This window comes from Microcaecilia unicolor, chromosome 7 (genome assembly GCF_901765095.1).
Source record: "Microcaecilia unicolor chromosome 7, aMicUni1.1, whole genome shotgun sequence".
Classification (NCBI taxonomy): Eukaryota; Metazoa; Chordata; class Amphibia; order Gymnophiona; family Siphonopidae; genus Microcaecilia; species Microcaecilia unicolor.
In genome coordinates, this window is record NC_044037.1 from 87,027,845 (window position 1) to 87,172,023 (window position 144,179).

A 144,179-nucleotide genomic window follows, 5' to 3' on the forward strand; every position below is an offset into this window, starting at 1 on the left:
CTAACCACTAGGCCACTCCTCCAGGAAGGAACTATGGATGGGTGCACAAAACCACTTTATTGTTCAAAGGTTGAGTGTAAAGTGGATCAGTCACTAAGCTTTAGTGCTTACTAACTGCAAGCTGAAGTAACCACCACAAAAAAATATGACTTTCCAGGTCAAGTATTCAAATGGCCAGTATCTCAATTAGAGAGTTGCACGGGGACAGAAATCTTACCCATCCCCGCCCGTCCCTGCTAGAATCTCACCCATCCCCACTGGAATCTTACCCATCCCCACCCATCCCTGCAAAAATTTAATCCGTCCCGCAAGAATTTAACCCATCCCCACCCATCCCCGCAAGAATTTAATGGTACATAAAAGAAAATTCTGGTCAGCTCCCTCTGGATTTCAGCCACATCACTGTAGGCAAGGAAAGAATGGAAGCTGAAACTTAGAACACTCTGGTGTGCACATGTAAGATTTGTCTCTGATTTCTGGCACTGTGTGCTGAGAGGTCACCACATGCACGTGCCAGTAGGTCAGGTGACATCCAATGCTCTTGCCTGTGTCAGAGCTGAGGTCTGTGCATCAGCCCGGGAGCAAAGAGGATTAATTGTAACATAGTAAGTGACAGCAAATAAAGACCTGAACGGTCCATCCAGTCTGCCCAATAGTCACACTCATTATCAATTCATGAGTGTGATATTATATACTTTCTTTCGTGTTTCTGGAAAATAGACCATAGAAGTCTATCTGGCCCTATACTTATGTTCCAGCTGCTGGAGTTCTCGCTGAAGCCCACTCCAGTCTATTTGTCTTCTCATTTGTGGGATACAGACCGTAAAAATCTGTCCAGCACTGTCCTTATGTTCCAGCCACTGAAATTGCTGTCTAAGCCCTTTCTAGCCCATCCTAAACCAGACTGCCATATATTAGACACAGACCATACAAATCTGCCCGGTATTGGCACTAGTTAATCACAGCCAGAGTCGCCATCTAAGCGTCACTTGACACATCCACACACATGCAGCCATTTAAGGTTAGGATTTTTATAACTTCCATTTTCTAATTAGAGATACTCTGTGTTCATCCCAAGCCTTTTGAATTCCATCATCATTTGTGTCTCTACCACCTCCTTAACGGAAGACTTTCCACATTTGTGCTGTTAAAGCAAGGACGAGGAGGAGACAGCACTCAAGGTACTCGGTAGATGAGAGGCTGATGCAGTGCAGCTTACAATTCCACAGGAACCCCGCAGAACTGCTTCCATCCACGCGGGAACCCCGCAGGACCTGCTTCGGTCCCTGTGGGAATCCTGTGGGTTCTGTGGGATTCCCGCGAACCCGTTCCCGTGCAGCTGTCTAATCTCAATCCTCAATCTTCACTTCCCCAGCTGTTAAGGACTAAAATACAGACTAACACATGCGTCCAGCTTTTCCTACATGAATACGCAGCTGTGGAATGCACTGCGACTTAACCTAAAAACAATTTATGAACTAATTAACTTTCGTAAATCTCTGAAGACCTATCTCTTCAACAAGGCATGCCACAATGATCAATAATTGTAATCATAACATATCACCACTTTACCTTATATTCTGAATTGTTTTCTTCCAAGATTTGTTGCTTAATTGTTTTACTCTATTATGTCATCTATGTTCTCTATGTAACACCAATTGTTATCTCTCACTCTGGAATAGCGACTGCCATAGCGGAGCATTGTAAGCCACACTGAGCCTGCAAATAGGTGGGAAAATGTGGGATACAAATGCACCAAATAAATAATGGCCCAAATGGAGTCTTGCATCTGTAAAGCGCTACATACGCCTGGTAGTACCTATACAAATAATGTTGGGCCAGTGTTCAAAGTGATTTAAGCTGGCAGGAGAGGCTGAATATCAGCAGGATCCTGCATAAGTGCTGGAGGCCAGCACAACTTGAATTAGCACGGATATTCAGTGCCGGTGCCCAGATATGGCCCTGCACTGAGTAACCTGGGCTATTTTAGCTAAATGTGTCTTTTTTTTTTCTTGCAAAAAAAGCTGCTGGTACGCAAATGTCAGGCCATCCTTCAAGGATTGTGTAGATCACTGAGGGACCCAATCCATAACAGGTGGGGGGGCTGTGTAACCAGTCACAGAATCTATGAAGACAGCCTCAGTGTGCAGAGCCTAGGATTTTTCATTAATTCTTGGGCTATAGGTCAAGCACACAATGAAAAAGGTGCAGGTACTCCGTACCTCCTTAAAAAAAAAAATCCCTGCAAATAATAATTAAATATGTAAAGCACTGAAATCAGTGGCCCGCCTGATAAACTGAAAAGTATCTAGCAAAGTATATTTTTGAATAATAACAAAAAATGATATATAAATAAGATCAAAAGAGAAGGAATCAAATCCTAGAAAAGGTATTTATTTCAAGGAAACAACTGAACGCAGATCAGGTCGTCTGAACTGCTGATGCTGAGCTGGAAATTGGAATCAGCTGACGCCGATGTGAAGACTGTTACCCAGCATGCTCTGCAGTACAGGGGGTGGATGAGGGGGCGGCTCTTTAAGCTGCGCATGTGTGAAAACAGATTTTTGCTTTTGTCAATATTGCTGTTTGTAAACAGCAGCAGGCGCTGAGGTTTTCTTCTTTGCCAAGAGAAAAAAGTAAGGTGATCCTGTTCCGTGTTACTAGAACTCTGGGGAGGGAGGAATTGTTTATTTGCTTTTAATTTAAGACAAGAAACCTATGAGGATGCCATGGAGCCCTTCACCCTCTGGGCTATGACATTTATTGCTTCTTAAATGAAACTAGGACACTTTCAGTCTGGTGTTTTAAGCCCCGTGAACAGAGGCATCTTGAACAAACCCCTCAGTATGGATGTGACGCTTTTCTTTTTACATGCAGGCCTCTGCAAGGAGGAAACAGGGGTCTGTCTACAGTGAATGTACCTTAAGGTTGCTTCGCTTAGAACAAAGCACAATGTCTGATCAGGTAACCCCTTTTGCCTGTCTGCCAGAAATGAATTGAAAGTGAAGGGAACATCAAACTTAGTAATAAATTATTTACAGGTCACCTAAAGTTAGATGCTACCATACTACACTAAATGTGGATTCTATATCAGTAATCTATGCACATTTTTGTTTTTATATAGTACTAGCATAAACATTTACACATCAACATGTAGACACGGCCATTTAGGCTATGTCAATGGCTGGTATAATTATCTAAGGGCCCCTTTTACCAAGCAGCAGTAAAAGGGCCCAGCAACAGCGCACAGGTTTGCCGTGTACCAAGGCCCCCTTTTACCTCTGCCAGGTAAAAGGGAATTTCTGGCCGAGGAACAAAACGGCAATACTTGCCACTAGGCCTATTCCTGAGGTAGCCCAGCTGTAACCGGGCAGTGCTATTACATCTGATGTGTCAGAAATGACGCATGGTGGGGGCAGGCACTGCTGAATTGGCATGCGGCAAGCTGGTAGGCTTGTTGTGCCTTTGTAAAAGGGCCCCTAAATGTTGCAGTTGTGTGTGTAACTGCCATGATTCTAGAAGCTGAGTACATAACTGCATGGCATGCCCCTGAGCTGCCCGTGCCCCTTTGCAGTTATGCAATGTAGATTTTGAGTGCTAAGTTTGTAGAATTGCAACTAAGTGCTGTTGCGTATGTAACTTCAGATTACTGTTAATTAGCACCAATTAACTCCAATTATCACTGATATTGATTCTGAGTGCAAATTAGTGCCCAATTTACTAATTAAGTTAAATATGTAACTGCCCATATTCTGTAACCTAAGCACGCAATTTTATGCACTAAGAGCCAGATCTTGCGACTAATGGCTGCTGGATTTATTCCTGCTGAAACCTGGTGTAAAGCTGTCACCCAATTTAGGCACAGATATGACATTATACATCACACCTAACTTCTGGGAACATCCCCTGATCCGCCTTTAGTCCTTCCATAGCTACTCTCCTTTTGAGTGCTATGAAATTTAGGTTCAGATGTTGCAGAATAGCGACTAGGGTAGATGCACGCACAAATCCAAATTGTTGCTAATTTACTCCAGTAGTTGATTGACATCTCAATTAATTTGCATGTGCATCTTGGGCGCCCAAATGTAGGCAGTCTATATAGAATCTGGGGACAAGTGCAGAAATGTACGTGCAATATTACCGAATTAGGAGAATAGTGTTTAAGGAAAGAAAACCAGCTATGTTGGAGACTTGCTTATACACATAGGTCCAAATTTTCACTAATGTGTGTAACAGCAGACTTCCACTTTCTTGATTTTCAAATAGAAGGTGCGTGTATATTTCCACTTAAAAATAGGGTGGTCCTGTTTGGAATATATTTCAAGATGTGGCGTAAAGTTGTGCATGTGTAGCATCCTGTTTGCATGTATAGCTTTATCGTTTATTTATTTTCTATACCGTTTCTTAATTGCGTACACAAATCAGAACGGTTTACATTTCTTTAAAAATACACAAAACTTTGTGAAAAGCTATATTCAAGCACCCATAGTTGAAATGCTTCCTGAAACACCACTTATCTGAGTCTGCAAAGCTATGGGTGTATTTTTATTATGTGCATATTTTTGGCATCTGAAAATCCAAAGTGCATATATTACCAATTTCTGTATGGAAGTCATTTCATGCACCTAAGTCACAGCTGAGCTCTTTAAAATGGTTAGTGCATCTGGGTTTTAAAAAGATTTGGGCAGGTTCCTGGAGGAAACGTCTATAGTCTATTATTGAGATTGACATGGGGGAAGTCACTGCTTGCCCCAGGATTGGTAGCATGTAATGTTGCTACTAATTGGGTTTCTGCCAGGTACTTGTGACCTGGATTGGCCACTGTTGGAAACAGGATACTGGGCTACATGGACCACTGGTCTGGCTCAGTGTGACTATCATATGTTCTTATAAACAAGACTTCTGAGGTTCCTTTACTTATACCATCCTTATATTGTAAAATATTTGTTAACTAAGGAGCCCTTTTACTAAAGGGCTTTAAGCCCTTAATGTACGATTAGCACATGCTAACATTCTATTTTGCCTGTTTGTGCTCACTAACTGTGCACACATTACCATTTTCTTTAAAGGAGGGGGCATGTCGTGAGTGGACAGAGGATGTTCCTGCATTATCCAACTAAGCATGTGCTAACTGGATAACGCAGAGTTAACACAGGAGCACTTAGTGCCTCCTAAATAGGAAGTGATAAATGCCCCCCACATTAATTTTTTACAGGTTTCACATGCTAATGGGAACATTAATCTATGACCTACAAATGCCGTTTTAAATCTGGGCTTAAAGTGTGGGAAAGTCCCGGGTTAAAATGCACTAAGACCAAGTGTTACTGCACCTTAGTAAAAGGGCCCTTTTTTTTTAGCATATTAGTCAAAGCTAACACACGTTAGCTACTGTAGGACCAGTTTATTCTGTGGGCCCTATGGTAGATAGCATGTGCTAATGATAACATGCCGCAACTATTAAAAATTATACCCTGAATTTTGATGTATTAATTTCCTTATAATAATGGCCCTAGTAGATTAAGTATTCACCAATATTTGGAGTGGCGGAATAGCCTAGTGTAGCGGACTGTGAACCTGGAGAACTGGGTTTGATTCCCACTGTAGCTCCTGACTCTGGGCAAGTCACTTACATAGTAACATATAGTAACATAGTAAATGACGGCAGAGAAAGACCTGCACGGTCTATCCAGTCTGCCCAACAAGATTAACTCGTATGTGCTAGTTTTTGTGTATACCTGACCTTGATTAGTATCTGCCTTTTTTACGGCACAGACCGTAGAAGTCTGCCCAGCACTAGCCCCGCCTCCCAACCACCAGCCCCCCCCCCCCACCCCCCCGGCTCTGCACTTTACCTTCAGTTGCCTCCAGGTACAAAATAAGTACCTGTATATAATATGTAAATTGCTTTGATTGTAACCACAGAATGGCGGTATATCAAGTCCTATCCCCTTTCCCTGTGTCTGTATTTTTGGTGATTATATGGATGATATTGGACCATTTAAATCACTAAACTGCCAGATGTTGTCTATATAATTATGGGCTGGGTTATGGGACTGGCAGAAATAACTACAGACTATCAATGTAGTGCCAGTATTCAACCACAAACACAATAGCAGACCTAAAGTAAGCAGTGCCAGCACGATTAACACACAATATTCAGCACTACTATTTTGTGGATAGTGACACTGAATCCCATTCATTCATTTGCTAAACTACTTGCAAACAATAAAGTAGTGTCCAATAATCTGGCAAGTCACTTAACCCTCCATTGCCCCATGTAAGCCACATTGAGCCTGCCATGAGTGGGAAAGCGCGGGGTACAAATGTAACAAAAAAAAAAAATTAATGCACTGATAGTGCCATCTCAAAATCGGGCCTACTGTTGTTACCGATATTACCATTTTAGCTTCTATAGTGCTTTAAACTAACCTTGCTATTTTTTAATTGATTTATTCACTGATTATGAAGCTTTTCACTGCTTAATCTTACAAAAACACAGGAGAACAGAATTTATGACAGTAGAAAGATGGGTCTCTGTTGATTTTTTTTTGTTGTTGTTTCTCTTGCTGGAACGAATGTGTGATGGCTCATGCTGTTGCCCAGATTCCTGAGTTTGCTGTAACTTACTTTGAATCAGAATGTTAATTTTTATGATTGAAAAGGGGTTTGTTAGGCTTAATTTGGTTCAATTTTTTAAGTGAGTTGGCTCACTTTTGCTTAGCTTGACAGGTGGACAGTCAACAGGGAGAGTTCTTATCCAAATGTTTTGCCCAGTGGTAACACCCAGATTTTGAGATGAATTAATTATACATCTAGCTTGTACAGCAGTATCCAAATCACACACAGCCTTGTTCTTTTTAATAAGCTAACATAAAAAGAGAACTAGGTGTTAGTGTAATAAGCTATGCATTATTTAGTTAGTTATAGCATTTATACCCTGCTCGATAGCAGGTTCAGTGCGGCTTACAATGTAGGGGTACAAAGTATCACAGAGATGACACAATGTTTGGGTACAAAATGTCATAGAGGTAATACAAGGTATCAAAGAGGTAATACAATGTGTGGGTAAAAAAAGTCACAGAGATAATGCAATTGTATAGAGAAGGACAAGATGAAGAGAAGTGGGGGGAGGATTGAGGCATGTTTAATGTTAGTAGTGTGGAATTATGGTCGTAAATTAAATTGGGTCGTTGGGTAGGCTTGTTTGAAGAGGTATGTTTTCAGCAGCTTTCGGAAGCTTAGATGTTCATTTGTCGTTCGTATGAATCTTGGTATGGCGTTCCAAAGTTGGCTGCCTATAACGGAGAAGTTGGATGCATAGTAGGTTTTGTATTTGAACTGTGCACTGAGCGATGCAATAAACTATTAGCATGGAAATTACTATAGCATTAAAGTATGTGCATCCAGAAAAATACTGTGCGATGCAATACGTTATTGTCGTGGAAATTACTGTAGCATTAAAAAAAAAAACCAGTGTGCATCCAGAAGAATATGTGTGTATGCTGTAGTTTTCTGCATAGGCTGGAATTCTTTTTTTTATTTCTGCTTTCTTGACAGTGTAAGGGCCAGTCTCCATATAGTATTAAATACCTCTGTTTGCAGTACCTGCTTTCAAATTTGGCATAAGGGCTGCAAATAAAGGCAGTGACGGGTCCATCACAAAGATGTTGAGTGTATTCTCACACTCTTTCAAAATCTCCAAGATACATATTGGACAGCTTGTACTGAAAGCTGATGGGACAGGATTGGAGAGAGTGAGGGAACAATTGATGATGAGATCAGGGATTGAAAAGGGGAACTGAAGACAGAAGAAGGTGAGGAGAGACTGAAGGGGTAGGATATAGGACTGATTCAGAAAGGGAGATGGAAGGTTCAGAAGCAAAAAAATAAATGGATGAGATGTAGTTGAGAGCCAGAGAAGGAAAGATGAGGACCTGTTGGGAGCAAGTAGGGGCAGGGCTGGTTTAACTAGTAGGAGACTAGATCATCACTTAGGGACTCTTAGACTAAAGTATGGACTTAGTGCGTTTTAACTTGGGACTTTCCTATGCACTAAACCCATATTTTATGCAGCAGTAAATAAGGAAGTGTTTTATTTTTTGCAGGTCCTATGCTAATTTTTTCATTAGTTTCATGGGACTCAATTAATGAGGGAGCACTTACCGCCTCATTTGCATACTCTAATCGGAACATTCTAGCTGGATTATGCTGCCCCCGAAAAAAACCCAACGTGATTAATGCATGCTGACAGACAAATTACCACAAAACACTTTTAACACATTTTGTGGTAAGCCTTTTTTTCCTGTGTTAAGTGCGTGTTAGTGCTGAACGTGGTTTTGTAAAAGAGTCCCTTAGGGCGATTGCTTCCTCAGGACAGCAAAGAGCAGCTGTGTTTAAAGCAGCAGGTCCTTTTTTTTAAAGAAACTTTATTTAAACATTCATCAGCCATGGACAAAACAAGTAAAAGAGGGAAACCCCACAAAATGCCCATAAAAGCTCAAACAGTAGAAATTAACAACTAGTACAATACTATAGAGCAGATAGAGCACAAAAGTCCCCCTGGTGGGCTTTGATCCAGGGAGACAAAAGACAAGCCAAGTGTCCCGGCCATACCGCTGAAACCTTTCTTTTATAAACCTAACGCCACAACAACACCCATCCAAACACACTCAGCCAATCACCCAGTCACGTCCACACCCCCACCCCTACCGGTGCAAGAAAACCTACAAAAAAATTTTGGCAAGATGGAAGGAAGTGTCCCAGCCATGTATCAGTCAGCAGCCGAAAGTCCATGCAATCGCATACATTTTTTCCACAGAAGGAAATGTGTTTTCACCCAGGGCTTGGTACCATGGGTGTAGCTATGCAGCTCAAAGCCCCCCAAACTTGGCATTCAGTGGATCCACACAGTCTGGAGCTGTGTCTTTAATCCAGTCCTTCAGGATCAGTTTCTTGGCGAGGAGCTGCGCAGCCAGAATAAATTTTTTCTTAGCAGTGAAAACAATACGTTCCCTATCCCTATCCTCATCCTTATCCCCATCCAGATAGTACTACTGAAAATCATTGCAGATCACTCTGATGCTTTCCGGATAGCCCTGGGTCTGTCTGTGAGTGAAGCGAGGATGGTTCCTGAGTTATCTGGTTAGTCAGCATAACTTTAGGCCCAATATGTACAACTTTCTTTAAATTAGTCACCTTATTTTCTAACTCCTCTTGCTCTCTTACCAATCTATATGTTCCATCTTTGCTCATACACTACACTGTCAATTAAAATGTTCTATTATGTATTGTGTTGACACTGTAAGTAGTGTACTATGCCATACTTTGTATTATTTTTACTGCTGTAATTGTCTATTGCTCATATTTTGATTTATTCTTACTGTACACCGCCTTGAGTGAATTCCTTCAAAAGTTGGTAAATAAATCCAAATAAATAAATATTCAAAAAACACTGAGCTCCTAAATTTATGCTCCTAAGTTAGGGGCCCCTTCACTGAAGCTTAGCACACACTAATGGACATTAGTATGCGCTAAGGGGGAGATTCTATATATGGCGCCTAAAAAACATTTGTGCGGAAAACATTTCCGACTAAACGTATTCTATAAGTGGCACCTAGATTTAGGCGCAGTATATAGAATACGCTTAGTTGATATCCCAGCCCCTTAAAGTATGCACCTCCATTTACACCAACGAAAATGTGGTGTAAATCCTGGCATGTACATTTAGGTGCAGAGGGCCATATTCTATGACTATGCACATAAATTTCAGAACACCCACGACATACCCATAACCATGCCCCTTTTTGCCTGCGCATGTTAGAAGTTAGGTGCATTACAGAATATGCGTAGCGAGTTGTGTGCATTAATTCTAGTTATTGCCAATTTGTGCTTGTTAAGTGCTGTTATCAATGCTGATGAGCTTGTTAAGCCAATTAAGTTGTGTGCATCGTTATAGAATACGCCTGGATTTCAGTTCTCTAGGCGCACTATATGGAATCTAGGGGTAAGTGCCTCGTGGCCCATAGATATGAAACAAGACATGCAGAATTTAGCGCGAGCTAATGTTAGCGTATGCTAAACTTTAGTAAAAAGGCCCCTTAGCATTCTAAATTTGTGCCCTATTTTCAGCCCAAGGTAACAAGCACAAAAAAGGGGAAAACTCCGCTTTCATTTGTGAAACACAACAGTAATATACAAGCGAATCTACTCTTGCAGAGTGTAGGATATCAAAAAATGAATAGAAGGGGGGGAGGAGACCTCAGACGGGTGACAAACAGCAAAATTGCAGAAATTACTCATAGAGGGTCACCGTAATTCAATCATCGGTCTTCACCCAACCTCCTCCCTTAGTGTGGAAAAATATTTTTTAAAGATTTTTTTTAATAAAAAATATGCTACATCCACTGTGTATAACAAAACTTAAAGGACATAAAGTGCAAAAAAAAAATACTTAGCTGAGAGCAGCCTTGTGAATGGGCCTCCCCACCCAACGGACCCCTTTCGCCGGTGGGGCTTCTTCAGGGGAAAGGACGCCCAGTTAAGAATCACTGCTCAAATGGCAAATAGTTGAGTCAAATTGCTGGCCTGACTAACAGCTCAAAATAAGTGGTCGAATATCGCTTTTAAGGCTTTTGGTAATGCGTTCCACAGTTGTGTGCTTATATAGGAAAAGCTGGAAGCGCAAGTTGTTTTGTATTTGAGTCCTTTGGGTAACGGAAATTTAGATAAGATCGTGTTGATTCTGATGTGTTTCTAGTTGGTAAGTCGATCAGGTCTGTCATGTATCCTGGGGCTTCACCATAGATAATTTTGTGAACCAGGGTACAGATTTTGAAGGCGATACGTTCTTTGATTGGGAGCCAATGTAGTTTTTCACAAAGGGGTCTTGCGCTTTCAAATCGCGTTTTTCCAAATATCAGCCTAGCTGCCGTGTTTTGAGCGGTCTGGAGTTTCTTTAGGGTTTGTTCTTTGCATCCTGCATAGATTCTGATGCAGTAGTCTACGTGGCTTAGTACCATTGATTGTATTAGGCTGCGGAATGTTTCCCTCGGGAAGAATTGTTTCAGGCATTTGAGTTTCCACATTGAGTGGAACATTTTCTTTGTTGTGGAGTGTTAGGTTGCGGTCTATTGTAACGCAGTTAACTTGGCCAGTTAAGTGCTGAGTATTGGAACTTAATCAGCCAAGTGCCAACTCAGCTCCCCGAATGCCCCCAAAATAGCTGCTTTTGAATTTGGCACTAACCGGTTATTTTTGGTGGCACTAATCAGTTAAGCACCAGTGAAAATTAGCAGTTGGCCCCAAACATGCAATTTAGCCGGCCAGGAGCCATTGCTGACAGTGGTCCGCCCCGGGTATTTATTTATTTATTTATTTATTTATTTGTAGCATTCGTATCCCACATTTTCCCACCAATTTGCAGGCTCAATGTTGCTTACATTTGCCGTAGTGGCGATTGCCATTTCCGGTTAACAGAGTTACAAATGGTATTGCATTAAGGTGTGTGCATACATGGTAAAGAGGAATACATTATGGTATTGCATATAGGTTCCTGAGTGATAGATTGGATTGTAACATATGTTAGGTCATCAATTATAGATAGGTCATTTTCAGCATAATGATTAAAGTGGTTTTGCATTAAGGTGCGTACATACATGGTAGAGAAGAATACGTTATGGTAATTGCACATAAGTTCCTGAGTAATAGATTGGGTTGTAGTCAGTCTAGTGATAAGAGTTCGGTTCTGTCTAGATCATGATCAGTCTTATTATTTAGTAATTAGGATGGTTGTTTATGGTATGCTTTCTTGAACAGATCAGTTTTCAGTAGTCTTCGGAAGATAGTTAGATCTTGCGTTGTTTTTATTGCCTTCGGTAGGGCATTCCATATTTGCGTGCAAATGTAGGAGAAACTGGTTGCATATGTGGATTTGTATTTTAGTCCTTTACAATTGGGGTAGTGGAGATTGAGGAATGTGCGTGCTGATCTTTTTGCGTTTCTAGTAGGTAGATCTATAAGGTCTGACATGTAGGCTGGGGCTTCCCCGTGTATAATCTTATGGACCAGGGTGCAAACTTTGAATGCTATTCGTTCTTTTAATGGGAGCCAATGTAGTTTTTCTCTTAGGGGTTTGGCGCTTTCGTATTCGCTTTCCCAAATATGAGTCTGGCTGCTGTGTTTTGAGCGGTTTGAAGCTTCTTAGTGATTTGTTCTTTGCATCCAGCATAGATGGCGTTGCAGTAGTCCAGGTACACACTGCAGGGGGGGGGGTGCAGGGAGCCGCACCGGTTCCCTGCTCCCTCTGATGTTACTTCCTGTTCTGGGGCAGGGAACTGGCGGAGCCAACAGCTGCATGGCTGCTCCCAGCATCCCCAGGAGATAACAGCAATGCACGGGGGGTGGAGGCAGTGCGATGTGGCAGGGGGGGAGCAGGGAGGCGGTGTGATGCACCCGTAGGGGGGGGGGTGTGCTGCATCCAGGGGGCTGCGCAGCGGCAATCCGCCCCGAGTGGTGGGCAACCAAGGAACACCACTGATTTCTGGTCAGTTAAATCACTTTGAATATTGACCCCATAAAAGTTATGCTCATAAATTTAAGCCTGCTATTCATTTGCCTGGATTTATAAGCCTCAGTGCTAAGCTCCTAACTTCTTTTCCCTGCCCTAAATCTGCCCCATTACCTCTCACTTTTTATGTTCCTAATTTAGAAGTTTAGTGATTATGCAATCGACCCTAATAAATATTCAAGAAGGCCAATTTAAGTACATACCTCTCAAAGGGGCCTTTTTACTACGTTGCGCTAGTAAATGGGCTTAGCACAGCCTAACACAGGAGTTTCCCACATGCTAAGCCCATTTCCAGCATGGATGTAAAGAGGCATTTTTCCATTTCTTGAATATCTGGCCGTGCGCTAATGTTGGCATTATCTCACAACCATTTAAAATAATTAACGCAGGAGCGCTTACCACCTCCTATTTAGGAGGTGCTTTGGGCTTCTGCTTGATGGATGTGCCAAAATACTTCCGAGCAACCAACGAACTCCTACCCTTCCAAAAGCTGCTGAAAACATACCTCTTCAAACAAGCCTATCCGAGCGACCCAACTTAATTTACTAACACCACTAACATTAACCATACCTGTATCCTGCCCCCATTTCTTCATCCTATCATTCTCTACACAACTTGTTATCTCTATCATACTTTGTATCGATACACTGTGTTACATATTTTGTATCCATACTTTGTGCTATATACTATGTAACCATACATTGTGTTATCTCTGTAATAGCTTGTATCCATGCTTTGTAAGCCACACTGAACCTGCTATTGAGCGGGAAAGAGCGGAGTATAAATGCTACAAATAATATTTATAATAATAATCATTTAAGGCCTCTTTCACAAAGCTGCGCTAGCGATTCCTACGCAGTAAATGAGAGGAAGGCCATTCAATTCTATAAAGTAGTCCACGTAAATTCTGCTGCATGGATCTCAAAAGTGGGTGTGGCCATGGGAGGAGCATGAGCAGGTCATGGGCATTCCTAAAATTTACGTGATGCGCCTAAATTTTAGTTGAATGGAAATTTTAATTGCATTTTCCATCTGCGCCGATTTATTTATGTATTTATTTTCCGTGCCAAATATAGAATCTGGCCCAGTATGTGCAAAGGTTGTGTGGTATCTGTTGAGGGCATGGCTGTGCCTAAATTTTAGTTGCATTTTCCATCTGCGCTGATTTTTTTTGTCAGTGCCAAATATAGAATCTGGCCTGGAATGTGCAAAGGTTGTATGGTACTTGTTGGGGGCGTGCCGAGCGTGGCCTCTGCAGTTACCACACAGAAAATTATTTACTGCACTCTAAGACCAGTGAGAGGCCAAAGTTCAAATTTTGGGTGGGCCTGTGGACAAAATGGGTTGGCACAATGTCCTTTCTACAACCTACCCCCCCCCCTTCTTCTTTCCCTTCTCCAGTGCCCCCCCCCCCCCCCCCCCCCAAGTCAAATGTTAAATATCTGAACTGCACTAGAGGAAGTTCTGGGCACCTTCAAGGAGGTCTTCAGCTGGCGGGGCTTGGGGATCTGCCCAGTTTCTGCACCACGAAAAGCATGCCTTTACACACAAATTAGCACCTGCTGTCATTGCCACCACAGTAACAGTCACTGCATGCTAATTTGTATATTAACTGCTTAATACACTTTAATAAAAGGGGTCCCTTAACCCTCTATTGTCTCAAGTGCTGAACAGATTATTAGACCTCTAGGACAGAGAAATATATACTTTCCATAGCGTCAGCAGCAGATGAATCCAGAAACCAGTGGGTTGTATCCGCCTACCAGCAGGTGGAGATAGAGAACTAAATTGCAGAGAGCTATACCATAGTACCAGCCCTAAAACCAATTAGTATATCTCTATCTCCAGCAGGTGGTGGATGGATCTGTCCCAGCTCCTGAGTTTCTGGTTTTCTCAAGTCTCCTTGGCTGTTAGCCAGTTGAGGCCAGGGGTGTGTGTGGTCTGAGACCCTCTTTGGAGGCATACTGGTTTCTGGCCCTGCCTCACCCTGTGAACATTGTGTCTCCCGGTTCATTGACTGCTCAAACTTCCTCACAAAAAAAAAAAAGAGCAGTGCTTTTCAGCATAATTCTTTGCAGCATGGGAACTACTTCTGAGGAGGAGATCAGAGTACTTCTGAGGAGGAGATCAGTCAGTACCTGTGTAGGATAAAACCTCTACCTTTCTCCCTTTGAGTGAATGAGTCTTTTTCTTTCTCCTCTGATCTTATCGTGTGGGATGGCGGCGGAGGCCGTTAAGCGTTGCTGTCAATGTGGGAAGCACTGGTCGGCGACAGGGTTTGCATCCCAGACTGTGCCATGACTAGGGGGAGCGAATTGGGGGCTTTTTTGTCTGGCGCACTGGCTTCCCGCGCGGAGCTCAAGGAGGCAGGCGCCATTTTGGATCCATCTGCAGTTCCTTCCTCTGATTCACCGTCATTCTCCTCTGCGTTTTTTCAAGTAAACAAAGCAGGGATTTAGCAGGGAAGGACTGCAGTGGGGCTCCACTAGGTCCGGGTGTTCCTCTTAGCGGGTCATCAGCAACTGGAAGTGAGGCGGCTGCTGTAAGGATGCCATTTTCCCCCAAATTTGTTCTTCTCTTGCATCAAGCATTTCTCTTGAAATGTAGTCTGCCCCCCACCCACGTTTTGTCAAGTAAACAACTTGAGCCTGAGCCGGCGCAGGGTGAGGCACGTGGCAGTCTCTTCCCTCCTGAAGTGCTTCAGTCTCATAAACGCAGGCGCCTGGAATCTGAGCATGGCTCTGTGGCACCGAGGTCTCTTGTCCCTTCTCTTCCAGGGTGTTCAGGGGAGTCTTTGCAGTTTCTAACTGCGCAAGATGTCAAGGAGGGAGAGATCATCTCTGAGGAGCCTCGTGACCCCTCTGCAGTGAGTATTTTTCATAAAGAGGAACTGTCCTCTCTTATTTTGTCGATATTAGAAGTCTTGAACATTGAAGATCCTGAGGCGCAGGGGGCAACATCAATGACTGTTCGCATGCGAGTACCAGAAGGCCTGCCAGAGCTTTTCCAGTACACGAGGCTATTCAGGAGATCATCACAGCACAGTGGTCTGACCCTGATGCGCCTATCAAGGTGTCTAGGGCCATGGCTCGTTTGTACCCGGTACAGAGTAATGTTGCAGAAAACTTGGATCTTCTATGGGTAGATTCTTTGGTGATGGCGGTCACCAAGAAAACCACCCTTCTGGTGGAAGGGGGGGTGGCGTTAAAGGACATACAGGACAGACATCTGGAAGCCTCCCTGAAGCGTGCTTTTGAGGTGGCTTCCTTGGCCCTCAAAGCATCTGTTTGTAATTCTTACGCGGCCCGGGCTTCTCTGCATTGGCTCCAGCAGTCTACAGCTCAAGAGCAGGAGCCGGGGGGGTTTCCCGTAGCATTTGTACCAAAGATGGAGGCTGCTCTGGCTTATCTGGTGGACACCTTTTATGATCTTGTTGGGTCTTCAGCGAAGCTTATGGCTTTAGCTGTCACATCTCGACGCCTGCTGTGGCTTTGTCATTGAGCGGTGGATATGGCCTGTAAGCAGCATCTTACCGGATTGCCTTTTTGTGGCAAGCTGTTATTTGGAGAGGATTTGGAGAAGATTGTTAAAGATTTGAGTGATTCCAAATCTCAGAGCTTACCCGAGGATAAGTCCAAGACCTCAAGTCATTCTGGAGCGGCTAAGCCTCAGTTTCAAGAGGCCAGGCGTTATCATCCGGGTAGATTTTCCTCTTCCTTTCCTCAATTGCACTTTCAGCAGAAGTCTTCCTTTCGTGGAGACAAAAAGGGAGCGAGTTCTGAGGCCTGTTGGGCCAGCTGCTCGATCCGCGCAATGATGGGTGCCTGCCCACTCTTCGGCCTCAAGGATAGGGGGTTGGCTGACCCAATTTTACCAAGAGTGGGCCAACATCACTTTGGACCAGTGGGTTCTCGATGTTGTCAAAGACGGTTACAAACTATTTTCGAGCCTTACCTTTTGGTTTGGACACTGCGCCTCGCACTTTCTCCAAAGTGGCAGTGGCGGCATTAGGGAGAGAAAGGATTTGAGTTCACCCCTATTCGGACAACTGGCTTATTCGGGTGTTGTCGGAATCGGAGAGCCAAGTGGTTACTCAGAGGGTGGTGGACATTCTTCAGTCTCTCAGGTGGGTAATCAACTTTCACAAGAGTCATCTCTCTCCTTTGCAGAATCTGGAGTATCTGGGACTGCACTTCGATACAGCTTGGGGGGTAGTCTCTCTGCCGGAGGGCAGAAGGCTCAAGTTTGCCCTCCAAGTGAGAAGCATCTTACGGATGCCGATTCCCCGAGTTTGGGATTATGTTCAGGTTCTCTGATCAATGGCGGCTACTATCAAGGTAGTTCCTTGGGCGCGAGCGCACATGAGACCTTTGCAGGGGTCTCTTCTAAGTTGCTGGTCTCTGGTTTCCTTGGACAAATCGCGTCTGCTCCCTTGGTTGGCTGAAGCATGAACCAGCTTAAACTGGTGGCTTCTTCCCTCCCACCTGCGACTAGGGATGCCTGTAGCTGCCCTGCAGTGGATCCTAGTCACGACGGGTGCCAGTTCTGTCAGGTTGGGGAGCGCATTGCCTGTCCTGTTGCGCGCAAGGGCACTGATCGACGGAGGAGGTGACTTGGTCCATCAATCGATTGGAGTTGCGAGCAGTTCTCAACGCCTTGAGAGCGTTTTGGGAGTTGTTGCAGGGGTCTCCTGTTCGAGTGTTCTCAGACAACACAAAGGCAGTAGCTTACATCAACCGACAAGGTGGCACTCAAGAGTCTGGCTCTTTGTTCCAAGGTGAGCAGCTTACTGTCGAGGGCAGAGTCAAATCTTCTCCTGCTGTCAGCGGCTCACATTGCCGGCCACGACAATGTTCGGGCGGATTTTCTCAATCGACATCTCCTGGACGCAGCGGAGTGGGAGTTGTCAGACACTGCATTTCAGCTGATTTGCGGTCGGTAGGGCCTCCCGGAGATAGATCTCATGGCGACTTGATCCAATGCCAAAGTCCAAAGGTTCTTCAGCAGGCGAAGAGAAGTAGGTTCCGAAGGACTAGACACACTACTTCTGCAGTGGCCTCAGGACGTTCTGCTGTACGTTTCCCCCGTGGCCTCTTCTTGGCCGGGTTCTTCTCAGGATCAGCAGACATCGGGGGTTAGTGATCCTGGTGGCTCCGGATTGGCCGCGGCGTCCGTGGTATGCGGACTTGATCAGGTTGCTGGTGGGGACTCCACTTCGCCTCCCTTTGTCTCTGGATCTGTTACATCAAGGACCAGTTCTGATGGAGGATCCATGCCGCTTTGGTCTTATGGCTTTGCCTTTGAGACAAAAGGGCTATTCGGATACGGTGATTGCCACTCCCTTACAGGCTTGGAAATGTTCCACTACTACGGCGTATGCCCGTGTGTGGTGTACTTTTCTTTCGTGGTGCGCCCTTCTGGGCTGGGAACCCACACATGCTTCAGTCTTGCAAATGTTGGACTTCCTGCAGGAAGGCCTCCAGAAAGGGTTGGCCTATAATTTGCTGAAGGTTCAGCTAGCAGCGCTTTCCTACTTCCGAGAGCGGTTTTCTGGGTGTTCGTTTGCTACCCATCTGGACGTCTCTCACTTTTTGCGTGGGGCTCTTCATCTTAGGCCTCCCTGCCACCGTCCTTGTCCTAATTGGAATATTAATTTGGCTCTGCGAGCATTGGAGCGGGCTCCATTTGAGCCACTATGCAAGGCGTCGGAGAAGGACTTGACCCTGAAGACAGTCTTTTTGGTGATGTTAGCTTCAGCGCATAGAGTTTCCGAGTTGCAGGCGTTGTCTTGTCGAGAACCCTTTCTTCGTTTTACGGAGGCGGGGGTCTCTTTACGGCTGGTTCCCTCCTTTCTCCCTAAGGTGGTGTCAGCATTTCATCTTAATCAGGATCTTTTTCTTCTGGATTTTCATCGGATTTCCCCACTCGGTTTGATTCTCTTCTGTTCCTGGATGTGCGGAGAGCCCTGATGCAGTACTTACAGGTTTCAAACGAATTTCAACGCTCTGACCATCTTTTCATCCTTTTGGCAGGACGGTGACGAGGGGACGCTGCTTCCAAGGTGACAATTGTTCGTTGGATTAAAGAGACCATTTTGTCTGCATATGTCCCTGCGGGTCATTCTCCGGTGGGCATTCATGCTCATTCAACTCGATCTCAAGCTACATCTTGGGCAGAAACTATCAGTAGAAGAGATTTGTCGGGCAGTGACGTGGGCGTCTTTGCATTCCTTTTCTAGATGTGGCACGCACAGATGCGCAGTTTGGAGTAACAGTGTTGACACGCAGCATGTCTGCTTCCCACCCTATCTAGGGAGTGCTTTGATACATCCCACTGTTTTCTGGATTCATCTGCTGCTGACGCTATGGAAGGTAAAATTATGCCTTACCTGATAATTTTCTTTCCTTAGTCACAGCAGTTGAATCCAGGATCCCACCCTGTGTATTTCAGAATCTGTCCAGACCTTTCTTATTTCTGTCCTTTTTGTTCTCAGAACAGGATCTGTGTTTCCTTTCAGATGGAATTCTCGTCTGTTAAAAAGAAAACAAGGAATGCAAGAGGAAATTTGTTCCATTTGTTCCATTGTTGCCATGTTGGCATTTCTGGTTAGCGAGTTAACTCACGCTTTGTACCTGGTTCAGGTTTATGAGGAAGTTTTCAGTCTTTCTTTACTTCACTTCCTACTGCTTTGTGACGGGGCATACTAATTGGTTTTAGGGCTGGTTCTATGGTATAGCTATCTGCAATTTAGTTCGCTATGTCCACCTGCTGGTAGACGGATACAACCCACTGGTTTCTGGATTAATCTGCTGTGACTAAAGGAAAGAAAATTATCAGGTAAGGCATAATTTTACCATAGGGCTCATTTTCAAAACAGAAAAACATCCACAAAAAAAAGTACAAATTGTCATTTGGATGTTCTTACAGAATCATCCAAATCGCTATTTTCAAAACACATTTTTTGGACTTTTTTCTATGCAATTCATCTGCAGTGCATCCAAATAAGGGGGCATGTTGGAGGTGGGATTTGGGCGTTCCTAACATTTGAACATTTTTTTTGCATAATGGAACAAAACAAAAACGTACAGAACTAAGATATTTTGGGCTAGACCTGTTTTCAGAATGACTAAGAGGCATATTTTCAAAGCACTTAGCCTTCCAAAGTTCCATAGGTTTCTATGGAACTTTGGAAGGCTAAGTGCTTTGAAAATATGCCTCTTTGTCACAAAAAGGTGTCCCAAATGACCACTAGAGGGATTAAGGCATGACTCCCCCCCCCCCCCCCCCAATCTCTCAAAGATGTGAGTGACACAGTACATACCAGCCAGTATGACAGCTTCAGATGTTATGGCTGTTCCTGTTAGTAACATAGTAGATGACGGCAGAAAAAGACCTGCATGGTCCATCCAGTCTGCCCAACAAGATAAACTCATATGTGTATACCTTACCTTGATTTGTACCTGCCTTTTTCAGTGCACAGACCATACAAGTCTGCCCAGCAGTATTTCCCGCCTCCCAACCACCAGTTCTGCCTCCCATCACTGGCTCTGGCACAGACCGTATAAGTCTGCCCTCCACTATCCTCGCCTCCCAACCACCAACCTCTCTTCCCCCACCTGCTCCGCAAGCAGGTCCCTGGAGTAGCCTAGTGGTTGGTGCAGTACACTGTAGAGAAGGGGACCTAGGATCATAACCCACTCTAACTGTTACACTTGTGGTGGAAAGTGTGAGCCATCCAAAACCCACCAAAAGCCTATTGTACCCATATATAGGTGACACCTGGAGCCATAAGGGCTATTGTAGTGGTGTACAGTAGGTTTTTGGTGGGGTTTTGGATGGCTCACCATACAAAACAAAGGAGTATTGGTGAGATTTGTACCTGGGAGCTTTTATGTGAAGTCCACTGCAGTGCCCCCTAGGGTGCCCTGCTACTCTGCTGGGATGTCTGTGTGGTCAGTCAACTAAGAATGCTGGCCTTCCATACGTCCCAAAGGCTTGATTTTGTGTGTTTTTACATGGATTTGTTTTTCAAAAATAGTCCAAAGAGACGCACTGAGCACAACAATGCCTAGCAAATGGCCATTAAAAAAAAAAAAAAAAAAAAGACTTTTTGCCAGTTCAAAAATAGTCATGTTCATTACTTGATATTTGAATATTTTCCGCAAAACGTCCAAAGTCAGATTTAGATGTCATATTGAAAATTCCCCTCCACATCTGTGTGTAACTCATTTTGAGCTCAGAATTGGAAAGGTAAGTAATCAAACCTAGAATGTCAAAGCAGACACTATTTTTGCTCTCATGTCCAGATTCAGAATCATTGGCATTTGAGTCATTGCCCTTCTCCACATTGTTCTTCCATATTTTGTAGAACATGGGTGTCAGCTCTGTGGATGCAGTGGATTCTGAGCACCCCAGAACTGAGCAACGTGCTTCATTTTGCACAGGAAGGGGTAATTTGTGTTGTGTTTAGTACCCCCATCAGTTTGAAAATTAACAAGAAGATCTTCCAATGGCTAGAGTTTGAGGATAAGAAATTAGTCATCCAGTAATGGAAAAATAGACCTGATACTTTTTCAAGAGAGGAGCATGGATTTTATACAAGGAGAGAAATTAAGACACAAGTGGGAGTAATAAGCCTAAAGAGAAGATTAGGAATATACAGTACGAAGTGGGAAAAGATTAGCAGCCTTATATGATAATGAATTGAAAGCATGTACTCAATCACAAGTCATCCACTTTTAATTTGACTAGTCTCAAAGAGACAATTATATGAAATAGTCATGGGATGATAGCCAGGTAGAGGCTGAACACAAAAAGTCCCACGAAGAAAACAGTGGGAAACGGAAGGAGACTCGGCAAATAATGGGACTTGTGATGAAACAATGCTTTATTTGCACACAAGACAGTCCTTAAACTGTACAAAACACTCTTCTTTCATAAAAGACTCGACATAGTACTGTGTTTCAGCTAGTGTATGCCTCAGGAGTCTTTCAATAATCAGTTCAAGCAATATTACTAAACAGCTACCAAAAAGGTTGTCTAGAGGTCTTTTTCTTAAGTAAGGATAGGGTTGCGCATGGCGAATTTCATTGTTTCATCTCAAGTCCTGTTATTTGCTGAGTCTCCTTCCATTTCCCACTCCTTTGTCTCCTATAGTCATGGGATGAGCCAGGAATCATATGTATTACTTCAGTAATGGGACCTTTTTAGTATTGCGCACCACTTGCATACTGAGGTACTAGAATAATTTCCTTTCCTCTAATTCCTCTCAGTGGTAGACGGTGGCCCCAACTCCACTGAGAGACTGTCTCAGCCCTAACCAGAGTGTGGATATTCAGCAGCATTGCCTGGCTAAGTGCTACTGAATATCTGCTCTTGGACCAACCAGAACGATTTAACCAGGTAGAAGCTTCTCTTGCCTAAGTAAGGGGCTTTGAATATGGATCCCTTAGGTTTAAGTATTTGCCTTTTAGAAATCAGAGCTTGGTGAGTTACAAGCAGGTGCATAAGTTATGTCCTCGGCTGAGTGGACTTACAATCGAAGTACTCTGAGAAATGGAGGGTGAAGTGATTAGCATGAGGCCACAAGTGGTGTTAATGGGAGAAGCAGGATTTGAACACCAGTTTCTCTGGTTCTCAGCCTACTTCATTAAACACTATCCTACTTCTCAAGTTAGAGCCTTGCAAAATGTATGACAGGTCTTAAACTCCCAGTTGCTGAGCCTCTATGTTATTTCAGATGCTGCTTACATTCCATGATGTTGCGGTCACTTTCTCTGAAGAAGAGTGGCAGCTGTTAGAAGACTGGCAGAAAGACCTGTACAGGAACGTGATGAAAGAAACTTACGACAACCTGCTCTCTCTAATGCCCGTTACATTCCATGATATTGCCATCTGTTTTTCTGAAGAGGAGTGGCAGCTTTTAGGAGAGCATCAGAAGGCACTTTACAGGAATGTAATGAAAGAAAACTATGACATATTGATTTCTTTGGGTATGTACTGGAGCCGATGGGAAAATTTATACAAATCAATTTGGATGTTTACATTACTAGATGACCAAAGTTATCTATTTAGAATCTGGGTGAACTTTGAGGTGGGCTGGTAGCAGGATAACAAGTTACCCATTCAGCGCAAAATTCATCCACTAAACAGATAATTTGTGCATTTGACTTCAAATGCACAAATAGCAGATACGTCTTTAATGGATGTTGTTCATTTAAAATTCTACATGCTACAGAAATTACTAAAACTGTGTCACAAACCTTCTCTGCCACCATGAGAAAAACAGAAGGAAAAACCTCAGAAGTTTAACCTGGTACAATTACTCAGTTGTCCCAATTGCTTTCAATCATTGGTATAAAAAACTCCACTGAAGATTTATTCTATTACATCCATTTAAAACTCTTCATATATTCAGTGGTGGCATCTTTGCTGCCACTGAATGTGTTTGTAACTTTAAATTTATTTATTTATTTTATTACATTTGTACCCCGCGCTTTCCCACTTATCCTAGGAAAAATTCAAAATTATATATAAACCAATAAAACTATCTCAGTACATTAAATAAACACGAAATTACATTAAGGGGCCCTTTTACTAAGCCGCGTAAGTGTCTACATGTGCCCAACGTGTGCCAAAATGGAGTTACCACCCGGCTACCGCGTAGCTCTTGCAATAATTTCATTTTTGGCGCGCGTCCGATACGCACGTCTGGAAAATAATTTTTATTTTTGGCCACGTGGCATTTGGCGCATAGGTTATTACCACTCAGTTACCACATGAGACTTTACCGCTAGGTCAATGGCTGGCGGTAAGGTCTCAGACCCAAAATGGATGCACAGCAATTTTCATTTTGCAGCATGTCCATTTTTGGCAAAAAGTTTTAAAAAGGCATTTTTTGTAGGTGCGCTGAAAAATGATTCTGCGCATGCCCAAAACTCGCATCTACACTACCGCAGGCCATTTTTCAGAGCGCCTTTGTAAAAGGACCCCTAAATAAATATAAAATAAATAAGCCTTTAACCACTCACTCTAACCCCACCCCTCTCTATCTCCTTCCTTGCTCTGATCATGTTTTTAAAACTTACTTCCTCAAGTAATCATTCATTGGACAAAGACCATGATTTTTTTTCTACCCACAGGCTTTGTACCAGTCCTTAACATAAAGTATGCATATACTTTCATTTTAGAAATTGCCATGGTTGCAAAGTAGTGCAATTTATATGCACACATTCCTTTTCCCCCAACCTAAACACGCTCTCCGATGCCTTCTGTCCATGTGGCTAAAAATACATATATTGTAATAGAACACAAAAACATTTAGCCATATTGAGGATGATTTTCAGACAGCCACTTTTAGAGATCACAGTTCACTTTTATTTGATATACCGCCTATCAAAAAGATATCTAAGCAGTTTACAGTAAAAAAATTTTCAATAAGTATTGGATTAGTGAAAACTGACAAGGAATAAATGTGAGGAATAGACAAGAGGTAACATTTACAGTATTATTTGCCAGGTAGAAGAGGTCATAAGGGAATAGGAGAGATGCAATGTAGAGAATCTAGTGCCAGAGCCATGTGGCTGAAGATTACATAATACATAAAAATCCTGATAATAACCATAAGGCTATAAATAAAATTATACAACATCCACAAATGCCTTTGTAAAATAGTAACTTTTAAGAGGAGCTTAGAATCTCTTGAGTGTTGGCTGTAAACTGATATCCAGTGGCAAGAAATGCCAAAGGGTGGGCGCTAATGTTCTAAAGCAGGAACTCCTTGTATGGTCCAGCTTGATTTTACAGTGAGTAGGAATAACTAGCAGAGGCTGCCGAGACAACCGGTGTGAATGCTGAGGTTGATAAGGTATTAAGAGATTATATAGAAACATTGGGGTAGCAGTTTGATACATTTAATAGAATTGTAAAAGGTAATCTGTAAGCAATAGGCAGCCAATGCTCTTTATATAGCAAATATGAATTCCCAGCTCTGTCCAGCTCCTTTCTTCTGTCTGTCTTACTTGTATCAATACCTTCACTAAATCTCACATCAAAAATAATTCAAACTCGCAGCATGGTAAAGGTAGATAACTTCTTAATTTCTTATATAATTTATTTCAACATTATTCATAGTGTGTGCTGAATGATCCAATGGTTCACCAATATTCTTCAATTATTGACATGAAAAACACTTTTCTTTTTCTGTCGAAAATCTTTTCTAAAATTGTAAAACTGCTTTAATATATGCTTGATAACATTTTTCTCTCACGTATCACAGAAAACAGATGCTTCCACCAAAATGCTGCATGCTTCGCAACTGCTGCCTCAGGGTGTGGTCCAATATAACTACAAAGTAAAATCATAAATCAGTACTCCACATTACTATGCCTAACGTTATACATATAACATTCATAGTCAATAATCCTTCATACCTTAATCCATATTGAGCATACGCACTGACTCAATGTCTGTCTCATAATGTTCTTTAGTCACTGACGCTGTTCGTGCTTCAAATCAAATCACCTAATTCATTTCCTCCAATGAAGACCGCTCAACAAATAACATCACCCCATGTTTTTACATGGCCGCAGCCTAATCTGTTTCAGCATTTATAACCCCCCCCCCCCCCAGGGGACACTGTATTTAATGAAAAAAATCCACCATTGCTCCTTGTAATTTAGCAAGCCATCTATGTCTCCTCCCTCCCAACCCCTCTCTATCTTCTCTAATACTCGCCATCTCATATCCATCCAATCATGATTTTTTGCAATCTGGTGATTCACGATAGGGGCTGTTAAGGTGGCAATGTTAATACGTGACTTGTGTTCATTTAATCTTTGTTTAATTGGTCTTATTGCTTTCCCATAAAAGGTTAGAAGGGCATTGAATCAAATGTACAATGTTATTACCAGTACAATCCGTGTTCTATCCACAATATTATGCAAAGTCCCAGGAACCTGCCAATCGGTGCCCTCCAAAGCAAGAGGACACCGTTAGCATTTACCACATTTAATATGCCCGTTGAGAGTACCTTCTTGTTGAATATAGACTGCTCTTTTTTACATGAGCATTTCTCCTAATGTTTTCCCTTTTTGATAGGAAATTAAGGGACATTCCTGTATACTAGGGTGCACTTGTAAAATCTCCCAGTATTTATGTATTAAAGCAGTCACTTTAGAACTGCCTATCGAATAAGGTAACACAGCTGTTACCCTATTTCCTGAATCTGTACTGGAATATTGTAATAATAGATCTGTCTGAGCAAATTTAGCACAAAGATGTGCTTTTTAAATAACTTTCAAGGGATATCCCCTAGCAAGAAACCTTTCATGTAATTCTACTGCCTGACACTCAAACTCAGCATCACTGGAAAAAAATCTGTTTAATTCGTAAATACTGGCTGACGGGAAGACTAGCTCTCAACTTATAAGGATGAAAACTATGAAAGTGTAACAAAGTATTCCTAGATATTTGCTTACAAAATACAGGTGAACATATGTTTCCCTGAGAAATACTCAATTTAACGTCCAAAAAGTCAATCATTTCTCTGTGCCATGTTATTGTAAACTTTAAAGCCGTTGATTTAGTATTAAGCCAACTAAAAATATCTTTTAATTGGTGTACTGTGCCCTCCCACAAGAAAAAAAATTTCAACCAAAAATCTTTTCAAACTAGGAATATAAACAAACCATGAAGATGAATAAAGAATTTTTTCCTCAAAATCAGCCACAAATAGGGTCTCTACTGACAGAGCCAAAGATGCTCCCATTGCGACCCCCTGATTTTGTAAAAATATTGGCCAGTAAACCAGAAGTAGTTCCTTGTAATTACTAAAGTGACTAGCTTCATCAAAAACTCAGTTGTTATACAATTGGGGATCACAAGCATCCCATGTCTGTTGTATAACTTCCAAAGCCCACAACTGTGGAATTTGAATGTACAATGCCACCATGTCTAATGTCACAAATATGGTGTTTCTTGTAATCTGCACATCTTGAAGGCATCGCAAAAAATGAGTGGTATCTTGTATATATAATCTTATTGTTTTTGTAACTGGTTATAAAAAATTAATCCACCAATTTACTCAGGGGTTCTCAAAGCTACAATAGGACCCCGGTGGACCTTCAACACTTCTATGAAACTTTGACACAAAGTAAATGCATGGCATTTTTGGATGCATTACACATAAAAAAGCCATTTTTTTCTGTGTTATCCTATTTTGCTGAATAATACAGTGTAGGAACTACTTTTGGTTTATTGGCCAATATTTTTTACAAGATCAGGGGGTCGCAATGGGAGCATCTGCCAGTAGCAACCCTATTTGTGGCTGATTTTGAGGAAAAAATTCTTTATTCATCTTCATGGTTTGTTTATATTCCTTTTTGGAAAAGATTCTTGGATTATATTTTTTCTTGTGGGAGGGCACTGTAACCAATTAATTTTTTTTTTTTTTAGCTGGCTTAATACTAACTCAACAGCTTTAAGGTTTACAATGACATGGCAAACAGAAATGATTGAGTATTTCTCAGGGAAACATATGTTGAACTGTATTGGAATGTGTAAGGTGAAGTCAAAAGGAAGTGGTCAGACCTAGAAGCGTGGTTTCTGTGCTGTGATCTGCACGGAAGCTCGTCTGGTATGGGTGGAGAACCTCAGTACAGGTGACAAAGTCTAATAATTTTGAATGGACTATAGATTCAACAAGTTTGGCCATAAACGGAAGATTCACAATTGGACGGTAGTTGTCACAGCAACTAGTAAGCTTTTAGGGGATCTTTCAGTTTCAGGCGGACAATTGCTGTTTTCCAGTCTTGAGGGACAGAACCATCAGACAGAGAAGAAACAACCATAGAGAGTAAGAAAGGGAGTAAAGTGTTTGCACAGGATTTAAGCAATTTTGAGGGAACAGGATCCAGTACAGTTGATGTTTGGTTCAAAGCTTGAAGAGACAGCAGTAGGTCCGAGTTTGATGGAAGGGTGAAAGTGGCAAATAATTCTCACCAGGTGGTCTGAGATTGAGCAGGTGGAAGCAGGGGCGTATCTGAGGTTCGGCGGTAGGGGGGGCAGGGGCTAGAGTGAGGGGGCACATTATAGCCCCCCCTACTGCCGTCAGCCCCCCCCTACCGCCGTTAACCCTCCCTCCCTTGCCTACCGCCGTCACCTACCCCGAGGTCCGCTTCCTCCGGCTTTTTAAAATATTGCTTCAGCTGGCGGGGGACCCCAACCCCCCGCCAGCCCAGCCGCGATCTTTAACTTTTTCATCCTCGTCGTGCAGCGCGCTGTGAAAGCTGCATGCATCTTTAGTTCCAGTTGGATGGAGTCTGACGTCGCAGCACGTTGACGTTACAACGTGCTGCGACGTCAGACTCCATCCAATTGGAACTAAAGATGCATGCAGCTTTCACAGCGCGCTGCACGACGAGGATGAAAAAGTTAAAGATCGCGGCTGGGCTGGCGGGGGGTTGGGGTCCCCCGCCAGCTGAAGCAATATTTTAAAAAGCCGGAGGAAGCGGACCTCGGGGTAGGTGACGGCGGTAGGCGGGGGAGGGAGGGAGTGTTAACGGCGGTAGGGGGGTCCGGGGCAAAATCTGCGGGGGCCCAGGCCCCTGTGGCCCCACGCAGATACGCCCCTGGGTGGAAGGGGTGTCATAGGGAGACCCACAACTGGGGCCTATTGCAAAGAGGCAACTTTGCTTTCAAAATAGGATGCAAGGGCTTGAGTTGTTGGGACAATGGCAGCATCCATCCTGGAGCTGGAATTAAATGTTAAGGAAGAAAATATGTGGTTTAAAGAAGTGGTATTCGGTGCTGAGCTTATTTGTTTAGAGTAATAGGTTTGTTTAGCCAAGAGTAATGCTGACTTATAGGATGCAGCGGTCATCTTATAGGCTTCAAGAGAAATCATTGAAAGGTAACAGCACCATCTATGCTCGGCCTGGCATAGTTGTCACCGGAGGGGAAATAGTAGACAAGGGGGCTCATTTTCAAAGCACTTAGACTTACAAAGTTCCATAGAAACCTATAGAACTTTGTAAGGCTAAGTGCTTTGAAAATACGCCTAACAGTGTACCAAGGTTCTCTTGTAAACTCAGTGGGAGTGGTTGTGAAACAGCTAGTGCTAAATGGTCAATCCCCAAGTGCAACAAGTGAGTCCAGATATGGAGTCGTTCATCAAGTTTCTTCACTCAATGTGTAATTAAGCTCTGGAATTTGTTGCCAGAAAATGTGGTAAAAGCAGTATAGGAGGGTTTAAAAACAAGTTTGGATAATTTCCTAAAAGAAAAGTCCTTAAGCCATTATTATGATGGACTTGGGAAAATCCACTGCTTATTTCTAGGATAAGCAGCATAAATCTGTTTTACTCTTTTGGGATCTTGCTCAGTACTTGTGACCTGGACTGGCCACAGTTGGAAGCAGGATACTGGGCTTGATGGACCTTCGGTCTGTCCCAGCATGGCAACACTTGTGTTCTTAAATAGCACTGTACATCTACCATGTAGATTTTTATTTCTTTTTTAGCAAGTGCCTCCCTTACTATTGCTTTCTCTACTAACTTTATTTTTTGATCTTGGGATTCTGTATGATCATCTCTCTTTGGTTTTAAGCTTTCAATAATATTTGATTAAACCACAATACCATAAAATATGTTGTCTTTTCAGGTATGACTACAACAATTCCTACGCAGAGAGGTGTGGCCTAATATTCAAAGAGGGATGACACAGTAAGGTGTGTTTTTTTTTTTCTTCAGACTCTAGCTTTCTGGTTTTAAAGATGTTATTATTCAGAATTGGAACTACACTATGTTAAATGACATATGGAAACAAATAACAATCTTCCTGCGGCACAAAAGGTATTTTCTGCACTCAAAGAGATGAATTTATGGGAACTGCAGCACAAAATGGTTACAGTCAAAATCTTGGGAATTCATAGAGAGCCTAATTTGCAAGCACTATACTTCTACCACACTTTCACTGTCACTATTCTTCCTCTTTTCCACACACTCAACTTGCTGTTTCATCACTTCCTCCCTCTCCTGTAGCATAGCTAGCCAGTATCTTATGTAAGGGCTCCTCGGTTATGTAGAATTGTCAACTTGCACTCACAGTCCCTACCAGGGCCGGTCTTAGCAAGTGCGGGGCCCTATGCAGACCAATTTGATGGGGGCCCATCCTAGCCCCGCCCAACCGTAGCCCTGCCCCACCCTAGCTCCACCCCCACCCTAGCTCCACCCCATTGATAAGATTATTCCATTTTTAGAACATTTTTTTATTTATGAAATTTCAAATAAAGACAAATGAAGCAAAACTTGTACAAAAAAAAACTGATTGAAATAATAAGCACAATGCTATCATGAAACCTCCCCTCCCCACTACAATTAGTTCCAAATCTCATAACAAAGGAGAATAAAGGAAAAATATTAAGAAAAGATTCAGTACTTTCAAATTCCCCTATTACTCTGTAACCCATATATGCAATAAAATAAAAATGAAATGAAAAGATATACAATAAAATAAAGTGATGTGTAAAATATAATGTACAATATAAAAACATATAGACCACCAAGATATTAAAATTGTTTTAAATTATATACCACAACTCTCTGACTCAAGAAGACTCCGACTCTGTCTGTCATCCATAATTGTCTGACAACACACAGAAAAAAATAAGTAAAAAGAAGTAAAAAGAAAATAGTCACAATTAATACCTTATACACCTTATACCAGCCATACAGAAAATGCAGACCGTGAACAATATGAAGCTAGCAAGGTATCATAATATCACAATTCTCATGTAGAGCCACAAAACACCCTTTTAGAGGTAGTGTGACATGATTTAGGCTCTACACCCTTTCTGATGTTTGATGCCACCTTAGTAAGGCCAACACACAATCTCTCCACTGCAAAACACAATACAAAAACTTGTGCAAAAACACACTCATAACCTTAACACACCATAACAGCACTAATTCCAAGGACAGGACGAACTACAACCTTATGTGTGGCGTGGAAAGGCAACTGTAATTACACCGGGCTCTAAAACACCAGTGCACAACCTAGTGAAAAAAAACAAAAACCAAAAAGGGCTGCAAACTATACGCTAGCAGAATACTGCACCTTCCTTGATCACACCTGAAAAACACATGAAGGCAAAATACTGAACTGGAAAGTTACCTCAAGAAGTCAGACTCAGCATGCAGCAATACTACAAAAATTGAAACTTACATGAAAAATATCACAGATGCACATTTCCAAAAACTGACATATTCCAATTAATAAATCCTGTAAATAAACTGTTTCTTTCTTCCTCAAAAACTCAAAGCAGTTATTACAATCACACAAGCAAAAACATTTTCTATTGTTAGTTGTCTTGTGACTTATGAAACTTGCCACCAACAAAAATCTTAAATAAATAAATAAATAACCACTGACTTGAACCTTTATTATGCATTAAAAGTTAGGTTTAGAGGCTCTGCTATGTAGAAGACCTGGGTTTGACTCCAGTCTCCAGAGACCAGAGCTAACTTAGCTAAGCTTCTAACACACACCTAAGCACGCAGGGTTCCAGAAAGAACTTGATGTCTGTTTCAACCAAAAGTCTAGCAGCTAGAATCATCAATCATTCATACCTGTCTTGCCCGAATCACTCTGGGCAAATTTGCTCTAGGCGGCAGTGGTGGGGTCTGGTCAATGGGGTGTGGGTTGCTCCACTTGAGACTTTCTTCAGTTCTTCTTGACTTGCACTTTGGACAGCACAGACAGGCAGCACGTCAAGAAGACTCCCCAATCGACGATGGCTCACCGAGGCTCCGAGTCCGACCATGCTCCAGCTCCTTTTGACCTTTTCCGTTTCTCTTCCCGCTCAATGACTCCCGCCCCGCCTGCCCTCGCGGAAACAGGAAATACCATCAGAAGGAGGCGGGACATTGAGCGGGAAGACGGAAGGGAAAATCTGGGAGCCGTTCGTTGTACCTGCTGTTGTCTGTCTGTTTGTGTCAGGGCGGGGCCGGGCCATCGGCGACGAGTTCTGCACTTCTGTTGCATTGTGCTGCGCTGCTGCTGGGACTGGGAGGCTGGAGCTGATGGCGGGCTGAGCGGGGGGTGGGCTGTGTGGGCACGGTGGCGGCGGGAGGCAGAACAAATCGGCGCAAGCGGATCACGATTGATGATGATGATCCCCCATCATGCATGTGGTCGGAGCGAGGGAGAGGCAGAGTTGAGGCGTGCCACGCGGGGCCCCCTTTAGCGCGGGGCCCTATGCGGCCGCCTCGGTCGCCTCTGCCTAAGACCGGCCCTGGTCCCTACATGGAATTATAAAGACTTCAGTAAGGCTTAGTCAGTACTGTAGCTTATCAGAGGTTCTATCATTTCACGGGAAGGGAAATGAGAGGCTGCAGCACACAACCAGCTTCAACACTTGGCGCCAAACCTGGTATAAACAAGGTTTTAGATTATATTGGTGGCTGAGGCAATAGATGAATTAACGAGAGGCTATACTGTTGTGATGCTTTACATTTTTCTATGTCAGACAAAGATCCTAACTGAAAAATTCAATCAATATGTGGCTAGGCACTTAAACTAGAGGAAGGGAGTGGCAGAAGGAATAAAATAATTTCAGGAAGTCATCCTCAGCACAAACATTACAGTGATTAAAAAAATAACAAAAGACATGATCTCAACAAAGATAAGGAGATGACAAGCAAACCATCTAAATATTGATGGAAGGCTATGAGCATGAATTCTCCTAGTTTAGTAAATACAATGCTTGGTCTGGAAGCCCTAATGGTAAACTGGACTTGGACACTGTGGCTGGTATAAAGACATCATTTAATGAATGGGATATCGCCATACCTGGCTATAACCTATTCAAGAGGAACAGAGGTGGCAAAAAAAGAGGAGTAGCTCTCTATGGGGCCGATGCAGAAGACTTTTTACACATTGTTTTCCCATGAGTTAGCAATGCAGAATGGGTTTCAGTGTGAGTGTTAACCAGTGCTTTTTTTGTAGGAAAAAAGGTACCGGTACTCATTATGGGCGGGGTCACCATCTATGGCTCCGCCTCTGTGGTAGCCACACCCCTTATACCAGCTGTGGCGCATATAAGCAGTATCATTGAGAATACTATACCAGTATAGGAGAAAAAATAACTTGTGATTTTTTTTTCATTATAAATAATTTCTATAAGCTGTTATAGCTCTACTATATACCCAGTGCAAAATAAGACAGCAGATATAAATTCTCAAATTGGACAGCTTCCCAAACACTAAAATTATTTTTTCTACCTTTGTTGTGAAGTGACTTTGTTTTTCTGATCATGTTGGTCCCAGTCTCTGGTTCTGCTGCTCTGTATCTGTTCCCTTAACTCCATTTCCAGGGATTCCTTTCCATTTATTTCTTTACTTTCCTCCTTTCTTCTTCATTCCTTGCCCTACATCCATAGGTAAAAGCTGGGTCCTCTGCGGACTTGACTGGAGGAGGTATAGAGTGGATGCAGCTTTTGCCTATTTTATTCATCCATGTGCAGTTTTTTGCCTCTTTTTCCTTTCCCTCATCTTGTCAGTATGCATCTCCTTCCTCTTTCCATCCACGTCCAGCATTTTTCCTCTCTCTTCCATTCCATCCATGTTCATCTCATTTCCTCTGTCTTCTCTCCCCTCCATCCATGTCCAGCATTTCAACTCTCTACCCTCCATCCATGTCAAGAATTTCTCCTCTCTCCCCTAAATCCATGTGCATCTGCTCCCCTGTCTTCCCTCCCCTCCATCCATGTCTAGTATTTCTCCTCTCTCCCTTCCCCTCCAACCGTATGCATCTCCTTCCTCTGTCTTTCCTTCCCTCCAACATTCCTCCACTCCATCCATGTCCAGCATTTCTCCTCTGTCCCCTCCATCCATGTGCATCTCCTTCCTGTCTTCCCTCTCCTCCATCCGTGTCCAGCAACTCTGCTGTCTCCGCTGTCCTCCCTTCCCAAACATGTCCAGATTCTCCTCTGCGCTCCCCTCCCATCTATGTCCAGCGATTCTCCTTTGCCCTATCCTCCCCTCCCAACCATGTCCAGCGATTCTCCTCTCCCCCCTGCCCTCCATGTCCAGTGATTTTTCTCCCCTCTCCCCTGCCCTCCCCTCCCATCTATGTCCAGCGATTTTTCCTCTCTCCCCTGCCCTCCATATCCAGCAATTTTCTCCTCTCTCCTCTCCCCTGCCCTCCCCTCCTATCCATGTCCAGCGATTCTCCTCTGCCCTCCCCTCCTTTGCCCCCTATCCTCCCCTCCATGTCCAGTAACTCGCCCTAGCCTCCACCTGCCCCCCCTTTTTAAGCCCCCGTCGAGTTCTAGTACCCCAGCCCTACCTGCCCGCCCTTAGTTCCCCGACAGCCCTGCTTTCTGCTCCTGCTGCCCGCAGTCTGTTTAAATCTTTTATTTATTTTTTTTTACCTGAAGTCACAGTGCCGGCGTTAGTGAAAGGACCAGGCTCACCTCCTCCTGCCTTCCCTTCGTTCCCTCTCAGTGTCCCGCCTTCCTCTGACATAGTTTCCTGTTTCTGCGAGGGCGGGACACTGAGAGGGAAGGGAGGAGGAGGAGGCAAGCCTGGTCCTTTCATGAACACCGGTGCTGCGACTTCAGGTAAAAAAAAATAAAGTAAAAGATTTAAATGCGTCGTGGGCAGCAGGAACAGAAAGCAGGGCGGGCAGGTGAGCTGGCTCTAGGAAAAAAAGGTGCTGGTACGCTGTACCGGCACAAAAAAGCACTGGTGTTAACTCATGAAGAAACCCTGACCACACACCAAAAAAGTTTGGGTCACACAGCTAATATGGGAAAATTTTCACCAGGTCCAGAGCAGCATAGAAGGATTGGTTGAGAAGAGTGGGTGTCTGCTGGCACCCCTGTTCTCTCCCCAACCCAACCACTGTGCCCTAGATACTTTTATTTATTGGCCCTCATTCCCCCCCCCCCCCAACCTGACAACATAACCCCCTACCCACACTTCAAAAACTTTCTCTGATAGTCTAGTGGTCCCCCTCCCTCCACCAACCCAACCCCCTTTTCCATGATGTCTAGTGGCACCATCCCTGTCCTACCTTAAGAAATCCAGACAAATGGGCAGATTGCTAGCCTCCCCTCCCCTTACTTACTACTGCCCTGGTGGTCTAGTGACCTCTTCCGCCGAGAGTTGAAGTGACCTCGCGAGACTTCAACTCTCGGCGGCCATTTTGAATCGGCACCGAGATCAGGAACAGGAAGGATGCATGCAGGGCAGCGCTCCGGGCAGAAAAGAGGGCGCTATTTCCTGCCCCGTGCTTAATGATATCAGAAACATCCTGCGCAGTGACTTCTGCATCCAGTCCTAACTTTGCCCTGTTAGCTATATGGGTGCCCACATATCTTTCACATGGCCTAAAGCTCATCACCTCTCACTCCCCAGAGCACATCCTATCCCCTCTCTCACCCTCTGAAGCATATCCGATCCCCCCCTTCCCCCAAGCTTCCAGGAAGTCTCCTCAGGCCTACTTACCGGCCCTAGTGACAGAAAACAAGCATACATCTAGCTGATATAAATGTCTTGTGCCTCGATGTATGCATGAACAAACATAAATAATAGTACTCTATAATTTATGCAAGTACAAGTCCACTCTGTCCATGTGCCTACCAACTTGCAAAGTATGTGGCTTCAAAGTATGGCACTTACTTATCTGTTAGTTGATGTAAGAGGTCATTTATGCATGTAAGTACCCATTTATTAGCATAAATTCCTAGAGTACCACCATTTACACACTTTCTCGCTGACTTAAACTAGGCAGGTTCTTTCAGAATTACCCCTATAATGACTAATATTTCCATGCCAGGAAACTGAAACAAAAGCGTTGATTCAGTTGTCAGCTGCTGTCCACTGTATAGTGCTTTTGAAAATTAGTTCAACAGAGATTTTATTCCAATTCCTGTTTTGCATTGTTTCTCATAATCCTCTTTTGGGCATTTAATTTTAACTTTGTATTCTAAAACTCTCTGGTTGTCCGTTACCTTTTCTGTTTACACTAGTTCCATCAGTAGAGGTGCCATGAAATGTATTCAGAATACAAGCTACTATTTATTGTTCAAGTTAATGACTTGAGAATTCAAAACAGTATTATTAAAACACATAATTCCTGATCTAGATTAACTGGTTTGTGTTTGTTCTGATTGTAGCTGGACGAAGGACACCACATAAACTTGTTGGGAGCTCATCAAATACAAGATACCAGGAAGCATTGTTTTGGCTCCATCCTAACCAGCTTTATTCAATCCTGAAGAAATGCAGCCTGTGGTATATTCCAAGTGCATTAAAAAATGGGTCATTTTGAGTACTCAGGTAAAGTGGACCATTTGCCCACTGTTTGGCTTACAGGGACATTTCAGCTGTAATGAGAGCTGCTACTGTTGATGACTTCAGCTACAGACTTGTCTAGGAAGTTTCTATGAGCTTTCCTTGATTTTTACCTGGCTTTTGCCTTTTTATCACATGTTTTTTATCTGTGGTGTCTGGATTTTATTACTATGACTTTATAACATTTCATCTGTTTATTATAGGTCCAAAGGGCCTTTCTTATTTCCTGCATGCTATAAACCGATTAATTTTGAAATATATTGAACCACTTCTTCATTTTTTGTTAATTATAAATATTACTAAATAAAAACAGATTCTTGAAGCAAAATGTGTATGACTTGTTTTTTTCTGGGCTGATTGGCCTTGATAAAACCGTCTCCAATCTCAAGATTTTTCCTTATGATTACTACAGCAAATTTCAACCTTTAGTAGCAGTTTTATTAACCACAAGATGGCAAAGTGTTAACAAGCTAATGTCCTTTACCTACAAAAAGGAGAAATCCTGGATGGAAATGAAAGTCTATCTGCATGTTCCTTTCTCTCCAGTATTTATTCACCATAATTTTCCCAAGCTTTCTTTAAATCATGACACTTGTTTTTGAAGCAAATGGGTGTCTCAAAATGGCCCAAAAATCCATCCATCTGGCAAACATTAAAAATCGTGATTTTAGAAAGGCAGAATTTGGACATTTTACACTACATTTTGTCCAAATAGCAAAAAGGTTGTTGGAAACACGTTTTGTGCAGGACTAGGGTGGGCCCAAAATTAAGATGTCTTTCAGCAATAGTGGAAGAGGAAGAAACGTCCAAGTCTAAAAAGAAGGATGTTTTTTTTTATCTACACGTGTTTCAATCATGTCCAAGGTGCCCTGATTAACCAGCTTACCACTGGATGGTTGAAGGAAGGCATGACCTCTTCTTCAATTCAAAGTGGTTACTGACCCCCTCCCACCTCTCTAAGAAGTGAAACTGGCAGTATATACAAGACTCTGACAGCTTCAGGTATTATGGCCATTCCTAAAACAGCAGCAAGCAAGTGTAAGAAGTAGCCAAGTGGTCAGTGCAGTGAATTTTGAACAAGGGGACCCAGGTTTAACTCCCACTTTAACTCTTTTATTTCTGTATAGATATGTGAGCCCTCCTGGAACACAGAAATACCTACTGTACCTGAATTTATAAGACACCTGTAAGCGTGATAGCTGTTGTAGTGGTATACCTTTAAGTATAGTAGGTTTTTATGTGTTCTTGGAGGCCTCAAACCACAAAAAGAGTGATGGGTCATTCCATGCCAAGTGGTCTAAAATTAAAAAAATGTTCGCACCATCATGTTCTCCAATTTTGTTCAAATTTTATCTGTTGCGCGAGTCAGGTGTTAAACGAAGTTTCCCAAAATTTGAGGTCTCTAACTGCAATAGTTGCAGATCTAGACCCCCTTTTCTGAAAGGTTGTCAGTCCATGAGCGCGCGACATTTACCAAAATGCCATTTTTGGGGTCTAATAAAATCCAAACACATTTATAAGAATGGCTAAAAACATTCAAATCCTGTACAGTTTTTGATGCTAATCCCGATGAAATACATTTTAACATTATGGATGCAAAATCCAGTCAAACAAGTTGACTCAAAGTGTGCATCAAAATTGGTCGCGACTCATCGGAACATATTTGGACCAATATTCAGACCGCAACAACTTCCATGCAAACAAAGATACGGACTTGAAATTTTGAACAAGCATTATGCTTGTGCTGGACATAATACTGCCAGATTTGCAACTAACCAGCATCTATAACCGCTCTGCAGGATCTCTTCAAAGTTGGCACAGCGCAAATGGTAAAATGTACCAAAGTTTAAAGCCAATTATTAAAAAAGAGTCTGCCTGAATCAGCTTGTGAATAGTATCATCTGAAAGAGAAAATTGTGCTCTACAACATTGATATGTTTTTGTTTTGCAGTGCCACCATTAAGTAGCCATGGTACTCTCAAGACCTGCCTCCATACTATGTTTAGTTGAGCTAGGTGTATAAGAGGAGCTCATTGCAAACTGAGGAGATTTTTCTGGCTTCTTTACATCAAGTGCTCTGTCTACTACCTCTTAAGAGGATTTTAAAAATTATACTCATTTTATGTTGCTAGGGTAGGTATTGGGCTATTTTGCAGTGTTAGTAGAAAGGTGGGCAACCTTTATACACAGAGGGACACATGAATGTCAGTACTCAGCAAGAATTACACAATGTTGGAACCAGAAATGCACAGAGCTCCATAGACCTTCTGTGATGATTAAAAATGTAATTTAAAACAATGGAAACAAACTGATAGAGTTGCTGTCCTGAAAATATTTGTGAAATACAGTATTTAAAATTGGAAAAAACTCTGGTAAATGTTTATGACATTTTCTGTGCATACTTCCTATGGTCTTGCGGGCTGCATAAAATTCAGTGGTGGGCCACAGGTCGCCCACCCCTGCAATAGGGCTTTCTTTTTTCTCTTCTGGTTCATAGAAACAGAGACAAACTCCATTCAGCCTATCCATTCTGACCATGCATAATAACTACTAAACTAGAAAAGTCTACTCATCCATGCCATCTACTATCACTTCCTCTCCTTTAGAGATCCTATGTACTTGTCCCAAGTTTTCTTGAATTCAGATAGTCTTCGTCTCCACATTCTTTTAATGCACCACCCTTTCCGTGAAGAAGTCCCCTCTCACCTTTCTCCTGTGCCTTCATTCCAGAGTTTCCTTTCAATTGAAAGAGACACTCACCTTCTGTGCATTTGTGCCACGGAGGTATTTAAACATTTCTATCATATCTCCCCTCTCCCAACTTTCTTCCAAAGTATTAATATTGAGATCTTTAAGTCTGTCTCTACACATTTTGTGTCAAAGACCGCTGACCTTTTTAGTTGCTGCTATCCTGTTTATATCTTTGTGAAGGTGTAGTATCCAGAATTGTACACAGTACTCTAAAGGTGGTCTCACAAGAGACTTATAAAGAGGCATTATCACTTCCTTTTTCCTGCTGGCCATTCCTCTCCCTATGTACCCAAGCATCTCTAGCTTTCACCGTCGCCTTGTCTACCTGTTTGGCCACCTTAAGATCACCACATATGATCACACCCAATCCCTACTCCTCTTTTGTGAACAGAAGTATTTCACCCCCTAAACTGTACTGCTCTCTTGGGGTTTGTATCCCAAATGCATGACCCTGTAGTTTTTTAGCTTTAACTCTTAGCTACCAAATTCTGGACCCATTCTTCAAGTTTCACTAGGTCTTTCCTCATGTTATCCATTCCATCAGGGCTGTCTAACCTATCAAAGATTTTAGTGTCATCTGCAAAGAGGCATACCTTACCAGACAGCCCTTTAGCAATATCGCTTACAGAAAAAGAACTGGTCCTTGTGTCACACCACTGGTAAAGTCTCTTTCCTCAAAGAGAACCCCATTTGGTCAGACAAGACCTGACTCTAGTGAAACCATGCTGCCTCAGGTCTTGCAGTCCATTGAATTCCTCTGTTTTAGAAGCATTCCCATTAATTTACATACTACAGAGATCAGACTGACCAGCCTGTAGTTCCCAACCTCCTCCTTGTTTCTGCTTTTGTGGAGAGGGACCACATCCTCCATTTTTCCAGTCTTCTATCATTCTTTTCTTTCCTTTAGAGATTCTCTGAGCTTGTCCCATGATTTCTTGAATGTAGATACTGTCCTTGTCCAATTCTTAAAAATTCCTCATTGGATTCATCACTTCCTGAACATTGCCGCCCTATTTATAATTTATGTATTCTGTCTAAAATTACAGAAAAAGTTGTTTTTCAACAATTGTCTCAATTTGTAGAAAGTCATTCTATCTTGCAGCCAAGACAACCTGGTTTTAGTCAAGTTACAGAGCACAGAGATTACTGTAGCCTCTTTGAATAGTGAGTTGCATTCTTTTCTTGATTCTGGATTGGTGGTTCTGTTCTGTCCTCCAACAGCCTCGCACTAGTTTATAACGTGATCCTAAAATGTGTGTAATGCTTTACTGTTATTCTCAGTTCTAAGAACTATCATTGCTGCAGTTTCTCACTGCAAAGATACATGAGCAATGCACTGTGGGTAATGTAGTTCACAGGCAGTGCAACCACACTTACTTGGCTGTGTAAGAACTGTTACCACTGGTTGTGAGGCTGCCCAGATCTCCTCTCTCTCTCTCTCTCCAAAGCTTGGCTCTTTCGTCTTCCTGCTATCATTTTATTTATTTTATTTATTGTATTTGTACCCCACATTTTCCCACCTCTTTACAGGCTCAATGTGGCTTACAGAGTATGGCAATAAAACGTCGTTACATGATTTGAGAACAGTCAATCATAAGCTGAGGTGAAAGGAATTCAGATGGAAAGGTGTTAGGTAAGGTCGTGTGAGAGGTGTTTTAGGTGTACTTGGGTAGTTGAAGGGAATGATTTGTTTCATTGAGGGTGACTTTTGTAGGCTCTGTTGAAGATATGTGTTTTCAAAGCTTTGCGAAAGCTTGTTAGATTGGTTATGGTTTTCAGGGCCATGGGTAGTGCGTTCCAAGACTGTGTGCTTTTGTACGCAAAGGTAGTAGCATAAGCCTGTTTGTATTTCATTCTTTTACAGCTGGGGAAGTTCAGGTTAAGGAATTTGCGAGCCGATCTTTTGGCATTCCTGGGCGGTAAGTCCACTAGATTTAGCATATAGAGTGGGGCATCTGCATGCATGATTTTGTGTACAGTCGTGCAGATCTTGAACTCAATTCGTTCCTTGAGCGGGAGCCAGTGCAGTTTCCTGGTCATTCTCACTATCTCCATCCTGGGAGGTCAGCCAGGTATAACCTTTCCCTCTAATCGAGAGCCATCCTGTAGGACCACCTCTTGCTACCCGATGGCAGGCTCTGTCCCCATTGGTCTCTATCTGCTCCTCCCTGAACCCACGTGAAGCCTCAACACCTCTTTGTCCCTTCAGCCAGGAGGCATTCCCAGCACCTAGCCAGAGACATGGAGCATGTACCATCTTATTCCAGACAGCTCTGTCCTGCTGAAATTCCCTGTAACTAACCTGTTTTTTTTACCTTGAAAATATCTCCTCCCTAATGAGATATCGCACATTCCAGTCACCCAGCTTTGAACCATTTCTACCTGTTCAACTATCCTTCCCCCCTGCAATATATCTACCTCTCTTCAGATCTCCACCCCCAACAGCTCTCAGATTAAGGAGTCTCTGGAGGCATATTTTCAAAGCACTTTGGGAGGCTAAGTTCCATTGGTTTCTATGGAACTTTGGGAGGCTAAGTGCTTTGAAAATGAGCCTGTCTGTGTCCTGGAGCAGCACCTCTGAACATCTATCTGTGAGTAAATTATCTGTGATTTATTCAATAAAAGAGACTTCATAAAAATAATAGAGACTTGGGGTGATTGGTGTGCCAAGGTTATATATACTCCAAGATATTGGGGCCTCAAGTTATCAAGCCTCAAGAGTCTTGATAGGTTCTACTTGTTTTACTTGATCTCTCCTCAGCTTTTGACTTGGTTGATCACTCGTTATTTCTCTCTCAGTTGAAATCTATTGACATTTCTGATATGGTGTTCCAGTGGTTTTCTTCTTTTCATAGGGATAGGAATTTTGACGTTGCCACTGAATCCTCATTATCCTCCCCTAATCCCTTAAATGTGGTTTTCCTCAAGGCTCTGTTCTATCTCCCCTTCTGTTCAATATTTTTCTCAGCCTTCTGGCACTCTTGATTCAGGGACACAATATTAAGTTCTATAAGTATGTTGATAATATTTTATTGGTTTTTCCTGTCTCTTCTCTTTCCCCTGATATTTCTCATTTACAGTCTTGTCTTCTAGAAGTTTCTAGGTGGCCATCTCTCTCTCTCTCCCCTCCTCCTTGAAAGCTTCCCTAGATTCCTCTTACCAGGCAAGTGCAGCACATTGGAGTAATCACCAGAGATACAAATGGCTCAATTATCCTTTGCTTATGGTCTTCTAGTGCGAGGTGAGAAAAGTAGGTACTAGTAAGGATTTCACCCACCACCACCACCACCCCCTCTTTGCCGATTTCTAGTGCGTTGACACTGACCTTATGACCAGATCTTCTAGGATGTCTTCATTTGCATAACTGAGCAGTAGGCACATAATACATTAAGGCGAAGCATTCTACATTTCTTGTGCATTTACATCTCTCTATAACTTTCCCTCGATAGCACAGAATCAGGCCTGGTAGATGTTTGATGTTACATAGAAAGCTGAGAGAGCAATTCTAGACCTCGGCACGGACGCCTGCATTTATTTATGTGCTCCTTGTGTGCACCAAATTACAGAATATTAGCATTTTTTTCTTAAGGTAAAGTTTGGGTCTTTCCTGGACACTGCAGAGCTGCACAGCCCTACCTGTCAACAGTTCACATGGAGGCCATGAACCTTTTCCTTGCCACTGATATATTTCTAGCGACATAATGCAGGGGCACACTGTCTAACTGAATCACATTTAATGGGTGTTTGGGGGCCTGTGACCCTTATTGTCTGAGGGCCAAGATCACTGTCAGCCCACCCCTGACATCATGTATTTTGACCCTCATTCCTGAGGGAGGAAAATAGGGCCTCCTACCATCCCTGGATGGGCTTGAACCGCCAACCTTTTGGTTAACAGCCAAACACACTAACCAATTGCACCACACAGACAGCAAGTTAGGTGCTTCCTGCCATCTGGCTGCAGCTAGCCAATATATAAGCCTTACTCTTTCCAAATGACTAATTTTCTAGGCTCTCTCTGCTGCTTATCTTAGCTTCCATCTAGCTTAATCACGTTTGATGGGTGTTTAGGGGCCCGTATCCCTTATTGTCCAGTGACCCAGATCACTGTCTGTCCTCCCCTGTAGTGAATGACTCACCACTCACACCATCCCATTCACTTTGAACTTTTCTAGTTAGACACATAAGTTTGTAAAATGTTAATTGGAAAATGCATTATATTTCTAGTTTGAACTTTAGGAAGGAACTCTGCAGGTCTAATTATTTATTTTCAGCTGGAGGCTTAATCCTGTTGGCTTGGTCATAGCCTTTACAATTTTACAGCGGCTAGCAGGGTGCTTTCCCCTGTGATGCAAGACTTTCATCTCTGCAAAAGAGCCAAGAAGGCGCTGTCCCTAACAGCATGTTACTGTGACCCAGTGCTAAAAGCTAAACTATCACAAACTGCACTTACACAACATACACACAACTGATCCTCCAGCGCTCGCTGTCTGTGCAAGCACATATAGCTATGTAATACGTTGACATTTCAGGTTCTGGAGTGCCAATTACATTGCTTTTCTCTTTGCAGCCCCTCCCCACCCTGGGCATGTGCCAAAGGAGCCAAAACAAACAACTCCTCCTTCCCCTCCCCTCTCTTAAGCTATATATATAGCTGACCGGTTGAGACTAGATCTCTCTCAGGCCCAGCCGCACCGCCGCGGCAGATTCCTATGTGTGCGTGTACCGTGTTTGTGGATCCCTGCCAATTCTTCCTGTGCACACAGCACAGCTGGGGGGGGGGGAAGAAGCCAGCCCTCCCCCTCATTGAAAACCGATCCCCTGTTAAAAACAAAAATCACAACCTTAACCTTCTGGTGCTTGTAATATCCCCGTCCTGCTTAAAAAAAAAACGGAGCCTGGAAGCCAATAAATCCAGTTCCTGGGTTCCTACGATGCATTTTTCTGCCACAAATATATATATATATATATATTTTAAGGGTTTCTCGCAGAGCTTTTGATTTTTGCAGGGCGGCGGGAGCAACGCGTAAATGGATTGTGTGACGACGAGATACCAAACAGTTAAGAAAGAAAGAACACGCCCCTGCAGAAGCGTCTTTACACTGCTACTAGAAGCAAATTGTGCCCCAAGCGATAATATTCTATCATGGACTCTGAACTTCCTTCCTGTTAGAGAGAAGGCTGACTTGAAACTCGTGACTTAAACTCTGGAGATGTATTTATCAAAACTAAAGCTAGCTTGGTCTTTCATAGCCAGCCCGGTTACTTGCACCAAGACACACTATAGTTCTTTATTTCTAAGTGCTTTTGGAAGAAATACATTTGCTCTTAAATATGCTAGTGACTCTTATCTGAGACGCAGCCTGCAAAAACTTGTGAATACTGCACATTCTAATGCAGAAAATAAGTTTAAAAAACAAACACAGAAGTCACCCACAAATGGCACATAAAATCCTGTTCATAGCATGGAAGTCAGCCCTTACTTGCCTTGTTTAGGGGCAGGAATAGAATCAATAAAGGAGGAGAGGGCATTATTGTTATTAAGAAGAGGTGATAGCTACAAGGCAGTATTAGTCTATTAGCACAACCTGAAACAATTTTCCTCTATTTATATAGTTTTTTACATTTACATTCCTAAAATAAATGTAATAGTAATATTCGGAAAAAAAACCCAAAATAATAATTGAAATTATAACCAAGGTAATCCTTTCCCCTTTAACTTTGTCCACAATTCACGGATCCAGATACTAAGCAAAAAAGAATAACTAAAAGAAAGGAAAATATGTTACATCATTGGAACATGAAGAGCACTACTAATCCCGCTAATCGACTTACTACTAGCATATTAACACTGGGGTGCAACCAAAGGCATATTAACACTTTCTTTAGAATGAATAAATTGTAGCAATTTTGGGGGATCAAAGAAAACATAATTATTTGTGTGTGGGAATTCAAGGCATCTACAGGGAAATTTCAACTTAATGCTCCTAAATTGAGAACTCTTGTTCAAATCTTTTTTATTAATTTTTTTAAGTAACAATACAAAATCATGTTTTGTGCAGTTCCATTTCAAATGCAAGAGACTGCATTGGGATTTGCGCAAGTCTCATCATGCAGATGTACAGTTTGCTAGGCTGAAATAAACATCTGCCATGCAAGCTTCAACACTGCCCACATGTGCACCATTGTCTACTCTTGTCAGCTCTACAAGAGGACTTTTGACTCCGCCTCATCTGCTTTTGTGAATTCCCCTGTACTGTGATTTATTTATTTACTTACTTATTTATGTTATGCCGGCTCAGCTTTCTTGTTAACAAGGGCCAGATGATGAAAGCTAGTGTGGGCAGAAGTGCACAGTCAATCTGTGCACAATTATATAGCAGGAGCCAACTTTTCAAATTTATTGGGGGTGGACACAGTCAATGATTTTGTTCAATATTGGAGGTGTTTGAGCACCCACAGAGCTAGAACCAATGGCCATAGGAAGCAGATAAATGTTTCATATAGATGACAGGACACTTGTGCACAGCATATAATTCAAATTAATAATAATGAGGCTAGTAGCTATTCGCCCCAATGCAGAAAAGTTTAAGCCGCACACAATACTAGAACCTGAACTCCAGGTCTGAGGAGGCGAAAAAGGGCTGTTGAGAGGATATTGCCAGTTTTTGGGACAATGAAGTTCAATGTTGACAAGTGCAAAGTGATGCATGTGGGTAAGAGGAACCCGAATTATAGCTACGTCTTGCAAGGTTCCGTGTTAGGAGTTACGGATCAAGAAAGGGATCTGGGTGTCATCGTCGATGATACGCTGAAACCTTCTGCTCAGTGTGCTGCTGCGGCTAGGAAAGCGAATAGAATGTTGGGTGTTATTAGGAAGGGTATGGAGTCCAGGTGTGCGGATGTTATAATGCCGTTGTATCGCTCCATGGTGCGACCGCACCTGGAGTATTGTGTTCAGTACTGGTCTCCGTATCTCAAAAAAGATATAGTAGAATTGGAAAAGGTACAGCGAAGGGCGACGAAAATGATAGTGGGGATGGGACAACTTTCCTATGAAGAGAGGCTGAGAAGGCTAGGGCTTTTCAGCTTGGAGAAGAGACGGCTGAGGGGAGATATGATAGAAGTGTATAAAATAATGAGTGGAATGGATCGGGTGGATGTGAAGCGACTGTTCACGCTATCCAAAAATACTAGGACTAGAGGGCATGAGTTGAAGCTACAGTGTGGTAAATTTAAAACGAATCGGAGAAAATTTTTCTTCACCCAACGTGTAATTAGACTCTGGAATTCGTTGCCGGAGAACGTGGTACGGGCGGTTAGCTTGACGGAGTTTAAAAAGGGGTTAGATAGATTCCTAAAGGACAAGTCCATAGACCGCTATTAAATGGACTTGGAAAAATTCCGCATTTTTAGGTATAACTTGTCTGGAATGTTTTTACGTTTGGGGAGCGTGCCAGGTGCCCTTGACCTGGATTGGCCACTGTCGGTGACAGGATGCTGGGCTAGATGGACCTTTGGTCTTTCCCAGTATGGCACTACTTATGTACTTATGTACTTATCACTAATTTATTTTTGCTGTGAGCATAATGGTACCTGCAAATTTGAAGACTGAACGAGTATCTGCACATAAATATTGGCACTGCAAAAATAGTATGTGCAAGAAATGTTTGTGAGACTGATATTTATCCGCAGAACATCCAACCATGTGCGCAGATGTGTGTTGCTTGGACAACCGCACCTCAGTGCAGAATCTTGTGCACGTGCATCCGCTAGGCTTACCTTGATCAGTGCACAAGTTTGCATATACAGTGCAATCCACTTAAGTGCAAGGGTCTAGGACCAAAGAAATACATGCAGTTAACCGGAGCGTGCACTTAACTGTTGTGACCCAAAGAAGCTTGACATCTGATAAACATATGTACAGTATTGTTTATTATACGTACAGTATACAGTCTCCGTTAACTAACGTTATACAGTCTCTGTTAACTGACGTTAGGCTTACTTGAAGTAATTAGTCATAGTCCTCTGTACACTCTTGTGTCTGTGAGTTCCATAGACTACGTCTGCCAGACGGTAAAAACTGTCATAGCACTGACATCCAGTGGCCTCCACAGAGGCCCGCACAGTGTTGAGACTCTCCAGCACTCTTGCAAAAGTGACAGGTTGTTGAATTCCATCAGCATGTGCCTCGCTGCTTATTTCATCATCTGTTTCATCATCAGCCGTTGCCTGTGTATAGGCGCATATCTGGACATCAGTGCTGTCGTCAGCTGTTTGTAGATCGTAATCAACAGCTACGTAGTGATGAAACTCCTCTTCAGTAACACAGACTGGGATGTCAATAGCCTGTTCATCTGACGCGTTTGCAACAGCTGCATCTGTTTCGTCCCTCTCCACATCCCTAACAAAGCTTACCCGCTTGTAGCAGTTCACAATGGTTGCCTGTGTAACATGATTCCAGGCTTCTTTCTGCATATGTAGGGAATCCAACAGTGATAGATTACGGGCCAGTTCAACAGCACGTTTATCCTTACCAGTCTGGTCATCCATAATGCTCATCAGACGACTTAGCACAAGAGCCCGATAATGTTGTTTGAAATTGGCTATTAAGCCCTGATCCATATATTATTATTATTTATTTATTATTTGTTACATTTGTATCCCACATTTTCCCTACCTTTTACAGGCTCAATGTGGCTTACATATAACTGTTAACGGTGTTAGCTGATTACGGTTTGAACAAATGCATAGTATGAATGAATACAAAGTGATATTGTGGTATAATGAGGTATATGTATGGTAGGAAACGGTTGGGGGGAACTTAAAAAGGGAAAGGGGGAAGAAGAGTCAGGTAATGTCCGTTGCAGTCTTTGGTTATGTTGTGTCGCAAGTGACCGGTATTTTTATGTTGAGTCAGTGGGGTATGCTCTTCTGAACAGGTCTGTCTTTAGTGCTTTCTGAAAATGGTGGTCGAGCGTAGTTTTTACTGCTTTTGGCAATGCGTTCCATAGTTGTGCGTTTAGGTAGGAAAAGCTGGTTGCATAGGTGGATTTGTATTTGAGTCCTTTGCTGCTTGGGTAGTGCAGATTTAGAGATGATCATGCAGATTTTGTGGAGTTTCTGGTTGGCAGGTCAATGAGTTCTGTCATGTATCCCAGTGCCTCACCGTAAATAATTTTGTGAACAGTAGTGCAGATTTTAAAAGTGATGCATTCTTTGATTGGTAGCCAGTACAATTTTTCTCCGAGTGGTTTGGCACTGTCAAAATGTGTTTTTCCAAATATAAGCCTGGCTGCTGTATTTTAGGCGGTCTGAAGTTTCTTTATGATTTGATCCTTGCATCCCGCATAGATTCCATTACAGTAATCTGCGTGGCTTAATACCATGGACTGTACCAGGTTATTAAATATTTCCCTCGGGAAGAATGGGTTTCCACATTGAAAAAAAATTTTTTCTTTATGGTGAATTTCGCTTGGGTCTCTAGTGATAGGTTACGGTCGATTGTTACTCTGAGAATTTTCAGGCTGTCTGAGACAGGGAGGGTGTATCCTGGGGTGTTAATGTTTGTGGGTTTATATGTATTGTATTGGGATGAGATAATGAGAGTGTGTTTTTTCTGTATTGAGTTTTGGTTGGAATGCATTTGCCCAAGAGTTCATGATGTTTAAGCTTAGTTTGATTTTGTTGGTGATTTCCGCCAGATCATGTTTGTATGGGATGTATAATGTAACGTCATCAGCGTAGATAAATGGGTTGAAGCCTTGGGTGGATAGGGTCTTGGCTAGTGGAGTCATCATGAGGTTGAAGAGGATCGGTGATAGTGGTGATCCTTGCGGTACTCTGCAGCCTGGTTTCCATGCTGATGATATGTTTGTTTTTGATTTCACTTGATATGTTCTTGTGGTTAGAAAGCCCTTAATCCAATTCAGAGTGCCACCACTGATTCTGAAGTATTCTAGGATTCTTAGCAGTATGTTATGGTTAACCATGTCGAATGCACTTGACATGTCAAATTAGAGGAGGAGAATGCTCTTGCCTATTGCTATTTCCTGCTTGAATGTTGGATCAGAGAGGTAGTGTTTGGTGGCAGGAAGACTACCTTGATGTTAGACAGCCTGACATCATCACTGTGTGCAGCACAATTATCACAAAGCAACAAAATCTGACGCTTTTGTGCCCGCATTCTAGTGTCTAACTTCTTTAGCCATTGCTTCCAAATTTCCCCAGTTATCCATGAATTTGCGTTAGCCTCATATGACACAGGAAGTCGCTTAACATTCTTGAAGCAACGGGGCTGTTTGCTCTTTCCAATGACGAGTGGTTCCAACTTCTCACCCCCATTCATATTGCAGCAAAGGAGGATCGTCAGTCGGTCCTTCGACATTTTACCTCCTGTAGTTTCGTCTTGTTTGAATGCAAGTGTTCCATCAGGAATCACTCACCAGTAGAGACCATTTTCGTCAGCACTGAAAATGTCACGAGGTGCAAACTTATTCAAGATGGTAGGAAGAACTGAAACAACCCAGTTTTCAGCACCAAAGTCATCAGCATCTTGTTTTTCACCATGCTGTTTCTTGAATTTTATGCTGTTCCTCTCCTTCCATCTTTCCAACCATCCAACAGTGGCTTTGAATTCAGTTAGTCCAAGACTTTCAGCTAGCTGATTAGCTTTCTCCATAAGCAGTGGACCACTGACAGGAAACTGTCTGCTCCTGACTTGAGAAAATCACCAAAGAAGAGCATCTTCTACATCCTTAGCTTTTCCCACCCGTTTTAGTTTCCGGTGTGGATTTGTATTGTTTTGTCAGTCTTCCAGAAGCTGGTATTTATGCTTCAAGATACGTGAAATTTGACTGGGATTGACACCATATTCTTTAGAAATAGATGCTTGACTTTGTTTGTTTTCTAATTTTTTAAGAACTTCTATTCGTTCAGCCAGTGTTAAAGTCTTACAGTTGCACGACGATGACTCCAGTGTACACTCTAACAACATTCTTTCACTTATTCTGCCTGTGGCATCCTGTCTCAAGTGGAGTTTGTAACTTTACTGAGATGGTGCCCATGGTGGAGGGGGAAGGGGAAGGGAGATGGGAGGAGATAATGCCCATGAATGGAGGGAGGGCAAGGGAAGGGAAGAGAAGGAACTAGATACATTTGAGAAAAATGAAAGAACGTTGAACATGAAAGATGAATATAGGCAGCAGCGTACCTAGCTTGGTTGCCACCTGGAGTGCAGCACTCCCTCCTCCAGGCACATCACCCCCCTACCCTCCCTCCTCCAAGCACGAGAGTGTACTGAGCAATTGTGCGGCTGTCAGCTCTGCCGCTCCCCTGCCCCCTCTGACGTCAACATCCTTTTCCAGGGCAAGGTTACAGCAGAAGAACCAACAGCCACACAACTGCTCAGTGTACCCCCTTACTGCCTCTATTCAGGGCGGACTGCACCCACCGCGCCCCATCCTTGGTGCGCCACTGGATACAGGATAAGAAATGAAGGAGAAAAAAAATAGTGAATAGATAGGAGGCCCTGGAAACAGAATTCAGAGCACAGAGAAGCAGAACCAGAGACAGGGAACAAGATGATTAGAAAGATAAAATCACCAAATGACAAAGGTAGGTAAGATAAATTATTGTATTTTTAGATTAGCTAATTGAAATATGTCAGTTTTGAGAGTTACTATCTGCTATCTATGTATTGCATTATACAGGAGGAAATGTGAGAGGGAGCTTAATGGAATCAATTGAGCGATTAAAATTTTTAATCACAATGAATTGTGCAATTAAAACTTGTAGATCAAAGTACAATCCTAATATATAGACATACAGTGTGTCTGGAAGAAAGTGAGCCCCCTAAATATTTTGCAATAACAACCTTGAACCTGCAGCAAATTAATTAAAATTTTATGTGCACAAAGTGACTTCTATTTGCTTCACCAATGCCAAATTACATAGGAATCCCTCGTCTCGTTTAAGAGATTTTTAATTTTTACAAATTGCTGTCACAAACCAACATGACTAATTACTTACTTACTCGCTTGACACCATCTAAGTACATAAGTAATGCCATACTGGGAAAAGACCAAAGGTCCATCGAGCCCAGCATCCTGTTCCCGACAGCGGACAATCCAGGTCAAGGGCACCTGGCAAGCTACCCAAACGTACAAACATTTTATACAAGTTATTCCCAAAATTGTGGATTTTTCCCAAGTCCATTTAGTAGCGGTCTATGGAGTTGTCCTTTAGGAAACCGTCCAACCCCTTTTTAAACTCTGCCAAGCTAACCGCCTTCACTACATTCTCCAGCAATGAATTCCAGAGTTTAATTACGCGTTGGGTGAAGAAAACATTTCTCCTATTTGTTTTAAATTTACTACACTGTAGTTTAATCGCAAGCCCCCCTAGTCCTAGTATTTTTGGAAAGCGTGAACATCTATGATGTCATTGCGCAGCAGTAAACGAAATGTTGTCAAAAGAAGACTAAGTTTTAATTAAAATACTGCACTAAAAGATTAATGGCTGAATTTTGAAGAAAAACTGGTTTCTTAGCTCTAACTTTTGGGTAGTGTTATTTAAAATTTGACATCTCAGTAACAGTAAGGTGGATTTCTACGAAACCACACATTGTTTTGAAATAGCTGTCACTTTGGACATGTAAAATTGTAATTAATTCGGTGCTGGCTTGCGGTTGTTATTGCAAAATGTTTAGGGGGCTCACTTTTTTTTCCGGACATAAGTATGCACTAGTACTTATAGTATGTAGGGGCGCCGCGTGAATGATACTAACGTTCTGTGCTGGAAGCCGACTGGGAAACGCCAATACATAACTCCTTCGCCTTAAAGAAGGGTTGCAGTTTGGTCCTTCACCCTCCTCCTCCTCTTCCTCTTGACTACTGCAGGGGGGGCTGTGCTGTTGCAGAACAGACACAGTTTACTTTCCACGTGGTGCTCTGCACGTACACAGCGAGCTGCGGAGGGTTGCTGCCAGCATACTTGGGGCTTCTTCCCCTTCCAGTGTGCTCTACTGTCTGTGGTGGGGTATTCGGCAGGTCAAAAAAAAAAATAATAATAAAATGATGGCTAGGTTGAGTTGTAATATTAATGGGCCTGTGCTTCTGAAAGAGAGCATCTTTTGGGAGATATGGTATGTCGATGGTAATAGTGTTCACACAGCACTGTCTGTAAGTAAGGCACGCAGCTAGCTTATATTTGATAGTTAACACGATTAAAAACGCCCCTCTTGTTCACACACAAAAAAAAAATCACCTGGGCCAGAACAATTTAAAGGGGTATTCCTCTTTAGTTCCATCACTTAATACCAAACGTCCCTCATTTCTCTAACAATCGGCCGCTTTAAAGCAGTTATTTGTTGACTGCTACTCTGGAAAGCAAATACTGTAATATGGGGATACTCTAGTCTCCCCCGTTCTAATGGGGTGGTGGGGCGGGGGCGGGGGGGGGGGGGTGAATACAATACATTCACTATTTCTGGAACATAACGAATGGCGTGAACTTGAAAAAACAAGTATGCATTAATTTAGAATTTGACCTCTACACATTGTATAAAAACATTTTGAATACGAGCCTTTCCTAACAAAAGGCCGAGTCTCAAAACGATTTCTGCCGTTCTCTCTCTGCTACGCACATGAAAAATCAAGCAAGGGAAAAAAAACGCGGGACAAACATCTTGCGCAGCCAAACAGAAAAATAAATCATTTTCTTTTGCCAAAAGCCACTCCCTCCTCTTCCTTTTCTATCAAAAACAACAGCACAAAAAGACACCAATCAATTTTAAGGCAACCCTTTTTCATTAAAATGCCTATAAATCTTGATATATTCTATTTTCAAATGTTAGTCCAAAATACAGTTTTCGTGCACGCCAAGACAGCAGCTTTTGCATTTGTTAATAAGACAGCTCAGAGAGAGGCAGGCAACCCTTCTTACTGGGGCGGGAGGAGAAGGGGCGTTACTTATGGTTCCCTAGGAGTACAGGGAATAAAATCGCACCCGGTGTTTATTTTCTCCTTTCTAGGGTGGGCGTGTGAATAAATGGCAGCTGAGCAGCCAATCAGCGATCGAGGGCTGAGCATGTGGGGAACTTGTTTACAACTAGAGCTTCCAGAGGAGCTTTAACCCGGCCGGCAGGAGGAGGAAAGGAAAAAAAAAACCATATCAGCATATATTACAAGCAAAGGCGAAATCCCGGCACAGATTTTCAGAGGGAGCTGGACCTGCGCCTTTTCGACTGGTGGCACGTGTCGCCCCTGAACCCCCCCTAGATGGGACAGATAATATGACCACGGGGAGGGCAGGCGATAGCTCTGGGGCAGCAAAGACCAGTTGCTGGGTTTAGGATAGAGAGCTTATTCCGGTTCCAGTTTGAAATCCAGGCCGGTTTAGGACGGCTGCTGTACGTGAGGTGCTTGTGTACTTTTCATGGGAGGCTCGGCGCGCTGGCAAAGGGAGAGAGGGGGGTGGTGAGGGCAAAAAAAAAAAAAGAAGAAGAAGAAGAGGAGGAGAGGAGAGATTCATTCGGAAAGGAGCTTGCGAGTGTGTTTGTAGTAACTAGAGACACGTACAGGTGAGTTTGGGGGGAGGCGTGCAGGCAATGGCATGGGGTCGTTGCAGTGCGTTGGGGGTTTGGGACGGTGCTGCTGCTGGATTTTAAAGCTGGGGGTGGCTGGGTGCGTGTGAGGGTCCGTAACAAGCGGTTGTATGGGTGCTACCGACGCCTTATGTTCTGCTGGTTTTGCGTGTGCAGATGCTGTTAGGGGGTTCTTATGCGTGTGCAAGGACGGGAATGCTCCCCTATTCAATGTAAGGCTCCCAGGTGGCTGTCCAGATTTTGCCCCCTTTTGATCTATATTTGGTGTTTTAGGGTTAGGGGGTGGGAGACATGTTTCTAAAGCGGGATCTGCTTTAACGCGGAGGTAGAGAGGAGTCACGGGTAGTGTTGGATTCTTCATCTTCTTTTTGCAAACTTTGATCCTCCGTCCTGACCAGTATTTGTTTTTTTTGTGTTGTGTGTGTTTTTTTTTAGTTCAAACAATGTTTTAATTGAATTTTCCAGCTAAATAACAACACAATAACAGTAAATTGCCATCCAGGATAGAACCATAATCGGCATTTGTTTCAATGATTTGCAGAAAGTATAGTTATTTTATGTCTAAATAATAATGTGCTGCTGGCTTTGGGGGACGAGGGGGGTGTGGTGGATGGCTCTGCTGCAGCCCAGTTAGAAATTCCCTCCTCTTGGTGAAGGACCTCCTCCTGCTGCCTCGGAGCCGGCTCAGCCCCCCGCCGGGCTGCAGCCACTCCCGGGCGGGCACGCCTCTCGTTCACTGGGACCTTCGACTGTATGAGGCGTAAGCGAAGCCCAAGTGTATGTGCTCGTGCTGCTGGGCTTGCTTGTGCATGTTTAAGTAGGGGAGCCAGGATCACCAGACAGACTCTCCAGATCTGTAAATTGATGGGGAAAGCGGGGAGAGATTTCACAGGCTCCTCGTCTCGGTGCGTCTGACCATGCAAATTCTTTGCAGATACCTTGTGAGTCTGATGTATCAAATGGGTTTTCCCGTTTAATGGCCATGGCAGAGAAACGCTTAATACTCAGCGGCGTTATGGAACAGTTTAAACAACGTCGGCCTCACTCCAGCAGCAGACTGGGGTCCCAGCACATGACCCCTTCCCTGGACAGCACAAAAGTAAACAAAAAGAACAAAAAAAATGAACAAGAATCACAAGGAAACGCAGTTTTAGGCTTTATCTAAAGAACTGCCCACTCAGGGTCCTTAGGACTGACAATCTAATGCAGTCCCCCAGGTTAATGTAGTTGCTGCTTGTTAGAAGAATATGGAAAGTGCGTAACAAAAAAAAATGTTGGGGAGAGGGAGATAACTATAATTATAGATTCCAGTCCCAGATAGGAAAAAGTGGCAACAGTTCACATGGTAAAATCCCTGAAGCCTTGCTCCTTCTGTGTCAAAAGTGACAGGGCTATGCAGGATAATAAAATGGGAGCGGTGGGGATGTGTACAGTTGTGCCCCCTTCATACAGAAGGAAAATTGGTTAGTGTCTGTTCACTGGGAACTGATTAAGCAGGCTGGGCTAATTCTGTTGCATTTCTCTTCTGTAGCAATACAGAGGAAAACAAGACTTAAGCAGGATTCTCAGCAAGCGGCTGATACACCAGTATGCTTCTGTTTGCGCTCTGAAAATCATAGTGAATTGTAATTCTGTACAGTAATAAAGCTTAATTCCACACCTTTTTTTTTACACTTGTTAGATTTTGAAAATTCTAAATTTCAGTCTTTTTCTACCATGCATCAGTAAGATAATGAAATGAAATCTAGCATCAGCCTTGCTGCATTTGGCCTATCAAAAACTAAGCAAATATCAGCCACAGTACAACTTATAATTTCTGTAGCGCTACTAGATATAATGCAGCGCTGTAGATGTTATATGCATGCACTTTCTCTGTCCTTAGTGGGCTCACAAACTAAGGTGTTTTTTTTTTGTACTCGGGGGCAGTGGAGGGTTAAGTGACTTGTCCAGGGTCACAAAGAGCTTTAGGGGGAATTGAACCCAGTTCTCCATCTTACTGCACTAATCGTTAAGCCAGTGGCTCCCCAAACCTGGAAGCACCCCAGCCAGTCAGGTTTTCGGGATATCTCTCTCATGAATATTAATTGCGGATATCCCGAAAACCTGACTGGCTGGGGTGCCTCCATGATCAGGTTTGGGAACCACTGGCTATGCGTCCACAGACAGCATGAGATATCACTGCTCAGCAACTTGGTGTGCTGAAAAAGGATGAACACTAAAAAAAAAAAGTCTGAAGTATCCAGGGTGGGCTTAACCATTAGGCAGACTCTGTGGGCACCTAAATCATATGCGTGCTGTTATAGCAAAAGCGAGGAGGGGGACAAGCTGTTAAAGCAAAAGCGAGGAGGGGGGACAAGCTTGGTGCAGGTGCAGAAGAGTTTCACAGCATGCACAGTTCCTGTGTGCATGTGCCAGGCAAACATGAACATGAAACACACTCTGGTGTCTGTTTTCTGTGCCTTCAAATATAACTTTTTTTTTTTTTTTTTACTTGAAAGGCTTATATTTAAATGCAGGAAATGGGCACTAATGTGTGCTTTTCACTTTCGGGATTGCTTGGTCTCGTGCACATTTGTTTCTCACTACTGGCGCTTTGGGGCTTTCACAGGCTTCAAAATTAAAGAAAAAAACAGCAGATTTTAAAGAAAGAATCATGAGAAATCCTCTCTTCAAACACCTGCTCTGAACTGGCGTTATTTTTTCAGTGGTACGGTGGCTTTGTTTTGTGCGCTGTTCTCTGAGCATTGGGAGGGAAAAGGAAACAACTTCATTAACACCCGTTTGACTATATTAGCATGCTATTTGTGCTAATCTTTGGCACACTCGTTTCCCGCGCTAGAGCTTCTGAGCAGTCTGCACTCACTAATGCGGGTGATAGTCTGGCGCTAATGGCCTGTAGCAGCCACATTTGTATCTGAGCATTGGGGCACCAGGGTGGCAGCAAAGAGCAGCCTACAGTCAAAGCAGCACAATAGATTGATAGCCAAAGAAACATCAGTGGCTACTTTTACCCACAGGGGAGTGGTCAACTTCCAAACATTACATGGGTAAATGGCTTTTGGAAATTGCCATCATTACATATGTGTGTGTGTATAGTGTGTGTGTGTATATATATATATATATATATATGTGTGTGTGTGTGTATAGTGTGTGTGTATATATATACAGTGGTGGAAATAAGTATTTGATCCCTTGCTGATTTTGTAAGTTTGCCCACTGACAAAGACATGAGCAGCCCATAATTGAAGGGTAGGTTATTGGTAACAGTGAGAGATAGCACATCACAAATTAAATCCGGAAAATCACATTGTGGAAAGTATATGAATTTATTTGCATTCTGCAGAGGGAAATAAGTATTTGATCCCCCACCAACCAGTAAGAGATCTGGCCCCTACAGACCAGGTAGATGCTCCAAATCAACTCGTTACCTGCATGACAGACAGCTGTCGGCAATGGTCACCTGTATGAAAGACACCTGTCCACAGACTCAGTGAATCAGTCAGACTCTAACCTCTACAAAATGGCCAAGAGCAAGGAGCTGTCTAAGGATGTCAGGGACAAGATCATACACCTGCACAAGGCTGGAATGGGCTACAAAACCATCAGTAAGACGCTGGGCGAGAAGGAGACAACTGTTGGTGCCATAGTAAGAAAATGGAAGAAGTACAAAATGACTGTCAATCGACAAAGATCTGGGGCTCCACGCAAAATCTCACCTCGTGGGGTATCCTTGATCATGAGGAAGGTTAGAAATCAGCCTACAACTACAAGGGGAGAACTTGTCAATGATCTCAAGGCAGCTGGGACCACTGTCACCACGAAAACCATTGGTAACACATTACGACATAACGGATTGTAATCCTGCAGTGCCCGCAAGGTCCCCCTGCTCCGGAAGGCACATGTGACGGCCCGTCTGAAGTTTGCCAGTGAACACCTGGATGATGCCGAGAGTGATTGGGAGAAGGTGCTGTGGTCAGATGAGACAAAATTGAGCTCTTTGGCATGAACTCAACTCGCCGTGTTTGGAGGAAGAGAAATGCTGCCTATGACCCAAAGAACACCGTCCCCACTGTCAAGCATGGAGGTGGAAATGTTATGTTTTGGGGGTGTTTCTCTGCTAAGGGCACAGGACTACTTCACCGCATCAATGGGAGAATGGATGGGGCCATGTACCGTACAATTCTGAGTGACAACCTCCTTCCCTCCGCCAGGGCCTTAAAAATGGGTCGTGGCTGGGTCTTCCAGCACGACAATGACCCAAAACATACAGCCAAGGCAACAAAGGAGTGGCTCAGGAAGAAGCACATTAGGGTCATGGAGTGGCCTAGCCAGTCACCAGACCTTAATCCCATTGAAAACTTATGGAGGGAGCTGAAGCTGCGAGTTGCCAAGCGACAGCCCAGAACTCTTAATGATTTAGAGATGATCTGCAAAGAGGAGTGGACCAAAATTCCTCCTGACGTGTGCAAACCTCATCATCAACTACAGAAGACGTCTGACCGCTGTGCTTGCCAACAAGGGTTTTGCCACCAAGTATTAGGTCTTGTTTGCCAGAGGGATTAAATACTTATTTCCCTCTGCAGAATGCAAATAAATTCATATACTTTCCACAATGTGATTTTCCGGATTTAATTTGTGATGTGCTATCTCTCACTGTTACCAATAACCTACCCTTCAATTATGGGCTGCTCATGTCTTTGTCAGTGGGCAAACTTACAAAATCAGCAAGGGATCAAATACTTATTTCCACCACTGTATATATATATATGTGTGTGTGTGTATATATTTAAAGTATGTCCATCAATACAGGATTGTTCTGGGATGGGTGAGATAGTTATTGTTGAATTTAATGATAAAAGCCTCAGGAGGAGGCCTAGGGACCTGAAAGATATTGGGGGGCAGGAGAGATGCAAGGCTGAAAGTTTGTCTAGGGCAGTGGTTCCCAAAGATATCCACGATGAATATTCATACAATCCTAATTCAAGTTCCTCTCTGTGTTGTTCAAGATTGTGCAATGAATATTCATGAGAGAGATTTGCTTGCAGTGGAGGCAGTGAATATTCATTGTGGATATCCTGAAAACCTGACTGGCTGAGGTGCCTCCAGGACCAGGCTTGGGAACCACTGGTCTAGGATGTCTAATGCTACTACTACTACTACTATTTAGCATTTCTATAGCGCTACAAGGCATACGCAGCGCTGCACAAACATAGAAGAAAGACAGTCCCTGCTCAAAGAGCTTACAATCTAATAGACAAAAAATAAATAAAGTAATCAAATCAATTAATGTGAATGGGAAGGAAGAGAGGAGGGTAGGTGGAGGCGAGTGGTTACGAGTCAAAAGCAATGTTAAAGAGGTGGGCTTTCAGTCTAGATTTAAAGGTGGCCAAGGATGGGGCAAGATGTAGGGGCTCGGGAAGTTTATTCCAGGCGTAGGGTGCAGCGAGACAGAAGACGCGAAGTCTGGAGTTGGCAATAGTGGAGAAGGGAACAGATAAGAAGGATTTATCCATGGAGCGGAGTACACGGGAAGGGGTGTAGGGAAGGACGAGTGTGGAGAGATACTGGGGAGCAGCAGAGTGAGTACATTTATAGGTTAGTAGAAGAAGTTTGAACAGGATGCTCTTGCAGTGGTTCTAGAGGTATTGCTTAATGGTGGATGCTCTCTGATTAGGATTCCAGGGTGTTTGGGAGGTAGACACAAGTACTTTTTGGTTTACATGTGTGCTTGTTTCTTGCATGACTAATAATCACAGGAGTGGTGTCCCATAAGACCTTCTTACAGATGGCTCCTCAGAGAGCACTGAAAACCATTTAGACATCTTCCTCAGAAGAGTGCACCTATGTAGTTCCAGTTTCTCAGATAGATATTACATGTTTTGTTTGGACCCATAAAAGAATGTTATAACTTGTAAGGGTGCAAGTTTCTTCAGCACCATTACAGCTATTAAGAGTTTCACTTCCCCCACAATAACGACCTAGGAAACATCTTTCTTGTCATGAAAGTTTGTAACAAGGCGGATTTGTCCTGCAGGACTTAGGTGCTTAAAATGCACAATTTTTAAAGGGAAAGTAAGCTTAACATTTCCCCTGTAAAACAGGCCTACGCACCCGCACAGAGGGCACACACAGTCTCCAGTGCAGGTGTTAATATAGGAAGGCATAGTGACGAAACAACTCACTAACTACCTAAACAAACACTCAATCCTGCATAAATTTCAATCAGGATTCAGATCGAACTACAGCACCGAAACAGTACTGGTAATTCTAATAAATAAGTTTAAACAAACAATTGCAACGGGCAACAACATACTTCTTCTACAATTTGACATGTCCAGTGCCTTCGACATGGTCAACCATAGAATACTTCTGCACATTCTGGAATACTTTGGAATTGGAGGAAACGTTCTTAACTGGTTTAGAGGATTCCTAACAATGAGATCCTACCAAGTAACAACTAAAGCGACGACATCAGCCCCATGGCCACCTGAATGTGGAGTTCCCCAAGGATCACCCCTCTCACCCACCCTCTTTAACTAAATGATGACACCTCTAGCTAAGCTGCTAGATAATCAAAACCTCAATCCATACATATATGCGGATGATGTTACGATCTACATCCCGTTCAAACATGATCTAAAGGAAGTCATTAACGAGATCAACCAAAGCTTCCAAATCATGCACTCTTGGGCGGATGCATTCAGTTGAAACTCAACGCAGAAAAAACACAATGCCTTATACTTACCTCAGAACATAACACAAATAGCTTCCCCAACATTACCACCTCAAATTTCTCCCTCCCCGTCTCTAACTCGTTGAAAATTCTAGGAGTTACCATAGATGACATCTCACACTTGAAAACCACGTGAAGAATACAACCAAGAAAATGTTCCACTCCATGTGGAAACTCAAAAGAGTGAAAACTTTCTTCCCAAGAGCCATTTTTCGAAACCTGGTACAATCGATGGTACTATAAGTCACTTGGACTACTGCAATGCACTTTACGTTGGATGTAAAGAACAGATTATCAAGAAGCTACAAACAGCCCAAAACACCACAGCCAGAGTTATATTTGGAAAAACAAAATATGAAAGTGCAAAACCCCTAAGAAAGAAACTACACTGGCTCCCTCTTAAAGAACATATCACGTTCAAAATCTGCACGTTAGTCCATAAAATCATTTACGGAGATGCCCCGTCATACATGCTTGACCTAGTGGACCTCCCATCCAGAAATGCCAAAAGATCTGCCCGTACCTTTCTTCATCTGTACTTCCCCAGCTGCAAAGGATTAAAATACAAACTGACACATGCATCCAGCTTTTCCTACATGAGCACGCAGTTGTGGAATGCACTTCCAAAACACCTAAAAACAATCAATGAAATAACCAACTTCCGCAAATCGTTGAAAACCTATCTGTTCACCAAAGCTTACCACGAAAATCCATAACTAACTACAACACACCACCACACGTCCCTGATTATGAACGTCTTTTTTTTCTACAACTGTTTGATTAGATCGATATGTTAAGATTACTATTCTTGTCATCTTTCTAACATCAATTGTATTTCTGTACCCTGAAATGGCGGTGCCATTACAGGTATTTGTAAGCCACATTGAGCCTGCAAATAAGTGGGAAAATGTGGGATACAAGTGTAATAAATAAAAATATACATATAAATTTAACATTTTGTACACAAGTAGGTTGATAACACCCTCATCCTCCCCGTCCCATCTGCCCGCAACCTCGGAGTCATCTTCGACTCCTCCCACTCCTTCTCTGCGCATATCCAACAGACTGCCAAGACCTGTCGCTTCTTCCTCCTCAACATCAGCAAAATTCGCCCTTTCCTCTCTGAGCATACCACCAGAACTCTCGTCCATGCTCTCATTACCTCTTGCCTTGATTACTGCAACCTACTCCTCACCGGCCTCCCACTCGGCCATCTATCCCCCCTTCAATCCGTTCAGAACGCTGCTGCACGTCTTATACTCCGCCAAAACCGATATACTCATATCACCCCTCTCCTTAAATCACTTCATTGGCTTCCGATCAGATATCGCATACAATTCAAGCTCCTCCTCCTTACCTACAAATGCACTCAGTCTGCGGCTCCTCACTACCTCTCCACCCTCATCTCCCCCTATGTTCCCGCCCGCAACCTCCGCTCACAGGACAAAGCCCTTCTCTCAGTACCCTTCTCCACCACTGCCAACTCCAGGCTCCGCTCATTCTGCCTTGCCTCACCTTATGCCTGGAATAATCTTCCTTTACCCATACGCCATGCCCCCTCCCTACCCATCTTCAAATCTCTGCTTAAAACTCACCTCTTCAATGCTGCCTTCGGCGCCTAACCACTCAAGAAATATAAAATACCCCAATCCATCCACCCTATCAGATTAACTGTTCACTCGTCCTCTAGATTGTTCACTTGTTTTTAGATTGTTCTGTTGTCTTTTAGATTGTAAGCTCTTTGAGCAGGGACTGTCCTTCTATGTTTGAATTGTACAGCGCTGGTTTAGAGGATTCCTAACAATGAGATCCTACCAAGTAACAACTAAAGCGACGACATCAGCCCCATGGCCACCTGAATGTGGAGTTCCTCAAGGATCACCCCTCTCACCCACCCTCTTTAACCTCTTTAACCCTAGTAGCGCTTTAGAAATGGTTGTTGTTGTTGTTATGAAATATAAAAAACAGATGTAAGTTGCAAAATTTGCCCAACTTCATGTGGAGAAAAGTAAATACACAGTGATTTATGTGCCTAATCTTGTGAATAGAACCCCAGGGGTAATTTTATGAAATGCTAATTTCTGCAGTTAAAACAGCATTGTTGGCATTGAAATACTTTACAAAATTACCCCCAATATGATCAGTAAATCCTTGTTGGTGGTCGGTTACTATGTGTTGAGGTCACGCACTAACTTTTGGAAGATTAAGGGGCCCTTTTACTAACCTGCTTAGGCGCCTACACGCACCAATTCAGAACTACCGCCCGGCTACTGCGTGGCCCGGGCGGTAATTTCATATTTTATGCGCGCCAACTACGTGTGCCGGAAAATTTCCGGTTTGTGGCGCTAACTGAGCAGTCATCAGGATTGTACATGTGCTGATGGTTACCGCCCGGTTAACGCGTGTGACCTTACTGCTAAGTGAATGGGTGGCGGTAAGGGCCCAAAATGGACACGCGCCAATTTTCATTTTGCCACACGTCCATGTTCAGCCAAAAAAAAAAGGCCTTTTTTTGCAGGTGCGCTGAAAAATGGACCTGCATGTGCCCAATACATGCGTCTATACCAGCACAGGCCATTTTTCGGCTCACCTTAGTAAAAGGACCCCTAAGTTTGAAAGTAAAATTTTGCATATGTTCACAATCAGTTGTTTAGGGATGATGAGTTTATGAAAGGCTGATAGGAGCATCGATTCAACTGTTTGCTAGATTTTTATAGGATATGTTTTCAGGGCAGTGTTTAGTACAATTGCAAACAAGGGGTGTTATACAGATAGGTATTTGTATGGATTGCAGATGTACTCTCAAGTGACTGCTCAGATTGTGTGCCGTTCTCAATAGACACACATGAGGTGATATAAAGACGTAACACATGTTTGCATTACTTGCCAGACCTACAACTATAAAATTATTTTTGTAGACCCTGGCATCCTTCCAACGTGGTGGAAGTCACCCAAGTGCTGATTATAAATCAATGTCATCCCATTGGGCTCACTACAGTGACTTTTCTGTGGCTAAACTTGGTAGTGCAATGTAGTCTGGTAATTTTCCACAAATTGCCCTAGCTTATCCATGAAAAAGACTGGTCAGGGGATGAAACTTTGGAAGCTGGTAGCTATGCCCTCTGGGAGGAGGTCTCCAATGTAAGCCACAGGCAGCTCCCAATGCTATTTCCTGCCCCAGATGGTTCATTGTGGAACTTTTTTTTTTGTTAACATTTTTGTTAAAATGGGTTGTAATTTAATATACAGATGCTGTTACCCAGTTCCAGGCTGGACTTTTTAGCCAGTCATGGTTTTGAGCTTACATCTTGCAGATGTTGGAATTACTGGTGGGGTCTTAAGTTGAGTCCAAGGTTGTCTAACTAATAGATCGTATAATGTTACGATTAATAATAGTTTCTATGCAAGTTGGAAAAATCCCCGTGGGGTTCCTTTTTAATGTATTTTTTTATGGCAAGGAGGAGGGTGGGAGAGCTGGGTACTTGGGAAGCAGGTGGGGTTAGGTTGGGGATTAATATTGTTAAAAGTTTGATGGCGATGTATGCCTTCATATGTGCTAATTTCTGCTTGGATTTTTGACACGTCATATTTTTCTCTTGTTTATGAGTTTTTTGCCTTGTCATCAATAACAATTGTTAAACACTAATGTATTTTTATACACTTTGGAGCTTGAATTTGAGAAAAATGGGTATATAACCTACATAAATACCCATTGTTCCTGAATGTAATTCACCTTGAGCTACTACTGAAAAAGGTGTGAGCAAAATCCACATAAATAAATACATTTATGCAGATCACATTTCAGTTTTAATTCCTATTAGCTGCTAGTCAAATTGGAGCTGTTGAATGTACAAAAGGGATTGAACCTACTAGAAGATTGTATGTTTAAACATAAACTGAAGCTAAACTCAGATAAAACAAAGTTCATATGGTTGGGAATTCATCTAGCTTGATACCTTCAATGATAACAGTTAATCAGAAAAATTATACTTTGTCATCTTGCAATAAAATTTTGTGGATTTATTTAGACAGTAAATTAACAGAAACACAAAGGGCCACATTTTACAAAGGTGCACTAACATTCTTTAGCGAGCGATGTGTAGGTGCCCATAGGAATATTGTGGGCAACTACACAGCGCATGCTAATTTTTAGCACATACTAAAGAACGCTAGCACACCTTTGTAAACAGGGCCCCACCTGTCTAGGAATATCTTCTTACTTTTTAGGAAACTAAGATAGATACGTAAATATTTCCAAGAAGATGGAAGATACTGGTACAATTGAGTATTTTGAATCAATTAGACTATTGTAACGTTGTGTACTTGGGTTGCTCAAAATAATTACTTAAAAAGCTTAAAATTATCCAGAACACAGCACTTCGCTTAATTTTTTATTGAAGAAAACTATTATATTAAGTTGCACTGGTTGCCGTTCAGTTCGAGAGTTGTCGTGTTTCCTTTATAAGGTTTTTAATGGTCTGGTTTCATCTTATTTCTCTGATCACTTTAGTGTCCAATGTTCCCATCAATCTGTTCTCATATGGCTTATTACGAGAACATTGGACACTAAAGGGTTAAGTTGGCACTAAGACCAGGGACTGTAGGAAAGGGTGTGATAATTCCTTCTCTTTTCCATCTCCTAGAGGTATTAAAAGACAGCGAGATTAGGAAAAGGTATTTCAACCATAATTAGATCTTCTGGTTCTTATACTGAATTTCGTCGAAATATTAAAACATTTTTATTTAGGAAGTATGTTCTGAGCTCAACCTAAGATATGTAGTCAGTGAGACATTTTTTGAGTTCCTTGTTTTATTGTATTTCCTGGTTATAGCCAGCATTTTACTTTAACTGCTCTGAATTGGAAGGCTAGAGTGGGTAATAAGTTCTGTTATTCCTATTATTATTATCCTAAAGCAGTGTGGGATTTATAGTTCCTGATCCTGTCCATTGAAATTTAGTGCGGCAAGCCCCATAATGCACCAGGATGGAGCAGTCTGAAATCCGGGACTATAAAATCTCCAGCCTGGAACTGGGTAACTTGGTATCTCTGCTTCTATGGTGTTCTTATTGTGGGCAGAAAGCAAAAATCTGCATTGATCAAATACAAAAAAGATGTTCTAAGATCCTATAATCGATGAAAACCCTTTGATTGAGATCTTTCTCTTAGAAGCTGGTGACCACAGCTTTTTGCATGTAAGATGTTTGTATCTGCTTTGTATGTGTAAAAAACTTTGGTTGTTTTCTACCGGACTGTACGCTAAAAGTGGTCTGGCTGCTCTCATTAGGAATAACGTTAGCCTCTAAAAAGATTGGAAAATGTCATTATTCTGTTGATTGACAGTACGCTGCAGGCTGCAGCCCCTCTCCCCATACAGCCACAGAGGTAGAGCTGGAATTGGGCCTTAGACCCCGGCTCAGGTGACTATTAACTTGTCCATTAGCATCCTCATTGCTTTACACATATCTCCACAGATTCATGTCTCATGCCTACTTAAAAAAACAACAACATTTTGGGTCGTTTGTATAGGTACACAAGAAAATTTGCTGCTGCCGTGTAATTCAAAAACAAATTAAGTTCATCTGATTATTTAAATCAGGAGATAATAAGCTTCTAAGCTTATATCCTATATACCCAAGTGTATTAACATTCTCATGGTCACATATTTGTAAGAAAATGAATAAGGGAGGGGGTGGGGTAGGAAGGGCAGTGAAAAAGGATAGTGTGCCAACTTTGCATCAGAGCCTCAGCCTGCTAGCCTTTTATAAACATACACTTCTCCTGCCCAGCACAGCAAGGTTGCCCAGATGCTGATCTTATGTTACAGGCCTGCTGGGATTCCAAAGTCCAAACCCTAATCTCTTCTCCAGCATGGTAAAAAGGCTGCTTAGAATCTCTGGGGTTTACCTGATCTCCTAGGATTTTTCTGATCCTCATACCCCTCTGCAAACAGTATTACACCTCCTAACTTGTGTAATACTACCAAAATCATGCTGGCTCAGCACCAGCTCTTGCTTTGACTATATGTGGATTAACGCCAGGTGCCTAGACTGCAAGAGATAAGCACCTCTTATTCTGCCAGGATTGGGTCCTACAGGGGTTAAAGGGAGCCCAAGTTTGGATTGTGAAACTCAGTGAGGTGGGATAATGTGGGTAGCAGTGGATCTGAATGTTACTTGTTTTTGTAAATTCCAGCTCATAGTTATTTTTTTAGGCTGTAGATAGTTCCTGCCCCAGAGGGCTTAAAATTTAAGAGCTATGTTTACTGAGCTGTTTTACAGCACTAATATGCATTATTTGCCAATAAGTATTTTGCCCCAAAGCATATTACATAATGAACTTATAAAGTATCTCATTATTAAGCAAAATTAATAATACAGCTTGTGTTAAACTTCACAAGCTGCGTTTTCCATGGAAAGTTAACTTTCAGAGGAATTGGTGGATGGAGTGGAGTGGGCAGGGTTGGATTTGGATTAAAAATGCTTGCTGTTCCAAATGCTAGCTCAAGGGAAGTTTACATTTGGGTTGTGATCCTAAAGGCTAGGTTTACTAACATGTGTTAACATTTAACCCACGTTATTTTATGCAAACCCTATTATTCTCCGTGGGGCCTGGTTACTAAATAACACAGAGACATATGTTAGTAAATGTAGGCCTAAATTGGCATCTGAGGTAGTGATTTGCCCAAGATCACATGAAACATCAGCAGGATTTGGCTGCCCTGATTCTTGGTTTGCTACTCTAACCATTAAACTATCCCTGAAGTTACACTGTAGAGAACACCACATTTTAGGGAAAAAACTAGCAAATGTTTTCTGTTTAAATAATTGTGCCAATACTGTAGAAAATAAACACATTATACTCAAAAATATTAAAAAATTCATTTAAACTACAAATAGCCTAAAACTCTCTAAAGTCAACATAAAAGTTTACTTTTGTCATCTACCTTCTGGCTCTTCTCTGTGGTTCTCTCCTCTTTTAAGCCTTAGTCTGTAATTGTCTCCCTTCTCCCAGATTTAGAGCCCGATGCACAAAGGAAACCATAACATGCAGCTGCTTCGGTAAAATTTAGCGAGTCACAAACAGCGACTGATGCACAAAAGGGATTGCATGCAAATGAGATGCACCCTTCTGAGCATCAGTCACTGTGACCTGGAGCTAGTTGCGTGGGGGGGGGGGGGGGGGCGTTGTACACCAGAGTTCAGCACCCCCCCTCTCGAGCTCCCCCCCCCATGCAACGCAAACTCCCAGGTGATCTAGTGACTCACCCTTTTCACTTCATAATCCTTGGTGGTACCAGTGGACCCCTCCCCTCCTCCCCCCCCCCCCATACCTTGAAAAGATGGAAGCAGGAGCAACACCTCCTTCCTCTGTACCCTGCCCATTGGCACCCAGCCCCTGCCTAGTGCTGTTGCCATTTTGTGCAGGGCATGCCTAGAGGGAGGAGGTGTTGGTCCTGCCTCCATCTTTTTCAAGGTACCCTTCTCCACCACCGCCAACTCCAGGCTCCGCCCTTTCTGCCTCGCCTCACCCCATGCTTGGAATAAACTCCCTGAGCCCATACGCCAGGCCCCCCTCCCTGCCCATCTTCAAATCCTTACTCAAAGCCCACCTCTTCAATGTTGCCTTCGGCACCTAACCACTACACCTCTGTTCAGGAAATCTTAACTGCCCCAACTTGACATTTCGTCCTTTAGATTGTAAGCTCCTTCGAGCAGGGACTGTCCTTCTTTGTTAAACTGTACAGCGCTGCGTAACCCTAGTAGCGCTCTAGAAATGTTAAGTAGTAGTAGTAGGGTCGCTAGACCACCAGGGCCATTCTTGGTGTGAGGGAGGGGGCACAAGAAGAGGAGGGGAGGGGTTTCTAGACCACCAGGGCAATACTTGGTGCAGTGGGGTTGGGAAGGGGTGCGGGGAGAGGGGATCAGTAGGCTATCAGGATCATTCTAGGTGCAGGGGGGTTGGGCTCCACTGGAACATCAGGGAATTTTAAAGGTTCGGGAGGGTCACTGGGGGGGGGGGTCACTGCGGTGGGTCAGGAGAGCTAGGAAGCACAAGCAGGCAGCCCTTGCAGGTTGCCTGTTTGTGTTTCCTTCCTCTTCCAACAGCTCCAGAGCAGCTGTAAAATTAGCTTATTAGAGGTAGGTGCTCTGGAGCTGCAGCTAGAAAAAGGGCTTTTTTTTTTTTTAATGAGCCAGGAAGTGAGCGTGTGCTGAAATTAAAACTAGTGCTTGCTTATTTACGGCCTGAGCTCTTACTGCCACCCATTTACTTAGCAGTAAGGGCTCATGCGCTACCCATGCAGTAACCATGCAGCGTGTCGCCACCTGCTATTTACCACCTGGAACAACTGAGGGACTTGGCGCACGCCAAACTCAGAATTACCGTCGGGCACACGCGCTAGCCCAGTGGTGGAACTGATTTGGCATGCATTAGCCCTCCTGCACCTTAATAAAAAGGGCCCCTGAAAGAAGTAATTCCCTAACTACTATGTTTCATGGTATCAGAGTTCCTGATTGTGCAGCACAAAAACTGCTTCTCCTGTAGAAATACATTTTGCCATTTCTCTCTCTCTCTTTTTTTTTTTTTCCCCATGGTGCTTATTCCCAAGTTGGGTCCATTTTCAAATCCAAGTGTCTTTTCACCGTTTTTTCCCTCCCATGCCAAATTTGGTCCAGTTCTGTTAAATTTTCAGAAAGTTATTTTGCCCCTGGACAGACAGGCAGACATTCTCAAGCCCCTGTGTATAATTTCTTTCCAGAATTCTCTGAGTTGGAAAGAATAACAAGCAGCAAAATAACCATCTCTTCCAACAAGAGAAGAAAAGAAGGCTGCAGTTAGAGAGTCACAGGAAAGGAAAAAAGGAGGCAAGGAGGTCAAAGGGGAAGTTTAAAAGGAGAAGTGCTGCAGTTTTTAAGATTCCTCCCTGTCATGTGACAGCAGCCTGTAGACTTTGAATTAGTAGCCACTCTCCAGTGCCAAGTGTAACGTAACATTGTTCTCCAACCTTTGAGCCCCGCAGAGAGCTTCTGAAGATATTTCCCAGTTCCAGGGCCTGTGTTGGACACAAAACTCAATTAAGCGACTTTAAAAATAATGCAAAATCCTAAACCACAAAAATAAATAAAAAAAGCAGTATCTGTTGCAGCTTTTGAAGCACTGAAGGTGGATTTGAGTTTGTGGTTGTCAGGACCTGACAGTTATGTTTCAGTGTGCCTGGGCTCTAATGACAGCAGGCAAAACTATTTACATATTAAGCCTTTGATTTGTTTGATCTCTTTGGCCTGTTCTCATGGTCCCTTTCGTAGCAGCTAATTTTGGTTTTTACAAGTTGTAAAAAGTCCTCTTCATGGCAATAATTGAAGAGGTGAGTTCCAAAACCTGTTAAAAAAAAAAAAACCACGTTATTTAAAAAAACGAGTTCATGGCGGAAACACTGCCTTTAGAGAGAGTGTGTGAAATTGGCACTAAAAGGCATTATTTATATGATATTCAGTGAAAAAACATTCTTATGTTAGCTAGAATTCTTGAAAATAAAAACGTTCACTTGTCCAGAAAACAGCTTTTTCACACTTATCAGGTTTTGGAATGTACCTCTTCAATTGCAACCCACAGAAGTTTGGTTCATAGTCTGAGTGAGCTAGGCCCCAAATAACTTCATCAGAGAAAACACAGACTTTGGCCACATGTAACCATGCGGGAAGGTTCTAGCTAGTATTTTTTTTTTTCCATTGTCTTAGAGGCGTATTGTGCTTTCAAAATGAGCCCCATATCTTTAAAATTTAATCTAGTCTTGGCTGCAGCTCAGCTGTCTGCTATATACATGGCTCTGGTTCATCAGAGCACGAGATAAGCCATGCTGAGTCAGACCAAGGTCCATGGAGGCCAGTACCCTGTGGCCAAACTGTCCTGTCCAGGTCACAAGTACCTGGCAGTTCCTTTGCTGCTGCACCTGTTTTAGATTTATATTACTACTACTACTAACTAGCATTTCTAAAGCGCTACTAGGGTTACGCAGCACTGTACAATTTAAACATAGAAGGACGGTCCCTGCTCAAAGAGCTTACAGTCTAAAAGACAAGAGAACAATCTAAAGACAAGTGAACAATCTAGAGGACGAGTGAACAGTTAATCTGATAGGGTGGATAGATTGGGGCATTTTATATTTCTCGAGCGGTTAGGCGCCGAAGGCAGCATTGAAGAGGTGAGTTTTAAGCAGAGATTTGAAGATGGGTAGGGAGGGGGCATGGCGTATGGGTAAAGGAAGATTGTTCCAGGCATAGGGTGAGGCAAGGCAGAATGAGCGGAGCCTGGAGTTGGCAGTGGTGGAGAAGGGTACTGAGAGAAGGGCTTTATATTTATATATTTCTTTATTTCAAATTATTAACGAGTACACTTGTCAATGAAATACAGCCATGAATTATTAAAAGGAAAGTTAAATCAACATTATTAAGCAAAATGTTACGCTTTCTCAGACCACAATATGGGGGGGGGGGGGGGGGACGAAACGAATAGAGAAGTTTACATTGCATATAATTATTAAATTAGACAAAGCTGCGTATTCCTCCCACTTAAGAGCAAAGATGTTATTTCAGTTGTCTCATATCTAGAAATGACTTTAGCTGATCTGGTGAATAAAACACATATTTCGTTATACCCAACTTTACAATGCACTTACATGGATAAACTAGAAAAAAGGACCCCCCCACTACTTCCAATGTCCTCTTCTTCATAGCTAGAAAGCTTTTCTTTTCTGTTGGGTTTGTTTTGTAACATCAAGATATATCCAGACCTTCTCACCTCCAAAGATGGTATTAACACTCTTAAAGTAAAGTCTCATAACGGAATTAAGATGCTGCTCGAATACGAAGGAAACAATAAGGGTAGTCCTTTCTGTTGTATTATCCAAGGATTGTTCCACTAAAGCTGATATATTATTCAAATCAATATTTATATTTTCTGCGTCTCCCGTTTTTCACTCTTCCCTCTTGGAATTTGCAATGTAATATATTTTATTTATGGGAGGGATAGCTTCAAAAGGTATTTTCAATCCTGCACCTGTTTTAATAGGGCTTTTATTAATTGCCTCACATGAACACACATAGCAGTACAGAGCTACTTGTTGGGCTCACTCAGTACCTTCTAGAAATACAATTGAAGAAAGATACTAACCCTTCCTCCTAAATTTGTTTTCTAAATATGGTGTGTCAGCAAGAAAACTCTGAAACATAGGCCAGGCCTGTATAAGCATGATGCTTATTCAGCAGCTAGTTTTAGGGAATTGGGGGCGAAAAGCAAAAGGGGAAACTTGCTTGGATCTGCAGCACTGTAAAATATCAAGTTTTTCCTTTATTGCTTTCCTTCTCTGTCCTTGTTCGTTCTCATATCTTTAATTTTCCTAGAGTTTACAAGTTATTGGACTATTTAATTTAAGGCCACACGCTCCTGTTTACATGTCTTTTTCCACTGTAGTCCACTGTTCAGGTGTTCATGAATTTTATTTACGTCGGTGGTCCTGAGCTCTGGGGGTAGGGAGGGGATTTGCAACGCAGGCTCAGCACTTCCACAATGATGATTTATGACGTATGTTTGCGTGTAGCCACTCCGAAATGCAGGCTCATTTTACCCTGATAATCAGACCTGTTTGGGAGGCAGTGACCTGGCCTGCATACCCTTTGGTTTGCAGATGAACTTCCTTTGGGGCCCAATACAGTAAACTGTGCATTCAGTCAATGCCCCCTTTGTTAGGAGATGAAACTGCAGCACTAGAGAGGCTTAATTTATAAGTTAAGGATTGGTTGGAGGATAGTAAATTGGTGATTAATCGATCCAAAACTACTTGTCTCAGAATTAGCAAATACTGACAGATAAGGTTTAAAAAAAACGTTTTACCAATGTTGGATCAAGCTGTTCTTTGATTCTGTATGATTTTTGGAGGTTATTTTAGATGTGGTAGAGATAGGACCAGCAACAGTTATTAATGTGGCTTATTTGAAATTGAAAGAGAATCGCCAGCTGAAAACTGAGTTTTGGCTGCTGTGATCCCGTCCTTATTAAATTCACTGGATTACTGTAATGTGCTGTATTTATTTTCACCATTTGCATTCCACTTAAACTAAAGCGGATTACATTAGAAACAACACAACAATATAACAAAACATAATGTAGGTATGAATGATAAATTATGTAAGAAATTACATATTATGCAGAATTCAGCAGCTAGATTAATGGGGAAGAAGTGGGAAAGCGCTCAACCCTTGTTACAAACATTACACTGGCTTCCAATAAATTAAGTATTTAAGGGGTTCTTTTACTAAGGTGCACTGAAAAATTGCTTATGGTAGTGTAGGTGCGAGTTTTGGGCGCGCACAGAATTATTTTTCAGTGCACCTGTAATTTGCCTTTTTAAAATTTTTGCCGAAAATGGACGTGCAGCAAAATCAAAATTGCCGCACGTCCATTTTAGGTCTGCGACCTTACTGCCAGCCATTGACCTAGCAGTAAAGTCTCATGCGGTAACTGGGCGGTAATGACCTGTGTGCACAAAATGCCACTTGGCGGCCGAAATTTTTCAGACATGCCTATTGGATGCACATCAAAAATGAAATTACAAGAGCTGTAACTCCATTTTGGCGCATGGGCGTACGTAGATGCTTACGCAGCTTAGTAAAAGGGCCCCTAAGTTGATGACGACAGTGTTTAAAGTTTTTAATAATCGTAGACCAGTATATTCAAGAGAGAGGATTCATTATTACAAACTAGGGACCCTGTTTACTAATCTGCACTAGAGGCGCGGTAGCATTAGCACATGCTAACCGTGTAGATGCTCATAATATTCCTGTGGGTGTCTACACGGTTAGCGTGTGCTAATTTTTAGGATGCGCTGAAAATGCTAGTGCACCTTAATAAATAGGGCCCTAGGTGCTTGAGGCCCTCACAGTGGGGCCATTGTTTACTAAAGGGTTGCTGCGTGGCAGCCAGAACTACTGCCAGCCCAGCTCGGGTGGCGGCAGTAGTTCCACCCCCAGCGCTTGCAGAAATATTGAAAAAATATTTCCGCAGGGGTTTACCCGCTGCTCAGTTACCACCAGGTTAGCACAGTAGCCCTTAACACCATCTTAAGTGGGTGGTGATAAATGCTTCCCCCTGAAATGACCGCATGGCAAGTGCAAACTTAACGCACGGCCATTTTATTTTTGGTTATTTTCACCCACTGCAGTTAAAGGGGCCCTGCGTGCGGCAAAATCGGCTGTCGCTGCTAGTACAGGGCCCCTTTTACTGCAGCTTAGTAAAAGGGCCTCAGTCATTTGTTGGAAAGTCCCTCTTTTGATAGAGTTTGGAAGGTTACATGGGGTCCAAGGCCTTTAGTGTGATCAGGATGATAATATGAATACTTACTGTGGATTTATGACAATGTCATAGTTTGTTATTCTTTTCATTTCTTCCTAAAAGATCTCTTTCCAGCAATGTAGGTGGGTTAAATTATATGTCATTGTGTTATTCCATCTTTTCTAGTTTCTTGACCCTGACTGTTATTGTTTTAAATTAACAATTATGAACCATTTTCTATGCATGGTTTCCTAAACAAATACAGTCTGTTCTTGGTATTTGTGATAGTATGGTTCCCCAAAAACATCGCGAACTGTGAATATCGAAAAATGTACTTATGGGAAATAGGGGTTAGGTTCCAGCTGTACCAATTTTTCCTCAAAACCGCGAAAAGTGAATACAAGAAATAAAGGGTTTGGTTCCTGCATTGCACATCACGTAACAAAATTCAGAGAAACAGTGTGTTGCAAGAAAAAAAATGTATTTCCTGAACCATGGCAGTACTGTAGTAGCACTAGTAAAGAAATTGCACAGAACAGTGCTGAAAATTAAGTAAATACTGTACCATGGTTTTTGCCACCATATTTTACAGGCCTTGCAGCTGATAACACTTTAGTGCTTGATAAACATTGCTGCATAATCAGAAGGCTATCGACATGGTACAGTACTGTACCATATGATACATTGCTTGAAAAAAAAACAGCTTTACACAACAGTAATAAAGTACTGTACTGGTTTTGTCAACATTAAACCACCAACATTATGAAACAGTGTTTGAAACTACAGATCTGCTTGCGAGGGGGACAGGGACAGAGAGATTTGTTCCTCCTGCACAGATGGAGTTAATGAGGGCGTCAAATCAGGCAATTGGACCTCTGGAGAGTGACAGCCTTGCAGAAGGATAGTAGATGATGAAGATGGCGACCCTGAGGGGTCAACTTCTGCCTGATCTACCTCAGGTGTCTGGGTCTCACACCTTGCTGACTGAAAATACTATGTCAGCCATGTCTGATTTGTCCTTCCTTCTCAAGTCCTTAAGTGTTTCATTGTAAGGTACAAATGCGGAGCTTGTGAGATGCTTAAATTTTAGACTGCGCTCAAGCATAGAATCGCATTCCTCAATATCATCAAACATTTCTTTCCAGTGTTGACGCTCACTTAGGGTTACCATATTGGCGGGTTTTGCCAATTTGCCCGTTTGTCCGGATTTCTGGACAAACGGGCAGGCTGGTGGGCGGGTCTTCCTATAGGACTGCCCGCCCACCAGCCTGTCCATTTGTCCAGAAATCTGGACAAACGGGCAGATTGCTAGCCTCCCCTCCCCTTAGTTACTACTGCCCTGGTGGTCAAGTGACCGCTTCCTCCTTCGGGGCAGAAAAGAGCCCCCTCTTTCCTGCCCCGAGCGCTGCCCTGCATGCATCCTTCCTGTTGGTGATCTCAGTGCCGATTCAAAATGGCCACCGAGAGTTGAAGTGACCTGTGAGACTTCAACTCTCGGTGGCCATTTTGAATCGGCACCGAGATCATCAACAGGATGGAAGGATGCATGCAGGGCAGCGCTCCGGGCAGGAAAGGGGGCTCTTTCCAGCCTCAAAGAGGTCACTAGACCACCAGGGCAGTAGTAAGGTAAGGGGAGGGGGGGTGATGGGGAGGGGGGGTGATGGGGTGTGTGACAGGGGGGCGGGGAAAAGGTGATGGAGTGGAGTGAGGGCATGAAAGGAGGCGGGGTGTGTGGTGAGGGGCGGGGCATGTGTCCTTTTTGGGGGACAAAATAAGGTAACCCTACGCTCACTCTGCTATTTTAGCAGATGTGAGAGAGGCCCAATTTTTGGAGTATCAGCTGTCTCTTCTTTATCACTGCCCCTGAGGCTTTGTTGTGCCATCTTGACCAGGTCTTCATTGCTGGGCTGTATTGCAGACTCTGCTAGAATTTCCTCAACATATTTCCTCAACATCTTCTTGTGTCATGTCCTTCAAGCCTTCTCCAGGGATTTTTTGCACAAAGCTCATGATGTTTTCCACATTTCTACTCGTGTGTTCTGCTACACCTTCAAATCCCTCGAAGTTCATTACACAGTCCGGCCAAGTTTTTATCCCACAATTGTTTATAGTAGACTGTGTGGCGCCATCCCAGGCTACCCCAATGTAGTCGATTACGTTGCGTATTGTCACTGTCTTCCAGTAGTCCAGCATAGTGGTTTCCTCATCAGCATCTAGAGCTTCACGGGCCTTGCTGCAAAGCTCCTGCATGTAATGGCACTTGAAAGCCTTTATTATTCCCTGATTGAGGGGCTGGATGATAGAAGTTACGTTTGGGGGAATGAAGAGAACCTCAACATCAGGGTGTGCATTTTATAGGTCTGCACGACAGTGTACTGGTGCATTATCCAAAATCAGCAGTACCTTAAAGGCAAGGTTCTTACGGTGGAGATACCATTCAACTTCTGGAACAGAACAGCAGTTGAACCAATCCCAGAATAATTTGGACGTCATCCAAGCTTTGCAGTACTATCTCCAATGGACTGGCGTGCAGTTCAGCTCTTTTCTTTAAGAGCACAAGGATTTTGGACTCTGTACACCATAAGAGGCTTGCATTTGAAATCACCTTTGGCATTGGTGCACAATAACAGGGTGACATGATCTGTAAATGCCTTAAAACCAGGGACTTTGGCTGCCGTTTTTGTTACATATGTCCGTTTGCCAGCCTGTTTGTAAAACAAGCCAGTCTCATCAACATTGATGACCTGTTTGGGCACATAACCCTTTTCTTCTATCACACTTAGCAGGGATATTTTAAATGCTTTTCAGCTTCATTGTCAACTGAACCTACCTCGCCACAAAGGCTTACATTTTTAAGCGCACATCACCTTTTAACTTTCAACATTTTTATTGATGACAAAACAAAGGAACAAATTTACCATGATGAATATCAATAATATTACAGAAAGCAATATGTTCACATATGGCAGCCTACCACAAGTCACCAACAGACTTTTTCCTTTTTTAATCCCGCCCCCATCCCCCCGCTTTAAAAATCAACGAATGCCTAATCCAGAATGCTGCATAACCAAACATAAATTCAACATAGCACTTGTCAGCATTCGACAACAATACGCTCCTTTCCATTCCCCCCTGCCCAACCCAACGCGCAAGTTAGTCGGAACTAGCAGAAAAGGGTTTCAGCTTTTCCTGACCCTGGGCGACCTTTTTATAAATCTGTTTGGCTTTCATCCTCACAGCAGTGCTGTCCATAGTGCTTTTTTTATTCATCCACCATTTGCATTATCCACAAATTGAACTGCTTTTCCATCTTTTCCATTAACTCATCATGAACCACACTGATGCTGTTTTAGAACTTTCTGGTGCTGCTTCACGAACAGACCACTGAATCTCTTCCTCTTTTTGCCGGATAGATCGGATTGTTGATTCATTAACCTTTAACTCACGGCCAACAGCAGACACGGACATTCTGGAATGACGCTTATCTAACACACCTATTTTGTCACTAAGATACATCACATGTTTCTTTCTCTTATGATTGGTACATGTTGCTTGTAACTCAACCCCTGGATGCTTGGTGGCCATTTCCAGTAGAAATGATAAGTAGTAGTAGTAAACTGTACTGTAACATTCGGATGGAAACAGTTGTTTTCTTAATGTGATCATCAGATTTAATATGTTCTATTTTGCAAGTAGGTTTTGGAGGCAATGTTTAAAAGCTATTTACTGTATCCCTCTTGGCTGCTCTGGGACACTTGCAGGCTTATTTTCAAAAGAGAAGGACGCCCATCTTTCGATACAATTCGAAAGATGGGCGCCCTTCTCCCAGGGTCGCCTAAATCGGCATAATCAAAAGCCAATTTTGGGCATCCCCAACTGCTTTCTGTCGCGGGGATGACCAAAGTTCCCGGGAGCGCATCGGAGGCGTAGCGAAGGCGGGACTTGGGCATGCCTAACACATGGGCGTCCTCGACCCATAATCGAAAAAAAGGGTGTACCTGATGAGCACTTGGACGACTTTACGTGGTCCTTTTTTTGTTACGACCAAGCCACAAAAAGGTGCCCGAACTGACCAGATGACCACCAGAGAGATCGGGGATGACCTCCCCTAGACCCCAGTGGTCACTAACCCCCTCCCACCCTCAAAAAAATAGTTTAAAAATCTTTTGTGCCAGCCTCAAATGTCATACTCGGGTCCATCGCAGCAGTATGCAGGTCCCTGGAGCAGTTTTAGTGGGTGCAGTGCACTTCAGGCAGGGGGACCCAGGCCCATCCCCCCACCTGTTACACTTGTGGTGGTAAATATGAGCCCTCCAAAATCCACCACAAACCCACTGTACCCACATGTAGGTGCCCCCCTTCACCTGTAAGGGCTATGGTAGTGGTGTACAGTTGTGGGTTTTGGGGGGCTCAGCACACAAGGTATGGGAGCTATGTGCATGGGAGCTTTTTCTGAAGTCCACTGCAGTGCCCCCTAGGGTGCCCAGTTGGTGTCCTGGCATGTCAAGGGGACCAGTGCACTACAAATGCTGGCTCCTCCCACGACCAAAGGGCTTGCATTTGGTCGTTTCTGAGATGGACATCCTCGGTTTCCATTATCACTGAAAATCAGAAATGACCAAGTCTAAGGATGACCATCTCTAGGGATGACCTAAATGTCAAGATTTGGGCGTCCCCGACCATATTGTTGAAACAAAAGATGGACGTCCATCTTGTTTCGATAATATGGGTTTCCCTGCCCCTTCGCTGGGATGTCCTGCGAGGATGTCCTCAGGAAAACTTGGGCGCCCCTTTCGATTTTGCCCCTCTTGGTGGCTGTTTCAAGAGGCAAACTGTACTGTATAATTTGGTGAAAAGTCTCAGGGCTGCCACAGGGACTGTCACAGGCTCTAATCCTTGGGACAAGTTCCATTTTCTCACTGTGCCTCTGTATCATTCTGATGGAAATGCTTCTTAATCTGGTCATCAGATTTATTCCATTTTTCAAGTTTTTGGAGGCAAAGATTAAAAGTCATCTGTATCCTTCTTGGCTGCTCTAGGACACAAGGTGACATTTTGCAGGAGCAAATACAAAAGTGAAAGGCGCATGTTCGTGAATTAGCAAATAGTGCGAATGGCTGCCACTATTTGCAAATCGGTGGATAAGTGAAATAGCGAATGTCAAACGTGCATTATTTAAAGGGATTCTCGGCTCTGTTCTTTCACAGCGGCCCGAGACATAGGGTGGAAAGCCCTCTGCAGTTCAGCATCCAGGAGCTTAGGCAAGCCTCTGGCAGCAGGTCAAACACAGTCCACGGCTGTTGGGTTTGCCACGCCCTAACCAAAACCTACAAGTTCTCGGGTTCTTCCGAGATCCAGGTCTGGCTCCAGTGAGACCTCAAGCAACTTGCACAGTTCAATTCAATAGAAACAATGACTACCTCAGCCAAGTCATGGTTATGAAATGGGCACTTTAGTGGCATACAGTGGGCATTCACATTTTCCCTCCCTGGGCTTCCTTAACTTCTGCCTGGCCCTGGCTTTGGAACTTCCTGGTAGTGACTCCGCCCCTCCTGGCTTACTTCCTCTCGGGGCAGGATCTGCACTTTTAAGGTGGTCAAGGCAAATTAAAGATGGACTTTTCTTAAAGGTGAGGGGCAATGTCAGATAGAACGTCCCAGATGCTTGTGCATGTTTGCAGTGGCATCTATATTTACACACAATTGTATCAATATTATACACGTATTGGAATGGTGTTTACACATAAATATTACTGTTATGCACATAAGAATACTTTTATTACATCATTTGAATATCAGCTGTTCGTATTTGTTCACCTCCCCTTCAGTCCCTCATATCATAGTTACCTAATGCTAGGGTCCACCTTGGGGGTCAGCAGCTAAGAAAAAGATCTAGATGTCGTTGTAGACAATATACTGAAACCTTCTGCTCAGTGTGTGGCAGTGGCCAAAAAAGCAACAGGATGCTAGGAATTATTAGGAAAGAGATGATGAATAAGACTAAAAATACTGTAATGCCTCTTTATCTCCCATGATTTGACCTCACCTTGAGTATTGCATTCAGTTCTAGTCGCCATATCTCAAAAAAGATATAGTGGAATTAGAAAAGGTTCAAAGAACAGTGACCAAAATGATAAATGGGATGGAACTCCTTTCATATGAGGAAAGGCTAAAGAAGTTAGGGCTCTTCAGCTTGGAAAAGAGATGGCTATGGGGACATATGATTGAGGTCCACAAAATCCTGAGTGGTGTAGAACGAGTAGAAGTAAAGTTACATGGAAATACTTTAAAAACAAACAGGAGGAAATATTTTTTCACTCAACTAATAGTTAAGCTCTGGAGCTCTTTGTCAGAGTGTAGTAACAACGATTAGCGTATCTGGGTTTAAAAAAGGTTTGGACAAGTTTCTGGAGGAAAAGTCCATAGTCTGCTATTGAGACAGACATGGGGAAGACACTGCTTACCCTAGGATTGCTAGCATGGAATGTTGCCACTATTTGTTTTTTTTTCCAGGTACTTGTGACCTGGATTGGCCACTATTGGAAATAGGATACTGGGCTAGATGGACCATTGGTCTGACCCAGTATGGCTATTCTTATGTTGTTATCTCTTTTGACCCAACCGTTTCAACAAAGCTAGAAAAAGTTTGCAGGTCCTTCATTCTGATAGTAAAGGGACGAAGCAGGCTTGAAATGGTCACAAGCTGAGTGGAGGAGTAGCCTAGTGTTTAGTTCAGCGGACTTTGATCCTGGGGAACTGGGTTCGATTTCCACTGCAGCTCCTTGTGACTGTGGGCAAGTCACTTAACCCTCCATTGCCCCAGGTACAAAATAAGTACCTATATATATGTAAACCGCTTTGAATGTAGTTGCAAAATATCACAGAAAGGCGGTATATCAAGTCCCATTTCCCCCTTTTACTCCTCCTCCAACTTGGCATTAAAAGCTACAGCACGAGAAACTCCTATGTTAAAACTTTAGTTTTTTTGCGCACTTCTTAGCATCTAGGTTCAACAGCTACTACCTTCATTACCACATGATTTAAGTGAGCTGTGCACTAGGGCACCCAGTGTAGCTCGTAAATTGTATGTAGATGTCACACTAAGCAGTGCATAAAGCTTCCTGTACTTTTGAATTGGCCTCCGTGTTTTGTGACAGGAGCATAAACCTTAATATTAATGTTTAGATAAAATTCTTCCTTAGAGAAGAAATAAAAATCCTAATGAAAAAGCAGGGACCTAGTGGGTGTGTGTGTGTTTTTTTTTTTATTAAAGTAGCAGCTAGGCTGGACAAGAGCTTTATTACTCTCTTTCTTGCCAGCAGTTTCCTGGCTCAGGGTCTGTCTTCGTAATTAAACATTAACGCAGGTTAATAGATCTCTGCACTCATTTTTGCCAGAAGGGTAGAGCCTGTGGCTTTCAGCAGTTATCAGTGTTCTGTTTTCTTCACAAGCACTGTAGTGGCCATGCTTTGCCTTGAAAGGGGGGAGGGCTGTTCTCTTTGGCTTGTAGCATAGAATACAATGCCAAGTCATGTGAGCAGGATTTCCGCTATTGGGTATATATATGGGGAATAACCTAACAGAACTGTTTTATGTAAGCATCTGTTTTTTTTGTGGCAGCCAGAGGTTAGATACTGTGACAATGCACTCTTTAATTGTACTGTAGAGCTGGAATTCTTATCGTTTTCTGAGGGATGTCTGGAAAAAAATAAATCTCCATATAGGAGCCCTTTTTTACTTACCAAACCTTAACTGCACCTAAATCCCATGGCATGGCCTTAGGAGGGGTACAGGCGGGTCAGGGCATTCTGAAAAGTTGCATGCAGTGTTGCAGAATATTGGGTCTCCGTGTCCAACTTAGGCGCCAGGATTTACATCAGGTTTCAGCAGGCCCGAGTCTGGTGCCCAAAATTGGGTGCAGGAATCGGCGCCCGGCATAAGTGGTGGTATTTTATAACTACCTGCACAAGTCATTTGACATGTTTTTATTACAGTTATTTGAGCATCTACTGATGTTACTGAATGTCCTTGAACATTTAGCTCTGTTGCCATAGAGGGATTGATTTATTTAAAAATTCTTATATCCCGCACTTTTCTCCAATTCTAGCGGTTCACAACAAAACAAACATTACTAGTAAAAAAGGCCCGTTTCTGACACAAATGAAACGGGCGCTAGCAAGGTTTTCCTTGGAGTGTGTATGTTTGAGAGAGTGTATGTGAGAGTGACTGTGTGTGAGAGAGAGAGTGAATGTGTGTGTGTGCTCCTCGGAAGAAAAAAAAAATGTCTGTGTGCTTGGTTTTGAGTGTATGGGAATGACGGCTGTGTTGGGGAGAGGAAACAGAGATTAACCAATGGGCTTCCTTGCTCGTGTGTAGTAATCGTCATGCACCATGGCCGGAGTCAGAGAGGAGAGGGAGGGTGGTGGAATGGTGAGCGAGTCGGAGAGGAGAGGGAGGGCGATGGAATGGTGAGCGAGCGGCTGTGGGAGGGTGGGTGAGGGGGACTGTGGGCGGGGGGACGGGGTCCAGCGCCGATGTTGGTTGGTTTTGAGTGTATGGGAATGACGGCTGCATTGGGGAGTGGAAACAGAGATTACCCAATGACAATCCGATTTGTTGAGTGTCATTGCTCCGCCCTCAACGTCATCACGTTGTGATGCGGGGGCGGGGCAGACACTCATGGGATCTTGCAACTACAAATTTAGAATGTTGGAGGTGCCTTTTATATATAGAGATATTAATAAAAAAAAGCATCACAGACAGAATAACAATATCCTTTAAATAAAAAAAAAACATTAGCAATCAAAGTGCTGTATAATAGACTCATACTAGGACTAAAATTATATAAAGCTGTCTTAAAAGAACACTTGCTTAAAACAAAAAAAAAAAAGTGCTTTCACAAACTTTTTCCTAAAGGTAAGAAGTGCTGAGAGAGAACAAATGCATTACCATTTAAATGTGAATTTCCAAAAAGAGCAGACAGTGCTCTTGTCCACAGTTCCTCTAACATTAAAAGTCCTTATGTAAAATACACAAATTAAAAATGTAGTGTTTATCTACCTCTTTTTAAGGCACCTGGGGGGCCCTTTTACTAAGCCGTGTAAGCCTCTACACACGCCCAACACGCACCAAAATGGACTTACCACCAGACGACCACGTGGCTCTTGCGGTAATTTCATTTTTGGCGGCGTGTCTGAAAAATATTTTGTATTTTCGGACGCACACCAAGTGGCATTTGGCACACGTAGGTCATTACCGCCTGGTTACCGCATGTGTCTTTACTGCCAGGTCAATGGCTGGCGGTAAGGTCTCGGACCCAAAATGGACACACGGCAATTTTCATTTTGCCACATGTTCATTTTCAGCCAAAAAAAAAAGGCCTTTTTTTACAGGCACGCTAAAAAATGGATTGGCACGCGCCCAAAATCCGCACCTACACTACCGCAAGCCATTTTTCAGCGCCCCTTAGTAAAAGGACCCCTTGGACATTAATCTTCTCCATCTAGTTCTTGCTTAAAATTCAGAATAGGTTCTGTACCTCGTAACATGGTCAGGACTGGTCTGTTTGCTCATTGTAATTATGTTTGTTATTTATTGTTCAGGATTATAAACTATAATTAATGATGTGGAGAAAAGTAAGAAATGTTGCTCAGACTCCTGTTTCATATTGTACTTGCCTGTATTTATTGATTTGGATGCAAGAAGTCATTTACAAAATACACACACCTAAGCCCTGGGTGCCTCTGCACCTTCTGCTGGCTACCATGGGCCATTTTTCTATAGCTTTTGATTGCTTAACCCAAACTTTCTGTTCCCCAGTGAGGAACTGCTCTGAAGTACTGGTTATCATAAGGAAACGTGTTTTAATACTAATCTGCAGCACCACCTAGTGGTTGAAAATATTATAGTCCTTTTCTAACAGTAAATGACGACAGATAAAATCCTGAATGGTCCATCCAGTCTGCCCAACAAGATAAACTCATTTTACATGGTATGTGATACTTTATATGTATACCCGAGTTCATTGAGGGGCTCTTTTACTAAGGTGCGGCAACAAGTGGCCTGTGGCAGTGTGAGCGTGTGCTGTGTACAACTGGTAGCGCTATATAAGTGATTTATAGTAGTAGTAGTAGTAATCTTGGAACAAAGGCCCTTTTTTTAAGGGGCTGTAAAATGAACATGCGGCCTGAGACCTTACTGCCACTCATTGACTTAGTGGTAAGGTCTCATGCTCTACCCGGGCAGTAAGCATACAATGTGTGTCCACGGCCATTTACCTCCGGGTAAGCGCCATGCGGTAGAAAATATTTTCTACCGCATGTTTTCAGCATGCGCCAAATTCAGAATTACTGCCTGGGGTAGCTGGGCAGTAATGCTGATTCAGCACATGCTGGATGCACAAAGGCACTTACACACCTTTGTAAAAGGGCTCCTATGTGATGGTGATTCTCAAACCTGACCTAGGGAACTATTCTCCACCCCCACCCCCACCCCACCGGTCATATTTTCAGGAAATCCACAATGAGTACACATGAAATAGGTTTGCATGCAAAATTTCTCATGCATAGTCATTGTGGATATCCTGAAAACAGGACTGGCAGGAGGGTCCCCTAGGACAGGTTTGGGAGCCATTAAATAAAATGTATGGTTTATCTGTAAATGTGGAGTAGGAGAAATGGCAAAGTTGCTTACCTGTAACAGGGATTCTTCATAGGTAGCCAGATAATACAGGGACACTGCTGTCCCTTTTATGATTCAGCTCCCAGGGTTGAGATTCGTTCTCCCTTAGCCCCTGAAACCTTGAAAGGGTTTACTCGACATGCATAGGGTTTCCCCCCCCCCCCCCCCCCCCCCCCCCCGCACTTAACCCATTTACAGAGCTGATCTGCTCTGTTATGCAAATATTTGTTTTATTGTTTTGTGTGTGTGTGTGTGTTAAGATAATGCAATTACACTATTGGTAACCTCACAGCTAAAGGTTGCTTACTCTGCTGATTCTGTCAACCCGGTGGCCCATTTGTTGACTTTCTTTTCAACCACCCAGAGAAAAAACAATTTGTGCAGTCAACACAGCAGGTAGAGGCTGACTGGTTATTTTGCCAAAATTAGCCCAGAATCCTTTTTCTGCCCAGCTTCGGTTTCAGTTGAAAGGTTATTTTCACCCATGTCTTTTTGGTTTTGGCCAAAAATGATCATATGTTTTTGATCGAAGCTGAAAACTTGTGCTTTATTCAATTTGACTCCCTTCCTCCCCCTTCCCCACCGAACAGGAGCTGCCCCTCTGGACTTATCTTACAGTCCCTGGTGGTCTAGGGATGTAGTTGGGGTAGGAGTGATCCCCAGTTACTCCTACCCATTCCGGCTCTGCTCTCAGAATGGTTGCTGTGACTGGGGCATCGTTGCTGCCCCGATTACGCCACTAGACCACCAAGGATTGCACGGTGGGATGGGGGGGAGCTACTCTTTTATTTTTTTTGTATTGCAAGTAATGCAATTATGACCTTGCACAATAGTTGATATGGTAAATAGAGTGCTCCAAATAAATGCTTTTGAAGTGAAAGAGGCTATTAGAGCCAAAAGAATGTTCTTCAAAGAATGTAACAAGGACCCAAATGAAGAAAATAAGAAGCAACATAAACAATGGCAATCGGATGCACAGCATTGATAAAGAAGGCTAAAAGAGAATATGAAGAGAAACTTGCTGCAGAGGCTAAAACTCACAGTAACTACTTATTCAGGTACATCAGAAGCAGCCTGCGAGGGAATCTGTGGGACCTTTAGATCATGAAGGAGCAAAAGGGGCACTCAGGAAGGACAAGGCCATAGCTGAGAAACTGAATGAATTCTTTGCTTCGGTCTTTACAGAAAAAGATGTAAGAGATCTACCCATACCAAAAATAGTTTTGAAGGGAGATGATGCGGAGGACGTGAAAGAAATCTCGGTGAACCTGGAAAACATATTGAGCCAAATTGACAAGTTAAAGAGTAGTAAATCACCTGGATTGCATACATCCGAGGGTAATGAAAGAACTCAAACATGAAATTGCTGATGTGCTGTTAGTAATCTGTAGCCTATCATTAAAGTCATCTATAATACCTGAAGATTGGAGGGTGGCCAATGTGACGCTGATTTTTTAAAAGGATTCCAAGGGTGATCGGGAAATTACAGACTGGTAAACCTGATGTCAGTGCTGAGTAAAATAGTGGAAACTATTATAAAGAATAAAATTATGGCACACATAAATAAACATGAGTCAGCATGGATTCAACCAAGGAAAGTCTTGCCTTGCCAATTTGCATCATTTCTTTGAAGACATGAATAAACGTGGATAAAAGTGAGCTGGTTGATGTAGTGTATCTACAGTGGGGGAAATAAGTATTTGATCCCTTGCTGATTTTGTAAGTTTGCCCACTGACAAAGACATGAGCAGCCCATAATTGAAGGGTAGGTTATTGGTAACAGTGAGAGATAGCACATCACAAATTAAATCCGGAAAATCACATTGTGGAAAGTATATGAATTTATTTGCATTCTGCAGAGGGAAATAAGTATTTGATCCCCCACCAACCAGTAAGAGATCTGGCCCCTACAGACCAGGTAGATGCTCCAAATCAACTCGTTACCTGCATGACAGACAGCTGTCGGCAATGGTCACCTGTATGAAAGACACCTGTCCACAGACTCAGTGAATCAGTCAGACTCTAACCTCTACAAAATGGCCAAGAGCAAGGAGCTGTCTAAGGATGTCAGGGACAAGATCATACACCTGCACAAGGCTGGAATGGGCTACAAAACCATCAGTAAGACGCTGGGCGAGAAGGAGACAACTGTTGGTGCCATAGTAAGAAAATGGAAGAAGTACAAAATGACTGTCAATCGACAAAGATCTGGGGCTCCACGCAAAATCTCACCTCGTGGGGTATCCTTGATCATGAGGAAGGTTAGAAATCAGCCTACAACTACAAGGGGGGAACTTGTCAATGATCTCAAGGCAGCTGGGACCACTGTCACCACGAAAACCATTGGTAACACATTACGACATAACGGATTGCAATCCTGCAGTGCCCGCAAGGTCCCCCTGCTCCGGAAGGCACATGTGACGGCCCGTCTGAAGTTTGCCAGTGAACACCTGGATGATGCCGAGAGTGATTGGGAGAAGGTGCTGTGGTCAGATGAGACAAAAATTGAGCTCTTTGGCATGAACTCAACTCGCCGTGTTTGGAGGAAGAGAAATGCTGCCTATGACCCAAAGAACACCGTCCCCACTGTCAAGCATGGAGGTGGAAATGTTATGTTTTGGGGGTGTTTCTCTGCTAAGGGCACAGGACTACTTCACCGCATCAATGGGAGAATGGATGGGGCCATGTACCGTACAATTCTGAGTGACAACCTCCTTCCCTCCGCCAGGGCCTTAAAAATGGGTCGTGGCTGGGTCTTCCAGCACGACAATGACCCAAAACATACAGCCAAGGCAACAAAGGAGTGGCTCAGGAAGAAGCACATTAGGGTCATGGAGTGGCCTAGTCAGTCACCAGACCTTAATCCCATTGAAAACTTATGGAGGGAGCTGAAGATGCGAGTTGCCAAGCGACAGCCCAGAACTCTTAATGATTTAGAGATGATCTGCAAAGAGGAGTGGACCAAAATTCCTCCTGACATGTGTGCAAACCTCATCATCAACTACAGAAGACGTCTGACCGCTGTGCTTGCCAACAAGGGTTTTGCCACCAAGTATTAGGTCTTGTTTGCCAGAGGGATTAAATACTTATTTCCCTCTGCAGAATGCAAATAAATTCATATACTTTCCACAATGTGATTTTCCGGATTTAATTTGTGATGTGCTATCTCTCACTGTTACCAATAACCTACCCTTCAATTATGGGCTGCTCATGTCTTTGTCAGTGGGCAAACTTACAAAATCAGCAAGGGATCAAATACTTATTTCCCCCACTGTATATTTTGACAAAGTTCCTCATTAGAGACAGGGTGGATAGGAAGATAAATGATAAACATGGAGAGAGAACAAATGTCCTGGCAAGAGAGTTAAGAGAGAATAAAGCAAAACCCAAACAACAAAGGTAGTAAAAGTAATTTTATTTTCTATTTATTGATTAGAATATGTCACTTAGTGGAATGCACATATGCTAGAGCTGGTTTAAAACCTGGCTGGGAGCCGTGAGAAAAACCTCACTCATTGGCCTTCAATCTTCAGCATTGTGGTGATAAATCTGCAGCACTGGGATGGTCCACCCTTGGCGTCTCTGATATTCAGCGGCACCATACATAGGACCCTGTTTACTAAGTCGCGCTGTAGGTGCGCTAACTTTATAGTGTGTGCTAAAAATGATCACGTGCTAACAAAAGAGACACCCTTTATATTCCTATGGGTGTCTCTAGGTTTAGTGTGCGGTAATTTTGTGCGCCTACAGCGCGGCTTAGTAAACAGGGCCCTTAGAGTTTCGCTGAGTATCCTTCCTAACTGCCTCAATCCTATTCACATAATGTCGGGGCAGTACAGGGATGGAGCATTGGCAAAGGAAGAAGTTATCCAGATTGAGGCGATATTCAGCTGGGTTATCTGGATGTCCTAAAGGTATCCAGATAACCCAGATGGACGTGATATCTCTGCTGTCTGAATCACAAGGCAATTTACCGCTGTATCCGGATATTCAGTCTGGATGGTGACACTGAATATCTGGAATATTCTTAAATGCCACAGCTGTCGATTTAAAAAGAAAAGAAAAATACATAAAAACCCAGACTGCTGTGTTTCACTATTGACCTGTGACAGTGGACTGCCCTTGTCACTAGCCATGGTTCTGCTCTAATGAGACATTTTGCCTAATGTTAAAGATAAAGGTGAAATGTACTATGAAGACTCAAAATTGATATGCTTGTAAAATCGACTGAATCTAAAAAGAGCTTCCTGTCTGTCTCTCACAATGGAGTGGAACTTCCTGTCTCGTTCCTTCTCAGAAGGAAAGGAAATGTCTTCTCTTCACTAGTGGTAGCAATTTGAGGTTTGTTGACATAGTTTAAGGCGGACCTCACTCACAGAAACAGTCTTTCCTTGTCATTGACAAACTTGCATACTTGTTAATTTTCTCATATTATCTTTCTTCACTCATAAGTTTTATATAAAATTAACTTCTTCCATAAAGTTCATGTGCCAATCTTTAATTTCTGAAAATCAAAAGTACTGAGGGGCCCTTATACAAAGGTGCACTGAAAAATGGCCTTCGGTAGTGTCGACACGTGTTTTGGGCGCACGCAGAATCATTTTTCAGCGCATCTGTAAAAAAAGGCCTTTTAAAAAGTTTTGTTGAAAATGGACGTGTGTCAAAATGAAAATTGCCGCGCATCCATTTTGGGTCTGAGTCCTTATCACCAGCCATTGACCTAGCGGTAAAGACTCACATGGTAACCGGGTGATAATGACCTACGTGTGCCTAATTTGCATATTCGAAAATAAAATTATTTTTCAGACGAGCGTATTGGATGCGTGCCAAAAATGAAATTTGTCCATTAGGTGAATTTTCATTAGACCGGTTGTCAAGGACCTCAGTAAAAATATTCAAATAACAGTGCATAGTATGCTACTTAAATTGTCAACACAATAAAACATTTGAATAGACCGTATAAGGCAGTGCTTCCCAATTTTGTGAAGATGTTGAATATTGATGACCCTAAGGCCCTGATGAGAATATTACAGTAGTCTATATTACTGAGGACCAATGCATGGACAAGTGTTTTCAGTGCAGCCTGATGCAAGACCTGTCGCATAGATCATATTTGCCATAGTTTATAAAAGCAGGCATTGTATCACTGCTGAAACCTGAGCTTGGAAGCTAAGTTTATCGTCCAGTATAACACCTGATATATTTAATGAGGTAACTAGAGGTATAGAAGCACCATGATAAGAATGGATGAAACAAGAGGGACAATTGAAAATTAAAGAAGTGACACAAAAGATTGATTTTGATCTGTGATGGGCTCTCTAAAGTTATGGCAGCCAAAATACAAAACAGGGAAATCCTCTACAACGAAAACCAGTTTCAGTACTGTAGATTTGCCTTTGGACTTGCCTGTGATGCATGTCCTTGTTTACTGATGGCAGTAAACCTCCTGATTTGTGTTTTTCTTGTCACAGGTGACGATGACAAGCATGCTGTCAAAACGGCTGGGGAAGCGCTCCCTTCTGGGCGCTCGTGTCTGCGCACCTAGCTCTGTGGGAGATGGGGTGCTGACCACAGGGCAGGTCACATCCTGGCAGCCAGAAGCGGCTGGAGGGGTTTACCTTGTGTCTGTCGAGGACGGCCACTGCAAGGAGCTTGTGGAGGAGAATGCAGGGGCCACAGGCTTCCAGAGTCTAAGTCACTTCAAATTCTACCCAGGACAGAAGGTAGGGCTTATAGTATTCTCCGCCTGTATGTTGTTGATCTGTGTTAATGTATTGGCCACCTTTGTTTTGGAATGACTACTTCTTATCTTTCTCCTCCCTCAATAGACTAACATAGGTTGCTTGTGGTGGTTGGAAAGGCTTCAGATAAAACTTAACCTGATTCAGTGTGTTTTTTTCTAGCAAAAAAGGTGCTGGTACTCAAATGCTAGGCCACCCTTCAGGGGTGGGGTGATCACTGAGGGACCCACCCCATAATAGCCAGGCCCCCTGCATCCAGTCACAGAATCTATTACAAGACAGGATTGGTGTGTAGAGCCTGAGCTGTATCATTAAAACTTGGGGTCCATGGGTCAATTTTAGCAGACAATGGAAAAGGTGCCGGTACTCAGTACCCCCAAGTACCTCCTCAAAAAAAAGCTCTGTTCATGACTATATAAGCTAGTTTATAGGGGTTTTTTTTTTTTCAAAAATAATGTGTCCAACGCCACTGCCAGACAGATTACACATGCTGCCATGGTCTGTTTACAGGATAGTCAAAGGGAAAAGAGCAGCAGGTGTTAAGGCTGCTGCAGTGTCCCTGAGATACTTGATATGGGTCTGTACCAGTAGGGTGGAGTTAGTTTCGCTGTTTTAGCTTGCTATTACTTTGTTTTATCAAGAATTATCTGTAGCTTTTCTTGAAAAGGCTTTGATTCTTTGGGGGTTTTTTTTCCTTTAGAAGGCTTACATCTTATTTTTGCAAATGTGGAGTAATGCTGTTGTATTTTGCTAATGTTACATTGCATGCAGGGTTTGTCTTCCTAGGAGCCAGTTTGATTTAGGAGTTTCTCTTTTTCAGGCATGAATATTTACTTTGTGTCTGAATATCAGTGTGACTTGAAGTTTTGTTTTCTATTTTTTAAACCAAGATTTTTTGAGGGGGTGCACCCTTGTTATAGGGAGGTAGTCTGTGTGTATGCCAAGTGCTCACTGAACCAGAGCGTAGTTGTTGTATAACTTTATGTCCTTGGTCTGTGTATATGCGTGCCAGGAAGGGTCATTTTACACAGCAGGGGTTTTAGATTATGTAACTCTTTTACTCTTGGTGGGGCACACCCCAAGTAGAGGGTTAAGCAAAAGGAGGGGGGGTCCATCTTCAGAGGCTTCAACAATTACAGGCTTCTGCAGCATCTGGAATGAGTTCTTTGGGTGGGAGCAGTAGATGCTAGGAGGCCTCAGCCTTAAGGGATCACACCTCTTACGCCACTCACAAAAATAGAATTCTGGGTTTTTGTTCCAAACCAGAAAATTTACTAGGAGTCATGAAAAATCAGATTGGTAGGTAGGAACTGGTACACCACAAAAAAAAAATTGAAACACTGTCAAAGTTCAGTGGTTATCCAGTACTGATATAGGGAATAGTAATTATCTGCAGGGGATATTGTCCATAGCCACAGGCTCTTGTTCCCTTAGTTTCAGGACCCTTGCCCTGCTGGACTCAGCTCCCAGGAGTTTTGGCTGGCTCCTCACTCAGTCTTAAGAAGGGGTCAGAGGCTGCCTCTGATCTTCTTATTCAGGGATACAGTGGTCCCAGAATATACACCCAAGTCTGGTAGCCAGCCAGAATGCACACCCTTGTCTTTGACTCTTATTTTTACATCTCCCTCCCCTATTTGAGTGTTGTAGATGAACCTCCTCTTCCAATAGCACAGCCGGACAACACATTTTGGGTGGGCCTAGGGGCAGAATGGGTGGGCATGAAATACACCATACCAACTCTTAATATAAATACTTGAAATGGTGGGGGATAAGGTATTCTGGGCCTCTTGGCCCCTTCAGAGGACTGGGGGAGGTCTTCAGCTGGTGGGGCTTAAGCCACAGTAAGGGTGCTGTGCTGCTGGGTGGGCCTGCAGGTTCACCTGTGGCTATGCCCCTGCCTCTCTCTTTACATCATTAACCATGAGCTCTCCCAAACCTAGAGAAAGTTCCTCAGCTCATTCAATATCAAAGCTTTTACCCGGTAGAGCCACCAAAAGTCTCTCATAAGGGAAGCATTTTAAAGGAGAGAAATGTTGTGACCAGTCTGGTCTCAGATGCCAGAGTCCATGTCGGTGTGCACAGATTTCAAAAGTGTGCTGAGAGCAGGACTGCAGAGGATCTGCTAATGACGTCTCTCCTTGCAGGTGTACATCATGCACAACGGCCACAAGTGCCATGGTCTAGTGGAGCAGCACAACCCCATGAATGATGAGGTGACAGTCTTTCTCCCTGAACAGGGACTGCGTACCAGTAGGAAGATGGAGGATGTGCGACTGGCTGAGATATCGCTACCTACTGCATCTGAGTACAACACACCGGATCCTTCAGAGGCAGCGTCCAGATCGGTCTCTTCCAGTATTGATGTCCCGAAAAGGTGTGTGTAGGGGGCACAGCAGATCAAGGGATGTAGGGTCCATCACTCACACTTCTAGCAGAGATTAGGGGGGAGGGGAGTTAATTTGTTAGGGATTTTTTTAATTCACTGCAAGGTGGTGAAGCTTTCTCCAGAGAAGACAGTTTGCGAATCTGATTCCAAAATAAGAGCAGTCCTTGAATTCATTCCATAAGTACTGCATGTATGGTGTAAAAATATTTCAGACTTTTATTTTGTTTACTTATTGTTACTGAAAGCCATGTATGTTGCTTGTCTTTATTTTGCTTTACCCCTAGGTCCTATGCGCTTGTGTATTTTTTTTTTTATAGGAGTGATTGTTCATGGCAGAGTTATTCTAGTTAGGGTTGCTAACATTGAGCTGAAAAATAAGGGATTGTTTCCATATGGAAGGCTAATTGAGGATGTGTAGGTGTTTTTAAACTGTTTATTCACATTGCTGATAGCAGAATGACATAAAATACAATTGCAGCAAATGTCAATAGTCATTCAGGTTTCACCCACAAAACTCAGGCATTTTGTGAAGTGAAAATATGGATGTCATGAGGCTGTAGTTAAGCCCCCCTCCAGTTTCCCTTGAGACCACAGCAGTTGCTGAATAATGTTTTGCCCTTCCCCTTAGTATCATGGGACAGGGACCCTTACTACCTGTCAACCCCATCCACCTTTGGCTTTCTCTCTATGCCATCACCTCTACTCTTTAAGGGGCCCTTTCTACTAAGCTGCGTAAGCGTCAATGCGCGCCAAAATGGAGTTACCGCCCAGCTACCGCATGGCTCTTGTGGTAATTTCAATTTTGTCGCGTGTCCGAAAAATCATTTTTATTTTTGTACGCGCGTATTGGACGCACGCCAAGTGGCATTTGACGCACGTAGGGCATTACTGCCCGGTTACTGCGTGAGACTTTACCACTAGATCAATGGCTGGCGGTAAGGTCTCAGACCCAGAATGGACGTGCGGCAGTTTTCCTTTTGCCGCACGTCCATTTTCCCTAAAAATTTTAAAAAGGCATTTTCTTACAAGTTGTGACCCCATGGGGCCTCCACAGGTTTGTAATCCACAAGCCACGGCAATTCTTCAAACTTCCCTGCTGAGCACTTCTCTTGCCAAGAGGAAACACAGAGACAGCCCTCCCGTGCCAGCCCCTCCTCCAGATCCCCAGCTCCAGACCAACAGTCTTTCTTTTTTCCTTTATTTATTCTCTTCCTTGATACACACACAAACAGCAGGTTTGCTTCAACTTCCCTTCACTCCCTTCTCATTATTTCCTGGGAGTTGAAAGGGGTCCCACCCAACCTCTGTCAGCCTCCGACAGCCCCCCTCCTGACCCCAGTTGAAACCCCTCACCCCCTATTGGAGTGCTTCTGCAGCCACTTCTTTCTCTCTTGCACTAAGTCACCGAACCATGTGGCCAGGAGCCCTTTTACTTGCCCACCTTTAGCTTGAGCTACGGCTGAAATGTCCATGGGCTCTCCTCCTGCAGGCTCCTCTCTCTCCAATCCTCCTCCACCTTCTGCTGATTGCCAGTCCATGGGCTCCTCTACAGCCTTCTTTACCAGCTGCCTCCCATCATCATTATCCTTACCCCCCCCCCCTCCCAGCTGTTTCCTATTCTGTTCATCCAGCCCTCCCAGATCCACCTCCTTTCCCCTAGGATTCTGGGACTTGTAGTGGGGGTAACACTTCCTCATCCTCATCCTATCAGGCCTCTCTCTCAAGGGCTGCTGGGACTTGTAGTCTTTCAGCTTCATTGACCTCAATGGTGAAGGGGACAGGCTGCTTTCCCGCACTGGCCCTGCACTCTTGATTCTGGCCCTTTCGGCTCTGTTCTCCCATGGAGGTTCTCGGGTACCCAGGCGACTTCCCCCTCCCCGCTTCCCTTGCTGGGTGGGGCGACCCTTGCTCCCCACCTGATCACAAAGTGCGCTGAAAAATGATTCTGTGCGTGCCCAAAACACACATCTACACTACTGCAAGCGATTTTTCAGGGCCCCTAAGTTTCTCCAGTGCTTTGTGAGTTGGCTGACTCTGTGCTATTCTAAAGGTTTGCAGCGTAGGCTTCACAGTAAACAAAAACACAGTACTGGAGGGAATTCACAGTAGTGATCACTTATGTGATGAAGCCAGCAGTCTTGAGGATCACTTATGTGATGAAGCCAGCAGTCTTGAGGAGGGTTTGGAGGTTAGGGTGGTGGAGGGAGAGGGGATGGAGGGCTAATCAGTAGAGAAGAGGCCAGTGTCTGGAAGGGCAAGATGGAGAGAGGCAGATGAAGAAAAAATGGGAGGGAAGAAAGGAGAGATGACAGAATGGAGGGACGATATGGGAGGAGATCATGAGGAAGTCGAGCAGGTAAAATAAAATGAAAAAGCTGCAGAAGGGGAGAAAAGGAGGTGAGGAAAAAGGAATGAAAAGTAAAAGAACTGAAATGGAGAAGTAAGTTATTCTGATTATCACAAATATTAAAAATATCTATTCAATAAAATATTTAAAGCCAGGATTTATATTGACTTTTAGTGAACACTAGTGTATATATGTATGATCAATCCAGATGTTACCATCCTTATTGCTGAAAGTAGTTTCAGTGTTTCTTGTAATTGTTAGTATCTTTGCTTTCCTTTTGGAGGGATGTCTGCAGAGAGGGTTCTAGAGGTCTACACTTCCTAGACATGCATAGAATTGTGTTGCATTATCTGGAGGTGACTGAGTTCTGGTTCCAGAGGAGTAGCCTAATGGTTAGTGCAGTGAGCTGAGAACCTGGGGAACTGGGTTCAAGTGCCACTTTGGCTCCTGTGATACTAGGGCCCCAAGTACCAAAATTTAGATTGTGAGCCCACTAGGGACAAAGAAAGTAGGGCTTATTTCCAAAACCCACTAAGTCTATTGGACTTAAGAGGATTTTGGAAATAAGCCTGTCAAATGTAAACCACTTTGGTTGTACCTCTCTAGTGTCTGACAGATCATTTGTTCTCTTTGGGGGTCCAAAAGGAGGAGAAGGCTGCATCTTAAGTTGACTATGGTGAGGTGCCTGAAGACAATCTTGTCGGCCTATATTCTCAAGGGTCAAATGATATCTAAGAGCTAAAGGTTTATTTAACCAGAGGTCTGATGTCATCTTGGGTAGATTTTTGTGGGTCAGCTGCTTGGGTTTTTGTTGCATTCATTCTCTAGGAATTCTAGATCTCTGGGCATGCCATAGAAAACCTGCCTTTGCAGCAGGAGTGCTTAGATCATTTATTTATCAGTCCCGTCCAGTGAATACAATGCTTTCTTATATCCTATTTGTCTGGACTAGTCTGGTGATCGATAAGGAAGGAAAAATTGGATATATCTTTTCATTTTCTTTTCTTGAGTCTAAAGCCAAAAGAGAGGGTATACAGTATACACAAAAAGCATACAGAAGAAAAAAAACACAACTGGGCCTTCAAGACTGAGACAACAGGAGTCCTTTATTGAGAGAAGACCCGACACAGGCCGTGTTTCGGCGGCGGCGTCAACGCCTGCCTTAGGGGTCTAGGTGTAATTGCGAAATATACAAGTAGGGAATTCGATTCCCCAACAGAAGAATGTACTACTTTGTGGAAAAACGCCATCAATCAGTGAAGACAGTCACAGTAAATAGCAAGAACTCCTGAAAAGTGCTGTCGGTTAATTGAAACTGCCAGAACAAGACTGAAGAGCTGCTAGCTGAATGGTACCCTATACAAAGCAGGGCTCACAAAGTCTTTGTTCTTTTGTCTCTGTTTTCTCTCTCCCCCTCCCCCCCCCCCCCCACCTCCCCAGTAGAAGGGCACAACCCATTCATGTAGACAGGAAAAAAAATTAGAAGGTAAAATCAAAATTTTCTTTTCATATAGAAGTTTATGCTCAAAAGTGCTTTTATTTAAAGACTAGAGTAAAATGCTACTAGAGTAATGATGTCAGATATATTCAGAGGGATTCCTGTGAAAGAGTAGTGGCTATGTTACATTTTTATGTATTTATTTATTTTGGGGACTAAAGGGTTGAGTGCTCCATTAATACCATCTGAACAAATGTTAATGCTGGGAATCCTTCCTAGTTGAGAATTTTCTCCTTAAGGCAACACTGCCACTTAGTGGATCATGCACTCCATGAACATCATCTTGCTTGAATCTGCAACCTTTCTCACAGGCAACAAAGGGTTAAATTCCAACTAAACAAATACAGATGAACCTGGCTCTTTGATTCAGTGTGTACTGTATCTGACAAATACTGTATATAATCGGATATAAACCTAAGCTCCCTCCCCCCCCCCCAAAGGTGGAGAAACTGCTAACTGAAGAATAAACTGGGGTGGGGGGGGGGGGGTGGTTTCTCAAGTTTCACATTTTACAGTTTGAAGGCCTAGCTGTAGGATGGTATATCAGGGTGTCCTGCGTTTCTCACTTTCCCCACTCCACCATGGTGTGCAGCATTTTTGTCGTCGTCCCCCCCCCCCCCCCCCAGACACATACACAGTGACTGACACTTCTTTTTTTACTAGTACCTCCTCACTAATGCTGCTGGCACTGGAGTTATAGCAAGTTGAGTTGGTGCAGGGTCTTGAGTATCTGCACGTGCTCCCGCTCTCCAAGAAGCTACAGCAAGCTGGGCCAGAAGCTCAGGACGAAAAGTAAAAAGCATCTGGCTGGTAGATTCTCATGATATCACCTTCAACAGCAGAGTTTTGGTTCTTAAATCTATGAAATGTCATATTTAATTGCGCCTCTATAAAACTGTACTAATTTGCTGTAATTCAGGATGAATCATGAGCAAATTCTTTTTTTTAAATCATTTTATTCATTTTAAACATTTACAACTATACGCTTCCATATAGCATATAAAACATAACCCTTGTACAACAATAATAGCTTAATCATACTGCAAATTCTAAAGAATTCTGACATCAAAACATGGCCAACAAGACTACTCTTACCTTTGTAATATGATTCCATGGGCTTTTTGTTTTTCTTGCTCACTGTAACATTAGCAAGTTGTGCAAGACTATTTGACAATATGTCTTGTGCTGAGTGTCCTGAAAGTTTCTAATTGCCTGATGCCTTTTGTGTTCTGTCTTGCGATAGTTCACTCAGCAACTCAGTTATCCACCTCCTCCCAACACGTGTTTTCCACTGTCTCCTGCAGGAGATCAGATGCTGTGGAGATGGACGAGATGATGGCAGCGATGGTGTTGACCACCTTGTCCTGTAGCCCTCTGGTACAGAGCCCACCCAGCGCTGAGAACATTCAAGGTCAGTGGATAGACAAGAAGTTTTCCATTTGCCAGAGGTGAAAATGAGTTTTGACTGTGCTTGAATTGGGTGTGTTTCTTGTGGGAATGCTTGCGGGGTCATAGCCTGTTCTGAAGGAGACATTATTTTCTTGGTACACAAACTGTCCTGTGCCCTGCTGCTCACAGCACACATGTACGTGGAGCTTTCTGCTTTCACTTCAGTAGCTGGTTAACTTTGGAAGTGCTTGTATTTCATACAGAATGTAGTACACCAGCCCTTCAGATGTTGAAGTCTGTGGAGGTGGCTGTCCCTTTTCTCCAGGCATTAAGATTATATCAAGTAAAAGCAAGGGACCGTTTGACAGGGCCGCCAAGAGGGGGGGCAGGGAGGCAATATTCTCCGGGCCAAGCCTCCAAGGGGGGGCCAGGACCTGGTGCCAGCAAGCTTCTTCCTGCCTGCCTGCTTCCAGGTTTGTCCTTTCCTGCTCCTGTGTGACATCCAGGACCCAGATGATTGCAGTAGCGTGATATTGTGTTAATGCAATCATCCTGGTCCCGGCATCGATAGGAGCAGGAGAGGACAGACCGTGGGAGCAGGCTTGCCAGTGCTGGGCCCCCCCCCTTGAGGCAGAGACAGAATGGTAAGGGGTAGGAGGGAGCTGCGGCACAAGTGGGGAGGGGGCGGTGCGCGATGGTCAGGTTCTACCCCGGGCCCGGCAGTGTCTCTTGGCGGCCGTGCCATTTGAAACTCTTTGGAAATAAGTCTGACAGATGTTCTGTGTGAGCATAATTTTTATAAAGCTTTTTCTGTGTGTAAAGCATGTTTTATCTGCGGAAAATGGCTTTACTTGGGTACTTTTACACCATCTGCTTGTCGGTGTTCTCAGTCATTGTTTGAGTGGAGCTGGAGCGGAGTTGGGATGTGCATGAATACTTTATAAAACACATGTGCATACACACAATTGTACCTTCTTCCGAGCAGGTGTATGTGCAAGAGCATTTTTGCACTACAGGAGGTGAATTGCGGGAGCCAATTTTATAACCGCACATAAATGACTATGTTGCATTTGTAAAACAGGCGCCTTTTTTGACACTTCACATAAAGCTCCCTGCTATGAAATTACCTGCCACATGCTTAATGGCAGTGAGCATTTCTGTAATATCGTCCATGCATAATTTGATGGAAAAGAAGCTCAGTGAGAATTTGATTCCTGTCTTCTAATTTGGGCTTACTAGCGAGTTAACTAAGCTGCCTGAGGAGAAGAAAATACATTGTTAACATGCTTAACCAACAAAACTGCAATGGAAAAATTATAACTGCTTCCAAAGAGTATATGGGGTCGTTGACTTAAAAAAAATGTTTTTAATGTAAATGGATAAAACGTTTTTGAAGCCTTATCTTCAGGCTCTCCCTCAGAGAGCTAGAAGCATAATATTAAGCAAGATGTGAATGGGTCTACTGTGGTAATGGTGGTTAGCATATCTGGGTTTAAAAAAGGTTTGGACAAATTCCTGGAGGAAAAGTCCATAGTCTGCTATTGAGGCAGACATGAGAAGCAACCTTGCCCTGGGATTTGTAGTATGGAGTGTTGCCACGATTTGGGTTTCTGCCAGGTACTTCTGACCTGGCTTGGCCACTGTTTGGAAAACAGGATACTGGGCTAGATTGACCACTGGTCTGACCCAGTATGGCTATTCTTATGTTCTTATTTTTATGTTCTTATTGACCTTTATGGTACGCCTTCAGATTTGCTGTTTTGGGAAAGGATGGGAAGGGAGGGGGAGGGGATAATTTGGGGAAGGGGAGCTGTGAAGAACAACAAAAAAAAGACCCTCCTGTCTCAGATGTTCTCTTGACTTAACGTTCATCTGAAAGGGGATTGAGGGGGGGGAGAGATAATAGGATGTGATGTGTCGTATTATTCTTGTTGTTACGTTTCAAGGTGATGTGTCAAATGCTCAATACAAATGTTAAAACCATAAATGTTTTTAATGTTTTATTGAGTTTCCTTCTTAAGAGGATGTTTCTTTATTATGCTTATAAGACTGTTAGCAAACCTTTTCCAGTATTAATAATTATAGTATTTTGGGGAGTTTGGAGGCGGCTTACAGCGTTATTACTATTCAGGTACAATAAGTTTCTGAGTAAATGGGAGATAAAGTTTTTAAATTCCTCAGCACTGTACATTTGTAGCTAGTTGTTTTAGCAGTGAAAAGTTGTATTTTTTGCCCAATGTATAATGATTGACTAAAATCCCTGGATTATCAGTGCATTTTTGTACCCTGTAATTCCTTTCTCTTTCCCAAACTCACCTAGCGATGCGATCTCTGTGTCTTGCTGTGGAAGGTGTCTCCCTGTTGCACTGGTGCTTGCCATGCTCACCGTATTTAGACCTGTGCATATGGGTTGTAACACTTTTTTCCTTTTCCACCTCCTCTGCAGCATCTCAGGTAGCCGACTCGTGGAAGGAAAGCGGGGACGTGTCAGATAGTGGGAGCAGCACCACAAGTGGACACTGGAGTGGTGGCAGTGGCATCTCTACACCCTCACCCCCTTACACTCGGTCAAGCCCCAATTACTCGGGGGAGGCCTGCGGCTCTCCACCGGTGGATGAAGGCTTTGAGACTGACCCTGACCCCTTCCTCTTGGATGAGCCGGCTCCACGCAAGAGAAAGGTACAGCAAGAAGCTGCAGATCAGCTGTGGGGATGTCCATAAATGACTTCTCTAGTCCTCCATCCAAATCTTAACCTGTATGTGTTTGTTTGCTTTGTAATCTTACAGAACTCTATGAAGGTCACGTATAAGTGCTTATGGCCAAACTGTGGCAAACTTCTCCGCTCCATTGTAGGCATCAAGCGACATGTAAAAACCCAGCACCTCGGGTAAGACCCAGTACTCTACACTAAGAGGGGGGGAGAGGGTAGGTGGATGAGAGGGGATAGAGGACACTGAATACTTGATAGATAACCTTCTTACTCTGAAAGAATTGAGGGGCCCTTTAACTAAGCTGCGTAAGCATCTATGCGTGCCCAACACGCACCAAAATGGAGTTGCTGCCTGGCTACCATGTTGCTCTTGCGGTAATTTCATTTTTGGTGCGTGTCCGAAAAATTTATTTTCAGACGCAAGTATCGGACACGCACCAAGTGGCATTTGATGCGCATAGGTCATTACCGTCCGGTTACTGCGTGAGACTTTACCGCTAGGTCAGTGGCTGGTGGTAAGGTGTCAGACCCAAAATGGACGTGCGGCAATTTTCATTTTGTCACTTGTCCATTTTCAGCAAAAAGGTTTAAAAAGGCATTTTTTACAGGTGCGCTGAAAAATGATTCTGCATGCGCCCAAAACCGGCGTCTACACTACTGCAGGCCATTTTTCTGCACGCCTTTGTAAAGGGACCCCTGAAGTCTGTTTCACCAATGGTCTACCACCTGCTGTGTGATCTTTAACAGTGTGAATTTCTCTGTCTTTAAACTCATATTAGCTCTGGGGGTTGTGATTTTATCTTATGTATTGTACTGTGTACATGGGTAGTGCTAGGTCACCAGAAAACAAGGTAGACCCAATAATTAGCCATTGTAAAGATGGTATGAAAGAGGATAGGAGGCCCTTCTTCTGAGAAGGTATTTTGTGGTCTGTGACTTCTAGAGAACTGACACCAAGTTTGTTTATTTATTTATTTATTTATTACGATAAATTTGATATACCGCCTTAAACTAATAGGTAGATCTAGGCAGTGTACAAGAAAAAGAAAAGAACTACAATAATTTGACAGGAAAGCATTCACATTTTTTCACAACCTACAAGATAGGAAGAGGAAAATAAAGTGGGAGGGATGGGAGGAAAGGTACAGGGGATATATTGCAGGTAATAGTAAAGAAGAGGGATGGGGAAAACTGATCCTATAGCAGCAAGACAGCCTATGTAATGTCAAAGGCCTGGCGGAATAGCCAAGTCTTTATGGCTAGTCTGAATTTCTTAAATGAAGTTTCAGTTCTAATTTCGTGAGAGAGGGAATTCCAGTGAAATGTAGCAGCAAATAGAATGCACAATTTTATTTTGTTCACACCTTTACAGTAGTAGGTCAAGGTGAGTTACATTCAGGTACACTGGGTATTTCCCTGTCCCTGGAGGGCTCACAATCTAAGTTTGTACCTGAGGCAATGGAGGGTTAAGTGACTTGCCCAAGATCACAAGGAGCAGCAGCAGGATTTGAATTGGCCACCTCTGGATTGCAAGACCGGTGCTCTAACCATTAGGCCACTCATGCAGGCCCTTCCATCCACTCCACTCCACTACTGTTCTACAAGTTACATGCATACTCCAGAGAGACACCCATAACCCACTCATACTCAACCCATGTTTTTACCCCCTCCTCGCACTGCCATGTTGGCACATATGTTACAGAATAGCGCCTAGCACTTACGCACTTAATTGCCAATTAGTAGCGCCAATCAGCTGCATGCTATTATTCTGAAACTTACATGCACCAGTTTCTAGAATTACCCTTTTAGCGCCTCCACCTGAAATTTACAAGGAATGTTATGAGCGGCCTTAACTAGATGAGACAATGGCTTGTATGTTGATAAACATGGGTTTCCCTCCCCCCCCCCTCCACTTCTTCAGAGATGGCACAGACTCTGACCAGCATAAGCGAGAAGAAGACTTCTACTACACCGAGGTCCAAGTGAAAGAAGAGACAGAGGCAGAGCCCTGCAGAAGCCCTGGCATAGCGACTGCTGCCCCAGCATCTGTCATACAGCAGGCCCCCGCCAGGCCCAAGGCACCTGCAGCAGAGCTGTTGCCAGTAGAGCCTCTGCAACCCAGCACCCTCAGCCACTCAGCCCCCAGCTCCTTCTGGCACATTCAGGCAGATCACGCATATCAGGTAGGCCCTTAACTTTGGCTTTTGTATTTTATCTAATACATTTTAAACTCTTCTCCTTAGCAGAAAACATTTTTTCTTGCAAGTGTGAGTTTCTTCTTTAAGCAGGGATGTTGAAAGCTCTGAAAAACACGCTTGTGTCTGTAGATTTTTTTTGCACTGGAATGACGAGTCTGTTTCTACCCTGCATCTTCACACTCGGTGTGACATCTGCTGTATGGGCCGCTGCCTGCTGAAGGTGCTCCAGAGCAGGAAGTCCTGGTTGATCCATGAACAGCTCATAGAGACAGACCAGGAATCACTGTCTAGTCTGGACTGATTAAATAATCCTGGTGATTTGTGTGTTGGGTCTGCGAGTGCTTCCTGGGAACTGTGGGACCACTGGAGTGTGACTCCAGTAACCTAGAAATCACTGGGGATAATTTGAGAGCGGGAGACTCGCCTAGAGGAGGTTGTGACCCAGTCAGTGGGAGGAGGAGGGTTCTAGTGTACAGCACAAGCAGCAGGTGCAGGTGGACCTGAGCTATGCTGGGACTAGACCCTCTAAGTGGCCACGGGGTTGCCCCAGGCAGGTGGCTAGGCATTTTGTGACAATTGTATTGCATAAAGTAGACTCTGAGGAAGGGCTGGCCAATATTTCCATTAGTTTTAAAATAATCTACTGGGCATTCATGGGCAAAAGTGACTAAAGAGGAATATGGTCTGTGTAATGTGGCATTTAAGAAATGAGTTATTGATGTGTAGACTGAGTCTCTTCCCTGGATTTTTCCCTTCATGCAGGCCCTTCCATCCATTCAGATTCCTGTCTCTCCACATATCTTCACAAGTATCAGCTGGGCTGCTGCAGCTCCCACCACGCTCCCTCCTGCCCTGTCTCCAGTAAGTGTCTCTTTCCTTACAGTTTATTCTTCTCATTCATTGAGAAATCTGTTGGTTGTGTGTGTGTGGGGGGGGGGGGGGGGGGGGGCGACAAAGAGGGTGACAGGGAGGGAATATTGGTTTTTTTTTTGGGGGGGGGGATTTTCTAATATGTTCTCATGTACTCTGTATATGTATAGCAACTTGATGCGGGTTTATATGAGATTTATTTTTCATTAATAAATTTAACAAAAAAAAAGAATAGTTTGTTCTTTTCTGTCTCTTGAGTTCTGCTGTGCTGAGCATTTTTCCTAATGCACATTTTACTGAAAATAGGAAAACTTGCTTGTACACAGTTTTGGAAAGAGAGATATTTTAGGAATGGAAGAGGTGGTAACCAAAGAGAGGCCATATATTAGAGAAATGTTGGTGGTACTATTCCTGCAAGATTATACCCATACTGGCAGAATGCACCCAGACAAAATAAGCCAACAGGTACACTAAAGTGTAGTGGGGGGGGGGGGGGGGTTCTCCATACCCATGAACACTAGAGCCAAAAGAACTCTCAGAAGCCAAAAAGAGAAAATTGATCTTATCTCCCCCTTTGGAGACGCAAAAAGCCAACACACACCGAAGTACATCCAAAAGTACAAATTCAGAGGCATAAACTAAATAGATGACAAATTACACACAAAGCAATTGCATATGCAAAGTCCAAAGTGGCTCATTTAAAAATCAGAAAATATGTTTCCTTATCCTGTTAGCCTAGTCCAGATAAATGGGTTTATGCCTCCCTGCCGGCAGATGGTGGAGACAGAGAACACAGCTTTGCAGTGACACCATCACTACCTATAGGAGGCTGTGTAAAAAAGGGAACTCAGCTGAAAGACTTTGCAAAGCTGTAGTCAGATTCTTTTTGTGTTTTTTTTTATTAAGCACTACAAGCTTGATGTTCAAGCTAAGGATCAGACTTCTTTTGGAGTGGAAGTTCTTAAAGCAGCCCTGGCTACCTCCCACCCTCAGTGTTAGAAAGCTTGGGTATGTCCCATTCATCTGCACTGGTCTAGTGAGATAAGGAAGGTGAAATTTCACCTTGCCTATTAATTTCCTTTCCTTGAATCCTTCTGGACCAGTCCAAAACCCACCCAGAAAAGCTGGGGGCTGAGTTGTTATGCTGCTATCTAAGAACCCTCTAATATGTTTTTATTTATTTACAATATTTTATCCTGCACAATCACAAAGTTCTAGTTTACCTTTCCTGCCATTGGTGAAACTACTGTTACAGGATAACCATCTGTCATGCTACTCAAGCAGCCCTTTATTGTGGGAAAGATATTATGTTCAGTTTCATAATCGGTTTCCGATTGCTGGCTTTTTAAGAAGTTACTGGCAAGTCTTTCTAGTTATACAGCCTCTTAGAGGCAGTGATGGTGTCACTGCAAAAGTGTGTTCTATCTCCACAATCTGCTGGCATGGAGGCATAAACCTATTCACCTGGACTAATGTAGCAGGATTCAAGGAAAGGAAATCAGCAGGTAAAGCTATATTTCTCAATATGCAGCTAAATATTATCTTAAGGCATGTTTGTAAAGTAAGCATTTCTCACAAGGAATTGAAAGTAACAGGAGTTGCAGCTAAATATTATCTTGGGGCATGTTTGTAAAGTAAGCATTTCTTACATGGAATTGAAAGTAACAGGAGTTCTTTGTGGACAGTAGATTACACCAGCTGTGCATACGTGATATCATTTGGTGGCACAAGTTTAAATGTACTTCACAGGAGTCCAGAAAAATAATTAAATAATTAAGCTCTGGAATTCGTTGCAAGAGAATGTGGTAAAGGTGGTTAGCTTAGCAGGGTTTAAAAAAGGTCTGGATGGCTTCCTAAAGGAAAAGTCCATAGACCATTATTAAATTGACTTGGGGAAAATCCACTATTTATTTCTGGGATAAGCAGCCTAAAATGTATTGAACTTTTTCGGGATCTTGCAGGTATTTGTGACCTGGATTGGCTACTGTTGGAAACAGGATGCTAGACTTGATGGACCTTTGGTCTGTCCCAGTGTGGCAATACTTATGTACTTATATGACTTTCTGAGCACATGTAATTGGTCTACCTAGTTGACAACCCCTCTTCAAGTTCAAGTTTGATTTATTTGATATACCTCAAATTTTCATAGAGAAATCTAAGTGGTTTACAATGAATAAACTAAATTGGGAAGGGAAATCAACACGCCAAAGACCTATCACAGCACAGAATACAAGAGGGCAATGGAAAAGGAAAGATTACATGTCAACGATAGGAATGATGGGGAAAAGGAGAAAATATAAGGAAGGGGTAGTTTCAACTTCCAGGGAAAGTGGGAGGACTTGTGTAGCTGACAAATCTTGCTGTCAGCAGAGAACTGTTACAGGTAAGCAACGTTGCCTGCTCAGTGGACAGGCTGGATAAGGCAGCAATACATAGGTGACTCCCAAGCTGAGGAGGGGCTGGTTTAATTTGGAATGATTATCCCTTGCAGCCTCTTTGCCTTTTACTGTGGTTGGTTGAAGTAAGGCAAATAAATTCTACCAGTTTGGCCAAAGGCTGTCTCAGGCTCAAAAGACTTATCTAGACAATAGTGATTTGTAATTGTGTGGACGGAAGACCAGATAGCATCTTTGCAGAAATAATTATCAGTGAAGAGTGGAGATTGGATGTGGAAGCAGTCATCACTCTTAACTGACGTGTATCTACTCTGCCAAGAGGATGAAGGCAATTCATACTGATCTCCAAGAAGAGAGTTAGTGTTGTGTCAAGGAGGCCTAGGCAGTAAGAGAGCAAGACCAGTGCAAGGGTATTGGGCACCTTAGGTGAATCTTCAACCTTGCCACCCTCCCGCTAGTGGTGTCAGCTGTGACACAACACTTCTCTTTTTAATAGAGATGACTTCAGCACAGCATCCCCCCTCCTGAGCAGGGTGCCCCCTTCCACTTTCTCTCCCATTGCTTGCTGTACGCAGTTCAGCACCATTGTTGTTCACATATATGTTCTAAGTCCTTCCATTCCTAGTCTTACCTCTTATCACAACCAATCTTCCGTTTCTCTCCTTCCCAGCATCCATGCCTCTTGTCTGTCCCCCAGCATCTGCTCTTTGCCTCTTCGCCTTCCTTCCCCTGTCAACTGTTCCTACCTCAACCTTTCTTCTCTCAAGATCTGCCCTGGCCTCTCACCCTTCTCCATTGATTCTTTTCTTCTCCCCCTCCAATTGCCAGCTGTTGGTAGAGTTGTTGGTGGCTGCCTCCTCCTCCTCCTCCTCCTTTCTCTCCTTAGAAACCATTCTTTTTTTTTTTATTCCATAGTGATCTCATATTCATTTCTTGTTCTGATTGGCTATTTCATCATTCTTTAATTTGATGCTTTCTGTATGTGCTATGTACTTGTGGTGGTTATATTTTTGTTATAAGCATTTATTTTTTCCTGAGATTACCTGGAAGTCCATGGAATTGGCCAACTTTAGATAGCTTGTGGCTAAGCTTTTATTCTTTATTATTGAGTCTATCCAATGTTACCATAAGACTTTATTTTAACCTATGAAGGATTCTTTTACATAGTTAGAAATCTATGATAAGATATGTCACAACTCCCCTGCAAGCCAAGATCAGATGAGTGCAGTGTTACAGGGTGGGACTCCTGAAGGGGAGAGGGAGAAGGAGGTTGTGATTTGAAACCTGCTTTTGACCTGAATATTTGCTGTGCACAGTATTTGGAAGAAGGTTGAAATCTTGCAGTTCTTAATGTAACAGTTTCCTTGCTCTGCCCATCTGTACCAGATTCGCAGCCGATCCCTGAGTTTCAGTGAGCAGCAGCCAACAGTGAAATCACATCTGATTGTGACTTCTCCTCCCAGGGCACCCAGTGGCACAAGGTGAGAATTCTTCCATGGCCAGAAGGGGTGAGAGGGGATGCTGTGAAAATTGCCTATTTACACACATCAGTTTGTAAGGGTAAGAAGGCAAAAAGGTTCCCAGATCTGGCTCCAGTTGTACTAAGTTGTTGATACACAAACTTGCACCTCTTTGAAGAAGGTGTGTATATGTGTGTACTCCACATGTGTACACAATAATTGTGTAAAATTATGCACGCATACCTAAAACCTGCCTCTGCTTCGCTCTGAGGAGGATATGGGGCTCTCTCTGCATGGGGTGCAAGCATGGAGGTTTTGCAGGTTTCTGTATAAGTTCTGCGGGCTTGAGTCCACACTGTACAGTGTGATGGTCAGAAGTTGACTGGATCCCTCCAACCCTCACACCATTGTTTTCTTAAACATCGTTCTGAATGGGCAGCAGTAATGCAGAATGAAACATAGTACTAAAGGTGGCCCACTCCAGTGTAAAAGAGAACTCAGACCAGACAGGGTCTCTTGTTCTCAACATCTACTGAAGATCCACCTCACTTCCAGAATCTAGTGTGACAGTGAATTAGTAGGCGGATGAATTAATTGCTTTATCTGTGGTGCTTTGAGTCACAGTACTCTGAAACACAGGCCATGCCCACACCGTAAAGCAGTAACTTAGGGGTCCTATTACTAAGCTGCAGTAAGCCCAAGTGCGTGTTTACCACAGCTTAAAATGGCTTAGCATGGGATGTGCTCAGGCATCCTGTGGTAAGTTTTAAATTGATGTGCGCTAAAAAATATTTCAAACTTTTGGTTTGGAGAGGGTGTGTCTGGGAGCAGAGAGTATGCATTCCTGCACTAATCAGTTGGCACAGGATTACCATTTGAGCCTTACCGCCTACAAAATAGGTGTCGGTGAGTGCTCCTGTGGTAATTCTTTTTAATGGCAACCAGGGGTGTAGCCAGACTTCAGCGGGAGGGGGGTCCAGAGCCTGAGGTGAGGGGGCACATTTTAGCCCCCCCCCCCTGCCATTTTTGTCCTCCCCGCCGCCACCACCACCTTTGACCCCCCCCCAGCGCCCCCCTCTTCCTGCTGCCGCCAACCCTCCCCCACCGCTGGGTACCTTTGCTGGCGGGGGTCTCCAACCCCCGCCAGCCAAAGTCCTCTTCTCCGGCGTGGCCGCGTTGCTGATCTGCAAGGGCAGGCTTCTGTTTCTGTGAGTCTGGCGTCAGACTCACAGAAACAGAAGCCTGCCTTTGCAGATCAGCAACGCGGCCGCGCCAGAGAAGAGGACTTCGGCTGGTGGGGGTTGGGGACCCCTGTCAGCAAAGGTACCCGACGGCGGCGGCAGGGGAGGGTTGGTAGCGGGAGGGGGGGTCGAAGGGGTTGGCGGCGGGGGGGGGGGGCAGGGCCAAATCTACGGGGGCCCATGCCCCCGTGGCCCCATGTAGCTACGCCCCTGATGGCAACATTGGCACATGAAAACTCAAAGGAACACTCTACAACCTTATGTGAAAATCTTTGATCATATGAACTATGCTGGATGCACTATAAAAGTGTTTTTTATTCATAAGAAAATTTACTAGAAAGGAAGATGTGATATGTAATAAAGTGACTGTGTATAAAAGGATTTTGTTTTGGCCAGCGATGATTGCAAGTCTTGCTGGTGGTTAAATTTATATGTGAAAACACTGAAGCACCACTGGCGATTAATTTTTTTCTCTATTTTTTCATGTTTGCAACATATAGGGGTATGCTTACTAAGGTGCGTTAGCGTTTCTAACGCGCCTTTAAAGGAAGAAGCAATATGGATCACCTTAAAAAGAGATGATAGAACCTCTGTCCACGTGGGTGTTGTCTACAGACCCCCGACACAATTGGAGGAACTAGATAAAGATCTGATCGCAAATATTCAAAAGTTGGGAAAGAAGAGAGAGGTGCTGTTGCTGGGAGATTTCAATCTGCCAGATGTAGATTGGAAGGTTCCATCTGCGGAATCGGAAAGAAGTAGAGAGATCGTGGATGCTTTTCAAAGTGCTCTGCTCAGACAAATGGTGGCGGAACCCATGAGGGAGGGAGCGATGCTGGATCTGGTGCTCACAAATGGGGATAGTGTGTCAAATGTCCGAGAGGGTGCCCACCTGAGAAGCAGTGACCATCAAACAGTTTGGTTTGATATGACAGCTGAAGTGGAGGGCGGGCACTCAAAACTCAAAGTCCTAGATTTCAATCATGCTGACTTTAGTAAAATGGGGGAATACCTGAGGAAGGAGCTGATGGGCTGGGAGGACGAACGAGAAGTGGAAGGACAGTGGTCCAGGCTGAAAGAAGCTATAAATATGGCCACAAACCTTTATGTAAGGAGAGTAAATAAAAGCAAGAGAAAAAGGAAACCGATATGGTTCTCCAAGCAAGTGGCCGAGAAAATAAAGGCTAAAGAGTTGGCGTTCCTGAAATACAGAAAAACTCAAGAAGAGGAACATGGAGAGGAATACCAGATGAAACTGAAAGAAGCCAAGAGAGAGATATGTCTGGCGAAAGCGGAAGAACAAATGGCTAGAAATGTAAGCAGGGGTGACAAAAATTTCTTCAGGTATATTAGTGAAAGGAGGAAGACTAAAAAGGGAATTGTGAGACTGAAAGATGCTGTGAACCGCTATGTAGATAATGATGAAGAAAAAGCAAATTTGCTAAATAGATACTTTTGTTCTGTTTTCACAGAAGAAAATCCTGGAGAAGGACCGCGATTGACTGGCAAAAGTACTAATTAGAATGGAGTGGATGGAGTGGCTATAGCACCGTTCACGGAAGAGAGTGTGTATGAACAACTTGAAAATCTAAAGGTGGACAAAGCTGTGGGACTGGACGGGATCCATCCCAGGATATTGAGGGAGCTCAGAGAGGTTCTGGCAGGTCCTCTTAAAGATTTGTTTAATAAATCCTTGGAAATGGGAGAGGTTCCATGGGATTGGAGAACAGCGGATGTGGTCCCTCTTCACAAGAGTGGTGATAGGGACGCAGCTGGAAACTTACAGGCCAGTAAGCCTCACTTCGGTTATTGGAAAAGTAATGGAAGCGATGCTGAAGGAAAGGATAGTGAATTTCCTGGAAGCCAATAAGTTGCAAGATCATAGACAACATGGTTTTACCAAAGGTAAATCATGCCAAACGAATCTCATTGAATTCTTTGACTGGGTGACCGGAGAATTGAATCATGGATGTGCTATAGATATAATCTACTTAGATTTCAGCAAAACGTTTGGCACGGTTCCCTACAAGAGGCTCTTGAATAAACTTGACAGGCTGAAGATAGGACCCAACGTGGTGAACTGGATTAGGAACTGGTTGACGGACAGACTCCAGGGGGTGGTGGTTAATGGAATTTGCTCGGATGAGGGAAAGGTAGTAGTGGAGTGCCTCAGGGATCGGTACTGGGGCCGATTCTGTTCAATATATTTGTGAGTGACATTGCCGAAGGGTTAGAAGGTAAAGTTTGCCTAATTGCGGATGATACTAAGATCTGTAACAGAGTGGACACCCGGGAGGGAGTGGAAAACATGAAAAAGGATCTGCAGAAGCTAGAAGAATGGTCTAAGGTTTGGCAATTAAAATTCAATACGAAGAAATGCAAAGTGATGCACTTAGGGAGTAGAAATCCACGGGAGACGTATGTGTTAGGCGGTGAGAGTCTGATATGTATGGATGGGGAGAGGGATCTTGGGGTGATAGTATCTGAGGATCTGAAGGCGACAAAACAGTGTGACAAGGCAGTGGCCGTAGCTAGAAAGTTGCTAGGCTGTATAGAGAGAGGTGTGACCAGCGGAAGAAAAAAGGTTTTAATGCCCCTGTATAAGTCGTTGGTGAGGCCCCACCTGGAATATTGTGTTCAGTTTTGGAGGCCGTATCTTGCTAAGGATGTAAAAAGAATTGAAGCGGTGCAAAGAAAAGCTACAAGAATGGTATGGGATTTGCGTTACAAGACGTATGAGGAGAGACTTGCTGACCTGTACATGTATACCCTGGAGGAAAGGAGAAACAGGGTTGATATGATACAAACGTTCAAATATTTGAAAGGTATTAATCCGCAAGCAAACCTTTTCCGTAGATAAGAAGGCAGTAGAACTAGAGGACATGAAATGAGATTGAAGGGGAGCAGACTCAAGAAAAATGTCAGGAAGTATTTTTTCACAGAGAGAGTGGTGGATAATTGGAATGCCCTCCCGCAGGAGGTGGTGGAGATGAAAATGGTAACGGAATTCAAAAATGCGTGGGATAAACATAAAGGAATCCTGTTCAGAAGGAATGGATCCTCAGGAGCTTAGAAGGAGATTGGGTGGCAGAGCCAGTGGTGGGAGGCGGGGCTGGTGGTTGGGAGACGGGGCTAATGCTGGGCAGACTTCTACAGTCTGACCTGAAAAAGGCAGATACAAATCAAGGTCAGGTATACACAAAAAGTATCACATATGAGTTTATCTTGTTGAGCAGACTGGATGGACCATGCAAGTCTTTCTCTGTCGTCATCTACTATGTTACTATGAAAGAATCAAAGATACATCTGATACATTATCTTTCCCCTTCCCCATTCTCCCTCCAGCAGCTACACTGATCGGGATGACCATGAGATCTGGACTCTTAAGATCCATGGCATCCACATCTGTGTATGTAAAATGGCAATTTATTTATTTATTTTGTTTGTTTATGATTTTTCTAAAGAGTGGCAATCCCCATTTTGGGTTTTTTCTCTTTAGGTCTTGCATTTCCTTTCAGTGTTTTGTCACAATATCTTTATTTGATTGTGTTTTTTCGAATTGTTTTCAATGCATTATTTTATATATATTTGTTGTTTTAATAACCATGTTTCTTGTGCCCAGTCTTAAAAAGTGGTTAATGCTATGTATTTCATAGATCTGTGTGATTCAGTCTTCTTTAGCTGGATCCATGGTGATGGGAGAGCAGCAGCGTAGGAAGTTTGAAGATATCTGTAAGAGAGTGAATGACGCTCCCTTCTTGGTCTCTTGCAGAAAAGTTCGTGGTGAGGCTAAGAAGTGTCGTAAGGTTTATGGTATTGAGCACAGGGACCAGTGGTGCACAGCCTGCCGGTGGAAGAAGGCCTGCCAGAGGTTCTTGGACTGAGCCGGGAGCATGTCACAAGTTCATGCTTTGTCCTCCTTCCTGGAGGAAGTATCTAAACAGCACTTACCTTATCTAAGGCTCCAGGTTTCCATCAAATCTACTTCTGAGACATGATGGAGGACAAAAGACTTTTTGCAAGTGTAAATTTTAAGATGTGTAATATATTGTATGTTGCCCAGCTTTCCCCTTAAAAGAAATGAAACAAAAAAAATGTTCCTTTTTATACTCTGAAGAGAGGTAGAAAAGCTCATAGCTTATTAATTTTTTTTTTAAAGAAAATTTACATGAAGGTGCAGGGACCAAAGTGTAAACCAGAGTTTTTATGAGCTACTGTGGGTTTATGAACCATTAGGTTCATCACCAAGCTGCAAATTGAATTGGAAAGACAAATACTAGATTCCTAGGGGGAGAGGCTGGTGAGATAGGCCTTTATTATGCCATTTACCGGGGCTTAATTCAGACTCGTCACTGTTCCACTGAGCCTTGTAACCTGGTGTCAGTCTTACCTCAGCTAGTGAAGGTCACGTTTGCACAGACAGTGTGATACAGTCCTTACTGGTAAAATGTAGTGAGGGAGTATCCAAGTAGTTAGAAGAGTGGGCTGAGACCAGGATTCAAATCCCACTTCCCCATGCCCCCACTGACACTACATTTGACCCTGAACAAGTCACTCTATCTTCTGTTGCTTCAGGTATCCACTTAGGTTGTAAACTCTTTGGTGTACTTAATTACGAACAATTTTGTAGGCCACATTGAGCATCACTTGGAAGAATGGGCTAAACAAAGGTGTGCTAAAATTCAATTTTACAAGATGACAGATGGCAAACTGACACAGTTCTGCTTCCATATAATGGGTACTGCTCCAGTTATACACAGAGTACAGAGTGATTTGCTGGAACTTGGTGTACTAAAAGGCCACTGATGCAAACCTTTGATGATTCAAGGCCCCTAGTCAGCCAGCTTCCCTTGAAGTTGCTAGGGAAATGTATACCATGGCCCGCCCTGTATCTTCCCCCTGAAGATATTTCCAGTGCCTATACTGTCATTTGCACCACTGCATCTTGCAAACTTGCCTCTGGCAGCAAAAATTAATTGCCTTTTGATGGTTCTTTGTGCAATTGTGGGTCCTTAGAACTAGGAAAGCTTTGCTTTAGTATCTGCTTGACAAGCTTCTGACAGACCCAGAATTCTTTGAGGTGTTATGGAAAACTATTGAGAAATGGCGAGACTGTTTAATGCCTTGGCATTCACTCCCATTCATCAAGGACTGACAACAAGATATCCCTAGTGAACGGGCATGAGAGAGACTTTCATGCCTAATACGTACTTCCACTATATGCAAATATATCTCATCTATATACATTAGGGATCTCCTGAAGACCTGAGCTGTTGGCAGCCCTTAAGGACAGGGAGTGAGTACCACTGATTTAATGGGTGCTAACATCCACTGTGTTTTTCTGCAGTAAACTGTGCATGGTTGATAGTTTGCCACTTTATGTCTCTTTGAGAGACTGGACTTGCTAAGGCAGCTTTTACTAGTCACTGTAGAATTCAAATATGATTTTGCACCTGTATGTGCAGGTGTTTTGAGTAAGGAGATGTATAAGGGGGAGGGCAATTTTCAAAAACCATTTATCTGGGTAAATGCTAATTTACCTAGGTGAAAGGGCTATCTCAAAATTGTCCCGTGTTAACCCAGCGAAAATAGCTTGGGATTCCACAATAGGAGACGTTCCCAGGGGAGTGTGTAGGTCAAAGAAAGAAAATGATGCAAACAGATTGCATTTCCAAATCATCATGTGTTGTTTTCCATGGAGAAAGAACCCACAGGAAAAGTGGGTGCAAATCCCCTGTGAAAATTTTCAAAGTGAAAGTGCACACCTAATTTCCGTTTTGAAAATTGGTGCGAAGATTAGGAGTGAAAAGTACCTGTGAACTTTGCAATAGGATGAGCAGTTTGAAAATGTCCTGTTCCCACCCCCCTAAGGAAATTCCATATGGGTTAGGCCTCCTGCACAAAGCCCTGCCATGGAGGGGAGAGAGGAATAACTTCCAGACCCTCCGCATGCTTTGCTGTATACGCACACTGAAAGGTTGTTACTGTTTAGACTTTTTCATGGCAGCTATGCTCTGGTCCTCATTTTAACCACCTTTCCTAAATGAGTCTGAAACTAACTAATGCTAAAATAGCTGAACAATCTTCAGATATTTTTTTAGAAGTTAGTTATTTAAAACCTGATCTGAATTGGGGATGTGAATGTACTTCTGGGAAAGATTTAAGGAGGACCATGTGGTCCAGCTAAGCCACTGGCAGTCTGCTGGTGGCATCACCCTCTCGGACTTTGAGATCTGTAGCATCGCATGGGTTACTGTGGCAGATTGTCAGTGAGCAGTCACCATAGGTGCCCAGCTATTGTGAGTACTAAATGCAATTCAAATGACACCTTCCTGGACACAGTGAAGGAGCTTGCTGAATATTATATGTTGAAGGTGTGTGGCCCTTCATGGCTACATGCCTATACTTATTTTCTGATAGTGTGTGTTAACATTTTGATAGTTTAACCCTTAAAAGCAAAATACAGTGGAGAGTCCACAGCTGTGGCAGTGTTTTAAAGAACCACTGGGCAGTGCCGGCTGCTTCCGGAAGTTGGGTGTCTCTACTGCGTTGTCATGTTATGGGAGTTCCCATAGACATATAATCAGTAGTGGCTATTCTGTTCTTAGAGATTACCATTTGGTAGCAAGTCGGCCCTTGCTCTCCACCTAACTTGATATCTCTGTCAAAGCCATGTTGTTAACCTGGTATGTATCTCCCAGACAGGTACTGTAAGGTGCAAGTCTGATGGGTGTTGGGGGGCGCTGAAGTTTTCTTAAAGATCAGCAAGCAAAGCTAAATACAGCAGTTGTGAAATGTTATTGATAAAAATGCCTTTTGATATTGGCAGACTTTGTGATGTGAAAATTAACTGAATGTTCAGGTTCTGCTAGGAAATTAGTCACAGGTGCATCAGTTTCTCCAGTGCAAAGATGCTTTCACTCGAGTTGAATCTCTTGTTGGATGAATATGAAACTAAGATGAAGAGGGAAACTGGGAGAAACAATGTCCAAATTCAGGATGGGTGCTTAATTTTGACATTTTTGTAAATATACAGATTTTTTTAAAAAATCTCTAACTTGCCGCATATACCAAACTGGCTTGTATTAGGAGGTAGGTGTGTGGAGTTTCCTGTTCTGTATGTGCTAAGAGGGAGACAAGGTGCCTGACCAATTTGAGCTTTAGAATATGGGCCACCTTTGGCAGTACTGAGCTTTGTAGTACATTTTTCTGTTCCTTTTCAGCATGTGCCATCCCTGGTCCCTTGTTCTTAGACACTAGGCCTCACACTGACATGAGAGGGAGAGAAAAAAAAATAGCTTTGTTTAAACTGCTCACTGCAACACATTAGAAATACGTACTGTACCTGAATGTAACTGAAGCAGTGGAGATAGCTGTAGGCACAAAATAAATGAAATAAGAATAAATAAAGGGAAATTGATTAGGTTGTTCTTATCCATTGGTATGCTGGTAAATTTTTAATAGGCTCTGTCCCCGGGTATAGCCAGCCCTACAATGGTTTTTTTTTGGGGGGGCAGAGGTGGACTGGGGGCCCCAGTCCACCTCTGCGCCCCCCCCCCCAAAAAAAAAAAAAATTGCAGAGCTGGCTATACCCAGAAAGAGAGCCTGGGGGGGGGGGGGGCAATGCATTACTCCCTCCAGGAAAAAAAAAAGATTTTAAATGCTCCCAGGTTCCAATCTAATTCATGTTTAATGTGGGATAAAATGTCATAAATAAGTAAATAAATAGATAGAAACTCTGAATGTTGAGCACCTGATGTCTGTTTTAGAAGCCCTTTACCAGGAGAAAATAAATCTCTGCATCAGTACAACAAGATTAGGGTGTCCCTATAACCAGCCCCTCCAAATGACAAACCGATTACAATTTATAAGAAATTACTACTCTACCTATGAAAACTTAATTCCCTTATTATACTTCTGTGTACATCCGTATGCACAAGCCAGCATGTTTGAAAATACAACTTTTTTTTTACAGTATCCTCCTCACGGTCCCCACCCTACTCCACCCAGACCTCTTCCCTGCTCCCCTGAGCTGCAGGGTCCAAGCTCATACCTGAAGGCAGCCACCCTGGTAGTCTAGTGGATTCATCGGGGCAGGAAAGATCCCCAGTCTTTCCTGCCCACTGCCGGCACTGACCCTCCTGCTGCTGCATCGCTCTTTAAAATGGCTGCCAAGACTTACAAGGGCGGCCTCGCAAGACTTCAGCGGAAGTCTTGGCAGCCATTTTTAAAGAGCGATGCGGCAGCTGGAGGGTCAGTGCCGGCAGCAGGCAGGAAAGACTGGGGATCTTTCCTGCCCCGAAGAATCCATTAGACCACCAGGGTGGCTGCTTTCAGGTATGTGCTGGGACCCTGCAGCTCAGGGGGAGGAGAGGCAAACCGGCTCGCCCTGCCTGAACAACCGGCTTGCAAAATGCTACAAAAATTAACAATGCAAGCTGGCTCCAGGACACCACTGTTCTTATCCCTCTTCTTTGGGCCTCTTTCATAGGAAGAGGATGAAGAGGAGTAGACTCGGGAATAATTTAAGGAAATATTTCTTTATGGAAAGGATGGTGATGAAGGCAGTGTCTGAATTCAAGAAAGAACAGAGGATCTCAGGGAAAGGAAGGGATTGTAGAGCTTAATAGCTGGGGTAGGTAGGCAAACTGGATAGACCATATAGAGCCCGATATTGAGACCATGGGAGGCAGCCTGCATAAATGCTGCGATCGATGCTGACCCTGGATATTCAATGCCGGATTGTTTCTGGTGTCCGGCATTGAATATCCAGGGTTTTTTTTGGCCGCTATAAACTTAACTGGCTAAGTCAATATTCAGCACTGACCAGTTAAGTTTATAGCAGCCAGAGATAGGACTGCTAGTTAGGTGATCCAATTTGGCCGCTAAACTTAGCTGGCCAAGTGCCGAATATTCACGGCTTGCTGCTATACACTTAAGCGCTAATATTCAGTGGAGATAACCAGTTATCTCGCGTTGAATATTAGCAGTTAGCCTGCTAAGTGCTATTTAACTGGCCAGGAGCAGTTCTGGCTGATTAAATAGCGTCAAATATTGGGGTGGGGGGGGATAACCTTTTTTTGCCATCATTTTCTTTCATTGTAAAGCTGCAGGTGTGTTTCAGAGACTTGCTACGCAAAGCTTGATGTGGTATGGTTAGCTGGATGGCGTGGGAGGGTGCAGGAGACCTTGGGCTTGATATGTATTTAAGGGGGGGGGGGAGTTTTCAAAGCGGGCTACAGAGTCTCATTACATAAAATAGCATGACTTGTTGTAAAATAACCCATCTTGTTTTTAAGATCCTTATTACTGAAGAACTCTCGTATCTTGCTCATTATCTAGTCCCTTACTTTCCCTGTGGAGTGGAGGCGTAGCCTAGTGGTTAGTACAGTGGACTTTGATCCTGAGGAACTGGGTTCAATTCCCACTGCAGCTCCTTGTGACTGTGGGCAAGTAACCTAACCCTCCATTGCCCTGGGTACAAAATAAGTACCACTTTGAATATAGTTGCAAAATACCACAGAAAGGCAGTATATCAAGTCCTATTTCCCTTTCCCTTAATATACCAACCTACTGAGAAATTCATCAGACGCACAATATTTTCAGTACAGAGATCTGAATGTTGGAACTTCCTCCTCTTACATCTTTGCCAGCTCTCTTCCTTAACACAGTTTAAATCCGGTCTCAAAACCTTCCTGTTTCAAGATACATACTCTCAATACTGAGATTATCCCCCTCTGCAGTTGGTTCTGGTGAACCTCTTGTGGGGGTCCCTCAACAAGAGCAGACATACCTTTTGTTCTACCCCCCTTTCCTATCAAACATTGTAGTTCCCCCTTTATTACTATCACAAATTGTCATGGTTCATCTTTCCCTAGTTTAGTATGTATGCTGCCCAGATAGTTCTTACTATAGGGTGGGATAGGACATTTTTAATAAACTTGGAAACATAGGTAGCCCACATTGATAACTTTCCCCCTTCACCACTTGTAGATGGTTGAGCAGACTTTTTTTTATATATATATATGTAGGAGCATGCCTCACCACAATTGAGGCTTTGGATCAGCCCCTTTGGTAGGCCAGGATAAACGTTTCACTCTTTGTACCACTGAAAAGGAATTGTTCTGGAGTCTCAAACTGAAGATCGTCCTGCACTTCTGAAGCTCAGCTGGCAACAGGAAGCTTAGAAGATCATATGTTAGTATCTTAGCATGGGGTGGGTCTGGACTGCACCTGACAAGCTTTGTGTGGTACTTGCCCTTAAAATTGGGATGCTGCGGTCTGTGACCCGGAGGACACACAACACAAAATCTCCACAGCTTTGTAAATAAACATGTTTTTTTGCTAGCTAAAAGGCACGTTTAAATTTTGTTTATTTTTGCTTTTGTAAAAAACAAAAATTGATAATGTGCAAAATGAGGGGGTCTTTTACTAAGGCACGCTGGCATTTTTAGCGTGCGCTAAAAATAGGCACTTGCTAAACGCTAGAGACGCCAATGTATTCCTAGTCTCTAGTGTTTAGTGTGCGCCTATTAGCGCACACTAAAAACGCCAGTGCACCTTAGTAAAAGACCCCTTGACTTTGGAAAGCAAAGTCTGTACAAGCATGTCGTACCCATAATTACTGTCTTGCTGGAGCTTTGTTCAGCTGTCTTCCAAGTATTATTTTTATTGTACAAAAATGTGAAATGTATGTTTTTACAGCAGCAATATGAAATATATTTTATAAAAAAATAAACAATTTTGTTTTTTGCCAAAGTGTCAGTTGTATTTTCTTTTGGATCAACTGATCATACAATTGATGTGCAAAAATGTTTCTTTTGTGCAGCTTTTTATAAGCTGCATTCAAGTTTGTCAGGTCCAAGAAAGCAACAAGGCAAATGGTTTGCATGCTCCAATATGGTAGTCAACAAGAGCAGCCCCTGTAGAAGATGCAGTTTTCGCTACTTTAACGCCCAATTTTATAGAAATATGCCTGACATGGCTGCCTCAGGGGCGAATGAACACCAGCTGGTGTAAAATCCAAACTTAAAACAGTGGCGTAGATATGGGTGGACCTTGGTGGGCACAGGCCCACCCATTCTTGGCTCAGGCACACCCAGCTGCAGTGCCACACTACTCTTTTCTCCCCTCACCTCTGCAGCATCCCAGCATCTGCACTCCTGTCCCTGAACCCCATCCCTTCTCAATGTCAGTACAGGTGTCTCTGGTGCCTGCAGCGATTCATTCTTGCTGCTTGCGCTGGTTCCGCAGGCTTCCATCTGCTGCATTCGCCGCATAGGAAAAAGGCAATGATGTCAGTGAGGGCGGGACACGGCAGATGGAAGCCTGCGGGGCCGGTGTAAGCAGCGAAAATGAATCGCAGGCGCCGGGGACACCTGTACTGACATCGGGAAGGGACAGGGTTCAGAGACAGCACAGATGCCGGGGCCCGGGATGCTGTGGAGAAGAGGGAGAAGATGTTGGGTAGGTGACAAAAATCTGTGTTCTTTAAAAAAGAATATCGCTGGAAAGATAATGAGCCAATTAGTGCCACTAATTGGCTTTTAACAAGTAATTATTGGTGCTAATTAGAATTAATTGGGTGTTATGTGTGTAGTTAGATGTACAGCCCAAAAAAGGGGGTGCGGAAAGGGGATCCTCGTGGGCGTTTCAGGGTGAAACGGGCATGGCTTTGAGTTACCCATCTAATTATAGAATAACGGTGCTCCGTGCATAAATTTAGGCACAGGTATTTGCACCACGTTTTTGTTTGTGCAAATGTCAGAGATGGGTACAATTGGCAAAACCTTTACTTGTAATGAGTTACCCTGCAGACAATTAGAGGGTCTATCCCCAGCACAGCTCAGGTCTGCCTGCACCTGCTGCTTGTGCTCTACACTAGCACCCTCCTCCCACTGACTGGATCACCAACCGCCTCTAGGTGAATCTCTCACTCTCAAATTATCCCCAGTAATTTCTAGTTTATCAGAGGCCACACTTCCAGTGGTTCCACAGTTCCCAGAAAGCACTCACAGACTCAACACACAAACCATCAGGATTCTTTATCAGTCCAGACAGGCAGAAGCAACAAACTAATATTGTTTATTATCTGAAAAATTGAACAGTGAAACAGAAAAAGTGCAATAAACAAAACAATAACAGGTAACTAAAATATGGATCAATTATAACACTAAACATTTGTTTACTATGTAAGTAGTACATGGGGAGATCAGGACATATAGGTGCTCACCTGTTATCAAATATAACTGTTTTTATAGGGCTTCAGCAAAGAGATCTCTCTCCCTTCTCCCAGGCTGAAACTGGAGCAAAAGCCAGTAGCTTCTGGCTAACTTCAAACTCCGGGCCAATCAGAGCCCAGAACAACAACATTTGAAAATAGCTGGCTTCACCACTGCAGGCACTTCCCCTTTCTCCGTGTTAAAGAAAGAAAGGTCATTTCTCTGTAACAACTTTAAGTATAAACATGCACCACCTGCTGGCCAAACTAGAGAAATACATTGCAGGAAAATATCAAAACAATTATCACAGGCTTAAAACACACTGTTCTGTCACACCATCATTGCTGACCATATCATTGTCTTATCGTCAAGACAATAGAATGATGCCACATGTTCAGAAATCATAGCCATAACTATAGACAGTTATTCAAACTTTATCACATGCACATACCAGAAAAGGCATCCATACACACATTGCAAAAGTAAACAACAACTTCTACAGAGTACATTCAAAACTTAATTTTTATTTTCTTATTTTTAGCTTCCAAAATTCTAGACAGCAAATGTACAGATCAGTAGGACCCAAAGCAGTCCAAAACAAGTAAAGTCAGAAACAGCACAGTTTATACCTAATTGTTCAACCACCTTTAGGATTCACCTTTGGGTTTAAAAAGCAAAACCATATGCATGTAAGAACTGGATAAAGGAACTAAAACACAGTTTAAAGCAAATGCCCTTAATACGTAATACTTGGTGACAATAATGAAACAGTGATGGAATATTCACATAGCAAGCAGACTGAGCCAACAGGTTTATTTTACACTGAACAAAATTAACTTTGTATGAATTTGGTGGCTAATAGTGTGCTGATTGCTGAACTGGATAATGTTGGCACATTTAGACTGACTCTGGACAGACGTTCTGAATGCAGGAAGCCCTTTCTTTATTATTCCATACCCCCCTGTAAAATAGTAGTAATAAAAAAAAGGCAAGTGCATTTTTATAATATACCACTGCATTCCACAAAACAAAAGGAGCAAGTTCCCACATGCCATCTTTTTCTTTGATGTAGGCATAGGAAAAAAAGATGTTAAGTGCTCCCAGGTTTCAACCTAAGTAATTTTTTTAAATTGTACATATAAATAGTAAGTCTTATTACATAAGTACATAAATATTGCCATACTAGGACAGACCCAAGGTCCATCAAGCCCAGCATCCTATTTCCAACAGTGACCAATCCAGATCACAAGTACCTAGCAAGATCCCAAAACAGTACAATACATTTTATGCTGCTTATCCTACAAATAAGTAGTGGATTTTCCCCCAAGTCATTTTAATAATGGCTTATGGATTTTTCTTTTAGGAAGCTAGTCAAACCTTTTTAAAACCCCGCTAAGCTAACTGCTTTTACTACATTTTCTGGCAATGAATTCCAATGTTAAGTGAAGAAATATTTTCTCCAATTCATTTTAAATTACCTTGTAGCTTTATTGCATGCCTCCTAGTCCTAGTATTTTTGGAAAGAGTAAACAAGTGATTCACATCTACCCATTCCATTCCACTCATTATTTTATAGACCTTTATGATATCTCCCCTCAGCTGTCTCTTCTCCAAGCTGAAGTGCCCTAGCCGATTTAGCCTTTCCTCATAGGGAAGTCATCCCATCCCCTTTTTATTATTTTCATCACCCTTCTCTGTACCTATTCTAATACCAATATATATTTTTGAAATACGGTGACCAAAATTGAACACACTATTCGAGGTGCGGTTGCACCATGGAGCGATACAAAGGCATTATAACGTCCTCATTTTTGTTTTCCATTCCTTTCCTAATAATACCTAACATTCTATTTGCTTTCTTAGCCACCGCCGCACACTGAGCAGAGGCTTTAAACATATTATCAATGATGACACCTAGATCCCTTTCCTGGTCAGTGACTCCTAATGTGGAAACCTGCATTACATAGCTATAGTTCGGTTTCCTCTTTCCCACTTGCATCAGTTTGCACATGCTCACATTAAACTGCCATTTGGACGTCTAGTCATCATCCATGGTGACGCCCCAGCTTACATTTCGGACCTAATAGACCTACCACCCAGGAACGCAAAGAAATCTTCTCGTACATTCCTCAATCTTCATCCCCCTAAGTGCAAAGGCCTGAAATACAAACTAATGCACTCATCAACCTTCGCCTACATGAGCACGCAGTTCTGGAACGCGTTGCCACGTCACCTGAAAACGGTCTATGAATTGACCAACTTCCGTAAAGCATTAAAAACTTATCTCTTTGACAAGATATATCACAATGAGCAACACATGTAACTGTACAACCTTAATACAGCCAGCATTATCTTATAATGCCTTCTGCTCTTACACTATCATATATTTCATTTTCTTGTAACCCAAAACACTCTGTAAAGCCAAATGTATACTCTCTTCTATTTCAGTATCCATGACGAATTGTAAGCCACATTGAGCCTGCAAAGAGGTGGGATAATGTGGGATACAAATGTAACAAATAAATAAATAGTTTCCCAGTCTTGTAAAGTCCTCTTGTAATTTTTCACAATCCTCTTGCAATTTATCAGCTTTGAATATCTTTGTGTCATCAGCAAATTTAATTACCTCACTAGTTACTCCCATCTCTAGATCATTTATAAATAAAGGAACGGTCCCAGCACAGATCCCTGAGGAACTCCACTGTCTACCCTTCTCTATTGAGAATACTGACCATTTAACTTTACTTTCTGTTTTCTATCTTTTAACCAGTTTCTAATCCACATTAGTACACTACCTCCTATCTCATGCCTCTCTGATTTCCTCTGGAGTCTTTCGTGAGGCACTTTGTCAAATGCCTTTTGAAAATCCAGATACACAATATCAACTAGTTCACTTTTATCTAAGTTTGTTCAACCCTTCAAAGAAATGTAATAGATTGGTGAGGCAAGATTTCCCGTCACTAAATCCATGTTGACTTTGTCTCATTAATCCACGCTTTTGAATATGATCTGTAATTTTGTTCTTTATAATAGTCTCTACCATTTTGCCAAGCACCAATATCAGACTCACCGGTCTATAATTTCCCAGATCACCTCTGAAACCTTTTAAAAACATCGGCGTTACATTGGTCACCCTCCAAAATACTTGATTTTAAAGATAAATTACATATTACTAACAATAGTTCCTGAAGTCCATTTTTCAATTTTATCAATACTCAGGGATGAATACCATCTGGTCCAGGCGATTTGCTACTCTTCAATTTGTCAAATTGTGCCATTATGTCTTCCAGATTTATAGAGATTTCATTCAGTTTCTCTGACTCGTCAGCTTTGAATATCTTTTCTGGCACCGGTATCTCTACCAAATCTTCCTCGGTGAAGACCGAAGCAAAGAATTCATGTAATCTCTCTGCTATGGCTTTGTCTTCCCTGAGTGCCCCTTTTACCCCTCAGTCATCTAGCAGTCTAACCGATTCTTTTGCCAGCTTCTTGCTTTTAATATACATAAAAAAATTTTTACTAACCAGCTTATAATCGAACGAGAAAAACGCCCAAGTTCCGACCTAAATCGGGAGATGGGCGTTTATCTCACAAAAACGAATAACGCGGTATAATCAAAAGCCGAATTTGGGTCGCTTTCAACTGCACTCCGTCGCGGATGCGGACAAAGTGGACGGGGGCGTGTCGAAGGCGTGTCGAAGGCGGAACTGGGGCGTGGTTATCACCCGAACAGAGATGGGCGCCCTTCGCCGATAATGGATGCGTTTGTAGCTAGAATTTAGGGCACTTTTCCTGGACCCTGTTTATTCACGAATAAGGCCCCAAAAAGTGCCCTAAATGACCAGATTACCCCCAGAGGGAATTGGGGATGACCTCCCCTGACTCCCCCAGTGGTCACTAACCCCCTCCCACCACAAAAAAATGATGTTTCACAACTTTTTATTTTCACCCTCAAATGTCATACCCTCCTCCCAGGCAGCAGTATGCAGGTCCCTGGAGCAGTTGTTAGGGGGTGCAGTGGACGTCAGGCAGGTGGACCCAGGCCCATCCCCCCTACCTGTTACAATTGTGCTGCTTAATGCTTATTAGTCGTCCAACCCCCCCAAACCCACTGTACCCACATGTAGGTGCCCCCCTTCACCCCTTAGGGCTATAGTAATGGTGTAGACTTGTGGGCAGTGGGTTTTGAGGGGGATTTGGGGGGGCTCAACACACAATGGAAGGGTGCTATGCACCTGGGAGCTCTTTTACCTGTTTTTTTGTTTTTGTAAAAGTGCCCCCTAGGGTGCCCGGTTGGTGTCCTGGCATGTGAGGGGGACCAGTGCACTACGAATCCTGGCCCCTCCCACGAACAAATGCCTTGGAGTTATTCGTTTTTGAGCTGGGCGCTTTCATTCTCCGTTATCGCTGAAAAGCAAAAACGCCCAGCTCACACATTGGCGAATAAAACATGGGCGTCTATTTTTTTCGTAAATACAGTTTGGTCCGCCCCTTCACGGACCCGTTCTCGGAGATTAACGCCCATGGAGATAGGCGTTTCTGTTCCATTATGCCCCTCCATGTGTTTTTGCCCCAACGCAAAAAAGTCCCTCTTTGCCTTCCTTATCAGTGCTTTGCATTTGACTTGCCATTCCGTATGCTGTTTCTTATTATTTTCAGTCGGATCCTTCTTCCATTTTTTAAGGAATTTTCTTTTAGCTGTAATAGCTTCCTTCACCTCACTTTTTAACCATGCCGGCTGTTGTTTGCCTTTCCTTCCTCCTTTTTTAATACAAGGAATATATTTGACTGGGCTTCCAGGATGGTATTTTTGAACAGCATCCACGCCTGATGTACATTTTTGACCTTTGCAGCAGCTCCAGTAAGTTTTTTGTTTCACCATTCTCATTTTATCCAATCTCCTTTTTGAAAGTTAAATGTTAACGTATTGGATTTCCTGTGTGTATTTACTTAAAAGCTGATATCAAATCTGATCATATTATGATCACTGTTATCAAGTGGCCCCATCATCATTACCTCTTTCATCAGATCATGCACTCCACCAATGAGTAGGTCTAGAATTTTTCCTCTTGTTGGCTCCTGTACCAGCTGCTCCATAAGCAGTCCTTGATTTTGTCAAGGAATTTTACCTCTCTAGCGTGCGCTGATGTTATACTTACCAATCAATATTGGGGTAATTGAGATCACCAATTATTATTGTGTTTCCCATTTTGTTAGCCTCCCTAATTTCTGATAACATTTCTACATCCGTCTGTTCATCTTGGCCAGGTGGACGTACACTCCTATCACTATCATTTTCCCCTTTACACATGGAATTTCAATCCATAGGGATTACAAGATGTGTTTTGTTTCTTGCATAATTTTCAATCAATTTGATTCAACGCCTTTCTTAATATACAATGCTACTCCTCCACCAATTCGACCCACCCTATCACTATGATATAATTTGTACCCTGGTATGACAGTGTCCCACTGGTTATTCTCCTTCCACCAGGTCTCAGAGATGCCTATTATATCTAATTTTTCATTTAGTGCAATATAATCTAACTCTCCCATCTTATTTCTTAGGCTTCTGGCATTTGCATATAGACATTTCAAACTCTGTTTGTTGTTCCTATTTACATCTTGCTCAGTACTTGACAGTATTAATTTGCAATCTTTTGTCTGCTTTTTATTTAAACACACCAGGAGGGGCATTTTTGAAAGAAACGTCTAAATCAGAATTTGGATGTTTTACAAAGACGTCCAAATTCCGAACAGGAAAGAAGGTCAGTTTTGAAAAAGATGGACGTCTATGTTTTGTGTTCGAAATTACTATGGACGTCCTGTGATTTGGGATGTTTTGTGATTTGGACGTCCTTTTTTTTGGTCCATTTTTGAACAAAAGACGTCCAAATGCAAGACATCCAAAACAGAGAAGGAGTGTCTTAATAGTTACTGCAGCGGGCTTTGATCCTGGCAACATGGTTCAATTCCCACTGCTGCTCCTTGTGACTTTGGGCAAGTCAAATGCACAAGGGGCATTTTTGGATATGACATCTAAGTCTGAATTTGGTCGTTTTTTGTAAAACGTCCAAAATCAGAACAGGAAAGGTAATTTTCTACAAAAAAAGTCTCTCTTTTTCTTTTGAAAATGCTGTTTGGAAAAATGTTTTGTGATTTGGATGTTTTATTTTTTGTTCCATTTTCAAACAATTACATCCAAATGCAAAACATACAAAATACACAAGAAAATCCACAATAAAGTGAAACCATTCACATGATCAAAGTGTGGTAAAAGCTTTGGTTGTAATGTAAATCTCAAAGTGCATCAGAACGTCCACATGGGAGAGAAACCATTTGCGTGCATAGAGTCTGGTAAAAGCTTTAGTCAGAATTTAAACCTCACAATGCACCACAGAATACACACAGGAGTGAAACCATTTACTTGTCCTGAGTGTGGTAAAAGCTTTGGTTGGAAAGAAAGCCTCACATGGCATCAGAGAATCCACACAAGGATGAAACCATTTACATGCACTGAGGAGGTAAAAGCTTCAGTTGCATTGGGACAGGTAATTAGGGAATATACACTCTTGCTATGAAGTATGGAAAAATAGCACTCTGGTATTTAGATATATGTAATGAGACCTCCTTTTCATCTATAGATCTGAATTCAAAGCTCAAATCTAATGATAAACAAATATACACAAGGCTCAGATGTTATAAAAAAAAATAGAAAGCTTGGCATCAGGTAGAATAGTGGAAAAGTGACATCCCAAGAAAGCAATAGGGCCTCCTTGAGGATACTGCAGTGGACTTTATAAAATGTTCCCAGGTACACATCTGACCATTGCTCCCTTACCTTGTCTGCTGAGCCCCCCCAAAACCCACTATCCCCAACTGTACACCACTACCATAGCTCTTACAGGTGAAGGGAGCACCAATATGTGGGTACAGTGGGTTTTGGAGGGCTCACAGTTTCCTCCACAAGTGTAACAAGTAGGGGGAGGTAGAATCCTGGGTCCACCTGTCTGCAGTGCACTGCACCACTACTAGACTACTCCAGGGACCTGCATGCTATTCTAATTGACCTGAGTATAACATCTGAGACTAGCAAGTAATATTTTCAATTACATTTATTTGGGGTGGGAGGGGGATAGTGACCACTGGGGGAGTAAGGGGAGGTGATCCCCGAGTCCCTCCAGTGGTCATCTGGTCATTTGGGGCATCTCTTGTGTGGAGTAGAGGAGTAGCCTACTGGTTAGTGCAGCAGACTTTGATCCTGGGGAAGTGAGTCAGTGGCGTTCCTAGGGGGGCTGACACCCGGGGCGGATCACCGATGCACCCCGCCCCACGGGAGCAGCGCCCCCCCCAGGTGCAGCGCGACCCCCCCCCCCCGGCGAAAGAACCCCTCCGGGTGCACGCCTGTCCGCTTCGTTCGTTTCCATGCTCCCTCTGCCCCAGAACAGGAAGTAACCTGTTCTGGGGCAGAGGGAGCACAGAATGAACGTAGCGGACAGGCGCGCGGCACCCCCCCCAGCGGCGTGCACCCGGGGCGGACCGCACCCACCGCCCCCCCTTGGTACGCCACTGAAGTGAGTTCAATTCCCACTGCAGCTATTTGCTATAAAAACAGGTCTTGCTCAAAACGTCTAAGTCTTTGTTTTGTTCCATTATTGCTGAAAGACGTCCATGTCTTAGGAAAGCCCAAGTCCCACCTCGAACACACCCCCCTTGAGATTTGGACGTCCTTCTGATCAGAGAAAGACATCCAAAAAGAGGTTTCGATAATACTGATTTGGACGTTTCTTTGAGATAAACATCCAAATGCTGCCTTATGTCACTTTTTGGACATCTATCTCTTTTGAAAATGAGCCTGCTGGTCTACTATGGTCTCTATTGCAACCTCACTATTGGGATACCCTATCTTCCCTGTTTTGGCGATATCTTTGAAAGATACCTTGTTCCGAACCATGAGCTTTTGAATAACGGCTGCCTTCCCCTAGGTTCTAGTTTAAAAGCTGCTCTATTTCCTTTTTTAAATGTCGATGCCAGCAGATTGGTCCCACCCTGGTTAAGATGGAGTCAATCGTTCTGGAATAGGCTCCCCCTGCTTCTCATAACATGATGTCTATTTTGGTGTTCCTTTACTAGGTGAAAACATCTCTGCATGAACCAGCCCCGCCAAATGTGATTTACAATTTAGAACTAATTTCTACTCTAACTGATGAAACCAATATGTCTTCTGTGTACATCAGTATGCTGTACAAGTGGCATGTTTGAAAATATAAGTGAAATCAAATAAAAATGCTACCAACAATAAAAAATGACAATGTGGATAGAGCATCTCATAGGTTTGCTTGCTTTGTTTTGTGTGAACGGGGATGACGGTTGAATGGAGGAGAGGGAAAGGGAGATCAACCTAATTGGCTTCAACTTTTTGACATCATACCCTTTCCGGTTATCAACCTAACTTCCTTGGTGTCCTCCAGTACACTACCTCATACCAATAGACTCCCCTTCCCCCACACAGGCACTCAGGATTGAAAATTTATTTGTTTACAGAAGCCTTTGGCTGACCCAGGCCAGGCCATGCCATGCCATGCCATGTAGGGTTACCATATGGCTCCAGAAAAAGGAGGACGGATTGAGCCAGCCGGGGCTCAAACATCGGAAAGGGTGTAGAGCCTAAATCATGACACACTATCTCTAAAAGGGTGTTTTGTGGCTCTACATGAGAATTGTGATATTATGATCCCTTGCTAGCTTCATATTGTTGACGGTCTGCATTTTCCGTATGGCTGGTATATTGGTGTATAAGGTATTAATTGTGACTATTTTATTTTTACTTATTTTTTTCTGTGTGTTGTCAGACAATTATGGATGACAGACAGAGTCGGAGTCTTCTTGAGTCAGAGAGTTGTGGTATATATTTTAAAACAATTTTAATACCTTGGTGGTCTATATGTTTTTATATTGTACATTATATTTTACACATCACACCCAGGAGCAGGAGGACTAGATTTAGGACAGTCAGTCTATCTGTAATACAGCTGATTTATGGAAACATTTGGTACTGTAAATGTGTTGTGGTTTTGTCTTTAATGGGAACCTTGCACTTACTTACCTCTTTTTTTGGCTACTTGCCTCTCTGGTTTGATGGGTTACTGAGTAATAGGGGAATTTGAAAGTACTGGATCTTTTCTTAATATTTTTCCTTTATTCTCCTTTGTTATGAGAATTGGAACTACTAATTGTAGTGGACTTGAACTGAATAATTTCTGGGGAGGGGAGGTTTCATGATAGCATTGTGCTTATTATTTCAATCAGTTTTTTTGTACAAGTTTAGCTTCATTTGTCTTTATTTGAAATTTTATAAATAAAAATTTTTTCTAAAAATGGAATAATCTTATCAATGGGGTGGAGCTAGGGTGGGGTGGAGCTAGGGCGGGGGCAGGGCTAGGGTGAGGCGGGGCTAGGATGGGCCCCCACCAAATTGGTCTGCATAGGGCCCCGCACTTGCTAAGACCAGCCCTGCTCACACTACCCTGAAACCTTATCTGAACAAAAAGCATGACTGAGAAAATAGAACAGTGAAGGAAATGATCCTTTCTAAAGGACAGAAAATACCCCTGCTATTCTTCAAAGAACAGAGTGCATCCCTACCAGCCTGAATGATATTTCAGAGATTGTAATCTGCAGAGGGCTCCGGAGAGCAATCCATTACTCAAGATACAGATTTGTTTAACCTCTGAAAGATAAAACAGCTCTATTCATTAGCAATGACTGTGGGGAGGGGATTCTGCTGGGTCCACTGGGAGGGAGGAGGAAGGAGTGTTTGGTATAGCAACTCCAATCAATAGATATCTGGCTTCCAATTCAACCCCTGCTGGCATCTTGGAGAGCTGTGTTTATTCAGCCAGCACCTTCCCTTTTCCAGTCCCTTTAATGGAACCATTTCTCCTGAGGAATATCTCTGACTGTTCCACTTATCATCCAGTCAGTAAGGAGTGTGTGGGGTGGGGATAGAGAAATACAAACATTATCCCCGAAATGCACTAGGGAAGATAGCACGTTTGCACACACTTGGTGGCAATGTTCAAAGGTACAGAGGTTTTGGTCCACATTGATCCATTATTTAACTACTACATTGGGTTTGACAGGGGTTGGATCGGTGGACCAATTACTACTGGACAAGCCAGGTGCCTCTCAGGGTCAGGCAAAGGGCACCAAGAAAATGAGTCTTGTAGCGCGGAAATGCATTGTGCAATACTGGGCATTTCAGGAGAGTCCAACCTACCGGCACTGAAGGAATATGTTTCATCTTCAGGCTCAAGGATCCACAGAGTGAAAGAAACAATTTCTCCAGGTCTAGGAGCCTTATTTACGCACCTTGCATCTCCATGGCCATAGCCTCTTGTTAAACACTTTATGACCACTGACTGTCTTTTGGGGTTGGATGGTTTTACACTGGAATTTGTTCCTCCCTATCTCTCCTTGATCTTTCTGTGGGTTGCGGCACTCCTCTGTCCCTTCAAGACACGGGGGGGGGGGGGGGGGTAAGGGCAATGGCTCTCGGTGTCCTGGGGGGAGGGTCTTATTGTTCTTCTGCTATTTTTGGCGAGGGCCCCTCCCAGAGGGGATTGTCTACAGAACTATCTAAATAAGGAGAGGTACAAAAGGGGGGTTGGGGAAAGGGGTAGTGGGTAGGGGGGGGGGACAAAAGGGGGAGGATATCTACTGTTGTTAATAACAAAAAATATGACTCAGACTGTTGTTATGTTTTGCTTCATTTATGCTTTATTCTCAATAAAAATATTTAATGGTCCACAAAATAATCCATGGCCTGGCCCCAACCTACACGACCGAACTTATCGACTTACCAACTAGAAACATCATCGAATCATCAAGAACGTTTCTAAACTTGCATTACCCAAACTGTAAAGGACTAAAATACAAATCAACATATGCATCCAGCTTTTCCTACATTTGCACCCAGCTCTGGAACGCATTATCTAGAAACATTAGAACTGTGAACACCCATCTAAAATTCCAAAAAGACCTCAAGACTCACCTCTTCCGGAAAGCCTACCCAGCAGACCCGAACTAATTCATGAACAATGCATCACATCTATGAAACTAACAAATGAACAATACCCCTTCCACTAATCATATTACTTCATACTGAACGAATTTTACCGCTCCAGTTATAATTAAGTACACTTCTACCCTTATCCTACTCTGTATTGCTTACTAGAAGCTGTAGTCCCATCTTATCAGCCTCATTGGGATTACTTCTCTCTATATGCTACTATATATTCGTCCCAGAGTTGTATTCTCTTTTCCGGAACCTTATCAGCTTCCTTGCACCTACTGTTACTCTATTTTCCACTCTATATATTCTCGGAGTTGGTACTCTCCTCCCCAGAACCTGTAAGCCACATTGAGCCTACTGCTATGCAGGAAAATGTGGGATACAAATGTAATAAATAAATAAACATAAAAATATAAACATTATTGTAAAGTCCTCAGTGATACCATCAAAGAAATATATTTAATAGAAATTAATTGTTTACTTACTTATTTTAAATTTATTTATGCATTCTTGTATCCCCCTATTATCCAAAAATACGTTTCGGTTCAAAGTGGATTACAATTTACATTTTGGTGAAGTTACAATAGTTTTGTGCAATGATGAGAGGGCATCTATATTTAGTGTGGTTATACCAGGCCCTTAATGGAAGAAGTAACTAAACACACACACACACACACACATACACACACACACACACACACACACACACACACACACACACACACACACAAGGAGTGACACAGGCTGCACATACAGAGCAGCAGGACATGTTTATCCTAGCCGAGATAACATTTAATGATTGCTCTGACTAATGTGCAACTTTCTTTAAATTAGTCACCTTGTTTTCTAACTCCTCTTTCTCTCTTACCTATCTATATGTTCCATCTTTGCTTATACCCTACTGTCCATTTAAATGTTCTATTACGTATTGTGTTGACATTGTAAGTAGTATACTATGAAAACCCCCCCACAAAAGTGGTGAAACTGGATCCGCTACGAGGGTAAAGATAAAAAACAAGAAAGTAGTGTGATCAACATGACACTTCCAAAACACTGTGAAGACTAGTAATAAATGATAATACTTTATTTTAAAACAATTTAAAAAAACTCAAAATAACGGCTGCCTCAGGAGTCTGTTTGTTGTGTAAGCATACGAATTGAGCAACATAAGCGAGGAAACCAAACCAACGGCTGCCTCAGGAGTCTGTTTGTTGTGTAAGCCAATGAATTGAGCAACATAAGCGGGGAAACCAAATCAAGCCTTTAAAAAGACTAGTGATAGGTGAATGCGCCACGCATAAGCTTGAAATGACAATACAGACTGTGAGAATAGTCAAACACAGTTGTGCCGAACAAAAAACACTGCTGCAGCTTAACTACCTTACAGCAGGTGGCGCTAAACCAGCCATGTCAGAGGCTGAAGCTGTCCAAGTGGCCAGGAGGGTGGGGCTCAACAGTGAGTAGGAAATAAAAGCCCTCTGGCAGAACAGAACAGTTACAAGGAGGCAGGGCCGCCAAGGAGGGGCGGGGGCAGTGGTGTGCTGGAGCCGGCTCGCACCGGCTCGCAAGAGCCGTTTGTTAAATTTTCTGGCATCTTGCGAGCCGGTTGTTGGCCCGTGCGAGCCGGCTTGCCTCCGCTCCCCCGCCCTGCTAATCCATCTTCCGTCTGCCCTCTGCTCCCCGATAGTAGCCCTGCTGGTGCCGCCGCCGCCCTGCCTTTAAAAAATGTATTTTCCCTCGAGGCGGCCAGCGTTGAAGCGAAGGCAGCAGGCTCAGCTCAGTTCCTGCCTTCGTTCTGTTCCTTCGCATCATGGCTCCGCCCTTGCCTGACGTATTTCCTGTTTGCGCAAGGGTGGAGCCGTGATGCGAAGGAACGGAACGAAGGCAGGAACTGAGCTGAGCCTGCTGCCTTCGCTTCAACGCTGGCCGCCTCGAGGGAAAATACATTTTTTAAAGGCAGGGCGGCGGCGGCAGCGCAGAAAGGAAACCAGCAGGGCTCCTATCGGGGAGCAGAGGACAGGCGGAAGATGGACGACCAGGGGAGCGGAGAGGGCTGGAAGATGGCGAAGAGGAGGGCAGGGGGGAGACGAGGATTGCTCGACATGGGTGGGTGGATGGAGGGCAGGGGAGAGGAGGGTTGCTGGACATGGGTGGATGGAGGGGAGAGGATGGTTGCTGGACATGGGTGGGTGGATGGAGGGCAGGGAATCGGAGGGTTGCTGGACATGGGTGGATGGAGGGCAGGGGGGAGAGGAGGGTCGCTGGACATTGGTAGATGGAGGGGAGAGGAGGGTTGCTGGACATGGGTGCATGGAGGGGAGAGGATGGTTGCTGGACATGGGTGGGTGGATGGAGGGCGGTTAGCTTAGCAGAGTTTAAAAAGGGATTGGACGGTTTCCTAAAGGACAAGTCCATAAACCGCTACTAAATGGACTTGGGAAAAATCCACAATTCCGGGAATAACATGTATAGAATGTTTGTACGTTTGGGAAGCTTGCCAGGTGCCCTTGGCCTGGATTGGCCGCTGTCGTGGACAGGATGCTGGGCTCGATGGACCCTTGGTCTTTTCCCAGTATGGCATTACTTATGTACTTATGTAGTGCTAATGATTAGTACGGGCTAAACACTAAAATTACCCATAGAAACATATGGGTGACTAGCATTTAGCGCTCTAATTTTACTATGCGCTAAAAACGTTAGGGCACCTTAGTAAACAGGGCCCTTAAAATGGTGATAGTTATTTGGGTGTTTTTTGATTGTTGGTATTCTTTGCTGGCCACTTGAAGTCTGACTATTTTTGTTCTGTGCCTTTAGGAAACAGACATAAATTTTACCTCTAAAGGGATTTGCTTCCCAATTACAAACTGAATTCAGTCCAGTAATCCATGCCAAAAACAACACAATGAATGGACAGTATAAAAAGGAATGTACCAGTGTGCCAGTTTCAAGTTTTACATTGTAAATGTGTTTGAGTCAAAGCATTTAACACCATCCAGATAAGACCTATGGATCAAGCCTAATTGAGTTTCTCTGGATTAAGTATCGGAAATGAATTTAATCAAAGTACACAGTAACTCTCCATATCATCTGTGGATAGATTAAATATAGATCCCAGGCCCAAGTTTGTACAAATATGTCAAGATGTTGTGTTTTTCAATTATTTTAGCAAATCCTCTAGAAAGGGAAAGGAAGGGATTTTGGATTTTAGCTCTTATTTCTGTAAACCATGCAGATGTCATTTTGGTGATTAGTGGTATTATATCAAGTAAATGGAAATGATCTTTAGTTCAATCTTTACAATTAAAATGTAATGCCTCATTTGATAGTAACCAAATAAATGTTTATCAGGGAGTTCCCATTTTCCTTCAACCCATGAACGATTACCATATCGCCAGATTTGTGGGGAATATATTACCAAATGTTTTCTAAGTCTTGTCACAACAAGATGGCTGCTTTTATGGACAGAAATTCAGGTTTTTAACAAAGAGGCCCTTTTACAAAGCTGCGGTAAAAAGTGGCCTGTGGTAGTGTGGGCGTGTGAAACTTGCCATGCACCGAGGCCACTTTTACTGCAGCAGGAATTTACACTATTTTATTTATCACAATTTTTATTGATGGAATCAAGTATAGAACAGTACAAACTTTCCATGTAATAGCCTTTTGGTCTAGAACAAAAAGTAAAAGAGAAAAGGAACACTAACTGAGCAATAACTGGCAGGGGCGTAGCCAGACAGCAGATTTTAGGTGGACCTAGTCAAGAAGTGGGTGGGCACCAAGTGTTCTCCTCCCCCCCCCCCCCCCCCCCCCCCCCCCCCCCCCCCCCCCCCCAATGCGATGAGGCCAGTATCAGCAGCTTAGGAAGCTTAGACTGCTGAAGTGGAGAGCAGTGTTCTCAGCACCATCAGGGGGAGGTCTTCAGCTGCAGCTTGGGATCCCCACTAGCTAGCACTAAATATGTGCTGCTGTTGTGTGGGCCTGAGCCCTAAGTGGATGGGCCCCGGCCCACCCAGGTCCACCTGTGGCTATGCCACTGATAACTAGGCTTGCATGTTTCCATCACTTATTTTGTTTAACCATTAACTCCCTTTACTCACTTATACCATAACAGATATTCAAGTAGAAAAAATACAATCTGACACAAGATTACTCCTTAAAGTTCAGTATCAAGGATCCCTCCCTCCCCCCCGGAATTTACACTATTTTAAATAGAAATCGTAATGGCCATGCAGTAAAAAATTATATTGGCATGCGGCGATTTACTGCCTGTGCCCTTACCGCCTCCTATTTAGCAGGTAGTAAGGGTTCATACACTAACCTAGTGGTAATCGGACAGCATATGCCAATGACTGATTACCACCGGGCATGCCTGCTCCATGCCCCCTGCACTACTAAATAGAAAAATATTTTCTGGTGCGGCAAATGCAGTAGTACTGTTTCGCCGCATGTTACCCACACGGTAGCCCTACTGCACCTTTGCAAAAGGGCCCCAGACTGTTTGAAAGGAGAAATATAAGAACAGAGCTCAAAGAATGAACCCATCTCCATGCTATGATGGGAAGGGGTAGATATTCACCTGGTGGTGGTCAGTGCTTTTTGTCTGCTGTCGGCTTTATACGCAGATATTCAATGCCGGGCACCAATATCCGGGCATATGCAGCCGGCCAATACACAAAACGTAACTCTTTATTTCCTGATTGTCCATAATAATTTATCGTGATTTGAAGTTTAATATTCCTGATTGTTCAAGCTAATTTATCACGAATGAAGTTTAATCCAATACCTTTTATTTCTTATTATGAAAATGAACTTCTTTTACCTGAATACCTAATCCACTCTGTCTCCTCCACCTTAACTATGTATTTCTCTTTTCCGGAATTGGTGATCACCATTACGGAACAATGTAAGCCACATTGAGCCTGCAAATAGGTGGGAAAATGTGGGATACAAATGCTACACATAAATAAATATGTAGTTAACCGCATAAAGGGGCCCTTTTACTAAGGCGCAGTAGGCCTAATGTGGGCCTACCGCATTCTAAAAGTGCAGTACCACGGGACGCATTGAGGCATCCTACAGTAATTTCCCGCCCTGTCCATGCTAATCCCACACTGGAAAACATTTTTTATTTTCCAGCGTGGGCGACGTGCCCATGGGCGGAGAATAGGCAGGCCTGCGCTAATCGGGTAGCATGGGCACACTACTGCGCACTACTCAATTAATGTAGGACTAGAGTGGGAGCCCTTACTGCCTCCTAAATAGGTGTCGGTAAGGTCTCCTGCGGTAATGGCCACTCACTAATGGGGAAATTAGCGTATGGCCATTACAGAAAAATACGACCAGGCGGCCATTTTAACAAGGTTTCTTGTCTTAGCATCCAGTAGCAACTATACGTCACGCTCTTTTTAAAGACCATCACAGCTAACCGTTGTGTCTCCTAAACTTTTACTCTCTGACACAAGGACACAGACTCCTGATGCAGGCCTTCTGGCCGAAACACAGCGTTGTGTTGAGTCACTTTTATTTCCAATAAACACTGTTTTACTCAAGATCATTTGTGATCCTGTCTCTGGAAACCCTGGTTTTTATTCCCACTCTCCTCCTTTTCTTGGTAAAAGGACCCCAAAGTGAACTGCATAAAGATAGGACTGTGTTTTATGTGGTCCTATTTATGTGGTTAAGGATTTTGGAAGAAGCAGAACTTCATTTACATTGAGATTTCCATGCCAACTACCTTCTTTGTACACAGGTCTCTCTCATGCAAATTCATGTGGAATATCATTAGCACTTGGCAGCTCTTGAGGACTTGGAGTAAATACCAATGTTCTAGACACTCTAGTATAAATGAAGCTAATTAAGCAGCAAAACCTTGAAATATTGTACTTTTAAAAATGTTAAAGGCTAAAAAAAACTACTGGGGTCTAACCAGAATTAATCCAGCAATTACTAATTTCAAGCACTTTGCTGTTTATATGTGCTTTGCAGGAGATACAAAAGTAGATGGAAGAATTTTTTGAGCTATGGTTTTGTGATTCATCCTAACCATGCCCAAAATCATGCCCCCTTTAAATGTGTGCATTCTTGACCATCTCCACATGTAAATAGTAGCTTTTAAATGTATAGATTCTACATATGAAAATGGCAATTTCAGAATGCCACTACTTACACATGGAGATAAGAACATAAGCGTTGCCATAGTGGGACAGGCCGAAGGTCCATCAAGCCCAGTATCCTGTTTCCAACAGTGACCACTCCAGGTTACAAGTACCTGGCAAGATCCCAAAACAGCACAATATTTTATGCTGCTTATCCTAGAAATTTCTTTTAAAAGTTATCCAAACCTTTCTTAAACCCTGCTAAGCTAACTGCTGTTACACATTGTCTGGCAACGAATTCCAGAGTTTAATTATATGTTGAGTGAAGAAATATTTTCTCCAATTTGTTTTAAATTTACTATACTGTAGCTTCATTGCGTGCCCCCTAGTCCTAGTATTTTTGGAAAGAGTAAACAAGCAATACATGTCTACCCATTCCACACATTATTTTATAGACCTCTATTATAATTCCCCTCAGCTGTCTTTTCTCTAAGCTGAAAAAAAGTGGCCTGTATGGAACCCACAACCTTGGCATTATTAGCACCCACACTTTAACCAGCTGAGCTAACTGGCCACACACAGCTTCTAAAAATGACCTCCGTAATGATTTTAAAGGAAGGAATCAAAACATGGTCAAGTAATTTATAAAACTAATTTTGAAGATTGTCAAATCCGGAGGCTTTGGCCAGTTTAAGTCTAGCTATTTATTGCTGAATGTTTAGCTTGGAAATAGGTCTATGAAGTACTCAGGAATGCACTAGAGTTCAAAAGCTTTAAATTTTGAAAAAAAAATAAATCTCTACCAAGAGCAGAACCTACTTCTGAATGATATAGTTTTGACAGAACTGACAAAGGTATTTGAAATGTTGCCAGATTTAAATTCTCTCTGTCCTGCTTGATTCGTAATGAAAGTTGCATTAACATATTTCAGTTGGCCTTGTACTTGCCTTACCACCAAATTACTACTACTACTACTTAACATTTCTAGAGCGCTACTAGGGTTACGCAGCGCTGTACAAAATAAACAAAGAAGGACGGTCCCTGCTCAAAGGAGCTTACAATCTAAAGAACGAAATGTCAAGTTGGGGCAGTCTAGATTTCCTGGGTAGAGGTGTAGAGGTTAGGTGCCGAAGGCGACATTGAAGAGGTGGGCTTTAAGCAAAGATTTGAAGATGGGCAGGGAGGGGGCCTGGCGTATGGGCTCGGGGGGTTTGTTCCACGCATGGGGTGAGGCGAGGCAGAAAGGGCGGAGCCTGGAGTTGGCGGTGGTGGAGAAGGGTACTGAAAGGAGGGATTTGTCTTGAGAGCGGAGGTTACGGGTAGGAACGTATGGGGAGATGAGGGTTGAGAGGTAAGGAGGGGCTGCAGATCGAGTACATTTGTAGGTTAGTAGCAGAAGCTTGAATTGAATGCGGTACCTGATCGGAAGCCAATGAAGTGACTTGAGGAGAGGGGTGATATGAGTGTATCGGTTCAGGCGGAGTTTCTATTTAAAACATTAAAGGGTCTTTTTAGTAAGCTGAGGTGCCCCACGGTAAGATTCAAATGTGTACACGCAACCCACACACTAAAAAATATTTTTAATTTTGTCCCTGTGGGGGTGTGTCTGGGGGGCAGAGTGAGTGCATCTATGCTAATCAGCGTGTTGGCATTGCTGCTGGCTGATTAGCAGAGGATTAGCATCTAAAGCCTTACCTGCTAGCCCTCAGTTTTCCTAGCCTTGCTGTTCTCAGCATATTTTTAGTTTCTTTCTGCAGCTGCATGTAAGTTACAGTGCTTTCTCAGGAAATGGAAAGTACATGTTACATGTCAAGGTGACACTTGGGAGGAAATGAGGCTATGTGGCCCATATATGGCAGATACAATTGGATATAACCTTGGTGGTGATGAGAGACTGAGGACCCTGCGAGTCCAAGATGTTCCAATGGAAATATGTGTTCAGAGAAGGAGGACACCAGGTGTTTCATACTGCTTGTATGCTACATGGTTTTGGCACGCTGGGAGCATGCGTTACTGATAAGAAATTAGCCAGTTGCCACAAAGAGTGCATGTGAACACAAGTAGGAAAGGATGGTAGAATACAGGAAATTGCCATTTTTGTATATTACCAACGATTCTCCTGTGCCCTGCCGTCCCCTCGATGTCCCGCGATTCTGGCCTCCCCTCCATTTCCAGCGATCCTCCTCTGCCCTGCCGTCCCCTCCTTGCCCTGCGATTCTGGCCTCCCCTCCATGTCCAGCAATTCTCCTCTGCCCTCCCCTCCCCTCCGTGTCCCGTGATTCTGGTCTCCCCTCCATGTCCAGCGATTCTCCTCTGCCCTGCCCTCCCCTCCGTATCCCAGGATTCTGGCCTCCCCTCCATGTCCAGCGATTCTCCTCTGCCCAGTGGCATAGCAAGGGCGGGGCGGTGGGGGCGGTCCACCCCGGGTGTCAACGGAGGGGGGGGGGGTGCTCTGCTAGCGAATTCCAACAGCTCCATCCACCCGGCAGCTGTGTGGTGCGGCGCCTCGCGTCTGCGCTGCTGTAAGAGAAGAAAATCGCCTCGTCAGCCCTTCCCTCACTCTGTCCCGCCCTCGAGGAAATAGGATGTTACATTAGAGGGCGGGACACAGTGAGGGAAGGGCCGACGAGGCGATTTTCTTCTTTTACAACTGCACAGAGTTGCGCGAAGCGCCGGGTGGACGGAGCTGGTAGGAGGGGGGTGCACGCAGCAGCGATCCGCCCCGGGTGGCAGTGAACCACAGAACGCCACTGCGTCTGCCCTGCCCTCCGTGTCCCGTGAGTCTGGCCTCCCCTCCATGTCCAGCGATTGTCCTCTACCCTGCCCTCTCCTCCCATCCCCTCCATGTCCAGTGATTCTCCTTTGCCCTGCCCTCCCTTCCATGTCCCGCAATTCTCCCCTCGCCTCCCATTCCCTCCATGTCCAGCGATTCTCCTCTGCCCTGCCCTCCCATCCGTGTCCCACGATTCTCTCCTCTCCTCCCATCCCATCCATGTCAATTCTCCTCTGCCCTGCCCTCCCCTTGATTCTGTCCTCCCCTCCATGTCCAGCGTTCCATTGCCTTCACTTGTCTTGCTTGCGTTTGTAACATCCTGACGTCAGTTCACCTCCAGCATTCCCTTCCCTCTCACTATTCCGCCTTCTGACGTCATTTCGTCTTTACGTGAGGGCGGGACAGTGAGAGGGAATGGAACGCTGGAGGCTTGCTGACGTCAGGATGTTATGAACCCAGACAGCCACCCAGCCATGGAACGTTAACGGTACAAATTATTATATTAGATTACAATTATGCTTTGCTTCCATAAGTTTTGTTTTATTTTCCTCACTCATAGAACTTTAAAAATTTTTTCCATGTGTGAAGCCTGCTCTACGCACAGAAAAGGCCTTTAAAAATATCTGTGGTGGAATCTTGTATATAAATGTACATGCTGATAAGATGATGGTACTTAATCGCGTGGAGTGGCCTTTTTTGTTCTCTGTCCTAAATACTTATGGATTTCAGGGATGGTTTCTACAGGCGATCAAGACACTATAATCTACCCCACGGGCTAGAGTGATGGTGAATGGGGTAAACTCCGGAGATTTTGAGATACGGAGAGGGACTAGGCAAGGGTGTCCTTTGTCTCCCTTGCTCTTTGCCCTGTACCTGGACCCCTTGATTCGAGATATGAGCTCGTGCCGGGCGGTTCATGGGGTGCAGATTGGGGCTCAGGAGTTTAAGGTTGCTGCGTTCGCTGATGACCTTCTGGTAGTGCTCACGGAACCACAGGAATCCCTGGCAGCTCTCTTAGAACTTTTTCAAGAATTTGGGACATATTCGGGGTTCAAATTAAATTTTGAAAAATCAGAGGCGCTAGCGATACCGGAAACCACAAAGCGATTATGGCCGGAACAATTCCCGCTGCGATGGGAGGTGGATTCGTTTAGGTACCTGGGGGTCCTACTTACTACACAGACAAAGACTCTTTATAGGTTAAATGTTAAGAGACTTATGGACAAAACAGAGCAGCAATTGGAAGTGTGGCGCCCACTGACACTGTCCCTATCGGGGCGGATATGTCTCATTAGAATGGTAATCCTCCCCAGGTGGTTATATATGTTACAAATTCTGCCATTGACTTTGTTAAAAAAGGACTTAAGACTTTTTTATCGCTTAATTTCGAAATTTTGCTGGGCACACAAAAAGGCCAGAGTAAGATTAACACGTTTATGGGGAGGGTGGCAACAGGGAGGGCTGGGATTACCTAATATGCAATATTATAACATAGCATGTCTCTTACGACATGTTAGGGACTGGGTATTTTCCACTGATTATCATACACCCATTGACATGGAGGGAGATCTCTTTAAACCTTATACATTGATATCTTTATTGCATGCAGACAGACCTACATTACCAAAGGCCTTTCGACAGTCAATGCTTTTGGGCCCACTGCAGGCCGCATGGAAGTTCTTGGGGAAGTGTTTGGGGGGAGACGCACACACAACAGAGCTTTTGACCATTGTGGGGAATCCAGGATTTATACCCGGGTTAGCGAATCAGACTTTTGTGAGGTGGGCACAGGCAGGTATTAGGGATATTGGACAAGTGGTAAACTCAGAGGGTCAGATTAAAGATTTAGAGCAAATACTCCAACAGGGGAAACTAGCATGGGGCGATATGTTCGCTCACTGTCAGTTGAAACATTATATCAGGACCTTAGATACTGAAGTACTAAAAAGTGGCCTGGGCAAGAAGATTCAGGAGCTGTTTATAGAGCTCTCAGACGAAGCCCCATCTATTTCCGACATGCAGGGGAAGATATGGTTGTTGAGACCTGGGGAAGAGTTAGCCCAGCTTAGGCAAAGATGGGAAGCAGATGTGGGGACAAGCCTTGCCAATTGGGACATTGTAGCTCATATAAAGGGAATACCTAAACTGATCAGTGGGGCGCTCTATCGAGAATGTGCCTTCCGGGTTTTACACAGGGCCTATTTCACGCAAGTACAACTATTTAGAGCGGGAGGCATTCACACACCCATTTGTTTGAAATGTAATAGTAATGAAAATACCTACTATCATGCATTTTGGGAATGTATAATGATACAACAGTTCTGGAGAAGAGTGGAGAGATTTTTGTCCCTCATGTTGTCAAGCCATATTCAAGGAACAGCTATACAACTGGTCCTGGATTGCCCAGGCTCCTTTAGGGGACTGAAAGCAGATGAAAAACTACTTTGCCGCAAACTCTATTTGCTTGCAAGGAAATGTATCTTGCAGTCATGGACTTCACCAGATTCTCCTGAGTATTGGCACTGGAAGAATCAAATACACCAATTGATGATGTGGGAGATGAAAGAAGCCAAAGGCTCCTACAAAAGGAAAAATCGATTTTTAAAGATCTGGGGACCTTTTATAAACACTCTTACACACCGTGGTAGAAGTCTTGTACTTAATAAGTTATGATGGGCCAAAATGGCACCTTATGATAGGAACTTGCAATATACACAGTGTAACCTAAAAGGGAGGGGAGGGAGGAAGGGGGGAGGGGGAAGGAGGGGGGGGGGAGGATAGGGGGGGAGGGTGGAAGGACGATAGGGTAATAGGGGGGGATAGGGAGGAGGAGAAAATTACAAACTTGAAGATGAAGTAATGTATAATAAGGTATTAAAGCGTTGTTACAGGATACAGGATTTATGTGTACCAGGTACCTCCTATTGCGGAGTGTATGTTTAATTTGTCTTCAATAAAAATTGTTGAAACATAAAGATGATGGTACTTATATGCACACCATGTGTAGGCACTCCTAGGGGTGGAGGCAGGGGTGGCCCAAGGCAATCTGCTGCCCGAGACAGGGATGAGATGCTGCCTGTTTCTGCGCCTGGTCTACCATTTCCCTCCTTCCCTGCATTTACCTTATTTTTTTCCCAAAAGGCGGCAGTGATTCCCATAGGCTGCACTACCACCAGCACCGGTGTCTTCGCTACTGCGTCCCGCCTCCGAGGAAACAGGAAGTTACGCCAAGAGGCAGGCCACAGAGGGAGAAGAGGCCAGTGCTGGCAGCAGGGAAGTGCTGCCACTGCCACCATTTGGAAAAGAAACAAGGCAAAGGGTTGAGGAAAGGGAGAGTGCCACTCCTAGAGCGTGCCACCTGAATCCCCCGCCTCCGATGGCCTAATGGTAGGACCGCCACTGGGTGAAGATGCAATGGAAGTATGTATTTTAATAAAATACGTGAGTATGCATGCTTCAAAGATGGAAGCAAGACAGGAAAGGGGAGATATGATAGAGACATTTAAATACCTACGCAGTGCCAGTGACCATGCAGAGAAGAGAGCACAGTGGTAATAAGAAAGCATGCTTGCACCGCTGTGAAGGCTGAGCCAGTGAGGCAGGTTTTGGCACCCTTGAGCTTTGGTGCCCTGAGCCAGCGCCTCACCTGGCTCTTGCCTTGAACCAGCCCTGATAAGCAGCAGTTGTCGACATGTGCCATATTTATTAGGACATGAGCAATCAATACCTTATGGAATCTGTCCTCCCTGTAAACAGAAGGGGCACACC

General features: G+C 43.3%; 2 protein-coding genes across 6 annotated transcripts; both read left to right on the forward strand.

The window, feature by feature from the left end:
• Positions 1–2,536: 2,536 nt before the first annotated feature.
• LOC115474940 (zinc finger protein 568-like) lies at positions 2,537–36,231 on the forward strand. Of its 5 annotated transcripts, none has more exons than XM_030210655.1 (4): positions 2,537–2,636; positions 2,878–2,964; positions 22,305–22,557; positions 35,744–36,231. In XM_030210655.1, exons 2-4 carry the CDS (start codon positions 2,953–2,955, stop codon positions 35,896–35,898), a joined length of 420 nt encoding a protein of 139 aa, XP_030066515.1. In that variant the 5' UTR covers positions 2,537–2,636; positions 2,878–2,952; the 3' UTR covers positions 35,899–36,231. The 5 variants fall into 5 exon arrangements, with proteins under 5 accessions (XP_030066515.1, XP_030066516.1, XP_030066517.1 ...); XM_030210657.1 differs by lacking the exon at positions 2,537–2,636 and adding an exon at positions 29,224–29,290 and having other exon boundaries at positions 2,648–2,964; positions 35,744–35,831; XM_030210658.1 differs by lacking the exon at positions 2,537–2,636 and adding an exon at positions 29,224–29,285 and having other exon boundaries at positions 2,648–2,964; positions 35,744–35,827.
• Positions 36,232–53,179: 16,948 nt separating this feature from the next.
• Positions 53,180–115,739, forward strand: LOC115474939 (zinc finger protein 395-like). The gene is made up of 10 exons (XM_030210653.1): positions 53,180–53,250; positions 89,486–89,737; positions 91,900–92,129; positions 97,291–97,397; positions 99,822–100,054; positions 100,163–100,263; positions 102,008–102,269; positions 103,047–103,145; positions 106,937–107,031; positions 112,024–115,739. The coding sequence occupies exons 2-10, from the start codon at positions 89,492–89,494 to the stop codon at positions 112,133–112,135; spliced, it is 1,485 nt and encodes a 494-aa protein (XP_030066513.1). The 5' UTR covers positions 53,180–53,250; positions 89,486–89,491; the 3' UTR covers positions 112,136–115,739.
• The last annotated feature ends 28,440 nt before the right edge of the window (positions 115,740–144,179 follow it).

Excerpts from the sequence above, each read along its gene's own strand:
- LOC115474939 (XM_030210653.1), top strand. The coding sequence starts at position 89,492 with ATGACAAGCATGCTGTCAAAACGGCTGGGGAAGCGCTCCCTTCTGGGC. Across the intron at positions 100,264-102,007 it reads GTAAAAACCCAGCACCTCGG|AGATGGCACAGACTCTGACC; the intron begins GTAAGACCCAGT and ends CCACTTCTTCAG. Across the intron at positions 102,270-103,046 it reads AGGCAGATCACGCATATCAG|GCCCTTCCATCCATTCAGAT; the intron begins GTAGGCCCTTAA and ends CCCTTCATGCAG.
- LOC115474940 (XM_030210654.1), top strand. The coding sequence starts at position 2,872 with ATGCAGGCCTCTGCAAGGAGGAAACAGGGGTCTGTCTACAGTGAATGT. Across the intron at positions 2,965-22,304 it reads AAAGCACAATGTCTGATCAG|ATGCTGCTTACATTCCATGA; the intron begins GTAACCCCTTTT and ends ATGTTATTTCAG. Across the intron at positions 22,558-35,743 it reads TGACATATTGATTTCTTTGG|CTGGACGAAGGACACCACAT; the intron begins GTATGTACTGGA and ends TTCTGATTGTAG.